Source organism: Mirounga angustirostris, unplaced genomic scaffold (genome assembly GCF_029215605.1).
Source record: "Mirounga angustirostris isolate CCGP_5_RB_7025 unplaced genomic scaffold, mMirAng1.0.hap1 SCAF_16, whole genome shotgun sequence".
NCBI lineage: Eukaryota > Metazoa > Chordata > Mammalia > Carnivora > Phocidae > Mirounga > Mirounga angustirostris.
The window spans coordinates 25910175-26027609 of record NW_026991724.1 but is presented as its reverse complement, the minus strand read 5'-3'; the positions used below and the strand labels follow the sequence as shown (position 1 = coordinate 26027609).

The window sequence follows — 117435 nt, the reverse complement described above, 5'->3', positions numbered from 1 at the left end:
GGGTGCCCCACTTATTTCCATTTCTTAACACATTATCTTAACAATCCTTACATTTTTTTTTAAAGATAATATTTATTTGAGAGAGAGCATGGGCGGGGGAGGGGGGGAGGCAAAGGGAGAAGCAGGAGCTCGGCTGGGCGATCCCAGGACCCTAAGATCACGACCCCAGCTGAAGGCAGATGCTTCGCTGACTGAGCCACCCAGGTGCCCCACCAATCCTTACGTTAATTCCACAGGATATATATTATCTTAGTTTCACAGCTGAGAAAACGGAGCCTCAGGATAAGGGATTTGCCCTAAGAAGCCAAGCTAGGAGCTGGCTTTGGCATTGCAGGACTTCAAAACCCTGCTTCATTTTCTTAACAGCATGCTACTTTGCTATGTTTAACCACCATTTCTGACTCATTCACTCAATAAACACACATAGAGTACCTGCTATATGTCAACTAATAAAGCACGTAAATAAAAATAAAACCCACCATGTGCTATGCGAATGATGAAAAACAGGGATGTACTAGCGAGTGCGGGCAGAGGGGGGTTATTCCAGTTCTGGGAACCGTCCCATGCCCCTCGGAAACACAACCTGCCCCACGGCACTCCGAAACGCACGCGCGCGCACACCTCTGAGCAATAAAATGGTCCGATTACGCTGGCTAATGAGGGGTCGCGATCACGAAGGCAGGCTGCCCGCCCACCTGGGTGCGCTCACAGCCGGTCAGCCGGGAGGCCCGCGCGTTGGTATCCAGAACCTGAATTTTGTTCTTCACCTGGACTTCTACTCCGAAATGTCTCAGCCCTTGGGGACCAAAGGGGAGAGAGTTGAACCTTGCTCAGAACCAGGCTCGAGGCGGTACAGAGGTACGTCTCCCTGGCCCCGACCGCCCGTGTTCTAAACCCAGCTGGGGACCCCCGGGCTCCAGAAGAACGTTCTCAGGAGGAGTGATCTGACCAGGTGCAAACCCCGACTCGTTCTCCGCGTGGACCCCGGGACGCACGTCACGTGGCGCCGGGGCGGGGATATGAGCCCCGCCCCCGGCAGGCCTTTCCCGGGACGCCGGAAGCGCCGGCGCCGAGCTCCTGAGCCGCGGGGCCGCGCGGCCTCGGCAATGGCGACCCAGGCGAAGCGCCGGCGGGTAAGTCGCGGGGGACGGGAGCGGGGTCCGTCCGTTTCCTCCCCCCTACCCCGCCCGCACGGCGGTCCCGCGCCTCTCCTCCCTCGCTTGCGCGGGTCCCTGGCCGCCCTCCGCGTCCCCTCCCCCGCCCAGAGCCCTTCCTCCGCGCGCACCTCCGTCTCCTCCCGCGTCCCGCGCGTTCTCCGGGGCGGGCTCTCTCCGCGGCGCTCGCTCCTTCCAGGTGGCTGGGCCCGTGGGCGGTGGCGACGCGGACCCGGACCCGGTGGCCGGTTTCCTGAGCTGGTGCGGGCAGGTGGGGCTGGAGCTGAGTCCCAAGGTGAGGAGGCGGGGGGGCGGGCGGGCGCGGCGGGGGCGCAGGCCCGCTCTGACCGGCCGCTCCCCCGCCAGGTGGCGGTGAGCCGGCAGGGCACGGTGGCCGGCTACGGCATGGTGGCCCGGGAGAGCGTGCAGCCCGGGGAGCTGCTGTTCGCCGTGCCGCGGGCCGCGCTCCTGTCGCAGCACACCTGCTCCATCGGCGGCCTGCTGGAGCGAGGTGGGTGCGCCGGCGGGGATGGGGCGGGGAGGTGGGCCGCGCAGCGGCGCCGGGGTTTTCCCCGCCGTCCCGCCGTGTCTCTCACTTCCGTGTCTCCTTCAGAGCGAGGCGCGCTGCAGAGCCAGTCGGGCTGGGTGCCGCTGCTGCTGGCGCTGCTGCACGAGCTGCAGGCCCCGGCCTCGCCCTGGAGCCCCTACTTTGCGCTCTGGCCGGAGCTGGGCCGCTTGGAGCACCCCATGTTCTGGTGAGAGCCCTAGCAGGGGTGGGAGCACCAGCACCGGAGCCTGGTCGAAGCGTCTGGCCCGGCGACCGGGTTCCCAGGCACTAGCCCGATGGGGTGTGTGAAGGGAACCCGGGTGGGGTGTCACTGCAGGCCCGAGGAGGAGCGCCGGCGACTGCTGCAGGGCACAGGCGTACCGGAGGCCGTGGAGAAGGACTTGGCCAACATCCGCAGCGAGTACTATTCCATCGTGTTACCCTTCATGGAAGCCCACCCGGACCTCTTCAGCCCCAGGGTTCGCTCCCTGGAACTCTACCGCCAGCTCGTGGCTCTCGTGATGGCCTACAGGTCAGTGAGCAGAACCTTGAAGGACTTTGTTCTTTCGAACTCTATTGAGGGATGAGAGGGGAAAGAACAGTGAACCACACCCCAGTCTCTGACCCTACACTGGGCTTTAGCAAAGTTCTCTCTGTGGCAGCTTTCAGGAACCACTGGAGGAAGAGGAGGATGAGAAGGAGCCAAACTCCCCTTTGATGGTGCCTGCTGCAGACATACTAAACCACTTAGCCAATCATAATGCCAATCTAGAATACTCTCCAGTGAGTGGATCCCTCTCAGTTATTGTTCTTATGTGCACGGACGATCAGGCATTTGATTCAAACCAGTGCCTGTCATTTATGCTGGCCTGGTAGTTGGGCTAAGTGGGCTCCATTCTCCTCATGGTAAAAAAGCAGAGGTGAAGTCAGCTTTTCTTGTTATGTTCAGTTTGCATATTCCACTCAAATAGTTTGAACACAAAACCTCAATACCCACAAAGTAAGTTGTGGTTATTTCTCTGCTAAGCTACTGTCGACATTTATTTGGTGCCAGAGGTTGGCTATACGGTCACTACTTTTTGGGAAGAAGGGGGAGGAAAGGGGATGGTCATAGGTCAGATCTAAGATGATACCAGGGTTCTATCAATTCCATTTGCTAGGTGGAAAGTTGCAAGAAAAGATCAAGTTAATGGAATTAGGGAATGGCTATTTTTTAATCCTGGCCTGCATCTGCCGTTCCTACTTAGGGTTTAATTATTCATTTCTAAACGCTAGCAGCTTTTTAAGTACTAAGGATGACTGAGCAGAGGTTCACGTAATCAATGAGGCTGAACTTGACCTTTGTCTCACCTTTCATCCTACTGTACAGGCGTATTACACTTCAGATACTGTGCTTTTTACAAATAGGTTTGTGGCAACCCTGTGCTGAGCAAGTGTATCAGTGCCATTTTTCCAACACCACTTGCTTTATTATGTCTGTGTGTCTTATTTTGGGAAGAATTAAAATTGCAAGAATTGCAGTATTTCAAACGTTTCTATTACTGTATTTGTTTTGGTGATCTGATCAGTAATTACAACTCACAGAAAGCTCAGATGGTGGTTAGCACCATTTAGCAAAAAAAAGCTGTTTTCTAAGATAAGTACATTTTTATAGACACTGGGACTTTTTTTTTTTTTTTAACAGTATTTGCTTTTTTGTGTGTGGTGGTGTGGATCTAAACCTACACACAATCTCTGAGGTATGGCTATATAGGATCTTAATAGGATCTAAAAGTAAAATGTTCGTAGGTATATCCTCAGTCCCATTGCTGAACTGTACCCACTGGAAAGCTCTTCCTAAGAGGGAATTAATCTTCATGGGGCTGGCCAGGCATTTGTTGGGCCTGGTCCCAGCTTCTTCCTTCCACCCCAGAATTGTCTTCGGATGGTGGCCACTCAGCCCATTCCTAAAGGCCATGAAATTTTCAACACTTACGGGCAAATGGCTAATTGGCAGCTGATTCATATGTATGGTTTTGTTGAACCATATCCTGACAACACGGATGACACAGCTGACATTCAGATGGTGACAGTTCGTGAAGCAGCATTACAGGGTGAGTGTCTGATCCAATCTTGGACACCAGTGGACATGTCTCTATCCCCACCCCAGGTGCTCTTAAATAGCAGTTGCCCCGTTTTCTGGAGCCCGGGTAGTAGACTAAGAAGAAAGGAACCGCTGGGTATATGCAGACTTTGACACTATTACTATCTACAGGAACAAAAGCTGAAGCTGAAAGGCTCCTACTGTATGAACGCTGGGATTTCTTATGCAAACTGGAGATGGTTGGGGAAGAGGGAGCCTTTGTGATTGGGCGTGAGGAGGTACTGACTGAAGAGGAACTGACCAGCACACTCAAGGTAAAGGGCTGAGAATGGCCCAAGTATTTAGAACTAGATAAAGCCAAATGAGAAAGGAAACCTGGGATGGAGGGAGAGCACACTTAAATGCTGCCAAGATAGGCTTCTCTAAATTCAGAAATTCATAATTAAAGGGCAATTAAATTCCTAATTGAAAGGCCCAATGATTGCTTCTAGGTCCTATGCATGCCTGCTGAGGAGTTCAGAGAGTTTAAAGAGAAGGATGGATGGGGAGATAATAAAAGGGAAGAGGACAGCTTGACAATCACAAATATCCCCAATCTCAAAGCATCATGGAAACAGCTTCTTCGGGACAGTGTTTTGTTGACCCTGCAAACCTATGCCACAGACTTAAAATCTGAACAAGATTTACTCAGTAACAAGGAGGTCTACACCAAACTCAGCTGGAGGGAGCAGCAGGCCCTGCAGGTTCGCTATGGTCAGAAGATGATCTTACATCAGTTGTTGGAACTGACAAGTTAGCAGGTTCCGTGTTGCGTGAAGGAACATCGATAAGAACTTTAATATCATCAGAGGTGGTGTGCTAGGGTTAACTCAAAGGTGAGGGTGAACTGTTTAAAGACTGGGCACAGCAGACTTGGAAACTGCTGGCGGTTTACTAAGACCAATAAATCTTAAAACTGCTTTGTTGTTTGAACCAGAGTTAGCAGAAATGTGATAGTATTAAGGTCTTCGTTGGAGTCTAGCATTTAATAACATGGACTCTGAAAGGAGACCTGGGTCTATTTTGAGCAAGCTTTTTTCCAAGACTTAGTTTCCTGTTCGAGGGTTTGACGAGCTCTGGTCCTGGCACTCAGCAGTCTGAAGTTTGCTCTAGGTGGCACAAAACTCACCCTTAAGGGAAGAAACCCTAAGACACCAATGACATTCAAACCTTACTTGTTAAAATTTCTATTTAATCTTGAACCTTTTTGTCCTCTGTGGCCATAAAACTTGACAATCATTAAAGGTAAGGTGTATTTTAAGTGGCATAAATTTTAAGTATATCAAAATACCATGAAGAGAAAGGGTAAGAAATAGGTTTTGTAATTCTTTAACCAAAGAAACCTGCTCCAGTGATTTTTCTATTGTTGAAACATGCCAGATTAGCGGGAAAGATCAATCATTCAGCAAGAAGTGATGTTTCCCAATGGCCCCAGGCTCTGTGAGACTGGGTTGTCCACTTTTCCTCCTCACCACCAGCACTGGCTGCTGCTACTGAGAAAGGCACAGTGGACTCACGTGTGTGTCATGACTTTAATGTAGACTACAGTATGCATACACATACAAGTAAGGGAACTAGAGCCCAGGACTAGAAAGGCTACAAAATACAACACATGGACCAATACATTTACAAAACATTCAAAATCCTTACAAAAGGGGCTGTATTGGTCCTTTTGACTTTGTTGTTCAAAATAGCCTACATGGCTATTCACTGGGATGATGGGGAAGGGCAATTCATACAGTATTAGTCCCCTTTCCCACAATTTGTAAGTATGAGGAGAGAGCTAGGGGCACTTTTAGGCATGGTCTGGTTTCCCTTTATAAAAAGAGCTGACTGCATCTCGGGGCCTAAGGGGGTAGTTCTCCAGTAGAAATGAGAAAATGATGCTCTCCCAGCAGTCAGCTTTAGATTAGGGGAAGAGGCAAAACAAAAATCCATGGGATCTCAATTGTGAGCTCTTCCCATGTTCCCTAAGCATACCAAATAGTAGCACATACACACATTTAACAACTTTATGATTTTCAGGGTCCCCTGTTCACATTAAAAAAATAAGTTACACAATATTTAAACTGGCTTTTTTTGCTATTCTTTGGGACACCAGGAATGTCAGAAGACATGGAGCTATGTTATATCCCCAGACAAGTGCATGGCATCAACAGCCTTTCCGTTACAAGCTGGGTAGGTACCAAATTTATCTACTTGCCTTGGACACATTTTGCACAAACCCAAGAAGTTGCAGACAAAGGTTTTATCTTTCATATATTTACACAAGTTCAAAATGATATTCACAGCATCTTCTAAATTTTGGCCAAGTCAAAAAAAATGCATTTAAACTTTGGAACGTGCCCACATACACAGGAAGCTGACCCAAACAGTAATTGGGGCAGGTACCCGAGAACCAAAGGGCTGGGAAAGTCAGGAAGAGCTGAAAGGATTCTTCAGCCAGTTTATAAACCTGGTGCAGTGGGACCTCCAGGCTGACACATTTTACAGCAGAGATGCAGTTCCATCTAACTGGCACCTGTCCCTTCCATTACTTGCTGAGCCTGCTTCTGTCCCATGCAGCACTGTGCAACCGACTGGAATAACCTGAAGAACAGAGACAGTCACAAGTTTGTGAGAAAAATTTCAGACCTGGCAGTACCTTGGGTCACATTAGCTTTGGCTATCATTACCTTCTTAATCACCCATATGTTTCTCATTCTTAGACAATTAAAAAATTACTTTGAACTCACTTTTCAATTTCTGGGGCACAGTGTACAAACTCGTGGTTCCAGAACTTAAACGCTGGATTTTTAATCAGTTCAATGAAGGTAATAAGAAGACCCCAAGGATGTGGCCTATTTACAATCAACCGTTCCAAGAGAACCCTGAAGGGGAAAAAAGGTTCGTTAATGCATAGAAAAATCTACGAATTTATGACCACTTCTCCTTTACCTTTTTTCCTTGATTACTAAACTACATGCAAAAGTTACCAGCTTTACTAAGGACAGTTGGGTTAACGTCTACACAGACACACACACACACACACACACCATGGTTAATGCAGGTGGTTTCTGAAATTAAAAAACCTGGGTTTGAATCCTGCCTCTTCCCGTTAGCCTAGAAGACTGAGTTAAGGTAAAGTAAGGATGACAGTGTCAGATTTAAAGTCTGGCCCACTTTTTAAAATGTGTGAATCTCTCTCTCACCAGAATCTACCCATTGCCCAATCTCCAATGCTATATAGACAGTCTAAGCAATCTGCAACATATTACATCAAAAAAGGAAAGAAAAAAAAAAAACCCCACAAGTATCATCTTGTTATTTCTCCTTCAAACTTCTCAATCTAGAAGATAAAGAAAAGCCCAAGCTCTTTACCATGGCTTTTAATAGGCCTGTGTGGATTCAGGACTCTGGATAAAAAATGTCATCACCACCACCACCTGAGAGAAACTGTTGACTTTCAATCAAAACGCTGGTACCTTTTGTTAAAAACAAGTTGTAATTCTCTACTTGTCATTTTGTGTCCATCAGACTAAATTGCTAGGGCAGGAACAATGTCCATTTTGCTCACAACTACATCCTATTTAACACATGTAAAAGATGTCTTAAATGGACATGTCGAAGATACTCCATGAACACTGAAAAAAAAATTCATAATAAAGGGGAAGAGGCACCACTTAGAATTATCTAAAAAACTTCTCCCTTACCTTGTAATCTGTTCTTGGATAGCTTCAGTGTTGGCTTCTGCAAAAAGGTACAGCATGGTACAGCTGAAGTAGTGAGTGTGGCTATTTGGGTACCGCAGCTGATTTGCAATGGCATTCAGAAAGAGATACCGACCTAGAAATTGAGAAAGCGCAGTTTACTGCAGACATGCTTCATGTGAAAGGCCAACGTAAAAAGACAAATCATTCTAAGAGGCTAGAGACTCCGTATCCTTTAGTTTCAACCAGTGGCTCTTGGGTCCCCAGTGTTTCCATTTCTGGTGTGTGTGTGTGTGTGTGTTGGGGGGGGAGGGGGAGGGGGGTATTTTCCACTTTTTAAAAAAATATTTAAAAACAGACCCAATGCATGTAAGCATTTTTCAGAAAAAAAAGTATCATTTTTAATTTCAGATTCTTTAATGTCACTTAATAGGAGAGAGCTGGATTCTTCTGCACTGTGTTCAATGTGTTCCACTATTATGTTTCATGTAGCCCCTGGAAAACTCCACTGTACAGTCATGACAACATGAGTGCAAACACACACACAGTCATTACTGTGAAAGTAGTTTTGACCTCACAGCTCTTCTGAAAAGGTCTTGGGGACATCCCCCGGGCTTCCAGTCCACACTCTGAGAACTGCTAGTTGAGACTGTATTTGAATAAATACCTACAGTAACTAGGTCTAGTTGTCTGCCTCTGCTTGATATTACTCATGTTTGTAAGGCTACTCTCCCCCGCCTTTTTTTTTTGTTGGGTTCTGGATGTAATGGTATTCAGTCTTGTTAAATCTTGACTTTACACTGTCTCAAATCCCTTCTACAAATAGACAAGTGTATGTATATCAAGATTAACTATCCTCTCAAGAATTGTTAGCAAAGTTAAAAGGCATCCTTTTTAAAGTTGGTGTGTGTTAAGGGCACCTGGGTGGCTCAGATGGTAAGGCACGGTCCAACTCTTGAGTTCAAGCCCCCTATTGGGCTCGAGCCTACTTTTTAAAAAGCCTTTTTTTTTTTTTTAAATAAAGTACTTGTGTGTTAAAATAAGCAAGACTATGTAGTTGGTTAGTACCTACTGGGGTCTAAGAATGAATATAGAAGACCAAAAGAAATGTGATTCGACCAGGTAAGACGCAACCTATAGGAAGAATTACACTGTCAACTTTCTGCAAAGCAGGTTAAGTAAAGTCCTATCCATTAATTTTTACATACCTAATATTTAACAAGTTGCCTGACAAATGCTGGGGGAAAGGCAGGCTAACAAAACACTGTAAGATAAGCTTATTTTTAAAGAGCGGCTAGTAAAAGGAACATGTTTATTTTCACACTAAAAAAAATACTATAATCATATACACTGCAATACTAGTAATGTGGTAAGGATTCTGGGTCTGTCTTTCCATTTTTCCAAAAGTTTTGCATTAAGCAGATACTATACAATTAAAGATAAAATAGCCAGCAGAGAAAGACAAATAGCATAGGATTTCACTCCTATGTGAAATTTAAGAAAACAAGCAAAGGAAAAAAATCAGAGTCAAAGCAAGAAACAGACTTTTAATTACAGGGAACAGTCTGATGGTTACCGGGGGTGGGGGTGGATTAAATAGGTGATGGAAATCAAGGAGTGTGACCACCGGGTGATGTATGGAACTGCTGAATTACTGTATTGTACACATGAAACTGATGTTAACACTGTGATAACTGGGATTAAAATAAAAATTAAAAAACAAAATAGAGCCATAAACATACTGATAAAGTAACTGTCTATTGTGGCTTAAAATATTTTTATGATCAAACTGTGGTGCAGAAAACTTAGAATTGGCTGGCTTTACTCACCTTCAGTGTCCAAGTCCACAGCCAGGTTCTGGAAGATGTCCATGTGAGCCGAGTGGGTGATCGTGCTCATTGATGGCGTGCTACCCTTGTTGTGGATGTGTGCAATGGCCTGAGTCCCTACATAGAGCACCAGTGCATTGATGAGCTGGAGGTTATAACGATTGCCAGGCTCATTGGATACCTAAATGAACAAAACAAAGCTGCTTATTTTCACAGAGGATTCAGTATTTCTAAGCCCATTTTATGCCTTCACAGAAAAGCTGAAACTGCTCTCAACACTTGTGATTTAAATTTTAGCAATCTGCTTTACTTTGTGATTTGCTGAACAAATACACAGCAGCCTAAGGGTGGTTGGGTCAGTAACAGAAACATGATTTCCCTTTGGAAGCCAAAGCTTTAACAGGTACCAGGAAAAAAGTAAAGTTTGTGAAATCAGACTCTGCATTATCTCAACTATATAAAAATATTTGGAAGGGCACCTGGCTGGTTCAGTCGGTGGAGTGTGGGACTCTTGATAATGGGGTTGTGAGTTTGAGCCCCACACTGGGTATGGAGATTAATGAAATCTTAGGAAAAAATATTTGGAGAGGGGAAAAAGTAGTTCTCTGGTGTGGAAAGACTGGAAAGATAACACGACTTCAAGTCCTCTTCTGTACAGCAAACTAAACCAGAATCCATTTAGAACAATCTTGGGAGGACTGACAGGGACCGATTATCAGTATTATTCTTACAGAAAATGAGCCTATTCCCTGGTTACCTCTTTCAAGGCAATAGCTTTGTGTCAGTGAGAAGATGAACTAGTAAAATGCATAATCCAGTTAATGTCATCCAACCATTAAACACTATGTTTTAAAATTTTTAAATCCAGTTGAAAACACTAACTCCCAGGGGTGCCTGATTGGCTTAGTCAGTTAAGTGTCTACCTTCAGCTCGGGTCATGATCCCAGGATCCTGGGATCGAGTCCCCCATTGGGATCCCCGCTCAGCTGGGAGTCTGCTTCTCCCTCTCCCTTTGTCCCTCCCCCCTGCTCATGCTCTTTCTCTCTCTCTCTCTCTCAAATAAATAAAATCTTTAAAAAGAAAAAAGAAAACACTAATTCCCAAATAGGCCACCCACAGGACTATGCATACCAAATGCTTTCTATGAAAGACACAGCTAAAAGTTTAAATCAAACCAGTTAACCTGTAGGTTGCTTCGCAAATCAGACAGAAAAGTGACCGGTGATCGAGTTTTAAGATAGGAATCCAAATCCTTTTTGAACTGAGGTGGCATCACTCCAGTAAAATTGGTAAGAATCCGGGGTGCAATGTTAATTTCACTCAACATATCCACCTGCCACAGACAGATACAATAATCAAAACCAGAAGTATATGTAGAAGTTAACAGCAAATTCTTTCTCTCTACCTTAAAAAGTGGTAGATTCTTTTCCAAAAACTGCACACTGTAAATGTCTTGATGAGAGCTGCCACTTTTTATTAATCTTTAAAGAATCTTATCTCCAAAATGATAGGAATCTCTCATTCTGTAATAAATTATCTAAGAAAAATTATCTTTCTAAATTAAGGCAGGATAGGTACCTTTTGTGAAGAGGTCTAATGTATACCACTGAATTTCAAAAAAAGAGTACAGAGGAGATTCTGCACACCAAGAGCTCTAGTCTTTGAAAAGATGCCCCAGCAGAACAGAATATCATAGCTGCTACTTAAAAAAAAAAAGGGGGGGGGGATGTGAAATAAAGAGTACAAAATACGTAAAAATTAGAGTAGCCACATCAGGGCTATACACATAAAAAACACCTTTGAAATAGTATTACAAAGATCTGTTCTACAACTCTGTGCCATCAGGGCCATCCTGCAAATAACTGGTTCAACACCTCAATTGAGGTTTTGTAAAAATAAATTTACTATCAAGATTAACTGAAAACAGCAGCTAGGCAAATACTGTGAACTAATATTCAGCAGGCTTAATAACATGATCTCCCCCCGCAAAAGAGCATCCTCACCTAACAACTTGTGTGTGTGCGTGTGCACGTGCCGGGTAGAGACGGGTTAAATAGGTCTACCATTAGAGAAAGGATTCAAATACTAAGACATAACTTTCTTTTCCTTGAACTGTTTGGAACTTTACCTTCAGATTAGGAGTGAATGGGTCTGGGAGCCTCATATTTCTTGGGAAGGCACTCAGGATGAGATTTCTTAGCTGAATACAATTAGGTGGGATCACATCACAGAATCCGTAATGGTAATCACAAAGGAACTCAGGGAAATCATGCAAAAGAACCAGCAGCACTCTCAAAGTGCCCTGTTTTTAAAAAACGAGAAAAACATTGGCTGTTTTCCACACAAAATTAGGAAATGAGAGTAACTTTTATACTATTATGAATGTAACTTAAGTAAAACTTAAGTTACAAATTACAGGTTTTTTACCAAAATATTTACATCTGGAAATCACCAAAAACTAGCTTTGGGGAGTTTATACCTTAAATGTGTATGCTGTAAGAGGCTGGCAAATATTAACTAATTAATTAAAAGACATAAGGTTCTGATTTCAGAAGCTGGAAAAAACAGCTTATGAAAACCAAGAAAGTAAAAGAGCCAAAATCAATTACATGTTTTAAAAAGTACTGAAGGAGGGCAAATCAAAGCTGATTCTTTGAAAAGATTAAAATCCAGGCCTAGATGGCTTTACTGGCAAGATCTTCATTATAAATATTTAAGGAAAAATGAATACAATTTTCACGATCTCAAAAATAAATTTAAAAAGAGAATTTTTTCCAACTCTTTTAATGAGATTTGCATACTCTTGGTACCAAAACTTGATGTGTGTGAAAAATCACACAAAAATCGTAAATATTAGAAATAGAAATCACAGTGATCCCATTTAATGATTTTTAAAACTCAACAAATTATGAATAGAAGGGCATTTCCTTATTCAGATAATGGTATCCAGATTTATAAAAACATTATACTTAATGGTGAATTACTAAAAATCATTAAGAGACTATCTTCTACTCACTGCACTGGAGTTACTGGCCACTGCAATAAGGCAAGTGAAAGTAAAACAAAAGCCCACTGTTATTATGTAAATACTGTGAAATACTTCTCAGGATACCTAGGCGGCTCAGTCAGTTAAGCCTCCGCCTTCAGCTAAGGTTATGATCCCAGAGTCCTGGGATTTAGTCCCACACTGGGCTCCTGACTCGGTGGGGAGCTGCTTCTCCCTTTACCTGCTGCTCGCCGTGCTTGTGCACGCAATTGCGCTAGCAAATAATCTTAAAAAAAAAAAAAGAATACACTTCTCCCCACAAAAAGACATAGATAAACTCTCAGAAAAAGTAAATTTAGCAAGGTATACAGCTACAAGGTAGCTGGCCAATATACAAAAATAATTTTGTTTCTATATGCTGCCAACAAATAAAATATTTAAAAGGTATTTTACAATTTCACAAAAAACATCAAATATCTAAAGATAATTCGCTGAAAACCTCTATGCTGGAAAACTACAAAGCATTGCAGAGTAAAATTAAAGACCTAACTAAAATACACATGTTCAGGATTGAAAGGCTCAATATTATTAAGAGATCTATTCTCTCCAAAGTGATCTACAGATCCACTGCAATCTCAAGCTAAATCCCAGCCAGCTTCCAGAAGTCAAGCTGACTGTGCAGTTCTTTATGCAATGACAAATGACACAAAATAGCCAAAATAATCTTTAGAAGAGAACAAAGTTAAAGAGGATTTACTCTGCTGATTACTCTGGCTTTATAGTAAGTCTTACAAATCAAGGTAGTGTGGTACTGGCCTAGGAACAGATAAACAGATCAACTAAAGAGACACCCATACACAGTCAATTATTTTGACAAAGGTGCCCCAATCAATTCAATAGGGAATGAAGAATGGTACTGAAAAGCCTTGTATTACTTATTGGGGTGGGAGTATAAGGAAGGAGGAGGAAATAAACCTCACCATACACAAAAATAAATCTGAGACAGATCTTATCACCTAAACATAAAAGCCAGGATAACATGGGTTATTGGGTGGTGAACAGAGTGCATGCAGAAGAGATTGCAATTTGGGATTGGCAAAGATTTCTTACATGAGATACAAAAGCCAACATTTAATGAAAGCGAAAACTTGATCATTTTTACACGTTAAAATAAAAGTTTCTAATCCTCAAAAGACACCTTACTTTTAAGGGAATGAAAAGGTAAGCCACAAGAGTGGGAAATGTCTGATATTGTATTGAACAAAGGGCTTATATCCAGAATAAATGAAGAATTCCTATCAAAACAATAAGAAAAACACAGATAATCTAGTGGAAAGATCAGCAAAAAACTGTAAAAGGAACATCACAAAAGTATATCCAAATGGCCAATGTACTCATTAAAAAAAAAAAAAAAAAGGATATGCAAAATAAATCCACAATGAGATCCTACTGCACAACTGCCAAAATGGCTAAAACAAAAAGCAGACAATACCAGGTATATGTTGGTGTAAGAGTTAATGGACACACATAATTTTGTAAAACTAGCAGTATCTATTAAAGTTGAACCTATGATTACCCATACCCTGTTTGGGGACTGGTTATGAAGTACATCTGATTTTTGTACTTTTCTGAGTATCTGTTATCCTTTAAAAACTTAATAGAAAAATTGGGGTACCTGGGTGGATCAGTTGGTTAAGCATCTGACTTCAGCTCAGGTCATGATTTCAGGGCCCTGGGATCTAGCCCTACATCGGGCTCCCCCTCTCCCTTTCCCTCTGCCCTTCCCCTCCACGTTCTCTCTCAAATAATTTTTTTAAAAAGCTTAATAAAAAAAAAAATTAGGCCTCATATTCCCAGTTGACAGTGTTTAAATAACTTTAAGTTCAAATTATTTTTAACTTGGGGCGCCTGGGTGGCTCAGCCATTTAGCGTCTGCCTTCGGCTCAGGTCATGATCCCAGGGTCCTGGGATCGAGCCCTACATCGGGCTCCTTGCTCAGCAGGGAAGCCTGCTTCTCCCTCTCCCACTGCCCCTGCTTGTGTTCCCTCTCTCGCTGTCTCTGTCAAAAAATAAAAATTAGAAAAAAAAATTATTTATAACTTTAACTGCAAATTAATTACCTTATAGAGGATTTGCATAGGTTTGGTGAGTTCCACATTTCTAAGGAAAGGCGCTAAATATTTGAATAAATCAATCAGTAGCTGTGCATACATAGGCCATCCCTGAAAGAAAGAAATATACATGAGCCATAATTATACTCAGCTGTTGTTCTACCACCAAAAAGTTGCCCAAGCAGCTACACTGTGACTTACTATCTTCTTCATACTAACATAACTAGAGAATACGGACATAAGTATCTCAGTTAAAGACTGGCATGAAAAAGGAGTAAGAATAATTATGCCAATAGTGAGAAATCTATTTAAAACAAAATGGCTTCAGGGGTGCCTGGGGGGCTCAGTTGGTTGAGCAACTAACTCTCGATTTCGGCTCAGGTTGTGATCTCAGGGTCAGGAGACCTAGCTCCCTGTCCAGCTCCCCACTCAGTGGGGAGTCTGCTTGAGTTTCTCTCCCTCTGCCCCTCCCCCCACCATGCTTGCATGTGTTCGCTTTCTAAAGATAAATAAATCTTTGGGGCGCCTGGGTGGCTCAGTTGGTTGAACGACTGCCTTCGGCTCAGGTCATGATCCTGGAGTCCCGGGATCGAGTCCCGCATTGGGCTCCCCGCTCAGCGGGGAGCCTGCTTCTCCCTCTGACCCTACCCCCTCTCATGCTCTCTGTCTCTCATTCTCTCTCTCTCAAATAAATAAATAAAATCTTTTTTAAAATAAATAAATAAATAAATCTGCGGGGGTGGCGGGCGCACAGGGAGAGTGGTCCGGGCCTCCAGAAATTTGAGGACATAGAGGTCCTTGTTCCTATAAGCAAAATTTAAGAGGACGAGGAAACTTTGAGAAAATTTCAGACACAACACAAAACAGTCAACTAAGAAACTGACAGAGGTCTGTTTTCTTAATTCCTTCTTTTAACTAAGTCCTAGGTCTCAACCATTTCTTTTCCCACTTCCAACTCCTGTCCAATAACCTGATCCAGTTTACAAAAAGCTCACAACACAAATCCTCTTATTTTCAGCCAAATGTGGCCTGTCATCATCTCCCAATTATACAAATTATGTTCATTTTTGGACAATTTTATTATGTTACAGTGTTCCTTCTCCTGGAATACCAAATAAAACCCACTCCATTTAAGGATTATCTCACTTTTTTTTTTTTGCCAACCACATAAGTAGTCACATTTTCTTCTTAAGGGCTAATCAAGGATGCTTTCTACAGTATTCATTTGCCATTTAATTACAAGATGGGAGAGAAACCTCTCTTAACTGTGTTTATTTGCAATTACACTTTAAAAACTCTTTACTAGGACTTGATCATAGTTTCTTCAAATATAGACCAGTGGTCTTCATCACCCTTGAGAGTGAGAGCTTTAGCATTTAGAGAACTTGTAAAACTGGCAGGTTCTAGAGCTCCATTTGGTTTTATACAAAGGTTCTCCAAGGTTTTGACTTTTTTTAAAAAAGTTCTTAAGTGAGATTAACACATGGCTCACAACAGACTTGGAGGAGCAATACCCTAATCACTGAAGAATGGCTTCTAGGCAGAGGCAGCCAAGTATTGGTTAAATCTTCTCCGTAACCTTCCTACACATTAAATAATCTTAACTAAGCCTGGAAGAAGTACGATTATTACTAAATGACTAAGAGTGCTAACAGTAAGCTCCAAGTAGTTACAGTCTTCATCTGTAGGAGATAAACTGCAGCCACACCTTCTGCTGTGGCGTATGTGCCAGCATTCTTGCAATAAATATCCGATGAGAGATCAGTTCAAGCCAGGCATACACAAAGCCAGGAGCTTTGGTAGGCCTCAAGATGTGGAATGTATTGCTGAAAGAAAAAGACCTTCGTCAGAAGCAAGGTCCAACTTAAATATAGTAAACACATCAATGTAAGTAGAAAACATTTAAGCTATTTTTCAAATCAACATGCCTCAAATCCACAAGAATACTACTTCTCAGATTTTACCACTAAAATAGCAAACCTTAAGGAGAAATCTCTATTAAATTCACTAATACTCACCAGAAAGCTGTAAGTGTCTGGAAATTAATGGTTTCCAATACATGCTCAGGTGCATTGAGTTCCAAGAGCAGCATGATAAATATCCGATGGTAGGGAAGCTGCTGAAATTCACTCTGCCGAACATCATGATCTTGGAGGAGAACTCCCACTACTATACCAAGGACCTAAAGAGTACACAGATTAGAGCCTGTAAATCATAAAGGTAATTCACTTACCACTCACTAGACATGCTTTCTTATTGTACTCTTATGCCCCACATATGCCACATGAATACACAATTACGTGCTGGCAGCCAAAGGGGCCATACACTGGTTTGATGTGGCCTGCAGAATTTTGTATTTTCTTTGAATTTCAATAATCTTCGGCCAGAACTGTATACTCTCCACAAACCCACTGGTTTTCCTAAAGCTCTAAAAATGAGCATGGTACATTATATTCTATTATGTTAATACGATCTAAAAACCTAATTCTTTTGGTCTGATGTGAAGCTGACAAGAGGCAAAATGGTTTATACTTCTCTTGACATTTAGTAGATGGAGGGGCCAGGGACGATCTTAGGCTGCAAAAGTGTTTCATACAAAGAACCATCCTGCATTCCACTTGATTTTCCCACTGAAGAGTGAGGGACAGGATAACCTGTGTGTAATTACCCAAGACCAAACTCTTAAGTTTGTTTTTGCAGTTTTAATGGTCAAATTTCCAGGAACTCCACTCCGTATGTCAAAACAAAACTATATTTTGTTCCTTTTCAGAAAACCAAGACAACTGCAATGTTACCCCTGGTGTCTGAGTTGCGAATCTATTGTCAGTGGACATGTCTAGCCATCCCATTCACAGTGATTCTGTATACAGGCGAAAATTTTACTTTATCTAAATATCTTCCAATGTAGTCATTACCAAACATTAACACAATGAAGTACGCTGTTCTCCCCACCACCTTGCGTCTTTTAGTTAAAGCAACACACTCTTCTAAAATTTAGTGCTTATGTTTATTTATACTACTACCTATGAATTTAATTTCAGGACAGAAAAAGGGATGTTTACAAGATGTTTTGGGGAACAGGGTGGGCCCGGAGAACCACTGATGACGATTTCAAGTGTACCAAGACTAAGGCAAAAAAGAAGGTCAGACCTTGTTCAGCAGATTAATCTTTGTGACAGTGTTGGTGGCCTCCCCTGAGTGCTTTACTAGCAGTGCAATGAGTCGGACGAAGGCGTCCAGGTTGTGATAGCACTTGGCTCGGATCATGGTGGGATTAGCGGCAGGATTGTGCTGCTGCTCCGCCTGAGCACGGTAGCTGATCTCAACGCACATTTCCGTACACAGACGAAAGAACCTCGTTATGAGGTCATCAGTCTTCAGGATTCCTTGCTGGTGCATCTACCAAGGGAACAACCACAACAAAAATACAGATAGATACATGAAAACAAAACACCCAGTGGATAATACACATAAATTTTAACTTTCATGCTTAAGCGGTACTCTCTCATTTATTCCTTGTCACATTTCTAATTCTTACTTTTAAAAAGGTATCATGAAAATGACTTCTCCATTAAGAACCGATGACAGAATTCTTCAGTTTTAAGTTTAATGGAGAATAGAAAAGATGGAAGTTGAGAAAGAGATAATAACATGACAATTTTGAACAACAGTCCACAGCCAAATAATGTGGAAATTTAACTAGGCAAATAAACCAACTTTCAGGAACCCACTAAAATCATATAAAGACATTCTTGCCAATTCATATTTCTCCCAAGTAGGAAGTTAAATGACATATATTTCATTTTACTTTCCCACAGAATTTAAGATAATTTCTTCCAAATGACTCAACCAATAACAAAATTTTTGAAACTCCAACTAGCTGCAACAGGAAATTCAAGTAATAATTTGTACGATATGTGTGTATCAAAGAAAATAGCCACAGATCGTATCTATTTTAATGAAAACTGAAATTCATTTTAATGTATACTCAGTTTAAAATAAAATGTTGTTTTAAAGGATAAAAGTACAAATTTTATGACATATGATTTGGAAGTGAGGCAGAGTAGGTAAGTTATTTGGCTAGTACTAAAGGAGGAAGCAGTATAATAAGGGTTAAGGCTGCAGAGGGAGAGGGAGGTCAGTGCTTACTTAAAGAAACCAAGCCCAGAATGAAAACTTAACCATCATCTTGGAAACTTTAAAACAATTTCACTGTCCCTTGATAAGCAATAAAATAACTGAACTGATATTAATGTACCCTAGGCAAGGTCAGCAGAGGGATTTTGTACATTGAAATCTGAAAAACTAATAGGGGGAGGTAACGAAGACAAACTACTGTGATCAAGAGGGAGCGCAAGGAGGAAAGAATTCTCAAAAGGATGCAAAAGAGAACAGAAAAATATAAATTATCCTTGTTTAAACAGAGAAGAAACAAGAGTAATTAAGCCAACAGAAGAGCTGAGACAGGTGCCACATCCATACCCATGAAATACTGATGATCACAAAAACCAACTGATTCAAAGTTCTTCTATTCAAATCAAAAATCAAACTATAAATATTCAATAACACCTTAGCAATGAGGTATATTTTAGAATTTTTTAGGGTACAGACCTACTTAGTATGATTTATTTAACTAACATTCATCTTGAAAAGTAAATCCTATTTCTAACTTCAAAAACTCAAATCAGCTCTTCCACATCGTCATTTATTTGATAATAGATCTAATTTGCAATCTTTCTTTGGTAGCACTCCTAAACTTTCATCTCAATTTAAAGAAATACAACAATCTGCAGAAATAAGCAGATAAACAAGTATCTCTCCCTGAATAAACATTACAATAGTTCTACTAAAGGAATTCTAAGGCCAGATCAGCGCAAGTACCATTCCTGCCATTAAGTAATATGATTAGGACACAGTGACTACTGGGTATGAATCCCTCCCAGTGGCTGAAAACAGACAGTAATGATCAAAAACAGAATGCTAAATGGTACTACAGCTCTCTTCCTACATCTTCGTCTTTTCATCCTGTTCACAAATATTCTTTCCAAACCTAATTATTCTAGGAACTTGTTTCCTAACACTTTAACTTGAAGTCCAATTCAGATCAAATCGAATGAAAATAAATACTGGGAACTATTTTCCAAAAAGAACATGTCAATCAGTTTTAGGTAAATAAACTACTTAATTTAGAAAACATAATAAAAGGCTCCACCATTTAAATATTTAAGTTTTTTTTGTTTTATTTTTTTAAAAACATGAGCTATTATGAGAATTTTATTTATTTATTAGCCCATAATCCCCTCAACTATTGATTATCAAGTTAGTAAAATTACAACATACATCTGGCAATTTCATTATTCATTATCTGATCCACTGTACTTTGTAACTATGACAACTGAAATGGAGTAAGTAGAACTAAAGGGGACATGAAATGTTGAATTTACTGGTTAGGGTCCAAAGATGAGGAAAAGAAATAAGCTTTATCAATTTAACAGAGTAATGATGACAATTTTTGGTTTACATGAGTATGGAGGTTTACTGTAACCACAGGTACATAATACTGAGCTTAAATATCGGAGGCATCACACCCTACTTATGTTGAATAAAAAGCACCTTTCTTTCCAAAAGCTCTACCTGTCCAACAAACGCAGAGAAAGCTTTGGTACTGTCACGGCCGGCTGCTGCTGAATGGTAGAGATTCACCCATTCCCTCAGAAGATACTCTGCCTTCTCCCTCAGGCCTGGAGGATCATCGTACTCTGAGGCTTGAGATATTCCAGAATGCATCATAAAGTTAGGGCCTCCATGAGCACGATCAATCATTGCTTCATAGTTGGATCGCACTACTTCCATCAGCTGGGGCAATCTAGTACAATAAATCCAGAATGAAAATCAGTCTACTTACGGTTGTGATTTCACAGACATACAGCTGGACAATTTGTAAAGAGAAACCACAACAGTGATTTCTGTATTTAAACAAAACTACCCTTGGTCTCTGTTTACTCATAACCACATAATACACAAATGACTGACCTTGGTTAAGCCACTTCTTGACCCCCCAAAATTGTGCCTGTTGAAATGGAGCTGATGTTCATAGTCAACAAATATTCACTGTGTGCCTACCATGTGCCATGGTTTGTTATTTATCTTAATCTCAACAATTCTTTGAGATATTATTTCTAGTTTATTCAAGAACAGGTAAGTCAACTTACCCCTAAACTCACATTTTATTTATTTTTTTTTTTTTAAACTCACATTTTAAAGCAGCAGAGCCAGGGCTTAAACTAGGGCTCTTGACACCAAGTCTAGCTCTGTATGTACTGCTTGCCCTACAGCAAGAAGGCTTGGCAGTTAGTTAAGTTTTCATACTTCAAGGGACACTAGCCCTCACTAAGGCTTCCCACATATTGTAGGTACAGTAGTTTTAACAGGTAATGTTAGTAAATCTGCATTCATTGCTAAAGCTCCTTCATAGACTAAATATACAAAGATCCCAAAACACTTCATCCTCACCCTTCTGGAGCATTGCCTCTGGAGTGAGCATTAATCCTCATGAGAGTTTCAATGGTGTGGAATAGATCTGCCTCAGTAACATGAGCAACACTCCTTTCATCCACCAACAGGATTTTTACCAATTGCATAGCAAATGCCACAGCCATGTAGTTTAAACCATTCTCCATTGACTGGCAACACAGAAAGCACAATGTAAGATAGATAACACTTACAGCAAACATACTTCCCAACTAACCAGAGTCCCTTTTCCTGTTTAAGAAAATTCCTTCCAGGAGCGCCTGAGTCAGTTGGTTAAGCGACTGCCTTGGGCTCAGGTCATGATCCTGGAGTCCCTGGATCGAGTCCCGCATCAGGCTCCCTGCTCGGCAGGGAGTCTGCTTCTCCCTCTGACCCTCCTCCCTCTCATGCTCTGTCTCTCATTCTCTCTGTCTCAAATAAATAAAAATTAAAAAAAAAAAAAAAAAAAATCTTTAAAAAAAGAAAATTCCTTCCATACCTGAGCTAGGTGAAGATCATACTGCTGCATATTAACCAAATGATTGCGAATGAGCAACTCCACTGCTTCCACATTGTATTTATATTCATCCCGACATTCAATTAGGCACCTAGAAAAAAGTATTTCTTTAAAGGCCTAACCATGCTGTATCAGGTAAAATAAAGAACCCATTTTATTCAACAGTAATTTGTTCCAAATTAAGGTTGCTTTGAGAACCAACTGCAAATTAGTATCTAAGATTCAATACAGCCAATAATGAAGTAGGACAGCCCAGTGTTAAAACTCAAGCTTTGGGGTGCCTGGGTGGCTCAGTCGTTAAGCATCTGCCTTCGGCTCAGGTCATGATCCCAGGGTCCTGGGATCAAGTCCCACATCGGGCTCCCTGCTCTGCGGGGAGCCTGTTTCTCCTTCTCCCCCTCCCCCTGCTTGTGTTCCCTCTCTCGCTGTGTCTCTGTCAAGTAAATAATCTTTACCCCTCCCTCAAAAAAACACAACAAAAAAACCTCAAGCTTTGCTCTCAAAGCCTAGAAAACAAAGCATTCCATTTAAGACATTGAAATATTTATATATGAACACCACTGCTATGAAATCATTGAAACCTTTAAAAACCAATTTATCCCCCAAAGCAAGGTACTGGTTTTCCATATTCATCATGGGCACCAAATGGGAAAGGGCCAAGCAATCAACTATTCTCACTACTCAGAATTGGGACAAATGCCCCACTTACCTTCCAGAAAAAGGGAATCTCAGGACATAAACAGGGCATGTATGTTAGAAAACAGCCCAATAAATAGTACTCTTCTAAGATGGCTACTGACCTCGTGATCTGTTTGTTACACCATGGAGACCCATATGCCCGGCCATCCTGAAGAGCTTTTAAGACCAGAAGGTGGCACTCCCTGTAGCGTAGCAACAGGTCAGCATCAGCACCACTCGTGGCATCTAGTAAACCCTCTACAGCCTATGGAAGAAAAACGGTATTCACAAACATGGAAAATACAGTACATGATCCAACTATCAAAGCCAAAAACCAAACCTTAACAAAAACTACAACACAGCTTCTAAAGCCTCCAGTTAATAATGTCTGCACTCACCAAAACGCTTTTCACTTACCCTGACACACACACTAAGTTCTACCTAGTTTATATTCATTGTGTTCTTCACATGAAAGGCCCCACTGTCCTACACAGTCAAAATCCAATGCTCCCCGCCAACCCTCCCACATCACCCAAGTACTTGGGATCAACCTATTCCTCCAAATCTGAAGTGCTATCTATTAAAGTTTAACTTACTAAAGTATTTTCAAAAGATCTTAATGAAAAAATTTTTTCCCACTTCACCATCAGTAACTGTCACAACTACATTCTACTCTAGAGAAAAAAATTGCCTACTTATTACCAAAAAGAACTTGTTTTATCTAATTTTAAAATCTTAAGATAACCTAAGGAGATGATTGTGCGGATCACTACATTTACAAACCTAGTCTATTCTTAAAAGTAACATTTAAGGGGCGCCTGGGTGGCTCAGTCATTAAGTGTCTGCCTTCAGCTTAGGTCATGATACCAGGGTCCTGGATCGAGCCCTGCATTGGGCTCCCTGCCCTGCGGGAAGCCTGCTTCTCCCTCTCCCACTCCCCCTGCTTGTGTTCCCTCTCTCGGTGTGTCTCTCTCTGTCAAATAAAATCTTTAAAAAAAATAAAATAAAATAAAATGAACAAGCAGGTTTCTCCTACTAACAATTCCTAAACCTAACACAAAAGAGAGTTAATTTTTTTTTTTTTTCCCAAATTCTAGTTGCCTGATTTTCCTTGGGCCAACAGGTACCTAGTGTTTCATGTCAGGCAAACCTTTAGTCTCCTTATCTGTAAAATGTGTGGTAGGAGATGGCCTCCAGTTAGGGTCGCTTCTGCGGTGAGTTTACTTACTACCAAAACCAAAATAAGCTAGCAAAGACCGGGTTGTATTTTTCATTAAAAGGAGCCCCTTGGGCGCCTGGGTGGCTCAGTTGGTTAAGCGACTGCCTTCGGCTCAGGTCATGATCCTGGAGTCCCGGGATCGAGCCCCGCATCGGGCTCCCTGCTCCGCGGGAAGCCTGCTTCTCCCTCTCCCACTCCCCCTGCTTGTGTTCCTGCTCTCGCTATCTCTCTGTCAAATAAATAAAATCTTTTTCTTTTTTTTTTTTAAAGATTTTATCTATTTATTCATGAGAGACAGAGAGCATGAGAGGGAAGAGGGTCAGAGGGAGAAGCAGGCTCCCAAGGAGCAGGGAGCCCGATGCGGGACTCGATCCCAGGACTCTGGGATCATGACCTGAGCCGAAGGCAGACGCCCAACCATCTGAGCCACCCAGGCGCCCTAAATAAAATCTTTTTAAAAAAAAAGTAACATTTAAGAACTAACCTTCTGGAGCAATCCAAGAGCAGCAATGGCATCCCGAGAGTTCCGAGATAATACTACAACCTCCAAAAGACTTCGAAGAGCCTGAGCTTGAGGATTCATGGCCAACGTTGGAGGGACAGCATGTAGGTGCTGCTCCAATTCTGTAATGCACTTATCATAAATCTGAGCTACATCATCTGTTGCCCAAGCTTGCTGTTTTAGAGAAGGAAACAACCAAGAAACTGATAAGCAAACATTTTTAAGATTTTTCATTGGCTTGTACAGCATTTAAAGTCTTTTAGTATGTTTACTCCCCTGAATTTTTTTTTTTTTCCATCAAAACACAGCCTTCCTGAACTATTCAATCTTAATAACATTAGGTGGGGCAATGCAAAGCAGGGATAAGGGGAGGGGTATTTCACTTAACTGAGGAAAACCCATCAGACATCAACACAATCAAGTAATCAAAGCAAGCAAAAAATAAATAATGGGATAGGATACAGCCTAGGAAATTAGGTAATACAAACCATGGAAAAATATAGTACTGAGTTCAAGTGTCAAAGCCTGATAGAATAACAACAACACAGCCTCATTTCTGTGTTAAACCTATTGAAGATGCAGATCCGAATCTATTCCTGAGAACATATTGGACAAACCCAAATCAGGCCATTCTAGAAAATAACTGGCCTATTATCTGCAGAAGTGTCAAAGTGATGAAAGATGAGGAAAAAGTGATGTGCTATCCGAGATTAACCTGGGTTAAATTTTAAAAATATAACTAATTAAAATGTATGATTCTGAAATAGGTCCTTTTACTATAAAAAGGTGATATTGGGACACTTCATAAAACCTGAAAGAGGTCTAAGGATTAGGTATTAATGTATCCGTGTTAACTTCCTGATTTTAATAGCTGTACTACAGAATGTCTTTTTAGATGACACATACCAAAGTCTTCAAGAGTGACTGGGTCATCAGGGTCAGTATCTTATATTCAAACGGTTCAGGGGGAAAATGTTTCCCCATTCCTACATAACTTCAACTTTTCTATAGATAATTATTTCAAATTCTTAGAAAATGTTTTTACAAAAAACAGGTGAAGCCATGGGGATCACCATGTAAATTCCTCTAGTCAGGCAAAACATGAAAATCAACCTCATGGGTTTAAAAAAAAAAAAAAAAGTACCCCCATATGCCATGTTCATCTGATACAAAGAATACCTATACTCAACAACTGTGGTAAGTTTTCCCCCTATAACTTAAGCTCACAGGAAGCAAGTGACAGATTAACAGATAAAAACATTCAAATTACAATGTAAAACATTCAATTTAATCCAACCCAACGATTTACCTTCATGGGTTGAGCTAAAAATCCTGTGGGCTGACTTAAATCATTTGTGGGCAAGAAGCCAGGCACATTGCGTGCAAACTCTTCGTAAACAGCCAGCTGCTTTGGGTCCACACCACCAACCTGGAAAGAAGAAAACTTATTTTGACAGGATCCTCTTTACAAAACTGAAGGCAAGTTTTTTCAAACTGCGAAGTTTGCATAGGAGTAAGCACAGGGGTTCTGAGAAGGGACACAGGAGTCACTACAACATATTGATGTGGCATGCATGATTAAGTATGCACGCATTTGCACACAATTCCCAGTGTTTCCCATTTCCCTGAATCCTGTCAAGAGTCCCCTTCATTTAGAAATTCATTTGAGTTTTTCCACTGGAAAATGCCTCAAATAGGACCATACCAAGTGCCATTCTCCAATGGAACTGGTAAAAATGATCAGATTTCTCATATCATCTTCTCACCAATAAGTAAATAGCAATAAAAACTTAAGTACCAGAAGGGAGGACCAAGTTGTAAAACACAAAAACAGGGACATGAACTATGGTAGCACTTCAACTGGGAGGTGCATACATCTAAGGTTATCTTTAAAATATATACATATATGTAAGATTTTATCTTTAAATAATCTTTTAAAGTAATATTATCTTTAAATAATCCCTCATGTGGAGCTTGAACTCCATCCCTGAGATCAAGAGTCGCATGCTCTACCAATTGAGCCAGCCAGGCACCCCTATCTAAAGTTATCTTTATGCCTTCTCCACAGGTAGCCTTCAAATGATATGCTTCTGAGGTGGAATCTGTCTCAGAAACATGTAACATTTAACCCCATTGTCTTAGTCTTGGTGAAGTTTAAGCAACAAGAACAGAAAGAAAAAGAGGGGCAGAGAGAAACAAAGCCCCCAATTCTCACTTTCAGCCTGATTTGCTCTGGCATCCGCTCAGCTTGGTATGTTAACACAACAGGATCACAGTACCTGCGCCCTTCTTGCCTAGCATGTTTTCTCAGCTCAAATTCCTGCAAATAAAAAAAGTCACTGAGGTTCTTGTTATGAGGCATTTTCTTAAATAGAAAAAGAAATACTTAAATGGCAAATGCTAAACACTTACAGTTGCTAATCTCTTGTCCATCTCAGGGCCTGCTTTTTCTACTGCAGTCTTCTGAATAAAACAGCAAGCTAATTCACAATTGTCCTGAGCTAACTGAGCAGCTGCCTGATCCATCATTTCCCTTTGTTGTGGGGATGCAGTCTATTGGAAGGGGAACAGACAAAAAACAATTTAAAGTTTTCTGTGGATGGACAAGACAGGTAAGAAAATAGGAAATACAGTGCCTAGACAAATTTTAAAAGTTCTGACTCGACTTATGACTCATTAGCTGTGACCATGAAGTAGCCTAATAATCCTCTTCATCTGTATACAAGATGAAAATACTACTCACCCAAAACATTTTACTTATCAGGCTATTGTGAAAATGGTGAACAATATGGGAACAGTAAAGCAGTTTAAAAGAAAGTCATTATTAACCATGACATGTTAAGACCCAAAATTAGTAACTGAGTTACTTGAAGAGTGTGTGCTTGTGTGTGTCTGTGTGTGCACCCATACAAAGTCACTTTCCATTGTTTTGTACTGTCCTATTCCAAGTGCTTTAATCTAAATTCTTAATGATAAACCAAGATTGTTAACTTGGGCATTTTTTTAAATCCTTCATTTCTTTAAAACAATAAATATTTGGGTGTCTATTATCTGCCGAACACTGTGTTGAGGACATAATAGTGAACAAAAGCAAACACGATGCTTCACCTCACAGAATTTACAATCTAAGAGAAAGGAAGATATCAAACCAATTTGGTGATGTGCAAAGAAAAAGAACCTCTTTCAGACAAGCAGTAAGGAACTGTGTACTACACCAAGAACATAATCAACGTACACGAAGGGCTGAGGCAAAACTGTTTTTCAGGTTGGTAGATATGCTCATTAGCAAAGGTTCCCTGCAGGTAATCATAGCCATTCCAGCTGTTAAGTTACGCATCATGTGATGAGCTGCTATTCGCATTCGAGATTCCTCAGAATCCAGGGCAAAATCCTTCCTGACTATTTGCTCACAAGTAGTCATGGCAATCTTAATTGATCGATCCACCACAGGATGGACCAGCTCCTGGACAGCCCGTTCAATCGCCTGGCGCACACACTGCTTCAACTGTGGATGGGCCTGAAACAAGGGAATCTAGGTGGGAAAAAACAAGTTAAGTCAACAGCTTGTTTAAGTAAGACAACCCAACTTCCATCAGTAATCACACCCAAGATTTTGAAAGTTGCTTCAATATTAACCATTAACTACCAATTTCTACTTTAAGTTAACCAATGAAAAACACAGGAAATAGAAGCTAAGCTACAAAGAGAACAGTATTCAGTATTCCTTATGATACATGATAATAGACAGGTCTTCAATTTTTTAAAAGTCTGATGGGCAAATTTTTTATTATCAGATGCATTACATGCTTGCTTAGTTAAAATTAAAATCTGTGGCTTAAGTACTCTTTTTTTTTAAGATTTTTTATTTATTTGAGAGAGAGAGAGAGAGCACGCGAGCACATGAGCCGGGTCAGAGGCAGAGCAAGAAGCAGACTCCCTGCTGAGTGGGGAGCCCAAAGCAGAGGTTCAATCCCAGGACCCCAGGACCATGACCTGAGCTGAAAGCAGATGCTTAACAAACTGAACCACCCACACGCCCCAAGTGGCTGAAATACTTTTTTTTTTTTTTTTTAAGATTTTATTTATTTATTTGACAGTGAGAGACATAGTGAGAGAGGGAACACAAGCAGGGGGAGTAGGAGAGGGAGAAGCAGGCTTCCCCGCGGAGCAGGGAGCCCGATGCGGGGCTCGATCCCAGGACCCTGGGATCACGACCCGAGCCGAAGGCAGACGCTTAACGACTGAGCCACCCAGGCGCCCCAGCTAAAATACTCTTAAAGTGGGGCGCCTGGGTGGCTCAGTCGTTAAGCGTCTGCCTTCGGCTCGGGTCGTGGTCCCAGGGTCCTGGGATCGAGCCCCGCATCGGGCTCCCTGCTCTGCGGGAAGCCTGCTTCTCCCTCTCCCATTCCCCCTGCTTATGTTCCCTCTCTGGCTGTGTCTCTCTGTCAAATAAATAAAATCTTTAAAAAAAAAATAAAATAAAATAAAATAAAATACTCTTAAAGTGATTTCTTTAGTTGGAGAAATGCAAATCAATCAAGTTTATAGAGAAAAGGATTTCTTAAAAAAAAAAAAAAATTACTACAAATAATTCCTCAGAATAGCAAACATTTACACTACCATACATTGAAGCCATTTTGGTTCACTTGAAAGACTCTTTCCAATCTTTTATCTCTACTACCAACTATGCCCTAATACTCACTTGGTCTCTCTAACTTAACAACCTTGTAAGAAATTTTTACAATACTCATGATGGATATACAAAAGTATTCAGATTACTGACAGTGTTATAAAGGGGAACCACAATTTCTAGATCTAGCCCCCACCCCCACCAAAAAACACAGGACGGGCGGCAGGTTAAAATATCTCTTTCAAAATCCTTTTATGTCCTTTAAATAAAAAGAGGCTCAATGTATTAATGTTACTCCTGTATTTGTGAACATTTTCAGTTTCTAAACAACAAAGACCATGAATACTCCAAGTATCTGATTCTGAACAACTGTTAAGCAGAATCAAAGAAGATAATCATCACTCTGAACACACAGAGCAAAATACTACCTTTTAAGTATAGGAATTTTATATGACTTCAAACCAAACTTCCTCCTAGAACCAGCCTACAGAAATATAACTGAAGTATTAAGACCTACTTCTAGACCCTGGCCTGGAGATTCTACCTACACACACAGCAATCAGCTCAGTTCAAACTATCTGCCAAAAGAAAGGGCGTAATGCAAGGCTAACGGTGGCATGATAATGAAAATAAAGAGCAAAAAGCTATGAACACATGAACAATCTTTTGCCCTGTGGAAGGAATTCCTGGCGATTGTGATTACATTGCCAGCTGATTAATATTTGGGTATGAGGAACAAATATAGATGATGTCTAGTCACAATAACTATTTTATTTATTTATTTATTTATTTATTTATTTATTTTTAAAGATTTTATTTATTTATTTGAGAGAGAGAGAGAGAGAATGAGAGACAGAGAGCATGAGAGGGAGGAGGGTCAGAGGGAGAAGCAGACTCCCTGCCGAGCAGGGAGCCCGATGAGGAACTCGATCCCGGGACTCCAGAATCATGACCTGAGCCGAAGGCAGTCGCCCAACCAACTGAGCCACCCAGGCGCCCACAGTAACTATTTTTAGAGTAGAAAAAAATCTAAGCTGTACTACACAGCAGTTTCCAATTCCTGCTCTCTGCACAAAGGCCTAGAACCTAAGAATCCAGAAGAAAGGGGAAAAAGAAACGTAAGGTGACCAGTTTATCTCGTCACAAAGTAGGAAATGGGGGATGAGGCAGTATTTACCTACCGTTGGATTGAGGGTAATGTGTGGTGCCAGGCCTGCAAGGGAATAGACGTTGATGTCGTGGTAGCTATACTGTGGCTGTGGTGGCACCGTGGCTGTACAAGTGGTACTGGTAGCTGGTGTGGTAGACGTTGCTGAATGTTGAGAGAGAAAGTAAGAGCCAATAAAAAACACATGGTTTGATTTTACCACAACATCAGCAGGCTATCAGTGGTCTTTCATTAAATTAAATAGATTAGTCTTGGAGGACTCAGAATGGCACAGGCCACATTTTTTCCACCTTAAAATACAACAAGAAAATTTCTAGTGTTTTAATAGAGATTTGAACAAAGTGTGTCAAACTAGGTCAGTGCCAGTGCCCTAGAGCAAATAAATCAACTGTGAGGACATGCTACATTAGTAAGTCCAAGCCTTGTTGGACTACTCTTTATTACAGGGATCTAATTCCAGTCTAGCCTGTTCCCTGGTTTCACTTGGAGATTCTCAGCTCCTGAGGACTGAGAGAAAATGGAAAGCTGGTTTATTCTAACACGCCCCCAATCTTTTCTTCAACATTCCTACAGTCCCCACACTTCCAATCTACAAAATGCAAGTATAATAATTCACTCCCTGGGCAGGTCTGGCTGGTAGTCTGACCAGCCCAAGATTTGAGAAATAACACAGACCATCATGCCATGCAGTTCCTTCTGAGACCGCAATGTAAAAGATAACCTGGCTTAGCTGGGATATGATTAATGATGCTTAATTAAGAATGCCACAGGAATTCTAATACCCAAGACGATGCCTACATATTACTAACTTTTCCTTAATAATTTAGGTGGCTCACCAAAAAGTATACAAAATTTCAGCACATTATGTGGAAAATTACAACTTGCTATATATGCATGAAGATGCACCATTTAAGAAAACATTCTGGTAAGCAGAGGGCTCATTATCACACTTACTTGTGGTTGTGATGGGAGGGAGTTCTTCTGGCTGCTTGACATCTTTCTTTGGAGCAGAGAGTTGCTCATCTAAGTTCTTTAGGCGATCTTTATCCTTTAGGAGGTTTCCAGGTTTTAGCTCATTGATGTCTAATGCAAGGTTCTTACAGAGGACCTCAATCTCAAACTTCAAGTTCAACTGCAAAATTCAAATATTCGAACAGAATTTTAAAAATAAAAATGTAGCTTTAGTCACAATATATACTACTCTCACCCAAATGTTACCGTGCTTCCCCCAAATATACTCTACCTTTCCTGTAAATTTTAATAATGTGAAGGCAAAGAATGTTCTAAAGGATAAAGAAGCAACAAATTTACCTTTAAGTCATGTTCCTGATGTAGCTCTGCTAATACATTCATAATTGCCATCGTCCACGGGTTGGGTGGCCTAAAAACCTAAAGAAAAACTATTATGTTAAGGTGGTCCCCAAATCATCCCTTTAATTTGTATTATTTAAAACAGTTAAGCACTTATACCTATGTGGCCGTAACAAAACCCTTGGGTTTCCCATCTATATCATATTTTAGGAAAACACCAAAACCCAAAGCCATCCTTTAAAATCATGCTACCTTAGCCTCTCAAACTGGAAATCCAAGTGTCTCTGAGGAAGACTGAACTAGCTCTATGTTCATAGGAACTAAGGATATAATCTCTTGCCCTTTTGCTGAAACAAACTAACTCTTACAAATTAACCATCGATAAAGTAATATAATCTACTCACCACACTACGAATGCTAGATTCTAAGACTTTGGCAACGAAGGGCACTACGTAGAGCAACTCTTGCTGTCCTTTAACATAAGCCTCTAGCAGCAAAGATTTTACATCCAAGTCCTAGAATAAGAAAAGTATTTTTAAAAGCTGGGAATATACTTCAAACCCCTCACAAAACTCATTCCCAAATTAGGAATCAATATAATATGACCCTTGCCTTACAAAAACGGATGACAGTCAGACCTTACTGGCTTTTGTTTATACTGCTAAACAATCATGAGCATGCAGTTAGATTCAAAACATGGGCCAAACGCTTACAAACACCCAATCATCATTAAAATAACCCCAAATAAAGTCAAGATTTTTAGACATAATATGCTGTGTGAACATTCTAAGTTTTACATGAACCCCTGGAACTCACAGTGTGTAAGATGGGTTTATTTTTAGCTAGTGTGATCATTCCTAGCCAATGTCCCAAATTCTTCAGCAAAGAACGATCTGAAAAATTTGCTGCAGCTTTATCAGAGGTCAGGAGCACCTGAAATGGTATAGGATTTTAGAAAGATAGAAAATGAGAAAAAAATTCTCAATGTTTGAGAATTCCACCTTATCCTACGTTAAAAATGAGCCCTCAATTCCGAGAACATGCCCCCAAAGTAGATCTATTCCATATTATCAGAGTGTAACTACATAAGGTTAAGGGGTCACGTGTAGTCCTACAGGAAAGTATTTGAAAACTGAAAATTTTAGCGAGGTTTGAAGCAGACACCCAAAGTGCAAATCTAGTTTTGAAGAGCAAAATTCAATTCAAATGATGATTAAAGCTATGCTTCCGAGTCCTTCAAGACAATAAGCATATGGAGAAATGTAACCAATATCACAGTTATCTACTGCAGTCTTTAGCATTATCCAGGTCACTATGTATCTCTATAGAAAACTAAAATAGCTTTCTGAAATACAATAATAATGCTTAAATGCTTCTTTTAAATTTTCTAGAATACCTATTTATTTCATTAATACACTTCTTTTAAAATTTCTAAAATACCTATTTCATAAATTCTCTAGTTCTTACTTTCCTGAGGGGCACATAACCATCGCCTGAGTATGTTTTGGGGCACATACATACATACATCTGCAACATGTTACCCCTTAAAATCTATGGCTATGAAGTTGTAATTTAAATTTGTTTAAAAGAATCTCGAAATTTTGCTCCAGAATATGTGCATACTTTCATAGCGTAATCACCACTGCCATCAGATAAAAAACGGTGCATATGTTCCTAAACTCTATTCAGCAACAGCAGAATGGCACGAGGTCAGCTGTGCAACAGAAAGAGCCAGGAATTCTTTTGCACTACAGCGTAACCAAGAATGGGGAAAATTCCCATCCACAGGTTTAAATATAGTGCTGGTTCCCAAACCAATGCCCCAAGTTATTCATCAAAGAATGATTACAACTGTATACTGGTTTTCTTGAAACATTACTCTTCCTGAGAAATAAAATACCTAGTTTTATGGAACAAGTGTTAGCACATTAGGAAAACTCTGACTCTGAACTTCTGAGAATCCTTCACAATAGCTATTCCACAAATAAGGCTAGAGTACAGAGATATGTGGAACTTGAGAAGACATAAAAGACTCAGTGTCTCTGTAATAGCAAAAGTTATTAACAATCTAAATATCCGTTAGCAATAAATATACATACAACTGATTACTGTAAGACTATTAAAAAGAACCTGAGGGACTAGAGCTGAGAACATATTACAAATATAAAGAGGAGACATGAACAAAGAAAGATTTAAAACCATGCATGGAATGATGAAAAATTCAGAATAGTAGTTACTTTCAAAGTAAACAGTCTATATAACTAAATTCTTCATGACATGTAGCTCCAATTTGAAACAAACGCTAGAACAACTTTCACAAGTAACCTAATATAGACAACATATAGAAAAACAGCCAACACCTCCCCAAAAATTCTGCTTGTACAATCAAGTATTTCCAAATTCAAAACAGTAATGAAAAGAAATACAAAACTAAATTTTACTTTGATGTTTCTGTAGGTCTCATTCAGAACCATCTTATTAAATTCAGGGTTCTTCAGCGTGTCAAGGAAGTTTGAATAGAGGCTGTGAAAGTTTGGCTCAATACTGACTCTCTTCATAACCAGGTATTGTGAAACCCAAGGCATAAATTCTTCCTTCACAGTTTCCTTTAGTTCTTCAACCTAGCCAACAAATATGACATAGGAAGTACACAATTAAAAGATGATAAAATATAGTTTTGTGGGGTTTTTTTCCGTGAATACTACTACAGCATGTAGCATGTGGCTCCTTGCAAAATTAGATGCTAAAGCACCATGCTTCATCTCCCCCCACATCCGACACATGCTATGAAGTACAGTATATTCAATCCCATGTTAGTATAGTCAGTCATCTCTTAAACTGTGGGTGATTAGGACTAAAACATCTATAGTCAGTTTCAGCTTTAAAATTATAAAACATGAAGTCCCTTACCCTCATCTTCCCCAACTCTCCAATGTACAACCTGCCACTAAGAGACCTAACACCAGAACAATGTTTTCCTAAATTTCCAACTCGAGAAAACTTCTCTTCCAAAAGGACACGAAAGGCTTATTCCCCACCCACCCACCCCAATCAGTTCTGGTGGGATTTTGAAAGATGGTGTATGCGTAATATCTCAAAAATTATTTGTTCAGGCTAATTTTACTGGCTAACATAGGCATTTCCAATGCCTTACATATAATCTTAAAAGGCAATGGTCATTTCTTATGGTTTGCACAAGGTCTACCTCAGTTATTAGACACCTAATAAAAGCTCTGAATGGTCTCTGGAAGGACACGACTTGCAACAAGGTACAAACGAAACCTTCCACCATGATGAGACCATGAAGTTTACTTCAAAAGCCTATAAAACTCGCTGCAAAACTAGTGCTACTTAATGTCTACAAAAACCACAGCCACTAGTTATATATCCTCATTCCCTTTGTTTCGATTCTATTACTTCGGCCTTTATGTAAAGTGTTACAGAGGGTGCAGAACATCAAATATAAATCCCCCAGCCCATTAGGGATAAAAATAGACAGCATTCATAATGATATATAAACTATTACATCATGCTTACCTTTTGGGTCATATTCGACTGTGAGAGATTGTTGAAGATAAAAGCAATTTTCTCTTGGATATTTTCTGGGGGCTCTACAATTCTCTCAGTTTGATCTGTGGCCACAAGCAACGTGTCTATATTTGTAGTATTAATAGAAGGCTTTAAAAAAAAAAAAAAAAAAACCATAAATTGAAATGCCCCAGGGAAAAATGTATACTGATTCCTTCAGTAAAAAACATACACATGGTATATACGGGCTGTACACTGTAAGTGTTGGCAAGAATATGTATTGAACTATTAATAGTGCCTGTATCTGGGAAATCTGGGGAGGGGAGATACAAAGGGAGAAATGCTGGTCTTTATATTTTCAGTAGGCATGTGTTATTTATAATAAAATTAAAATACACGCTCACTACTGGAGACATTATAACATAACAGACCCAAGAAAAGAAAAAAGATCTACTTACTGGCACATCTTTCTTAAAGCTGACTCCTGTTGGCCTGGTGACTGTAACCGTTTTAGCAACAGTGGTGGTTGTTGAGGTGGTTACCATCGTGCTAACCTGACCAGCAAGGGGAGCTTTTGCTGGAACCTGGGCCTGAGCCTGGGCCTGAGCCAGTGCAATACTTCCAGGGGTTGTGATAGAACCCTGCATTTTCACAGGAGGATCTCTAGATTGTTGTCCATATTCAATATACTAGGGGTAGGGAGAGGGAAAAACATTAAAAGGTTTAACAAAAATTGAAAATTCTGAATTACACTCCTCTTCACTTCTGAGAGGGGAGAAATCCTCACAGAACACTCCTCTGGCTCATTTATATCCCTTACTCCTTGCCCCATTCTGGTCCATATTCCTATATATAATATACATTAAGTAAATACCATGAGCTCTTTAGAAGGTAAAACAGTATGTCTTAAAACATTTACAAGGGAACTAGTCTAGCAAAACAACTTTTCAAAACAGCCACCACCAATGCCTGCATATATATACTTCCATAAATCCCTTAATACATGTAAACTTGAACATTTTTAAATTTCTATACTAGGGGTGCCTGGGTGGCTCAGATGGTTAAGCGTCTGCCTTCAGCTCAGGTCATGATCTCAGGGTCCTGGGATCGAGTACCGCATCGGGTTCCCTGCTCAGTGCAGGGCCTGCTTCTCCCTCTCCCTCTGCCACTCCCTCTGCTTGTGCTCTTCTGTCTATCTCTCTGTCAAATAAATAAATAAAATCTTTAAATTTCTATACTAGATTGATCTCTTTTACTGGATGCTGATGAGAAACCTAAGGACTAGAAAATACAACTATTACTACAAAACAAAGAAACTATCTACAAAACTGTAGAAAGCCAAGCCAGTTAGAGGCAAATAAGCAGGAAGGGAGACTTCTTTTCCATTTCACATACCACTCAACCTCCTTTCCATACACAAATTAGAAAACTGATATAGGGTTCCTGATCCTATTTCCAGTAGCCCATGCCCAAACAAAACAAAAACCACCACTTAGCGGCACCAAGGTGGCTCAGTTAAGCATCCAACTCTTGATTTCAGCTCATGTATGATCTCAGGGTTGTGAGATCAAGCCCCAAATCAGGCCCTGCACTAGGAGAAGAGCCTGCTTAAGATGATCTCTCCCTCTGCCCCTCCCCCACTCTAAACAACAACAACGAACTAATATCTAGATATATAACTTTATTCAAAAAAGGACATTCTCGAGGTTCCTGGATGGCACAGTTAAGCATCCGACTTTTGGTTTTGGCTCAGGTCATGATCTCATGGTCCTGAAATCAAGCGAGGTGTTGGGCTCCACTTTCAGCAGGGAGTCTGCTTAAGACTCTCTCTCCTCTGGCCCACCCCCTTGCTTTCAATTAAATAAATCAATCTTCAAAAAATAAAGGGCATTTTCAAGTAGGAAAGACAATCTCTGAATAAAGAATAGCACTTTAAATTGACTAAGTATAGAAATACATATAATCTCTCTCTCACCCTGTAGCTATCTTATTATAGGAGATACTGGGGACCACTGTTTTGTGTGATCATTTCCATGCCACCTCTCTTGGTCTCCACGCTTCCAAGGTCTATATTCCCAGCTCTGAATTCCAAACATATTTCTCATCTTAGCCTTACAAAACTCTGCATTCCTGTACAGTACTACAATATTGGCATATTCCCCCAACCCCCTCACGTGAATGAGTTAACACCCATGGCTCCCCTCCATAGGTCTTGTAGGTTAACCCATCACAAAAACCCTCCCTCCTACAAACAACCCCAGCCGGATGAGCTGAAAACACTGGACTAAATTCTAATCAAAAAGTAGATTCATATTCTGATCTTTCTGATTTGTTTAAATAGGATGTTATAAAGCCATTTTTCTGCTTTATGTAAAATAAAGTTAATAAAGATTAATTTTCGGGGCGCTTGCGTGGCTCAGTCGTTAACCATCTGCCTTCAGCTCAGGTCATGATCCCAGGGTCCTGGGATCAAGCGCCGCATCGGGCTCCCTGCTCGGCAGGAAGCCTGCTTCTCCCTCCTCTCCCACTCCCCCTGCTTGTGTTCCCTCTCTTGCTGTCTCTCTCTGTCAAATAAATAAAATCTTAAAGAAAAATAAAGATTAATTTTCTTGTTCTCTATAAGCAGATTTGGACCAAAGGCAAGACAAAGGTATGAATGTTAACCAATTAATCTAAAATCAATCACGAAAACAACAGTTTACAAATTTCAAGAACAATCATGTAAAATGGCTTAAAACATTATTAGTATCTAGGGGCACCTAGGTGGCTCAGCTGGCTGAGCATCTGACTCTTGATTTCGGTTCAGGTCATGATCTCAGGGTCGTGGGATGGGCCCCACATCAGGCTCCATGCCCAATGTAGAGTCTGCTTGTCCCTCTCCTTCTGCTTCTCACCCGACCGCACGCACATGTGTGCTCACTCTCACTCATAAATAAAAAAAAATCTTTAAGAAAATGTACAATATCTAAGTCCATTTCCTCAGGGACTGCCTCCTTTTTAACAAGTACATCAAAGGAATCTAAGCAGGTGGTAAGAAGACAATTTTTTTAAGTAATCTACACCCAACATGGAGCTTGAACTCACAAATTAGGCAGGAATTTTTTTTTTTTTTTTTTAAGATTTTATTTATTTGACAGAGACACAGCGAGAGAGGGAACACAAGCAGGGGGAGTGGGAGAGGGAGAAGCAAGCTTCCCGCCGAGCAGGGAGCCCGATGTGGGTTTGATCCCGGGACCCTGGGATCATGACCTGAGCCGAAGGCAGACGCCTAACAACTAAGCCACCCAGGCGCCCCTCTTTTTTTTTTTAATTAAGATTTTACTTATTTGAGAGAGCGCGCACGAGTGGCGAGAGGCAGAGGGGGAGGGAAAAAGAATCCAAAGGAGACTCCACAATGAGCACAGAGCTCAATCCTGAGATAATGATGTGAGCTGAAACCAAGAATCCAATGCTTAACTGACTGAGCAACCCAGGCATCCCATGCAAGAATTCTTGGTAACAGCAGAAAATGTCTATACTTCAACAGCAGTTATCAGGCTAAAATAACTGATAAAAGCCTTTCATTAAATGAAGCAAAAACACTGCTTAGAAAAGATAATCCAGGAACGATTTTTTCATGACCTATTATTAAGCTGCAAATTAGCAACAAATAGTATGTATGCCTATATAACACCAATCATTAAGAAATCTTAATGCCAGTCCCAGCAAATCCAAAATCAAATTAAAATAAGCTCTCCCACCACTAGACAGATTTTAGGTATTAAAGACACTTACCTCCTGTAAATGATGTGGAAATTGCATAAAGTGACTGATAGAAGCCAAGTGCTGACAATACTGGGGATAGTCCTTCAATCTGCCAACAGAAACACTCATTCATTCATACATCACCTCATGTAAGAACAAAGCACCACAATTAACAAATTTTCTTCCAAATGCTAGTCTAAGCCATTTCCCCCATTCTACCTAGGAAACACCTTACTTGAAGAGAATGCCAAAGAGCACAGAAGTAGGGGAGAGAAGTATCTATAAACTTCTTTTTACATCAGAAAATAGTATCTTCTGTTTTTTAAAGGTCCTATTTCAGTTAAAATTTGATTACAGTGAGCCACTAAAATTGCTATCTGGAAACAATTTCAAATGTTCATTAACAGGTAAATGGAAAAACAATTCATAGTTAATCCATACAATGGAAAACTACTCAGCAATAAAAAGAAACAACTACTGAAACATACAGTAATACAGATTAATTTCAAAAGCATCAGGCTAGGGGCACCTGGGTGGCTCAGTCGATAAGCATCTGCCTTCAGCTCAGGTCATGATCCCAGGATTCTGGGATCAAGCCCCGCATTGGGCTCCCTGCTCAGCGGGAAGCATGCTTCTCCCTCTCCCACTCCCCCTGCTTGTGTTCCCTCTCTTGCTCTCTCTCTCTCTCTCCCTGTTAAATAAATGAATCTTTAAAAAAAAAAAAAGCATCAGGCTAATTGCAAAAAGTCAGACTCATAAATACTGTGTATGAGCAGTAGAAAAAGTGGAGAGAAATCAGATCAAGGATTGCCAGGGGTCAAAGAACGTCAAAGAACTACAAAGGGAGAGAAACAAGAGAACTGCTTGGGAGTAACAGAAATGTTCAGTATCTTGAGTGTGATAGTGGTGGTTATACGACTGTGCAAATTTTGCCAAAATTCAAAGAACTATAATCTAAAATGATGCCTTTCACTGTATTTAAAGTATACTTCAATAAACAACAACAAAAACACTATATTTCAGGGCGCCTGGGTGGCTCAGATGGTTAAGCGTCTGCCTTCGGCTCAGGTCGTGATCCCAGGGTCCTGGGATCGAGTCCCGCATCGGGCTCCCTGTACCGCGGGAAGCCTGCTTCTCCCTCTGCTTCTCTCTCTCTCTCATGAATAAATAGATAAAATCTTTAAAAAAAAAAACAAAAACAAAAACAAAAAAACACTGTATTTCAGTCTATACTTTTCTACCACTTATTTGGTAATTGTAATGAAATGTTTTCACTTCCTCCTCTTCTACTTCACACAGTTGTTAAGATACATATGATGGGGCATGGCAAGAACTAGTTGATAAATGATAGTTAATATCTTCTTATATAAAAAAGAGATGCTTCAGGGGCACCTGGGTGGCACAGATGGTTAAGCATCTGACTCTTGGTTTCGGCTCAGGTCATGATCTCGAGCTGCTGAGATCAAGCCCCGCGTCAGGCTCTGTGTTTAGTGTGGAGTCGGCTTGAGATTCTCTCTCTCCCTCTCCCTCTGCCCCTCCTGCTCTTGTGCGCCCACTCTTTCTCTAAAATAAATAAATCTTTAAAAAAAAGAGGTAACTGCTTCATAGGAAACCTATTCACTCACCTATTTTTAAATCTATCTAGTGCAGCAATCCCAAAATAATACATTTTGGAACCAAAAGGCTTGCGTAAGGCTTCAAGAACATATCGCAGGGCCAGACCTAGTGCCATGTAAGTGACCAGTCCTTTTTCAATTATCCCACCAAACAGGCAGGCTGTTATATGTAACTCTTTATCAGGGTACTGGGGAAAAAACCGATACTCTTCAAACAAGTTCCTCAGCATACAGTTAAAGACTTCTCGTTCCCTCTTTATGGTAGAATCTTTAAATCTCTGTAACATTTCTAATACCTAGAAAAAGACAAAAACAAAACACGCATAAAGGAAACTATTATGAAAAGCATTCCTTAAATATTCTTCAAAGAATTGTTAAAAAGAATATACTTTAAAAAGTAAAATAAAATCTTTAAGGTGGGGGGAGGCTGGCTGGCTCAGTTGGAAGAGCATGTATCCCTTAATCTTGGGGTCATGCATTCGAGCTCCACATTGGGTGTAGATATTACTAAAAAGAACAGATATACTTAAAAAAAAATACAATCTTTAAAAAAAGAATTGTTAAACAAAATATTTAACAATACACTGAGCCTGAGACAAATGTTAAGATTTCAAAGGGTATACATACACATACCAGAACACTCTGAGCTGAATTTCTAAAAACTTTGAAAGGAGATTTAAGATTTATGTAAACCAGGGCGCCTGGGTGGCTCAGTCGTTAAGCGGCTGCCTTCGGCTCAGGTCATGATCCCAGAGTCCTGGGATCGAGTCCCACATCAGGCTCCCTGCTCAGCGGGAAGCCTGCTTCTCCCTCTCCCACTCCCCCTGCTTGTGTTCCTGCTCTCACTGTCTCTGTCAAATAAATAAATAAAATCTTAAAAAAAAAAAAAAATCTTTTTATTTAAAAGATAAATTAAAAAAGGTAATCTTTTCTTTAAAGATTTTATTTATTTATTTGAGACAGAGAGAATGAGAGACAGAGAGCATGAAAGGGAGGAGGGTCAGAGGGAGAAGCAGACTCCCCGCTGAGCAGGGAGCCCGATGTGGGACTCGATCCCGGGACTCCAGGGTCATGACCCGAGCCGAAGGCAGTTGCTTAACCAACTGAGCCACCCAGGCGCCCCCCCCCAAAAAAAAAGATTTATGTAAACCATAAAGTATTAGAACATCTTAGACACTTACCTCATCAACAGACATAGTTGGATGTGGTGGGTGATTATATATTCTCTGAAAATAGCTGTTTGCTTCATCATCTATTTCTTTACTAAAGTGCTGATTTGCCTCTGGCCACACCTGAGACAAGTCCGCTGTTAGAAACAGAAAAGCAACCAGTGGGCATTTAGGCTCTTTCCCCAATTACCCATTAAACACACAGAGAGCCAAAAAGAAAAATACCCTTTTAATTTCAACGGAAAAAAAAAAAAGAAAATGAAGAAATTATTAAGTGGCCAAAGATCAATATTCAAGTATTTTAGGTAAAGAAGATTTTAACAAAATTGCCTTACAACTATAGTTCTACCTTAGTATTTTCTTCATCAAGCTTTATCAAACCATCAAAGTACACTACATTCAAATTCACAATGCACTTATCCTTAACACGACCTCCCTTGATGTTAACAAGTCTTTACTATTTTATAATAAAAATGACATCTAACATATAAGAATTATCAATGCATGTGCATAACACACTGATATAAACACAAAGCATGCTACAAAACGTAACATTCAGACAAGCCTTTCACACTAACATTTTCAAGTGAACTGGTATACTTTCAAATCCTGTATAATGCATATTTGGTCTCAACAACAAGGGTATTTATAAGTAAACAATACCTATGTATTTACAAAGAGGACTTCTGACTTTGAGAATTAACTTACTAATGAGGTGAAATTTTAAAAACTGTTGTCCAAGTTACATCAGATATGTTATATGGTGATATTTATTACATATAAGGCTATATATATCATAAAGCTTTAACCTTAAAATAAATTGCATTATAAACTGTCAGGCTGAACAGAAGTTTGAAATTCTCATGGCCGCTCCTGAATTGTTTAAAAAAAAAAAAAACAAAAACCACCACCAACACATTTTTAGGATAACTCTAAGATTTATATACATACATTTAAACTGCCAAAAGTCTCTTCTTTTTACTATATTTCTTATTTTTAGAGTAATGCCCCTAAAAGATGCTACCTCTTATTAACCATCAGACTGTTCTAACAATCCAGATCAATGGTGAAGTGATAACTCAATTTTTTTTTTCAGGACTCAAGTTTGTGAATAAATACCCACTGACCTAGGAGGCACATCAACATATGGCCCTACTAACAATGTATGAGGTCAATGTTTTTGTCCACATAACTCTAGGGCAACAAACCGGAAATCTAAAAAGCTTTATGTGCATCAGTCACACTTCACAATCACAGACAACACTACCACTTACAAGGTTTCATCTTACTCTGCTGGAATGTAGGCTGGTTCAGTCCAGAGGTGCCCAGTTTCCTCTGTACAAAAGGATCGTTATTCACTGCAGGGAGTCCAAGAGCCCCAGTTCCTATACCAGTCAGGCTGCCTGTGCCAAGACCACCTACTAGAAAGAAGGCAGGCAGCCAGAAGTCTTATCATTACTCATATTCTTGACTTTACTTACATCAAAGATATAGGTTCTTATTTAAAAAGACAGTGTCTTTGTCAATTCCCTTACAACAATATCTATTTAATTTTATAGAGAATCTAAACTAATAAAAGTAGATAAAAATGGACAACGTGGGGTGCCGGGGTGGCTCAGTTGGTTAAATGCCTGCCTTCGGCTCAGGTCATGGGGTCCTGGGATCGCGCCCTGTGTCAGGCTCCCTGCTCAGCGGGGAGTCTGCTTCTCCCTCTCCCACTGCCCCCACCCCTGCTTGTGCATGCATGCATGCTCACTCTCTCAAGTAAGTAAAAAATCTTATTTTAAAAAAATGGACAACACCAAAATGTCTTCAGCATTCAGAATTATTCATGTATTTATATTCTTAATAAAATTAATATGCAAATCTTTAACATTTTACATTCTCATAGGTGATATGATATATAAGGTAGTCAAAATAAGAGGAACTGGTTTGCCTTTTTTTTTTTTTTTTTTTAAGATTTTATTTATTTGACATAGAGTGACACAGTGAGAGGGAACACAAGCAGGGGGAGTGGGGGAGGGAGAAGCATGCTTCCCGCTAAGCAGGAAGCCCAATGCAGGGTGACATACTCGCTTGACTGAGCCTCCCAGGCACCCTGGAATTGGTTTGCTTTTATCGCTGATTAAAAACTGAAGAATTTCATACTATCTTCCAGTTGGCAATGAGCCAGGACTTGCTTATTCCTCTCAACTCGAGCAAACAGAATTTATAAAAGAACTCTGCTAAGAAGGCCTTATAAAGGAAGTTAATTTTGACTTAAATAAACCAACAATCAGGGCTAGAACCGTATAGCAGCACTGTTAATTAGGTTACATTACACTTTCAGTCCTTAATTTTTGTACACTAAAACTTACACCCTGAAGATAAAAGATGCTGATAGCTTAGGAGAAACAAATGGGTACAGGAGAGGGGAAATAATGTAACCTTTACTTCAATATAAAGTTCAAAGCCAAAATATTTGAAATAACTAAAAAAGTTTTAGGGATTTACTATCATTTTCAAGGTAGATGAGGTGCAATGAAGCAGAACATATACTGAATCTGATATGTGAAATATTTTCTACCTTTATTATTTACTGAATGATTCATAAAGTTGTGAATTCTTTATCTAAACCTCCATCTTTCAGAATGTGATTAACACACTTGTTACTGTTTATACGATCATTTGATAATACGGAATCCTTATAACCTGAATCAATTAATATTATAACAGTACAGTTTTCTCCTCCCAGCTTTGAAGATTGAAACAACTTTACAATTTAAACAGCTTTCATTATCACAGTGACTCCAAACACCTTACCCCACACTATAGCACAATGAGATTTACAAATAATCTGCACTCTCATCCACCACTGCCCCCCCTTACCTGGAAGCTGTGATGAAAGTCCTCCAATACCACTGAATGCAGTTGTCTGATTTGGGGTTGAAAGGGGTGGGAATGCTTTTGCTGGTGACTGAGGGGTACTGAATGCAGAACCCAAATTTGGAGGAAAACCCTGCATACTCTGGGTGTGAGGGGCAGCTGAACCACCTATACTAAGAGATGCCATTCCAGCAAGAGGGTCAATCTAAAGAAAAACATTATAAAGATGTATTAAACATACTTCAAGAACATACAGACATATGACACAGGTAAAGAAATCTTTAGCTTTTCATATGCTTAATAAACTGCAAAACCCCGAGCAATCACGATGATACCTAAATTCTCAAATCAACTGTGCCACTCATTTTTCTTACTATTCTCGGAGTAGGTTTCAAGAGTTAGCCTCCGCCAAAGTACCAGAGCCATAATATGAGGGATACAAAACATCAAGAATAACATTTAAGGTGAATCGCCCTGCAACCATAGCACTAAGCACTTAGTAGTGACACAGGACAGTTGTTAAATTAGGTCTTCAAAATTTCCAATAAGCCCCTTTACAACATAAAGAATCTCTCAAACTACGTTATTTAGCTTTCAACACAAAAGCTTAGCAATTAGAAATAAATCTTCCAGTCAAAACAAATCTACTCAAAATGTGAAGATCTTGAGGGCTGGAGGAGATCAGCTCTAATTTAAAACAAAAAAACAAGGTAGGCTATTCACCAAAAGATCTTTTAAAGTATCTAATAACTGCACTTTCAAGCTTCTTAGTTTGTGGCATTATTTCAGACCTTCAAGACACAGAAAATGGTACACAAAATGCCTTTTTTATGAAGTGGCCCCTGAAGAATCACTAAACATTCTTCTCTTAAACCCCAATCTGCCAATCAATGCAGATGAAAACAGAAGCAGAATATGTTGCTCCCAGAGAGAAGGGGGGTGGTTGGTGTCAGGGAGTAACTTAAATGTACCTTGTTTTTAAAAGAGCAGTTCAGTTGAGAGCTGAAGAGCCCCAGTTATAACAAGTCCTTATGCTCTAGCACTGTTGCTTGGCCCGTGAAGCTACAAACAAGACACATCAGGTTCAAAGGCAGTGCTTATTTTGTCTCAAGTCTAAGTTACTCTTATTTTAAAAAGAAGCCCTTATCATTTACCTAAATAAGTTGTTTTGTATCTTTCCTCTCAGAGTCACGTTCTATTTAATGATTAAAGTCTATCCTCAACTATAATGCCTATTTATGGACCTCCTTTAAAATGTAGTAGTGGTTGCTAGACATGCAGGTTATCTATAAGGTGATATATTTAGATAAATTTTCCTTTGAGAGATTACTAATGATGTAGAAGTTTATTCTATTCCAAGTCTATGAACAAACACAGATGTACCAGTTGTAGTATTATTTTACCTGAACAGGAGAAATGGCATCTAAGCTGCTAGCACTAGGAGGGCGTCCTTTTGGCATAACTCCAGGTGGTGGCTGTCTGGCCTTGTTCATAACATTACTGCAATTGGCTACCATGGTGAGGATGGTTTCTGATAACTCCTGAGAAACACTCCTAAAGACAGAAGAAAAATGAAAAATATCACTTGCTGTTACTCAGAACACCTAAAGAAACAAACCTTATTTTCTTTTTCTGGTTTTTTAAGTAGGCTCCATGCCCAACGTGGAGCCCAATGTGGGGCTTGAACTCACAACCCTGACATCAAGACCTGAGCTGAGATCAAGAGTCAGATGCTTAACCAACTGAGCCATCCAGGCACCCCCAAACCTGCTTTTCTAATAAAAAAAAACCTGCTAGAACATATGGCTAAATTTCCAGCATACCCCATGTCTTTGCATCCATCACTAAACAGGAGGATTTTCTGAGCACTGGCTCTCTTTTGGAGATACCTAATTTATACCCCTGAAACTAAACCTTGTGTATGGTACAACAAATATATTTTATAACACTCCAAGAAACATTACATATCCTCAACCACTTGGTCAAAAATTATGCCCAAACCTAGACATATCAGAGCAAACAGATAAGAAAACTTAATACTAGCTTCTCAAAAAGACAAAACATTTATTTAAGTATCAGTAAAAAATACCATACACATGTAGTCACTACACTTGACAAGCACTTAAAGAATTGACTTCTACAACGTCAAGTAGGATAAATGTTTATTTAATGAAACACCCACCTTCCTATCTTAAGGTGTTACTGCCTCCTAAAACTGTAGAAACGGCACTCCTAAACTCTACACAAACTTCATACCATCTTAAATCTTTCCTCCTAAATTCAGAAATCTTACTATGGGCATCAAGAAGTAAAAGTAGTCACTCAGAGAAGATGATTATTTCACGTGTGGAAAAAAAAGATAAAACTGTACATTAAATCACTACAGCACAGTCTACAAAATTCTTGCCTGTGCCAATAAAAAAGACACAGTGGCTCCAATATAGATTACGACTTTAAATGAACAATGAGTTGTTTTTTTCATCCATTAAAGGAAGAAAAATATTAACAGATCATGGAAAAGAGGGAGATGTCAAGCACTAAAAGTGTGAGTCTACTTATTTACCTTAGTAACAAGAATTAAAATTTAATTTCCAAAAGATGATGCAACCAAAGACATTTCAAATAGAAAAGACATGACTAGTTCTCCCTAGCCTCTATGTATCTAGGTTCAAAATACCGTACCTACTCCCCTGCAATTAAAACTTGCAATTAAAAAAGTGGACATACCACTTTCATCTTTAAGATTAGAAAATACTCCATTTGCAAGGCTATGGGGAAATAGACATTTTCACTGCTGGTGGTTATACAGAATGGAAAACTTCCTATGGAGGGAAATTTTCCAGTACCTAACAAAATTACACATGCATTTCCCTTTAATCCAATACCTCTACTTCTAATGGTCCAAATATATACTGGCAAAGATGATGGATACAAAACACTTATTTACTGCAACACTATTTATGATACATAGCAAAAATAATCAGAATGTCCACCAATAGGAAACTGGTTTTCTAAAGCATAAGCATCTATTCAATGAAGTACTACGCAGCAATTACAAGAAATAAGGAAGCTCTTTGATTCCTATGGAGTGAACTCTAGGATATATGATCAAATGAAAGCATTTTGCAACAGAGCATATGTAATATACTCCCTTTTCTACAGTAAAGAGGAAAAATACAAATACTTTTTTTAAATGCAAAGATAACCCCAAAATATAAAAGAAAATGGTTACCAAAGAAGAACAAGGTGAGGTAAGAGCCACAAAAAACCCTTTTAATTTAAAAAGAAACCATTCCAAAGACACCTATGTCCTGGGTTAATGGCTTCCACTAGTAAATAATCATCATTATGCTGCACTGAATACAAAATGCCTTCAATTCTAAGACACATTATTTTATGTACTACACAAAAAGGAAATAACTCGGCTAATTATAACTGTTGAGATATCACTAATGATAGGACTCATTTCACATGTTAAAATATTAAACGGTGGCTATCTTAGACTGATAAACTATGGTTAATTAAAATAGTCCTTACTATGTGAAAAAACTTTATGTTACAATTTCAAACTTAGAGGCCAGAATATTAGGAACTCCCATTAGTTACATTTTGCCCAATTTGTTGAGCCATTCTTTCTATACTCTCCTCCAAAAAGTATCCGTGATGATGCTATCTTTTGTCCCTAAATATTTCACTATGTTTTTCCTAAGAACAAGGGCATTTTCTTATATAACCATGTAGAATAATAAATATCAGGAAGTTTAACACAAATAAAATAGGCCATATTCAAATTACATCAATTATACCCACAAAATGTACTTCACTGGTATTTTTTCTCTGCATCATGATCCAATCCACTGCACTGAGTTGTCACCTCTTTAGCTTCTTTAAACTGGAGAAATTCATCAGCTGTTATTTGTCTTCCTTGAACTTGATTTCTTAAAATAGGTATTTTATACAATATCCTTTGATCTGAGTTTGTCTGATACCTTAGATTTTAGATGCATTTGTTGCAGGACTACTACATAAGTTACATTATATTCTTATCAGTGCATTTTATTTTTTATTTTTATTATTGTTTTAAGTAATCTCTACACCCAATGTGGGGCTTAAGCTCACAACACCCCAAGAACAAGAGTCACATGCTCTTCTGACTGAGCCAGCTAGATGCCCCTTCAGTGTGTTTTATTAGGAGGCATATGATTTAGACAGATGGTGATCACTTTTGATCAATAAATTAACGTGGCATATGCCAAGCTTCTCCACTGAAATGTTACTACTTTCCCCCTTTGTTATTATACAGTAGTTTGTGGGGAGAGAGTCTGAAATTAGGTGACTGTCCTGCTCCTCAGACATTCTCTCACGACTTAACATCCGCTAAAGTTTATAACTCCATCATAATTATTTCTGTATTTATTAACTGGAAGAACTTTCCTTCTTTGGCATTTTACATGCATTATTTCATTAAATTCTTCAAGAAGATAGGTTCTTCTAATACATCAACAAAAGAAACTGGAACCTAGGGGCGCCTGGGTGGCTCAGTTGGTTAAGCGACTGCCTTCGGCTCAGGTCATGATCCCAGGATCCTGAGATCGAGCCCCATATCAGGCTCCCTGCTGGGCAGGGGGCCTGCTTCTCCCTCTCCCTCTCCCTCTGCCACTCCCACCGCTTGTGCTCTCCTGCTCTCTGTCAAATAAATAAAATCTCTAAAAAAAAAAAAAAAAAGAAAGAAAGAAAGAAATTGGAACCTAGAGTTGGGTAAACTACGTCCTTACACATAAACACAAAACATTTTATCCAATTTCAATATGTCCTTAAATTTCCAGTATTTAATTCCAGATTATTTAATTCCAGGTGGATTACAATATACAAATGTGAAAGGCAACACTCATAAACTTTAAATTTTAGAACGTTAAGAACTTACAGAGCAGGGTTTCTCAACTGTTCCACTATTAGCACTAGGGACTGGATAATTCTTTGTTGTGGGAGGCTCTACTGTGGACTGTAAAATGTTTAACAGCAACCCTGGCCTTTACTTGCTAGGTGCCAATAGCACATTTCTCTCTGCTTGTAACAGTCAATAACAGTATCAACTCACTCTGAGGGAGCAAAATATTCCCTGGTTGAGAATACCCAGTTACAGGGATATATGTGTGTACATTTTTTAAAAAGCACAGAAAAGCCAAATAAAATTCAAGATCTACATGGGAAAGGTTAAGAAACAGGACTGGAGAGGAAGACAAAGTTAGCTCCAAAAATGTTATGGTTTAAGCTACACAGCAGACTCAAAGGTGTTTATTATGCTTCAGAACTTACAAAAAAATACACAGTACATAAGCAAATGGTGGAGTAAAACGATCTCCAAATATTCTCTCCTCCATAAAAGCAACTAGAACAGTGACAAAAATTATCAGAATCAACTATATCAGAACTCTGAAGACTAAAGACTTATAACAATCCAGAGTTTGTTTGTTTGTTTTTAAACAATCCAGAGTTTTTATTCCAGAAACACTGGATCTTGGTAATAAAAGCAAGCTTTCTGGCATCTCCATTTGCTTTACTCCCATGCACCCTCTCCAGCTGGACAGCAACCTTGAAAACTAACAGCCCACAATCATAGAGAAAATCAGCAGCCTGACAGCCACAGGACAAGGCTCAGAACTGACTGGAGACATCTTCAAAGCCTCATTCTCAGAGAGCTGTCATTATTTCAAGAGAGGTTCCCTGTGAGACCACAATGGCAAGATTATCTCTATGTGACCTAAGAGCTGGCCAACCACAAACAGCCTTTTCCTCATGAGGTATTTGTTACATACATTTAAAGGTAATTGTTTTAATTTTCTGGCTGCCTGAGGTGAAGATAATAGTTTGAGCAAACAATAGGTTAACCAAAAAGCTTAAAAGGAACATTTCGGGAATAAGATTCCCATGGATGAAACTGAGAACTCTCAGTTTTCCCGGGGAATCAAGAAGTCCTCGGGGCACCTGGGTGGCTCAGTGGGTTAAGCGACTGCCTTCGGCTCAGGTCATGATCCTGGAGTCGCAGGATCGAGTCCCGCGTCGGGCTCCCTGCTCAGCAGGGAGTCTGCTTCTCCCTCTGACCCTCCTCCCTCTCATGCTCTCTCTCATTGTCTCTCTTGCAAATAAATAAAATCTTAAAAAAAAAAGAAGTCCTCGGACATGTGTAGAGCACTGCCAATACATGAATCTGCGGTATTCCGAAAAAAGACTTGAAAAGGACCAAGCTCTCACCTCAAGCTGAGGTTCAGGCTCTAGGAAGGAAGTGAAGGCTAACAAGGAGTTGTCAAGTGACTGGCTTAGTGTTAAGATGTGCCCCAATATGCACACAAAATCACAGGATAAAGAGTTAACTTACTAATCCTGGCATTTAAGAAAATTACCCAAGTCTTAGCTGAACACAAGGCTACCCAAACATAGATGTCAGTGGCCTAACGTGACAAAAAAGAATACAGACACTACAGAAATAGTTCTGCAAAGTCTCTAAACAAAAGAAAAAAAGCAACAAAAATTCAGGTGATGGGGGGGAGAATCTGATTTCAAGAACTGCCACATTATTTAAACTTACCAGTTTTCAACCACAAATTTTAAGACATACAAAAAACACAATAAAGCATGGCCTGCACACACCAATAAAATGGTATCAACAGAAACTGTCCTGAAAAAAAGAGATGCTGGACTTCATAGACAAAGACTTTAATTCAGCTACTATCAACTACATTCCAAAAACTGAAGTAAAGCATGTTAAAAAAAAAAAAAAAAAAACAACTACAAGAAAAACTTTAAAAAGATGCCCCTCAAGGGGCGGCTGGCTGGCTCAGTTGGTGGATCATACAACTCCTGATCGCTGGGTTTTGAGTTTTAGCCCCATGTTGGGTGTAGACATTGCTTAAAAATTAAAATGCTACACGGGGAGAGGGGGACCTGGATGGCTCAGTCAGTTGGGCATCTGACTCTTACTTTCGGCTCAGGTCATTCATTATCTCGGGTTGTGGGATTGACCCCTACATCGGGCTCAACACGGAATCTGCTTGGGATTCTCTCTCCCTATCCCTCTGCCCCTTCTCCAACTTGAACACACACGCTCTCTCTGAAATAAATAAATCTTAAAAAAAAAAAAAAAAAAAAGATGTTCCTCAAGATAGAGCATGTCAATAGAAATTATTATTTCTTGGGGCATCTGGCTAGCTCAGTTGGAAGAGTGTGCAACTCTTGATCTCAGGGTCATGGGTTTGAGCCTTACAATGGGTATAGAAATTGCTTAAATAAGTAAATAAAATTTTTAAAAAAGAATTTTCTTTTAAAGTTGAAAAATGTAATAACTGGGGCGCCTGGGTGACTCAGCCAGTTAAGCATCTGCCTTTGGCTCTGGTCATGATCCCAGGGTCCTGGGATCGAGCCCCAAATCATGCTCCCTGCTCAGCAGCGGGGTCTCCCTCTCCCTCTGCTCTTCTCTGCCCCCCCCAATAAATAACATCTTTAATAAAAAAGAAAGAAAAGGAAAGGAAGGAAGGAAAAGAAAAGAAAAATGTAATAACTGACAATTTCACTACAGGTTTCCAAGAACAGATTCATGGAGGCAAAAAAGAATCCATGAACTTGAAGATAGCTAAGATTATCCAGCCTATAAAATTGAAAGAAAAAACTAAACTCAGAGATAGGTGGAACACTACCAAATGTACCAACATATATATCAATGGAAGTCCCAGAGGGAGAGATGAGATGGAAAGGGGGCAAAAAGAGTATTTGTTGAAGTAACAGCTGAAAACTTCCTGAATTTGATGAAAACCATTAATCTACACTCCTAAGAAGCTCAACAAACTCCAAGTAATATAAACACAGAAAGTCCAAGCCTAGAAACAACATAATCAAATTGTTGAAAGAAAAAAAGACAATGAGAGCAGCTTAATGGCAAGGAGAGGCAACTTAGTGCATACAAGGGAGCCTCAAAAAAAATTAATAGCTATGGAAGCCAGAAAGCCCTGGAATGGCATATTCAAAAAACTGAAGGAAAAGGACTGTCAATAAGGAATCCTGTATTATAAAACTATCCTCCAAATTCAAAGGAGAAATTAAGACATTCTTGGTTAAACCAAAACTAAGGGAATTCATTTTTAAAAGACCCACCCTAATAAGAAATAAAGGGAATCCTTTAAGCTGAAATGAAAGGACACTGCATAATACCCTGAGTTCATATGAAACAGAGCACCAGTAAAGTGACACAGATAAAGATAAACCACAGTATGTGTTTTTGTTGTTGTTGTTGTTATTTCTCTTTTTATCTCCTACTTGATCTTTCTTTTTTGGCTTGGTGAATAAGTTTACTATTGTCTGTAGCCGAAAAATCTTCATAGAAATTATGGTTTGGTTTATTAGCTCTCAGTGGCCCGCTCCTAAGCTCTACAAAAGCTTGTGTTCTTTTGAGCTACCTCATCTTTCTTCAGGGCAAGAGACATTTTGGAACAGTTCCACCTCTTCTTTTTAACTTCTTTCTTAAGGCTTCTTCTCATAGACTGGATTCTCTCGTACAGCACCATGAGCGTTCTTACACACCTCCTCTACCATGTTTAGAGTTACTTTGTTCTTTATGTATTGAGAGCATTTTATTTTCTTTACTTTTTTAAGTAATCTCCACACCCAATGTGGGGCTTGAAATTATAGCCCCGAGATCAAGAGTCACATGCTCCACTGACTGAGCCAGCCAGGCACCCTGAGAATTGCTTCATGTAAGCATCTTCATCTTCTTCCATTTGGTAATGCATATAATCTGCAACATTCTGACCCATGATGTGCTTCTGATGTACTTCTGCATTGAATCCCTTGCTTTCCAAATCATAACCAGGGAATCGTTTGGTACTATGACGGACAGACAAGCTTCCATCCACAGATCCCTTGAGGGCCACAAAAACTTTATTTCCAGTAGCAGCTCTGGACAGCTTTGCATCCAAATAGCAGCTGAAGACACCAGGATGACCATCAATGCTTTCCACATTGTATTCATCTCCAGTCACCCCCACCTGGCCTTCATAGATGTTGTCCCTGGCCAAACCTACTGAGAAGTCTGCAGGCCAGCAGCAGGGCAGTACAATAATGCTGTAGCATAATTTGTCAGGTCCACCTTTACACTATACTTCCGGAGTTCATGAGCATAAGCTGCAAAAACGGTATCTCCTTCTATGCCGGCATGAGCAATATGACAAATGATATCTCTGTTGGTTACTTAAACTATCATTCTATATTTGGATGTGTTGCATTTATTTTTATCCTAAATTACCAAATGTTTCTGAGCATAGTAATCAGTTTTACCCTCTCGTCTTCCAAATTTCACTTGGTATCTCTTGAAGCAAGCCTTACTCTTGATAATTTTAACAAACTCCATCCTGCGGAACAGACACCAGCGTCCACAGCTTGCCACAGACCAATCTCCTACTTGAGTTAAAGGACAATTACTACACAAGATAATAATTATACCTTTTTTGATGGGAACACTATGTAGAGAGGTATAATCTAACAATAGCAGCCCAATGAGGAGAAAGGGAACACAGCTATATGAGTAAATTTTTGCTTTCTATTGACATTCAATTGTTATTAATCAGAATTAGGTTTTTTTAAGATAAATGTTAATTTTAACAGGTAACTACAAAGGGAAAAAAATAAAAGCATATATACAAGGTAACAACAAGGGAATTAAGATGATATACTACAAGGTATCTATTTAACAGTAAAGGAGGCAGTAACAGAGGAATGAAAGAACAAAACAGACATAAAATATATACAGAAAAATACGAAGTGACATGAATCAATTACCTTATCAGTAATCACATTAAATATATATAGATTAAATACTCCAATTAAAAGAGATGGTCAAATGGATTTAAAAAAAATAATTCAACTGTATGCTGTCAAGAAGTGACTCACACTTTAGATTAAGATACCTATAACTCAAGTTACAGATGCCTTAATCTTAAAGATGAAAAAAGATACCATGCAAACATTAACAAAAAGAGAACTACATTGGCTCTACTAACATAAGACAAAATGTAGCCATTAAGAAAGAAATTAACAGGAACTAAGAAAAGCATTTTATAATAATAAAAAGGCCAATCCTTCTTACAGGAAGACATATAATAATCATAAGCATACATACCTTTAAAAACAGAGCCCCCAAACACATGAAGGGAAAACTGAAGGGAGAAATAGACAACTCAAAAATAGTTGGAGGCTTCTATACCCTACTTTCCATAATTGATAGTCAGCAATACTATATTATACACTTCAAAGTCACTAAGAGACAAGATCTTAATTGTACCCACCACAAAAAAAGAAATGATAGTTACGTGATATGACAAAGGTGTTAGCTAACACTACAGTAATAATTGTATACTGCAATATATAAATATATCAAATCAACACATACACAAACTGACACAATGTCAATTACACCTCAATTTTAAAAAAATAACAGAACCACAGAGCAGTTAAACAAGGAATAGAAGACTTCAACAACACTATAAAACCAACTAATCCTAACAAACCTATACAGAACACTACCCAACAGCAGACTACACACATCCTTCTCAAGGGCACATGGAAAATTCTCCAGGATAGACCACATTAGGCCATACGATAAGTCTCAATAAATTTCGAGAGATTATAAAATCATATAAAGCATGTTCTCCACTCACAACTGAATAAAAATCAGTTAACAAAAGAAAAACTAGGTAATTCCCAAATATGTGGAAATTAAATACAACATACTCTTATGGGTTAAAGGAAATTAAAAAATACTTTCAGATGAAAACAAAAACACTTAATACCAAACTTAAAGCATTTCATGTGTGGAAATTCAAAGCCATAAACATCCCAATTAAACAAGAACAATCTCAAATAGAAAACCAAACTTTCCATCTTAGTAAGTTTTAAAAAGTTCAAACCAAACTCAAAATAAGAAGCTGAAATAAGTGGAAAATAGAAAAACAATAAAGAAAAACAAAACCAAAAGTTGCTCCTTTGAAAAAGGTTAACAAGATTGACATACATTTAGCCACAATGACAAGAAAGGGGTAGTGAGGGAGGAAGGGAAGAAAGGAGAAGAGATTCAAATTACTAAAATCAGGAACTGAAAGAGAGGATTTTACTACCAACCTTAGAGAAATGAGAAAAGTTAAGGATATAGTAAAAAGGAACAAAATGGGCAAATTCCTAGAAAAACCACAAACCACCAAAACTTGATTGAAAAGAAAAAAAAAGGAAAGAAAATCTGCCTAGGGGTACCTGGCTGGCTCAGTTGGTAGAGTCATGTGACTCCTGATCTCAGGGTTAAAAGTTCAAGCTCCATGTTGGGTGTACAGATCACTTAAAATTAAAAATCTTGGGGCTCCTGGGTGGGTCAGTCGGTTGAGCGTCTGCCTTCAGCTCAGGTCATGATCCCAGGGTCCTGGGATCGAGCCCCACGTTGGGCTCCTGGATCAGCGGGAGCCTGCTTCTCCCTCTCCCTCTGCCTCTCCCTCCCCCTGCTCATGCTCTCTGCTCTCTCTCTCTCTATCTCAAATGAATTAAAAAAAAAAAATCTTTAAAAAAATCTGCATAGATCTGTAACAAGATACTGAATCTGTAATTAAAATCAACCCACAAGAAAAAGCTCAGGACCAGATGGCTTCACTGCTTAACTCTACGGAACATTTAAAGAATTGACACCAATCTTTCTAACGAAAATTAGAAGAGGAAAGGGAAAGAACACTTATCAATTCACTGTATGAGGCCCTTATTACCCTGATAATCAAAACCAGACAAAAAGAACACAAGAACAATATCCCTTAGGAATGCAGACACAAAAATCCTCACCAAATACTAGCAAATTGAATTCAGCAACATATAAAGTAGTATACACAAAGACCAAGTGAATGCAAGATTTAACATCCGAATTTCACTTAATATACATAAACAAAATAAACAAAAACCACGCGATCACCTCAAATGATACAGACAAAAACATTTGACAAAATACTTTCATGATAAAACATGCAACTAACTAGAATTAAAGGTAAGGAAACCTCAACCTAAAGGGTATCTATCTATGGAAACCCACAGCTAACATCACACTTACTGGTGAAACACTAGATACCTTTCTTCTAAATTCAAGAACAAGACAAGACCGTCTGCTCTGGCCATTTCTATTCAACATCAGACTGCAGGTTCACACTAGAGAAAATAAGCAAAAAAAGATGGGAAGGAAAAAACAGAACTATTGACACGTGACCTGACTTGTACAAAAAAACAATAAATGCAACAAAAGAAGCTTAAGACTTGTACACTGAAAAGGACAAAACATCAAGACCTAAATAGACCTTAATATTTTCAGACGGCAATATTCCCCAAAATGATGTAAAGATTCAACGTAATTCCAGTGGGCTTCTGCACAACTTTGCAAGAACTCATCTGGGAATATAACCGACCCAGAACAGCCAAAACAATCTTGAAAAAGAAGGAAGCTGGAGGATTCATATTTCCTAATTTCAAAACTCACTGAGAAGCTACAGTATCAAGACGGTGTGGTCCTGGCAAAGATCAACATGTACAGATCAACACAACAGAACTAAGAATCCAGAAATAAAACTCACACACTATGGGCAACTCATTTTTCAGAAGACAATTCAAAAGAGAGAGACCAGTCTTCTCAACAAATGGTGTTGGGACAACTGAACATCCATATGCAAAACAATGAATCTGAACCTCACCTTACATCATAAACAAAAAAATCAACTTAAATGGATCTAGTATGTGTTTTTAGTATAGTACTTTGGATTTAAAAACCACTGGATTATCTAAGCTGCTGTCACTTTTAATCATTCAACCCCTCTTTCCCCAAACAATTTATTCATATAATCCAATTCCAATACTAAATAGTCCTATTTAAGCATGCTCTTCTTACCCTGCACAAGCTTGTAAACAGGCCAACATTGTCGCCAGGGTTTCTGGAGGAAGTTGAGCACTTTTGGGCTGATCTTTCTCTGGAGCAAGTCCACCCAAAATCGAAGGGCACCGTCTCTTTAAAAAAGTCATACATGCCTGGATAAAAGGCTCCTGGAAAACAGAAAATCTTTCGGTTCATTTGAAATTGATCTTAACTACGTTCAGACTATTAAAGACAGTATAAAATCCACAAAATAATAACATCTTCATTGCCATTGTTTAGGTATTTTAGCCATCAAAATTTTAAAGCAGTAATAAATGGACAAATCCTGCTTACTCCATGCTCTCGAATTTTATCTGTGAGCCACTTGTCAAGTTTGAGGTATTCACGACGTGAAGCAAGTGCAGCAAGGTCAATAACAAAGGCAAATGGAGTACCATTTAGCAGCATTGACAAGGCCTAAAACAAAAGAATATCAGAAACTTTAAGTCAGAGTGTCTGGGTGGCTCAGCCGGTTAAGCCTTCTGACTTTTGATTTTGGCTCAGGTCATGATCTCAGCGTTGTGAGATCAAGCCCCACAGCACGCTCCCCGTTCAGCAGGGAGTCAGTCTACTTAAGATTCTATCCCTCTCCCTGTACCCCGCCTGCACCCCCCAACATGCATGCAACCTCTCTTAATCTTTTTTTTAATTAATAAATCTTAAAAAAAACAAACTTGTAAGTCAAGCAATTAAGTATCTTTCTCACACTCCGTTCTATTCTCTGTTCCCTGATTTTATTTTCACAATCAAGTCTAAATAAAACATATTGCTAATATTTTCTTGGTCTTAATTTTTTTTTTTTTTTAAGATTTTTATTTATTTATTTGAGACAGAGAGAATGAGAGAGAGAGCACATGAGAGAGGGAAGCGTCAGAGGGAGAAGCAGGCTCCCCGCCAAGCAGGGAGCCCGATGCGGGACTCGATCCAGGGACTCCAGGATCATGACCTGAGCCGAAGGCAGTCACTCAACCAACTGAGCCACCCAGGCGCCCCTTGGTCTTAATTTTTTAAATAGCTTAGCTTAATTCATTGGTGATATTAGTTTTTACTTAAAATAAGATCACATTTCAAAGATGGACGGACACATGACTTTACCCTGTGCTTCTTAAAATAATTAAACCTAAATCAGAGCAAGACACAATGCATAAATAAGGATCAATACTTGATTAAAAAAAAAAAAAAACTAAACTCAGACTTACTCCAACCTAAGCACAACCTCAACACCAGTACTATGCACCTACTGGTCAAAGACATCAAGTCAGACTATTTGTCAAAAGATTCCGTTAATGCTAATGAAAACTGCAAAAGGGATGAAACCCAACCAGTTTCTCCACAAATTATATCTAACATATTACATGAAGTCAGTTATACCGCTTGCTTTAAAATAACCTTGCGGGGGGCGCCTGGGTGGCTCAGTCAGTTAAGCGGCTGCCTTCGGCTTGGGTCATGATCCCAGGGTTCTGGGATCGAGCCCGGCATCTGGCTCCTTACTCAGCGGGGAGCCTGCTTCTCCCCTGCCTGCCATTCTCCCTGCTTGTGCTTGCTTTCTCTGTCTGTCTCTCTGTGTCAAATAAATAAAATCTTTAAAAAATAAATAAACGGGGGTGGGGGGATGGGTTAGCATGGTGATGGGTATTAAAGAGGGCACGTTCTGCATGGAGCACTGGGTGTTATATGCAAAAAATGAATCATGGAACACTGTATCAAAAATTAATGATGTACTGTATGGTGACTAACATAACAATAATTTAAAAAATAAATAAAATATCCTTGCAACTATCATAGAAGACCAAACAAAATTCAATCAAATGCACTGAGAACTGAAAACATTTTTTACCTTTTTTAAAGATTTTATTTATTTGAGAAAGAGCAAGAGAGGTGCACAAGCTGGGGGGGTGTGGGGGCAGACGGAGAGGGAGAAGCAAACTCCCCGTTCAGCAGGGACCCCAACCCAGGGCCCGATCCAAGACCCCAAGACCCTGACCTGAGCCAAAGGCAGATGCTTAACCAACTGAGCCACCAAGGCACCCCCATTTCTTACCTTTCTAAAACCACTCTCCTTCCAATCCCTTTGTACTTACAAGGCAAAATGTAAATCTCAACATAATCTAGCTAAGAGTTAGTTACATCTGAATTATCCCTAACGCATCTGTATTACATGAAAAATGTTTTCTGGGGCGCCTGGGGGGCGCAGTCGGTTAAGCACCAAATTTGATTTTGGCTCAGGTCATGATCTCAGAGTCATAAAATCGAGCCCTGTGTCAGGCTCCACACTCAGCGAGAAGTCAGCCTGAGTTTCTCTCTCCCTCTGCCACACCCCACCCGCCCTGCCCTGTGCGCCCTCGCACTCTTTCTCTCTCCAAAACATATCTTTATTAAAAAAAAGTTTTCTTTTCTCATTAATAAATAAAAGTGTTAGCCTGGGGGTGCCTGGGTGGCTCAGTCAGTTAAGTGTCTGCCTTTGGCTCAGGTCATGATCTCAGGGTCCTGGGATCGAGCCCCGCATCGGGCTCCATGCTCTGCGGGAAGCCTGCTTCTCCCTCTCCCACTCCCCCTGCTTGTGTTCCCTCTCTCACTGTGTCTCTGTCAAATAAATAAATAAAATCTTAAAAAAAAAAAGTGTTAGCCTGTCCCTCCAAGCTCACCTTCAAGTCCTGGGCCACATCAAGTATTCGAGACAATTTGGCCTGGTCATACTGCTCCCCTCGCATGTACCATTCTGCCATTGCATGCATGATAAGTTGGCGGATTGAGGGAGACTGTCCCTAAGAAAAGAAAAACGGGATTATATATAACAATTCTGCAAACTTTTTCACAGGCACTACTGCAAATGCCCAGCTAATTTAACTTGTTACATATATGTAAAATTGAGGTGTACCCATGCAGACATTAAGTTCAATCCTCAAGCAGTGATTGCAGGGACATTCTCTGTAGGAAAGTCAAGTTATTTCCACATCTTCCAAATGAAAGCCTGTCCCTAAACCATGGGTCATTCAGTGTAAATATTTGTCCTATAAAACATCTGCCAATATTTTTTCAAAAAGAATAGAATACGATATGAACATGAGGATACATCAAATTTGTATAATTTCGTTATTATTTTTTTTTTTTATTTGAGAGAGAGAATGAAGAGACAGAGAGCACGAGAGGGAAGAGGGCAGAGGGAGAAGCAGACCTCCTGCTGAGCAGGGAGCCCGAAAGGGGACTCGATCCCGGGACTCCAGGATCATGACCTGAGCCAAAGGCAGTTGCCTAACCAACTGAGCCACCCAGGCGCCCCTAATTTCGTTATTATTAAACTACAAAATTACTGATCTATAAATGTTTAAAACTGGTTTAAGGTAATCATTTCTCATGTTGCACAGTATAGTATTCTATCAGTATTTCTAAGAATGGTACTTGTACATTCTACAGCTAGCTTTTTCACAAATGGGAATGTTCATTTTTCTGTAATTATCCAATTTCCTTTATTTCCAGAAAACAGCCTGGCTTTGAGGCCTGATATAAAGGCTTGTAGCTGAATGACAGAAATAAACAGCTGGAATTTAGTGAATAGTTCTCATAGAAGCACTGGCAAGGCAACTGCTATCACTATACCTAAATCACTTTCCAGTTACTGTCCTAGAGTGACAGAAGATCAAAATGAAACAAGTATTCAACAAGGAGTGAGGAGTTGCTCCTTTTGGCCTGCCCTTTGTACCTCATAGCTGGGGTGATAAAGACCTGAAAATATCCGGGCTGCAAAGCTTTTGGATAAATGCTTGTTAAACATTCTGTAAGTTTACCCTGTAATTTGAGTCTCTAGAAATGGAGAACTGACTGAATAGCATAGAACTAATAAAGCTAACAGTTTTCATTTATAAACCAGAGTCGTGGGGGGCCTGGGTGGCTCAGTCGTTAAGCGTCTGCCTTCAGCTCAGGTCATGATCCCAGGGTCCTGGGATCGAGCCCCGCATCAGGCTCCCTGCTCGGCAGGAAGCCTGCTTCTCCCTCTCCCTCTCCCACTCCCCCGGCGTGTGTTCCCTCTCTTGCTGTGTCTCTGTCAAATAAATAAAATCTTTAATATATATATATATATATATATATATATATATATATATATATATATCAGAATCTTAACAAAATTTTTTAAGCGCCTGTATATAACTACTGAGAATAAACATGATTAAAGAAAAAAAAAATAGCCAAAAAAGGTACTTGAGGGGAGCCTGGGTGGCTCAGTTGGTTAAGCGTCTGACTCTTGGTTTCAGCTCAGGTAAATGATCTCAGGGTCATGACATTCACTGAGCCCTGTGTCGGGCTCCATGCTCAGTGGGGCGTCTGCTTGGAGACTGTCTCCCTCTGCTCCTTCCCCTACTCGCTCTCAATTAAACAAGTAAATCTTTAAAAAAGGGTGGGCACTTGGTGTAAAGTGCTTGATAACTGCTTTTTCTAAAGCTTCTGCATTTGTCATTATTAAAAATACAATAGGCCATTGGGGAAAAAATTCAATGCACAAATATATATATATATATATATATATATATATTTCAAGATTTTATTTATTTATTTGACAGAGAGACACAGTGAGAGAGGGAACACAAGCAGGGGGAGTGGGAGAGGGAGAAGCAGGCTTCCCGCAGAGCAGGGAGCCCAATGTGGGGCTCGATCCCAGAATCCTGGGATCATGACCTTAGCTGAAGGAAGACGCTTAGCGACTGAGCCACCCAGGCACCCCCACAAAAAAATATTTACAGGTTAAATAAATTCTACAGACTTAGGGAGGGAAAGCACAGGGCTTAAAAGGCATTTCAGTAGAAACAAACAAAATTTAGATGCTGGGTATGGATAAAAGAGAAAATAATGTCAATTAAATTGATTTATAATCTTCCCCCATTTACTGTTAAAAAGTGACATGAGGGCGCCTGGGTGGCTCAGTTGGTTAAGCGACTGCCTTCGGCTCAGGTCATGATCCTGGAGTCCCGGGATCGAGTCCCGCATCGGGCTCCCTGCTCAGCGGGGAGTCTGCTTCTCCCTCTGACCCTCTTCCCTCTCATGCTCTCTCTCATTCTTTCTCTCAAATAAATAAATAAAATCTTAAAAAAAAAAAAAAAAGTGACATGAGTACCTTCTGGCTCCATGATAAATAATTAAGTTCCTTACTGTTATCAAAAGCATACTGGTGCCCTAGTAGTACAGAGCTTTCATAATACTGAATTATTTATTATTTTTTTGCCTATTCCCACTTGTTCTTTGAAGTTTTAGACTTTAACATTCACATATTAAAACATAAAATAAGCTTTATGGAAGTGCCACTTCTCTAAAGTATCATAAATGAAGACTGACAATTTAGTTGAACATCCTCCAAAGAATGTCAGTTACTAAGAGAAAAAAAAGTTCATTTGCTTACCTGCCCATGCCATGCATAGTGCAAAATAATAGCAGAGTTAGGATGGTTTCCGAGGAAAATTGGCATCAGAGTGGAGATGAGCTCATGGCGCAAGGTGTGCCAAGAGGTGTTGATTTGTAGTAAGGCCAATACCAGCATGTCTGGACAGTGTTTAATAGGGAAGCTGAAGAGCTGTTTGACTTGTTCATATTGTCCCACCTCTGCAAGCCTCAGCAGAGATTCAATCAAATCCAAGCTCTTCCTAACAAGAATGGAAGTAAGATACTCTGTCAATGAAAACCTAAATATACAAAAATCTATTTTCCAAATAAGTGATACCAGCTACCACAATAAAACTGAGTTGTTGTCAATTTGAAAAATGTTTAAATTGGGGCTGTTCCTATTAAAATTGTATGCTGGTATACTTGCAGACTAATTTCAAAGGCAGTTCAAGTTGACAGTAAGTGATGAAGGAGAGGGGACACCACAGACCACTTTTATAATCATGGATCCTCCTTACCAAGGAGAGATCATCACAGATTTTTGTAATTGGTATAAAAAATAGAAATAGCATCACAGACTTTATTTAGGAATAGTCAAAAATCTGAAATATAAACATAGACCTATTTATACACACAAAAAAATTCTACACAAAAATGTAGCCTGAACACTTACTTTGGTAATGCCAAGGTCTACGTTAAGTGCTTCCTGATTTCAAGCAAGTTCAGAAGTCCACAACATCCCCTATGCATTATTCTTGTCCCAACAAGCTGAATGTGGTTGACTTTAATCAAATCTCAAGAGCTTACTCTACCCTTAGTCCATGAAAACTATGGGGACAGAGATCAAATTAAATGCCATGAGGAAACATATACCCCATACCATGGGGTAGTTTAAAGGATAAAAGATCCTATTACTTTATCAAATCAATGGCAAAAACTGTATTTCAAAAAAGACAATGAAAAAAGGAAGACTTACAGAATAAAAGAAACTACATGAACCCTGTCTGGACTCTTCATCATACAAACTGTTAGATATTTTTGAGACAAACTTGAATGTACAGCTATGTTAAGGAATTGTTAACTGCACTATGACATTTCAGTTTTATAAAAGAAAATACTGCTATATACATTAGACTTGGCAGGAGGGGAAAAAACATCAACCAAGCCTGCATATCCAATGTTGCTAGCACCTGCGAAAAGGATGAACTTTAGAAATAACTACTGCGTGGGAGTCAATCTTTCAGAACAGGGATCAGCAAACTACATCCACAGGACCAATCCTACCTACTGCCTGTTTCAGTAAATGTTTTGTTCAAAGAACTACACCCATATTTATATTGTGCGACAATAGTTAAGCAGTTGCTACAGAGACCATCTGGCCAGGGAAGCCAGATATTAACTAACCCGTTACAGGAAGTTTACCATCTCTTGCTTTAGAAGATCTGGCAATATCTAAAGGCTTTAAATTGCCCTAAAAATCCAACCCACAGCCCCAAAAATTCAATCATCTGTTCTGTGTTGGAAAAGGGCCTCAGAAAACCAGTTAGGAAAAAAGTAGTTACCTTTGGGGAGCAATCCAGCCATGGGGAGCAATCCAGCCCATGTCTCTCCCTCCGTGCGCACGCACATGCGTGCGTATGTGTGTCTGTGTGTCAACAGTAATGGAAGTACTTTCACCATCCTTACCTCACATTCCTACAGAGAAGTGACTTGAGTTCCAGGAGAAACGTACTGGGCCAGAGTCAGATTCTCCCTCAGAAATTAGGAATTGGAACTCAAACTAGGTAATTTAGCTGAAAGGATTAGAACTGATGGGTTGGCCATCTTGAGCTACTTACAAAGAAAAGAGAGCAAGCATATCTGTAGACATAAGAAAGGGATCTAAACTAAGGGAGAAGTACAAACCTCCTTCCAATATTTGACAGTTCAGAGAATACCCACTGTCAGACCTTAGAGAGGAAAAACTTTAACTATTTAGTGATAAGGAAACTAAAAACAGACTTTTATCCAGCAACATCCTTCTATAAAAATTTAAAGTTTAAAAAGGCTCACTAAAAATACTGTTTCACTAAAATCTTTTAACTATGTAGTTGCTCCCTATTAATTTTGTATTGCAAAAAAAGCATAAGTGACCCTTGCAAGAAAAGCTACAGGAGAGTCTTTACCATGTGGCAATTTCTCGATTGTCATCTTCTGGTGGTGCTTTCAGAATATCAGTGGCAACCGTATGACAGGGATAGTCAGCAAAACAGAAGATCTCTGGATTTATAAGGGAATGCTGAATGAAGGAGAGCTGAGACAAGAGAAAACAGTCCTTTACTACCATAAATGACCGCAAATGCTATAAAAATCTGAAACATTTTCATCAGGCTAATCTCAATCTTATAAGAATAACAATTTGTTTTAAATCTTAATTATGTGCTTTTCAAAACCACAGACCATTCAAACACATGAAAGGTAGGAGATAAAATGGTCTTGGAGACAAACAGTTCGGAAAATGGTTTGCTACACTTTTAGTCTGACTGTACTAAACTATGATATTCTTTTCAAAATACTGATGGTCTGTACTATTCTGCACTGTCCAAAACAAATTCTATGTTAAAAGAATATTTTAATCAATGAATAGATGGCACTATAAAAGAAGTCAGTCATTATTTGCTTCCCCTTCTACAGTTAAACACCATTCACTTCACTTACCTGGCCTTCTGCATGTTTCCAAGGTCTATATATGAGGTCTACTGGGAACACTTCCATACCTAGACCCCTCTGAATGCCATATACCACATTATGAAGTCCTTTACTATCACGAATTTGAAATCCAGGATGGTCCAGTTCGTAAGTTACTTCCTTGAAATTCAAACTCGGGTTCTAAAACAGAAAAACACTTCAAAATCTAATAAACAAAAAGTGTACACATTTCTATGCTTTATCCAAAGAGCCAAACTAAATCTGAAATTAAATTAAAATGTTCTAAACTCAAAATAATCATAATCTGGAATTTCTAGGGACTTAGAAAGGTAATTCTTAATATTTAAAATAAACTGGTTCTACTAGCAAGGCACTCCAACCTTTCAGTTCATGACATACTTATGGCCGTGGGAGTGTATAATGTGGAACTCTCTCTTCCGTACTTAGTCCAACAAACAATCCCATCCCAGTTTGGCAAAACTCTTCAATTAGTGCCTCTTTGTTTTTACACCAAGATTCTACTACCTTGGAACAAAGTTGCAAAGATAAATCAATTATCCCAAATACCATTCTGATCTGATTTATTGAGAGAGAGATAGAGAACACATGCACTCGCGTGTGGGGGAAGGGCAGAGGGAGAGGGAGAGAGAGAATCTCAAGCAGACTCCATGCTGAGCACAGAGCCTGATACAGAGCTCCACCTCACAAACCCAAGATCATGACGGGAGTCACAATCAAGTCGGACACTTAACAGGCTGAGCCACCCAGGCACCCCCAAATACCATTCATAATTAACTAAAGATCTCCCTTACAAAGTATATCAATTGTATGCATCAGGGAAAGTGGTCTAAATTCTTTATGTCAAAATGAAAATTCCATTAAAAAAAATGTTTTATGAAAAGGTATTCAAAAAAGTATGAGATTCCTTAAGAAAACATAAAGCAAAGGAAACAAGTTTATAGAAGATAATTTACCACTCTGCACGAAGTACTAAGTTTATTTTATGCTTGAAAAGAAAAAGGCTTTCCACACTATGTACTTAAAACTCCACTTTTTTTTTTTTTTTTTTTAAGATTTTACTTATTTATTTGACAGAGAGAGTGAGCACAAGCAGTGGGAGCAGCAGGCAGAGGGAGAGGGAGAAGCAGGCTTCCCGCTGAGCAGGGAGCCAGATGCGGGGCTCGATCCCAGGACCCCGGGGATCATGACCCGAGCCGAAGACAGACGATTAACAACCGAGCCACCCAGGCTTCCCTGTACTTAAAATTCCTCAAAGCATCATGGACAGTTTAGTTTTGCTCTAAGGTGACTCCTTGCAAGCCATGAACATATTAACGCTTGCTTCCAACGGTACAAAGAACAAACTTCAAAAGAAGTATTCATTCTAAGGTAACAACATTCAGAAAATAAGTTTTCTTTTTCTTTCTAAAATTTGTTTTAAGGACTGACTGTAACAGTACAGAACCAATAATGTACTATTAAATAGCATTATCATAGAAACGAATTTAATAAATCCACAGGTAAGTTTGGTAAGACTGTGAGAATCCCCTGTGGTTTCTTCCTCTCATCTTTGGTGGGCAATGGAGAAACAAATTGTTCACCCAAAATCAAGCTGTCTTCTGCTCCCTGCCTACAAAAAAATGTACAGAAAACTCTAATATATGAGAAGAAAAGGAAGGAAGAAAAGAGGTTACTAACTCAACTGTTCAAACCCACAGTGCAGGCTCTCAGTTTTATAGCCTTTTGCACTCTCTGAAAACAGAAAATAGGTTGAGGTAACATTAAATACTGTTCTTGTCTGCAATTTTTAAAAAGAGATTATTTTCAGTAAGGCAGTAAAGTACAATGATGGAACTACTGAGTGAAAAGGGCGTATTTTTACTTTTGCATGACCACCACAGGATAAAATCAAAACATTAAGTGGTATCCATACGTAATGAAACTTTTTATTTCCCATATCCAAATTTTCTGCCAAGATCAAGTATTATTTTTTCCTATTAATAAAGGAGAATAAATCTGAATACTATAAATCCATCCACTATCAAGAAAAATTTAAAAATCCATGATGTTGTTAATAAGAATGTCATATAGAGGGTGCCTGGGTGGCTCAGTCGGTTAAGCATCTGCCTTCGGCTCAGGTCATGATCCCAGGGTCCTGGGATCGAGTCCCCCATCGGGCTCCCTGCTCTGTGGGCAGACTGCTTCTCTCTCTCCTTCCCACTTGTGCTCTCTCTCTCACTATCTCTGTCTCTAATAAATAAAATCTAAAAATAAAATTTAAAAAAAAAGAACTTAGTACATTAAAAAAAAAAGAATGTCATATAGACAACTGTAACCCAATTATACCGATAAATTACAAACACAGAAAACTAAAAATGAGAATTAGGATAAATGTCCTGACACCTGATAAGGAATATTATTGTTATACATATATATACATAGTCTTCAAAGTTGTATTTTGTTCCTTGCCATTTTATGGATGAGACTGAAGATATTACATATATCCTGACTCCACTATTCTCCCACTGACTACACTTTATCACTCCCTTTTAAATTCTCAAGGTTTCATTCCTACATGTTTTATTTAAGCATTTTAACATTTCAGGAGAGGTACTTTGTTTATCTGGGGGCAAATTATTTAGTTTGTGGATATTTTAGAAGTGGAAGTAGTAAGAGAAGTATGCATTTTATTATCCTTATCCACCATAAACAAGATAACAGGATTTTTGTTGCACTTTCCATAAAATATTCAGAAGGCCTCCCTTCTCAGTAATTCTTTAAACAATCATTACTGTGCAATAAATTTGTTCCTCCAAAATAACCACACACCAGGATTCCACCAAATCACCTCAGCAGTGCCGCTGAGAATTGCACAGCAACAACTCCTAATGAACAAAACTGGTATTTGATTATGAACCATCTCCAGAACATAATCACCCTGTAAAGTTCATTACTTTAGAGCCAATGAAGTCGGGAACCCCAAAACATTGCTGCTCTCATTCGGCTGAGCATTTTATTTATTATAATTTGCTTTCTTTAGGCTCTATCATATTAACATCATGAATGTAAAATCATGGTTACATGTACTCACCAGTTCCTTGAGAACATCAATCAAGACTTCTACATTCCATGTGTGTGCCTGTGCTCCATCACTCTTATCTTTTCCATCACTCCAGATCCCACTGCCAGGAGCAGAGATACTCTGTACAAGTAAAATTTGAATTAAACAAACCCAAATACTTAATGTGTTCAGCTATGGTTGGTAGAACAAACATACTGTAATTTAATAAATAAAATAAAGGAGGTCCAGGATATTAATTCACATTGTAAAATAGCTGATTTCTATATTTACCTGTAATGGAATTCCATCTGTCAATCCTGAATGAGTTCGAGCCATCATCCCCAAAACCCTGGCAACCTGGGCAGCTGTGACCTCCCGAACACCAAACTGCATGATTATATTGCGACATTCTTCAATACTGAAACAGAAATTAAACCTCAGGAAAACGCTACACCTTCAATACCAAGGTTAAGTCCTTAGATTTTTACTAATATAAGCTTCATTCCATGTTATTTTATATAGCTAGGAATATAAAAAGCACCTACTTAACTAAGAATATGGGAAAACTTTTCCTTTTCACTGTATCTGTATGAGAAGATGGGTATTAGCCTAATCGCTTATGGTAATCACTTCATAATATACGTAAATCAAACCATATATGTAAATCAAACCATCATGCTATATGCTTGAACTTGTACAGTGATGTATATCAATTATTGCTCAATAAAACTGGAGGAAAAAAAGAAAATGGAAAAAGTTTAGAAGATCAATGGAAGAAAATTCGAGCCAAGAGTAATGATTATCTTTCACTAAAACAAAATTAAATTCCTCCATCCTCAATATGAATCAAAATTAAAATACTGATACTTAGGGCACCTAGGAGGCTCAGCTGGTTAAATATCGACTCCTGATTTCAGCTCACGACATGATCTCAAGGTCATGACACAAAACCCAGTGTGGAAATTAAGATTCTCTCTCTCCCTCTGACCCTCCTCCCCCCACTATATACATACATACATATATATATATATATATATATATAATGAAATGCTGATACTAAAGGTGAGTTTGATTATTCTGATATGTACAAAGCCTTGAAAATGTATCCTGACTCTTCTACTTTGCTCCTTGAAAGTTTAACTAAACAAAGTTTTATGCCAGGCACAATTTCACACCCAACAAATATATTTTCAAAAATAACTGGAAATTGGGTTTCTATGAAGAGTTTGAAAAACATTAAAAGTTACACTTAGGGGCGCCTGGGTGGCTCAGTTGGTTGAGCGACTGCCTTCAGCTCAGGTCATGATCCTGGAGTCCCGGGATCGAGTCCCGCATCGGGCTCCCTGCTCAGCGGGGAGTCTGCTTCTCCCTCTGACCCTCCTCCCTCTCATGCTCTCTGTCTCTCATTCTCTCTCTCTCAAATAAATAAATAAAATCTTAAAAAAAAAAAAAAAAGTTACACTTAAAGTCAAAGCAGAACGCATTAATAACCTTAATTAACTCTCAAGAAAATACTGATAATCCATTTTATCACAGTCATAAGTGCTACTAACAGGGTGAAAGTTATTTCCTTTGGTGTCCCTAACAAGAGAGAAAAACATTCAAGAGGCAGCTATGTTAAACAAGGAAAAAAGGAAAGTTGTAGAAAATGAAGGCACAGTGGGGATTTGAAGGTACAGCTAGGTTAGAGAAAATCAAACACGTCAGGTAGGAATTGATACAATTTCCATAAACACTTGCATCAATGCTCTCCCTTTCCTCCAAAAGCTGAAACTGTCTATCCTGGCAACTAGACTAGGAACCTCTGATTTCTAAATTTAAGAAACTAGGGGAGGAGAAGGAAATAAAAATCTAGCCACTAGAGTATTTATACCTGTAACCAAAACTAATACAGGCAAACCTGGGAGATTTTTGTGGGATTAGTTAGTTCCAGATGACCACAATAAATCAAATCAACTTTTTCATTTCCTGGCGTAAGTAAGTTATGTTTACTCTATACTGTAGGTCTACTGCATGTGCAATAGCATTATTGTACATACCTGAATTAAAAAATACTTTTTCGCTAAAAATTGCTAGCCGTCATCTGAGCTTTCGGTGAGTTGTAATCACTGATGACAGATCACCATTAACAAACACAGTAATGAAAAAGTTTGAAATATTGTGAGAAATGTCAAAATGTGACACAAAGCAATAAGCAAATGCTGTTGGAAAAATGGTGCCAACAGACCTGCCTGACATGGAGTTGCCACAAACTTCAGTTTGGGAAAAAAGTGCAATATCTGTGAAGCACAATAAAGTGAAGCATATAAAATGAGGTATGCCTGTATGTGGAAAATTAAATTTAGAAGCAAAACTTTAGAAGCAATACTCCTCAGAGGCAAAGATGATGGCACATTAACTAATCTTAGGAACTTGCCTTAAAGAATTACATCATATGTGGCACGAGAGTTATCAGAAGTTTAGTTATGTTTCACTACCAACCTTGAACAAAAGCCATAGCCTACTTCCTGCATAAAATCAGCCAAGGAGCTCTCCATCATGGTTTTAGCTACCCCTCCGGAATCAGGCAGGATCCTGTCCATTAGAATGTCCCGTTTTTCAGGGTATAAAAGTGGTGCAAGCACCACGGGACAGCGTTCCTGGGGAAAATCTGAAGGAGAAAAAGAAGATTACAACTGCTATACTGATTAAAGTATGTTTGTGTTCATCCAAAGAAATCATCTTTTGTAGGCAACAGACACTCTTTTACCTCTGCGCAGCGTCTTAAGAAAAGCGTCTATTTGTTCCTGTCCAACTCCAAAGGCTCCCTTCTGCCCAAAGAGGAGATGGGAGAGGAGGAGATGTAGGACCTCTATTGCTATATCTTGGAAGCCACCTTCTTGATTTCCACTGACGTCTGCGTCAATGTATGAACGCAGAAGATCAGGAAGCTTCTGTTTGATAAACTGGGCAGCTGGAAGTCAGGTAAACCAAAAACCACAAGTTATTATTGCACCACAATAGGTAAAAAGTCCCATCAGAACACAGATGACCATCATTCTCATTCACCAACTCACCCCTCACCCTCTTAATGTTTTCACAGCTGTAGTCGGCAGGTATAAAATAAGAGGCCAATTGCCAAGGACCGGGTGGGATGGAGAGTTGTTCAGTGGGTACAGTGTTCCAGTTTTGCAAAATGAAGAAGTTTCAGACATCTCTTACACAATGTGAATACAGTTAACACTACTAAACTATACACTTAAATATGGTTATGAAGGTAAGTTTTATAATGTTTTTACCATACATACATTCATAAGACAGACCAAAAGAAAATAATCTTAGATTATCTTACTCTCTAATCTATGGAGCCTCAAGATTCAAAAACTCGTGGATTTTAAAGAAATAACTTCACTACAGGATCTTTAAGAAAAAAAGAACTTACCAAAACCTCTGAGATCTGAGCTGGAAGAATTTAAGAGGGCAAGGCCAAAAATTACCTGAAACAAGAGGGGTTAGATTGATCAAAGAGTCAAGTAACTGTTTGTAATTCCAATTTTGCCTATCTCTCTTCTTAAATCACTTACCTCTTGTACTTTGCTTAACTTGAGAACTTTACTCAGCTGGGCAAATAAGTGGGGTGCAGGCTTTAAACTCTGAAACAAACCAAACTTTATTTTAAAACAAGAAGAACTTAAAAAAAAAAAAAAAAAAGAACAATTTTCAAGAAGTTTTATAAACATATCTATTCACCCAATTATGGTGCTACACAGAAGTGACAGAATTCTGTAGTCATGATAGAAACAATACCTCATGTCCTAGGACTGTGAACTGACAATCTTAAGCCTTCACATGATCTGGTTTTAGTAAGTTTCTACTTATTATCAAACTAACTGTCTTGATTTTGCTAGAAAACTAAAAAACCCCAAAGAAACTACTACAATTTTTAAATTAAGACCTGTCATTATGAGATCAAGGTTTAAGGCCTTTTTAGAAAGTCACGTTCTTAGGACTACTAAAGATAAAAGCAATACCAACCTTCTGATAGTGCAATGGATTATCAATGGCATAGGACAGCGTCGAGATAAAATTTGGCTTTGTAATCAGCGACGCACACTCCTGAATCAGAAACTGAGTCTTTAAAAATAAAAAGTGAATCTTCATTAGCACTAACATTCATCTTCACAAACATAGAGGTGCTCAGAACACTAATTGTATATTGTTTCTATACATTATCAAAATTACCTCTTTAAAAATCCCATTTAAACTACTTAGAGTCTACTAGCAGTAAGTTAACACCAACACCTCTACAGAATAGTTTCCCTTGACAAGATAACTATAAAGAACAATATAATGACAAACTACTACCAGACTGAAAATTAAGCCAAAGAAATTCTTTCTAGAAAAAGAGATTCCCTCTCTGCCTTACTGGTCAAGCAAGACTTCCCCCACATTCCTGCTTCCTGCAGGCAGGTCTGATTCCCAGCAATCTAAGCCTGACCTAGGTAGCTATTAATGGTCTGCAGCCAGGCAGGAGAAGGGAAGGACAAAAAAAAGGACAAGTCCCAATACCTTCTAGCCGTTCAGGTAACATTATCTCTGGATGTTCTGTAGGTGTATTTGCTACACAATGCCCAAAATGCAATTCACTAAACAACTAGATCTAAGTAAACATAAACTATGTAAGCCCCAATACCTGATGAAAATCTTTGCCACTGCTTTTACCATCGCCACTGAAATCCACATGCGAAAATAGGCAGCGTAATAAATGCCTGTCTGCCTCAGGACCGTGCCGATTCACAATCTAGAAAGACCAAAAATACAAATTTGTAGACGCCATTAAGAAGGATTAAAAAAAAAATCTCTAGGCAAAATCCCAAATTACATTAATTGTTCATTTTGAATAAGAGTTATAGGAATTAATGTAATAGACGTACACGTATTTTATAATTATGTGTTTTTTAAATGCTTCCTACAGTCACTGGCAGGAAAATATAGAAGAAATTAATTAGTCCATATAAATAACTGTGTGTACTTTGGTCATTATCTAAACCAAAACACCAAGTAGCATAAATGACATGTAGTAAGAATGCAGAGTTTTTGTTGTTGTTTTTTTTTTTTAAGTTATAACGCAACAATTCTGTAACTGGAGTTATGAAAATATCACTTTTTCTATGCATTATTTATGCCCTAAAAATTTAACTTGAAATCTCTCTAACACAACTGTAACTCTTTCCAATAGCCTACAAGGCAACTCCCTAAAAAACCAGTCTGGGGACACAGGGTGGCTCAGTGATCTCAGCTCAGGTCTTGATCTCAGGGTTTTGAGTTCAAGCCTTGAATTTGGCTACACACCGGGCGTGGAGCTTACTTAAAAAAAGATAAATACACAAAAATAAAAAAAACGGGGCGCCTGGGTGGCTCAGTTGGTTAAGCGACTGCCTTCGGCTCAGGTCATGATCCTGGAGTCCCAGGATCGAGTCCCACATTGGGCTCCCTGCTTGGCAGGGAGTCTGCTTCTCCCTCTCCGGCTCCCCCCTCTTGTGCTCTCTCTCTCTCTCTCACTCTCTCTCTCAAATAAATAAATAAAATCTTTTAAAAAAATTAAAAATAAATAAATAAATAAATAAAAATAAGAAGACCATCTGGGGCGCCTGGTGGCTCAGTCGTTAAGCGTCTGCCTTCAGCTCAGGTCATGATCCCAGGGTCCTGGGATCGAGTCCCACATCGGGCTCCCTGCTCAGCGGGAAGCCTGCTTCTCCCTCTCCCACTCCCCCTGCTTGTGTTCCTGTTCTCGCTGTCTCTCTCTGTCATATAAATAAATAAAATCTTAAAAAATAAAAAAAACCCCGTCTGATTTCAGTACTTTAGATGCTGCCCTCAAGCTCCATTAGTTTCTTGCTGTTTCTCAAATTTACCAATGTTTGTACTTGTTATTCTAATTAGAAAGCTTCAATTATCTACACATGGGCTGTTCTCTCAGTTCCTTTCATAACTACATGACCAGCCCCATCATCACCCCTTCACCCTGCTTTACTTTTCCCCATAGAGCTTATGACCACCTGGTAATTTATTTTCTATGTCCCTCACTAGACTTTAAGTTGCATAAGAGAGGGAATTTGAGTAGTTGTGCTCACTTCTTCGCACCTAGAAAAAAGCTTAGCACACAGTAAGTAATCATTTGTTTATTAAATGCTTTTTAAAAATACAAATAATATTTTCTTACATTTTAGGCTAAGTATGATCCTGGGATTCTTTGGTTTAATCTTCAACAACTCTGCAAAATTTACTGCAATTTTATAGATGAAGAGATGAACACTTATATCAGACTACACGAGCCTTAAATCCCATAGTGGATGAGCTGAGAAATCAGAATTTATAGCCCAACTCCAAAGCCTATGCGCTTTCCACTGAATCATGATTATGTGGTACCTGGCTAAGTTATTTCAGTTTCAGTTTTCCCCACGCAGAAAATGCAGGGGGTTAAATAAGACCAATTTTTACACTGTCCCACAGACATCTTAAAGTTAAAAATCAATAAAATCAGATAATTAAATAAGAACCTCTGCATCTCTAAAAATTACTGTGAACCTACTCACAATATATTGTTTCTATGGGTTCTTACAGTTCCTTAAGTCCTGTAAAAACAGATTATTTTTTCCTATCCCCCAGAATGCTAAAAACATCTTAAAGAGGCAATTCCAATTAATTAGGAAGAAAATTACTTATGTTCCAACCAAATGGACCTCTCCCTCAAATGAACAAAAATATTTGGCTTTGGGGTCCCTGGGTGGCTCAGTTAAGTGTCTGCCTTTGGCTCAGGTCATGATCCCAGGGTCCTGGGATTGAGCCCTGCATCGGGAATCTCCGCTCAGCAGGGAGCCTCCTCCCTCTCCCTGGCGCTCTGCCTACTTGTGCAGGTGTGCTTGCTCTCTCTCTCCCTCTCTCTGTCAAATAAATAAATAAATAAAATCTTTAGGAAGAAAAAAAAAAGAATATCTGGCTTAACAAATATTTGAGATACTATTCAATACAGCAAGAGAGACCAATGGGCTCTGTAGCTCTCACGAAGTATGTTCTCACAGGGGAAAAAAGTATGAAGAATTTCTGATATTATTAACTGTCATTTAAAAAAACAAAACAAGGTTATGTGATATGAATAGGAAAGGAGAATGGTGCATCAGAAAGGCCTTCCTAATGATGTAACATATAAGCTGAGACTTAAAATACTGAGGTGACAACCACCACAGATAGAGCCTGAGGAAAGATCATTTGAGGCAAAAAGTAAATAGTATCTAAATACATTTAATAACCAAAAAAAAAGGTCACAGGGAATCAAGAGCCTAGATCACAGTTAAGGAACCTACTGACTTATCTGTTGCTGTTACACCAATCTAAAAACTGGAAGAGATATTCCACTACACTATCAATGACCGACCAAACAAACAAACAAAACAGGGGCACCTGGGTGGCTCAGTCAGTTAAGCGTCAGACTCCTGGTTTCAGCTTGGGTCATGATCTCAAGGTTGTGGGATCGAGCCCCACGTCAGGCTCTGCACTCAGTGTGGAGGTTGCTTCAGATTCTTTCTCCCTCCTCCTCTGCCCCTCCCTGCTCGCACACGCTCTCTCTCAAATAAAATTTTTAAAAAACAAAAAAATGTTGGGGCACGTGGGTGACTCAGTCGTTAAGCATCTGCCTTCAGCTTGGATCATGATCCCAGGGTCCTGGGATAGAGCCCCCCATTGGGCTCCCTGCTCTGCAGGAGGCCTGCTTCTCCCTCCCCCGCTCCCCCTACTTGTGTTCCCTCTCTCGCTGTGTCTCTGTCAAATAAATAAAAAAATCTTTAAAAAAAAATAAAAGCATGATCTTGGATTGCAAAGATGTTGAAATAAAACCTTGATCCCACAAGATCAAGCCCCATGCATTTTCACTTAAAATTTAAACCATTCCACCCATTGGACAGGGGAGACCAGTAAAATTATTCAAAGTTTTAGTTAAGTACATTACAATCTGATAATAAAATCTTTAGGCTACATTAAAAATAAATTAACTGTATCAAATACAATCTACAATACTTCTATAATGATCTGATCTGTGGCTAGAGTAACAAATTCTCATCTAGAAGTCACATATTAAGAGGGACATTAACAAATAGTGCATTTCCAATGGTAGAGATTCAGAAATCATGTGAAATGGTTAGAAAAATGGGGCACTATTTGCCCTAGAGAACACATGAGAAAGAATTAAAGACTTAATTGTGTGAAGGGTAATTACATGAAATAATAAATCTTATACAGAAAAAGAGCCTCGAATATTTATTTTAGCTCATTGTAAGGAAATTCCTAGTAAGGCTGTCCACAAATGGTAATGATTAATCTTACGAGGTAGTCAACTAACTTCCATAGTGAGAATCCCTATTAATCCTTGTTAAATCTTTCCTTGGGTGGAATATTGATAAACCAGTAGTTTTCTGATGATTTGTGCCTGCAACAACAACAACAAAAAGCCCAAGATTTTACACAATTATAAGGTACCAAATTTGGGGGCACCTAGGTGGCTCAGTTGGTTAAGCTCAAGTCATGATCTCAAGGTTATGAGATAGAGCCTTGAGCCCTGAGTTGGCTCTGCACTGTGCATGAAGCTTGCTTAAGATTCTCTCCCTCTCCCTCTACCACTCCCCCACTTCAAAAAAAACTACCAGATTTTTAAAATTTAAATTGAAGGCAGTAACTCTCTACATTACAATGATCACAGTTTTAGACTCTAATATACTCTATGGAACTAATGAAGCATCGTGATATTTTTCATACTTGTTAAACAATTTTAACTCTTAAAAATACTGATTCTATTTTTATTATATTATCCGTATGAATACTTTGGGTTACTTTATAAAAAATAGTGCATTTATCTGAAACCGTTTACTGGGGCGCCTGGGTGGCTCAGTTGGTTAAGCGACTAGACATAGACTGCGCATCAGGCTCCCTCCTCAGCAGGGAGTCTGCTTCTCCCTCTTGTGCTCTCGCTCCCAAATAAATGAAAAATAAAATCTTTAAAAAGTTTACTACATTGAAAAAACATGATAAAACTGTGCAGCAAATATACAGAGTAGTTCTAACATGAAAATAATTTAAAGGACAAAACTTTCAAACTTCTAAGTAGAAGATGGTGGAACTTTAGTACTTTTTTCTGGGTTTTTTTTTTTTTTTAAGATTTTATTTATTTATTTGAGAGAGAGAGAATTAGAGAGAGCGAGTACATGAGAGGGGGGAGGGTGAGAGGGAGAAGCAGACTCCCCACCGAGCAGGGAGCCCGATGTGGGACTCGATCCTGGGACTCCAGGATCATGACCTGAGCCGAAGGCAGCCGCCCAACCAACTGAGCCACCCAGGCACCCCAACTTTTTTCTATTCTTGAATAACAAAAAACTTTTTAATTTCCATTTCCAATAAAACATACTCTTGAAAGGGGCACCTGGGTGGCTCTGTTGTTAATAGTCTGCCTTCAGCTCCGGTCATGATCCCAGGGTCCTGGGATCGAGCCCCGCATCGGGCTCCCTGCTCAGCAGGAAGCCTGCTTCTCCCTCTCCCGCTCCCCCTGCTTGTGTTCCTTCTCCCCCATCTCTCTCTCTCTCTGAAACATACTCTTGAAGATAGCTCATTACCACCACCTCAAATGACAAACCAAATCATCAGAATTCTGAGACTGGTAATTCCAGAAATAAAAATGTCTAGGACTGATAAATGTCCCAAAACATATATCATTATCCTTTATTCAAGTGATGAATCTGGGGCAAGATGTGCCATTAAAACAGACTATCCATTTAGAAACCTAGATCAACTACTTTAAAAAACAACAACCAGAAACCACATTTCTAATGATGTGATTAACATAATTAAAAAAAAAAAACTAAATTGCTTTTTGAATAAAAGTTGTTTTACAGATTTAACTTTGGGCACAAAAACTTTACCTAATTACCAAGCAAAATTAAATTAAGAAAGTATTCCCTAAATACTGAAAATAATACGAAAACAATGAAGCCAAAGCTATATCCAGTTGGTGGTATAACTATGCCAAGAACTACTCTAAATAACTTTAATACATTAATTTGATGGTACATCTCTAGTGAGATACATAGCCATATCTCATTTTATTGCACTTCACTTTACTGCACTTTGCAGGTAATGTTTTTTGTTGTTCAAACTGAAGATCTGTGGCAACTGCGTATCAGTGCCATTTCTGCAAAAGCACTTGCTTATTTGTCTGTGTGTCACATTTTGGTAATTCTCACAATTTCAAATTTTCCCATTATATATTTTTTAAAGATTTTATTTATTTTTTTAAGATTTTATTTATTTGATAGAGAGAGACAAAGCGAGAGAGGGAACACAAGCAGGGGGAGTGGGCGAGGAAGAAGCAGGCTTCCCGCTGAGCAGGGAGCCCCATGTGGGGCTCGATCCCAGGACCCTGGGATCATGACCTGAGCCGAAGGCAGACACTTAACAACTGAGCCACCCAGGTGCCCCAAGATTCTATTTATTTATTTGACAGAGAGAGACACAGTAAGAGAGGGAACACAAGCAGGGGGAGTGGGAGAGAGAGAGGGAGAGGGACAAGCAGGCTTCCCGCTGAGCAGGGAGCCCGACGTGGGGCTCGATCCCAGGACCCTGAGATCACGACCTGAGCCGAAGGCAGATGTTTAACACCCAGGCGCCCCTTCCCATTATATTTCTTATGCTAATCTGTGATCAGTGATCTTTGATGTTATGATTGTATTTGTTTCGGGGCACCATGAACTACGCCCATATAAGACGGCAAACATAATAAAGGTCATTTGTTGTGATTACTCCATCAACTGGCTGCTCCCCCAAACTTTCCCTCTATTACCTGAGACACAGCAATATTGAAATCAGACCAGGCCTCCTAAGAGTTGAAGAACGAAACTTATCTCACTTGAAATAAAAAGAAATGATTAAGGTTAGTTGAGAAAGGCATGTTGAAAGTCAAACAGGCCAAAACTAGTCCTCTTGTGCCTAAGTCAGCCAAGGTGTAAATGCAAACAAAAAATTTCTTAAAGTAAATTAAAAGTGTTACACCAGTGAACACACAAATGATAATAAGAAAGCAGAAGAGTCTTATTGCTGGTATGGAGAAAGTTTTTGTGGTCTACATAGATCAAACCAGCCACAACATTCCCTTAAGCCAAAGCCTAACAGAGCAGGGCCCTAACCTGTCTTCAATTGTATAAAGCCTAAGTTAGGTGAGGAAGCTGCAGAAGAAAAATGTGAAGCTAGCAGAGGTTGGCTCATGGAGTTTAAGGAAAGAAGCAGTCTCCATAAAAGTACAAAGTGAAGCAAAGGCTGATGTAGAAGCTACAAGTTATTCAGAAGATCTGGCCTGATAATGAAGGCAGCTACAGTAAACAGATTTTCAATGCAGATGGAAACAGACTTCTATTAGAAGAGATGCCATTTAGGACTTCCACAGCTAGAGAGACGTCAACGCCTGCTTCAAAGGACAGGCTGACACTCTTGTTAGGGACTAATGCAGCAAGTGACTGTAAGTTGAAGCCTAAGTTCACTTACCATTCTGAAAATCCTAGGGCTCTTATAAATTATGCTAAACTGACCCTGCCTGTGCACTCTAAATGGAACAAAACCCTGGAGGACAACACATTTGTTTACAACATGGTTTACTGAATATTTGAAGCTAACTGTTGAGACATACTATTCAGAAAGAGACTTCTTCCAAAATATTGACAATGCTCAGTTACCCAAGAGCTATGATAAAGATGTGTAGCAAGATTAATGTTGTTTTCATGTCTGCTAACACAATATCAATTCTGCAGCCCATGGATCAAGTAGTCATTCCGACTTTCCAGGCTTACTATTTAAGAAATACGTTTCTTGGGGCGCCTGGGTGGCTCAGTTGGTTAAGCGACTGCCTTCGGCTCAGGTCATGATCCTGGAGTCCTGGGATCGAGTCCCGCATCGGGCTCCCTGCTCGGCAGGGAGTCTGCTTCTCCCTCTGACCCTCCTCCCTCTCATGCTCTCTGTATCTCATTCTCTCTGTCTCAAATAAATAAATAAAATCTTTAAAAAAAAAAAAAAAAAAAAAAAAAAAAAAGAAATACGTTTCTTGGGGCGCCTGGGTGGCTCAGTCATTAAGCGTCTGCCTTCAGCTCAGGTCATGATCCCAGGGTCCTGGGATCGAGCCCCGCATCGGGCTCCCTGCTCCGTAGGAAGCCTGCTTCTCCCTCTCCCACTCCACCTGCTTGTGTTCCCTCTCTCGCTTTGTCTCTCTCTGTCAAATAAATAAAATCTTAAAAAAAAAAAAGAAAGAAAGAAAGAAAGAAATACGTTTCTTAAAGCTAGAGCCACTGGGGCGCCTGCGTGGCTCAGTCGTTGGGCGCCTGCCTTCGGCTCAGGTCACGATCCCGGGGTCCTGGGATCGAGCCCCGCATCGGGCTCCCCGCTCAGCGGGAGGCCTGCCTCTCCCTCTTCCACTCCCCCTGCTTGTGTTCCTCTCTCACTGTGTCTCTCTCTGTCAAATAAATAAAATCTTTAAAAGAAAAAAAAAAAAAGCTAGAGCCACTACAGGTAGCAGTATCTTTAATGGATCTGGGCAAAGTAAACTGAAAACCTTCTGGGAAGGATTTACCATTCTAGATGCCATCCAAGAAAAACACTCATGATTCATGGGAAGAGGTCAAAATATCAACATTAACAGGAGTTAATGGAAGATGATTCCAACCCTCAAGGATTACTTCAGGGTTGTTGAAAGCTTCAGTGGAAGAAGTAACTGCAGATGTGGTAGAAATAGCAAGAGAACCAGAACTGGAAGTGGAGCCTGATAATGTAACTTAATTGCTGCAATCTCATGATAAAACTTTAACAGATGAAGAGGTGATTCTTTTGAATGAGCAAAGAAATTTTCTTGAGATGGAATTTACTCCTGGTGAAGATACTGAATGACAACAAAGTTTAGAATATTACATTAACTTAGCTGATAAAGCAGCAGAAGGATTTGAGAGGGCTAAAATATTTTTAAGATTTTATTTATGTACTTATTTGAGAGAGAAAGCATACACAAGCAGGAGGAGAAGCAAAGGAAAACGAACAGCAGACTCCACGCTGAGCACAGAGTGCAATGTGGGGCTCCATCTTACGAACCTAAGAGTTTATGACCTGAGCCAAAATCAAGAGTTGGACGCTCCACCAACTGAGCCAGCCACCAAGGTGGCCTAGGACTGACTCCAATTTTGAAATAAGTTCTACTGTGGGTAAAATGCCATCAAAGAACGTCACATGCTACAGAGAAATCATTCATGAAAGGAAGAATCAATCAATGTGGCAAACTTCACTGTTGTCTTATGTTAAAAACTGCCACAGCCACTCCAACCTTTCAGCAACCACCACCCTGGCTAGTCAGCAGCCATCGACAGAAGGCAAGGCCTTCCACCGGCAAAAAGATTAACTTTGCTGAAAGCTTATATGATGGTTAACATGTTTTAGCAATGAAGTATTTTTTAATGGAGGTATGTATACTTTTGAGACACAATGATATTACATACTTAACAGGCTATACTACAGTATAAATGGGACTTCTAAATTTCACTTGACTCACTTTATTGCAATGGTCTGGAACCAAACTCACATTATCTTTGAGATATGCCTAGGGATACCTCTGCGATACCCTAAGGGTTCCCCTTCCCCCCTACCTCCCAAAAAAGTAAACTATTTTCCATAATCATAGTGCTGTTAACAGTGTCAGGACTGTTAGTCTGAAACTCTTGATTGTGCAGTATGGAACAGAATAAATGATTTTTTTAATCACTGAAAACTAGGATTTTGTGCATGGGGAAAAACAGAGATTTCAGATCATGAACTGAAGATAAATTGGGAATATCAGTAGTATCAGTATGAATTCATGGTGCATTTTCTCTTTACCTCTGTCCACTGAAAGGCCTAATAATGAACAACTGATCATCAGTAAGCAATACAAGTGTTGAAATGACTTTCTAGGCCCAAAATGGTACCATTCCTGCCCAGGATGCCATATCAGCAAACCAAAACTTAGATAACTTTCAAGTCCTTGTAAATGCTCCACTTGACCAGAAATGCAGCATATTTAGGTGAACCCAAAGGCCAAGCCAACTCTGGGCCTTCTCACCTTAAACAAGGTTGACTATGTGGCCCCAGCCAACCAAATGTTTTACATTTGTCTCTTCTTTTTTATTTGTTATTCTATAAAAATAGCTTCTTGCCTTCTGCCCCACTTTGCAGTTCTCCTAAAGGGGACTGTTCAGTTAATGAAGTACTAAATAAAGTTTGTTTCCATCACCTAAGCTCTCTTCTTGAATCACTTTTTAACTTGAGAGATGATCTCCATATACCATTTCCCACTAAAATAAAACCAAGCTAATACCAGGTGGTAAGTAAAAAATACACAAGATGAATCTACAATATTTTAGTTTCCAGTGTTTCTGAAATGACATCAAGGACTATAAATACTACAAAAATAGGGGCAGGGGGTGGGAGGATGGGTTAGCCCGGTGATGGGTATTAAGGAGGGCACATATTGCATGGAACACTGAGTGTTATGCACAATGAATCATGGAACACTACATCAAAAACTAATGATGTACTGGGGGCACCTGGGCGGCTCAGTCATTAAGTGTCTGCCTTCAGCTCAGGTCATGATCCCAAGGTCCTGGGATCGAGCCCCGCATTGGGCTCCCTGCTCCGTGGGGAGCCTGCTTCTCCCTCTCCCTCTCCCCCTGCTTGTGTTCCCTCTCTCGCTGTGTCTCTGTCAAATAAATACATAAAATCTTAAAAAAAAAAAAAAAAAAAAACTAATGATGTACTGTATGATGACTACCAAAGTAACATAAAATAACATAAAATAAATAGGGGTACAAAGGACTCCAAAGCCAACAAGAATAAACATTCACTGGCCAAAGAGTGTCATCAGTAATACTTTTCAATGGACTCAAATATATCAAATATGTTAAAAATACATGAGTTCCTGGGGCACCTGGGTGGCTCAGTCTGTTGAGTGACTGACTCTTGATTTTGTCATCATCTCGGGGTCGTCATCAGGTCATCATCTCGGGGTCGTGGCATGGAGCCCACATGAAGCTCTGCACTCAGAGGGGAGTCTGCTTGGGATTCTCTCCTCTCCCTCTGCCCCTCCTCCCATCCACATGTGTACACACACACACACGCTCGCTCTCTAAAAAAATAAACCTTAAAAAAAAAAAAAACATGAGTTCCTAAGAATACTAAAAACCTCATATATTGGTCATGTTTGGAAGATGCTAGGAAAAGTCACTATGAAAACTGGCAAATAAAGAATCAAGCACTGATCCTGCCCTTCCTATATACAATATACCTCAGGTAACCATATAGTTGGTAAGGGCTAATTTCCCTTTACAGAACTATTTCAACAACGCGTAACAGTGGGATGCCTGGATGGCTCAGAAGGTTATGCATCTGCCTTCAGCTCAGGTCGTGACCCCAGGGTTCTGGATCGAGCCCCACATCGGCTTCCTTGCTCAGGAGGGAGTCTGCTTCTCCATCTCTCTGCCTGCTGCTCCCCCTGCTTGTGCTCTCTGTCAAATAAATAAATAAAATCCTAAAAAAAAAAATCTTTAAAAAATAAAAAAAGAATGCATGACAGTAAGAGTACCATCATTTTGCAATCCCTAAAAATTAATGAATCCAGTCAATGAACAAAGCCTGCTAAAAATCACAAAAGTAGAGGCAACCAGACACTGCAAACCTCCTGATGAAAAGTATATACCACCAACTATAAACTGTCCTAAAGGAGGAAAAATCTTAATCTGATTGCGCTTCTAAATTTACTAACTTACAGAAAATACAAGCGACATAAGAATGGGTTAACGACCACCATGGCAAAATTCACACTGTGGGTAACTAAAGACAATCTGACTGGGCGCCTGGGTGGCTCAGTCGTTGAGCGTCTGCCTTCAGCTCAGGTCATGATCCCAAGGTCCTGGGATCAAGTCCCGCATTGGGCTTCCTGCTCCGCGGGGGGCCTGCTTCTCCCTCTCCCACTTCCCCCCTCGTGTTCCCTCTCTCGCTGTCAAATAAATAAATAAATAAATAAATAAATAAAATCTAAAAAAAAAAAGAAGACAATCTGACTTAACAAAATAATTACAAGAAAAAACAAGAGTGAGGAAAAATCACAGTTTTTAAAAGAGATTTGGTAAGGACCAATGCAACAAACGTTTATTATATTTGGCTATTTCAAACCCAAGTGTGATCAAAAAAAAATTTTTTTTAATGATTTTATTTATTTGACAAAGAGAGCACAGGCAGGTGGAACAGCAGAGGGAGAGGGAGAAGCAGGCTCCCCGCCGAGCAAGGAGCCCGATGCGGGGCTCTATCCCAGGACCCTGAGATCATGACCTGAGCTGAAGGCAGATACTTAACTGACTGAGCCTCCCAGGCGCCCCGATAAAATGTTTTAGATGAGACAAAACAAGAAATGTGAGTGTTAACTGGATAGTACATGTTTAGAAAATTATTGTGCCTTTTTTTTTTTTTTTTTTAAGAGACAGTGCCTGCACACCCATGAAAGCTGGGGAGGGGCAAAGTGGGAGGGAAAGAGAATCCTAAGCAGGCTCCACACCCAGTGCAGAGCCCCAAGTGGGGTTCCAATTCACCCTAAGATCCTGACCTGAGCAGAATGGTTAACCGACTGAGGCACGCCATTATCATGCTTTTTAAATTAAGATGTGAAGGGGAGCACCTGGGTGGCTCAGTCAGTTAAGCATTCAACTCTTGACTTCAGCTCAGGTCATGATCTCAGGGTTGTGAGATCAAGCCCTGCATCAGGGTCCATGCTCAGCATGGAATCTGCATGTCTCTCCCTCCCCCTTTGCCCTTCCTCCAGCTCGTACATGTGCTGGCTCTCTCTGTCTCAAATAAATAAATAAAATCTTAAAAACAACAACAACAATGTGTGGTACACAGCAGATGCTTAAAGAGTAGCTGCATAAAATTGTTAGGACACACTCTGACCCACACAACTTTCAGAATTTACCAAATAAAGGGAAAAGGGGGTAAGTCTTCACTGCTGAGGTGTTACTGAATTTGTTTCTTCAAAGAGAGAATTCCAGGATTTAGAAGGACTTAAAAGGCCCTGAAATTCAGATTGAGGGCTCCCTGCTCAGCGGGGAGTCTGCTTCTCCCTCTACCCCTCACCCCGCTAGAGCTCTCTCTCTCTCTCTCAAATAAATAAAATCTTTAAAATAAAAAATTAGGGTGCCTGGGTGGCTCAAATGGTTAAGTGTCTGCCTTCAGCTCAGGTCATGATCTTCGGGTTCTGGGACCGAGCTCCCACATCGGGCTCCCAGCTCAGAAGAGAATCTGCTTCTCTTTCCCCCTTCCTCTCGCCCCCCAACTCGTGCTCTCTACCCCTCGCTCTCTCAAATAAATAAAATAAAATTTAAACTACAACCTCTACACACACCCCAAAAACAAGGAAAAGAGAGAAAAGCTCCCCATTAATTCTTAGATTTAGCTCAAATAATTAGGCACCTATTTCATTTACAAGCTTGTACTTATGTACTACTTACGTTATATAACAACTGTAATTTATAATGTAGAGAAAGGACAATTTGCATTTTTTTAAAAAATGATGACAGGAACTGTACTAGGTGCTCTTCTTAACTTCATTTAATCCTAACAAGGATGTCAGACAAATTTTATATTTATCCTTATTTTGCAGATGAGGAAAATAAGGTTCAGAGAAGTTACCTATTGTCACACAACTAGTAAGTTTTAATTTAACAATATATACCATTTTAAGTATGATACTCCATTTATTAATGAGAAAGGGGTACCATCACTACAACTAAGGTATACTATTTAACTTTCATAAAGATTGAATGAAATGCTTTACAAGTCAAACCTATACTTGAGAATAATTTTTAAAAATTGGGGGGTCAGGACGTGGGTGGCTCAGTCAGTTAAACGTCCGTCTTCAGCTCAGATCATGATCTCAGGGTCCTGGGATTGAGTCCCTCATTGGGCTCCCTGCTCAGCAGGAAGTCTGCTTCTCCCTCTCCCGCTGCCCTTCCTCCTGCTCATGAGCAGGCTCATACTCTCTCTCAAATGAATAAATAAAATCTTTAAAAATAAATAAAAATTGCAGGGTCAGCAAAAAATGGGGGGGCAAAGGATCTGAACTGACAGTTCTCCAAAGATACACAAATAAGCACATGAGAAGATGTTCATCATTAGCTACACTATCGAAAAAATGAGCTACCTGTTCACACCCACTAGAATGGGTATAAACAAAAGACATAAAATAACCAATGTTAGTGAGATTGAGGAAAAATCGGAACCCTCATACACTACTTGTGGAAATGAAAAGTGATCCGGTGGATCTGGATAACATCTGGCAGCTCTTGAGAAAGTTAGAGTTACCATATAACCCAGCAATTCCATTCTTTGGTATATACCCAAAAAACTGGAAACAAATATCCATCCAAAAACTTATAAATGTTGAAAGCTACACTACTCACAACAGCCACAAAATGGAAACACATTAAATATCCAACTGACAGATAAACTGTAGACTATCCAAAGAACTGACTACTGTTCATTATAACAAATAATATTCATACAGTAGTATTATTACTCACAAAAAGAAATGAAGTACTGACACATTCCAACACGGATGAATCTTTTTCTTAAGCGGGGGGGTGGTGAGGGGGGGTGAGGGAGAGAATCTTAAGCAAGCTCCATACCCAGCACAGAGCCCAACGAGTGGCTCAATCTCACGACCCTCAGATCATGACCTGAGCCAAAATCAAGAGTCGAACACTTAACTGACTGAGCCACCTAGGTGCCCCAAAAGGACAGATGAATCTTGAAAGCACTGTGCTAAGTGAAAGAAGGCAGACACAAAAGGCCACATCTGGTATGACTGCATTTATATGAAATGTCCAGAAAGGCAAATCCATAAAAGTGGAAAGATCAGTGGTTGCCAGGAGCTGGAGGGAGGAGGAAATGGGAGAGCAACTGCTAATGGGTTCAAGTATTTCTTTCTGAGGTGATGAAAACATTCTGGAGTTAGATGGTGATGATTAAGTAACTCTGAATCTACTAGAAACTACTGAATTACACATTTTATAAGGTGAGTTTTACAGTTTGTGAAGTATATCTCAATTTTAAAATGTAAATGAGAAAAAAATGAGACTAAACCAAATCAAGTATTTCATAACTTTTATAGAAAAATTTAAATCTGGGGCGCCTGGGTGGCTCAGATGGTTAAGCGTCTGCCTTCGGCTCGGTCATGATCCCAGGGTCCTGGGATCGAGCCCCACATCGGGCTCCTGGCTCAGCGGGGAGCCTGCTTCTCCCTCTCCCTCTGCCTCTCCACCTGCTCATGCTGTCTCTGTATCTCTGTGTCTCAAGTGAATAAAATCTTCAAAAAAAAAATTTTTTTAATCTGTGACTCCTTAAAAAAAGACTGGGATAAAATCTTTTATTAATTAAAGCTGAGGAGAACATTCTTCCTACTACATACTCATTTCTTTAATGGTACTTGCTTTCTAAGTTTACTCACATGCTGTATTTCCTGCTGGCTGGCTCGGTAGTTTTTCTTGGTTAAATTGTCCACCAGGTAGCTGATTTGAGACAAGGCCAGCGAGAGCGAGTCAAGATTCATTGCTGGTTGGGGCGGAAGCAGGCGGCCGAGCCCGGCGCAAAATCACCATTATTCCCCTTTAGTCACCTCAGAGGCAGGTTAATGCTTTCTTTGTAATTAGCCTATATCTGATGTCTGTACAGTGTCTTCAGTTCTTCTTTACCAGGGGTATTACTCTGTTCTGAAACATGGCACCTGTTTTAAAAAAAAGGATAAAAATCAGACTTTTAAATTAGTTTTTTGTTAGGGGAAAAAGAGTTAAAACAATCATCTCTCCATCTTAGTACCTGAAATACCACTAAGGACTTAGGAAAAAAAAAATTAGTATGTCTCAACCACTAATTACAGAGGATGCCAAGTCTGAAAATTAGGTAGGGCCAGTATAAAAAGAAAATACGCCCCCCCCCCCCGCCTTCAAAAGTTGAAGTTTAGCAAGACAACCTATAATATTTGGATGTCTATTTTTACCTACTTCAAAATGATTATTTATACTATACCCTTTAGAAACAGCAGGACCGTACTTAAAATTAGGGTTGGTGGAAAGAAACACTCATCTGATATTTTCTGTTCCTCTTCCCACAGTATCTACAACCTATTTACAAGATCCCATTTATTAACTTTTACTCCTTATGTATTGCTTCAGAATCAGATAGTTTGGTCCTACAGCTGTACCTTAAGGTATATGTTTTAGGTATTTGAATCGCTGTCCTCAAAAAATTAAAAATAAGGGTGCCTGGGGCGCCTGGGTGGCTCAGTTGGTTAAGCGACTGCCTTCGGCTCAGGTCATGATCCTGGAGTCCCAGGATCGAGTCCCGCGTCGGGCTCCCTGCTCGGCAGGGAGCCTGCTTCTCCCTCTGACCCTCCCCCCTCTCATGTGCTCTCGCTCATTCTGTCTCAAATAAATAAATAAATAATCTTTAAAAAAATAAATAAATAAATAAGGGTGCCTGGCTGGCTCAATTGGTAGAGCGTGTGACTCTGATCTCAGGGTTGTGAGTTCAAGCCCCACCCTGGGCATGGAGCCTACTTAAAAAACTAATTAATTAAAAATAAAACTACCATACAACCCAGTAATCCCATTTCTGGGTATATATCCAAAAGTAATGAGAACAGGTTACTGAAGAGATATATGCACACCCGTGTTTAATGCAGCATTATTCACAATAACCAAAATATGAAAACAACCAGGATGCCTGGAGGGCTCCATTGGTGGAATGTGTGACTCTTGATCTCAGGGTTTTGAGTTCAAGCCCCACACTGGGTATAGAAATTACTTAAAAATAGAGGCTCCTGGGTGGCTCAGTTGGTTAAGCAACTGCCTTCGGCTCAGGTCATGATCCTGTAGTCCTGGGATTGAGTCCCACATCAGGCTCCTGGCTCAGCAGGGAGCCTGCTTCTCCCTCTGACCCTCTCCCCTTGTCTCTCTTGTCTCTCTCAAATAAATAACACCTTCAGAAAAGAAAAAGAAAAAGAAATTACTTAAAAATAAAATTTTTAGGGGCCCCTGGGTGGTTCAGTCGGTTGAGCAGCTGCCTTCGGCTCAGATCATGATTCCAGGGTCCTGGGATCCAGCCCCGCATCGGGCTCCCTGCTCCGTGGGGAGCCTGTTTCTCCCTCTCCCTCTGCTTGTGCTCTCTCACGCTCACGCTTGCTCTTTCCCTCTCAAATAAATCTTTTTAAAAAAAATAAAATTAGGGGTGCCTGGGTGGCTCAGTCGTTAAGCGTCTGCCTTCGGCTCAGGTCATGATCCCAGGGTCCTGGGATTGAGCCCCGCATCGGGCTCCCTGCTCCGCGGGAGGCCTGCTTCTCCCTCTCCCACTCCCTCTGCTTGTGTTCCCTCTCTCGCGGTCTCTCTCTCTGTTGAAAAATAAAGGGGCGCCTGGGTGGCTCAGTTGGTTAAGCGACTGCCTTCGGCTCAGGTCATGATCCTGGAGTCCCTGGATCAAGTCCCGCATCGGGCTCCCTGCTCAGCGAGGAGCCTGCTTCTCCCTCTAACCCTACCCCCTCTCGTGTACTCTCTCTCTAATTCTCGCTCTCTCAAATAAATAATCTTTAAAAAAAAAAAAAAAAGAAAAAGAAATAAAGATCTTTAAAAATAAACAAACAAACTACACATGAGATCCTATCAGATAAATCCAAGTACTGATTCATTCTACCAGGCCACTGACCTGCATTTGTCAAAATGTCAGCAGGGAGAGAAAAAATGGGGTCTGTTCTGATTATGAAACTAAAATAAAAAAACATAATGTGAACCTTAATCAGACCTTGACTCAAAGTTATAAAAATAGGGTGGCACAGTCGGTTGAGTGTCAGCCTCTTGGTTTTGGCTTAGGTCGTGATCTCTGCGCTCAGTGCAGTCTGTTTGGGACTTTTTCTCCCTCTGTCCCTCCCCCCCTCAAATAAATAAATAAATCTTTAAAAAAAAGTTATAGAAGATATTCTTGAGGCAACTGGAGTTTTTGTAAGACTAATATTCTTAGCTTTAGTGTGCCTCTGCAAGAATGTCTTTTATTTTATTATTATTATTTTTAAAGATTTTATTTATTTCTTTGAGACAGAGAGAATGAGAGAGAGCGAGCATATGAGAGGGAGGAGGGTCAGAGGGAGAAGCAGACTCCCCGCCGAGCAGGGAGCCCGATGTGGGACTCGATCCCGGGACTCCAGGATCATGACCTGAGCCGAAGGCAGTCGCTTAACCAACTGAGCCAACCAGGCACCCTGCAAGAATGTCTTTTAAAAAAAAGAAGGATGTCTTAATTTGCAGGAGATAGATGCAAGGGTCTGGCATCAAACCAGTAAAAATATATGAACAGGAATGGGGAAATTGGGTGAAGGGGAGCAGGAGGTACAGAGTTACAGTTATGGAATGAGTAAGTCACAGTAATTAAAGGTACAGCATATAGAATACAGTCAATAGTATGGTAATAATGTATGGTGACATGGTAGCAACACTTAGGTGAGCATTAACATGGAATTGTCAAATCACTATGTTGTACACCGCAAACTAATGTAACATTGTCAACTATACTTCAATACAAATATATGAATAATAGAAAAAATAATTATGGTAAGATGTTAATTGTTGAATCTAGGAAAAAGTTATGTGGCTGTTCACTGTACTATTTTCATTTTTCTATACATGTGAAATTTTTCTTAATAAAACTGAGGATGGGGGACATGTATTACTCTTATAACTTAAAGCAGGGATTACAAGCATGTGATATGATTTCCAAAAAACTGACTTTGACTTCCGCGGCGGCAAGCAGAGCGATCCCGCAGTCCCCAGAGCTCACACGCTCCCGGCTGGCAAGGGTCGCAGTGCACCTGCGCCTGGGCGGGACGGGGGCGCCACAGCGACCCAGCCTTTCCTTTAGTCTTTCCCTCTCGCCTCCGCGGAGGCTTTCTGGAAGGCGCTTGTGTGGGGGACTCGGCACTGAAGTGGCCGAGCTGCCGGGAGGGGCCTGAGTGGGCGCTTCTAGGACCCAAGACTGTCTAAAGCCACAGGGAAAATGGTGGAAAATTCACCGTCGCCATTTCCAGAAAGAGCAATTTATGGCTTCGTTCTTTTCTTAAACTCCCAATTTGGCTTCATCCTGTATCTTGTGTGGGCATTTATTCCTGAATCTTGGCTAAACTCCTTACGATTAACCTACTGGCCTCAAAAATACTGGGCAGTTGCATGCCCATCTACTTCCTCATTACTATAGTAATTGGTTACGTACCCTTATTTGGAATAAACATAATGAGTATCTGTCCACTCAACTCCATTCATACAGTCACAGATAACTATGGTAAAAATCAACAGCAGAAGAAATACCAGTAAGAGGCCATCCCAGCATTAAGAGATATTCCTATTAGTGAAGTAAACCAAATGCTCTTCCTGGCAACTAAATAACTTTAAGCCAAAAACTAAATTGTATGTAGACTAACACAAGCATTTACTATAATTTTTTATGTAATAATTTTGACCATAATTATTTTGACTCTCTCGTACCCAATACTGAAATGTACAAAGTTGATTCTTTTAGATTAAGTTCTACTAATATTATAAAAGTTCTTGAGTATTAGTTATTAATGAACAGAATAAATAAAACACTGCATTACCATAAGAAAAACTGACTTGGGGGGGCGGGCAGAGGAAGAGGGAGAGAAAGAATCTCAAGCAGACTCCCTGCGCCAGACTCAGGGCTTGACACCACAACCATGAGATCATGACCTGAGCTGAAATCAGATTTCGGACGCTCAAACGACTGAACCACTCAGGGGCCCCCCAAAAGCCGAGTTTATACTCAACAGCATTTTAATTTTTAGGACTATAGTTTTTACAAAATGAAAGTTTTAAGTACTAGCAATTTTTTTAAAAACCAAAATTTAAACCCATAGGACCAGCAACTACACATAACACAAGGCTAGATTAACAAGTGACTGAACCTCTATGCCCCCCCCTTCCCCAATTTGTAAAAATTAGGCCTCATCTAAATCAGAGGTTTCCCAAAAGGGTAGATCTTTAACGGGTAGGATGTAGAGCAGAGAGATAAGAATCTTCTAAGCCCTCAAGACGGTCTCTTGATTGCTCAAGAGCAGCTTAAACCAGTTTACCCTCTGATAACATCAGATGAACAATAGGAAGTATCCAGGACAAGCACAGTGGATGAGATGCTCTGTCATCCAACATCTGCTTTAAGAGTTTGCTGAAAAGTGAGCAGCTGTCAATCTCCAATGGAACTGTTGGAGAAGTTTACACATGCCAAGGATAAAGCCAGGCTGACCAAGATGGGACTAACTGGTCCAGAGTGATGATATGGAAGGGCTGAGTGGTAGGTTCTTGAGAGAAGGAACTAAAACTCTTAAATCTCATTTTGTTTTGGTGACATGTGAGATAGCTGTAATGCCTTACAATGTGCAATGTATACAAATTCTCGTATTAGACATTTATCATTACTTTTACATAATTATTTTTACTGTTGGGCTCAAATACATTCACAAATTTTTAAGTCGATTATCAGATTTTGTCCAAAAAAAAAAAAAAAAGAGCCATCACCTTTAAACATTTCAACTTTGGGCTGCCTGGGTAGCAGAGTCAGTTGAGCGTCCGACTCTTGGTTTTGGCTCAGGTCAGATCTCATGGGTCCTGGGATTGAGCCCTGTGTTGTCTTCACGCTCAGCGGGAAGTCTACTTGAAGATTTTCTCCCTCCACCCTTCCCGCCGCTAGCATAAGCGGGAGCTCTCTCTCTCTCAAATAAATAAAACCCTAAAACAAACCAAAAACAAAAAACAAAAAAAACCTCTCCCTCTGCTCCTTCCCAAGCTTGTATACTCTCTTGCTCTCTCTCAAATAAGTAAATCTTAAATATTTCAATTTTAATGTCTTTGAATGGATCTAAAAGTCTTAAATATATCACCTTTATTTATGCAAATGAAATCTTTGATGACGACGGTCAATAATTTGGAGATCATTAAAATGTAGGCTTTTCAAAGCATAAAACCAACATAAACCTGATTGCGGAAACAAGCTCAAATTCATTAAACTATGAAAGTGTTTTTAATTACAAAATTTACTATTACACTCCCTTATTTTATCAGGATTGTATAAAATGCCCCAAATGATCTCCTTCCATTTCACTCCAGGTTACTTTATAAATACCTTCATTTGCTAAAGATGGCACTCGATTAATTCAAACACTTGAGCCTAACTCAATGCCATGTGAATACCTTAGGTGCTATAGAAAACAAAAAGTAAACACTATATCTCAAGGGGCTTAATAGACTAAATACAGATTTTACAGTAGTGCTATAAGGCAACTGTGTTTAAGAACTGGGAGATGGGGGTGTGCCTGGGTGGCTCAGTTGTTAAGCGTTGCCTTCGGCTCAGGTCATGGTCCCAGGGTCCTGGGATCGAGCCCCGCATCGGGCTCCCTGCTCCGCGGGAAGCCTGCTTCTCCCTTTCCCACTCCCCGTTTGTGTTCCCTCTCTCGCTGTGTGTCTGTCAAATAAATAAATAAAATCTTAAAAAAAAAAAAAAAAAAAGAATTGGGAGATGGGTGGGAGCCTGGCTGGCTCAGTCAGAAGAGCATGTGATTTTTATCTCAGGGTTTTGAGTTCGAGCCCCATGCTGGGTGTAGGGATTACTTAAATAAATTTAAAAGAAAAAAAGAACTGGGAGATGGGAGAGACCTATTTAAAATGCTGACTCCTAAGCACCACCCTACACCAACAGAATCAAAGTCCTTGAGGGAAGAATACAGGACACTGTATTTTAAGCATACTCTGCAGGCTATTCTTATGTATTTTAAAGGTTCATAACCACTAAACTTACTAATAGCTCTGGGAAATGTTTTTTTAAAAAGTATACCGGGGCGCCTGGGTGGCTCAGATGGTTAAGCGTCTGCCTTCGGCTCGGGTCATGATCCCAGGGTCCTGGGATCGAGCCCCACGTCGGGCTCCCTGCTCAGCGGGTAGCCTGCTTCTCCCTCTCCCTCTGCCTGCCACTCCCCCTGCTTGTGCTCTCTCTCTCTAATAAAAAATTAAAAAATTGAAAAAAAAATGATCATCTTATCATAGTCTTAATTTAAAAAAAAAATAAAAGTATACCAAACCGGGACACCTAGGTGGCTCAGTCGGTTGAGCGCCTGACGTAGGCTCAGGTCATGATCTCAGGGTCTTGGGATTGAGCCCCACATCAGGCTCCATACTCTGTGGGGGGAGTCTGCTTCTCCTCTGCTCCTTTCCCCCCCTCCCCCCAACTCCTGCTCTTTCTTATTTATATAAATATTTTTTTTTTAAGTATATCAAACCTTAATGCAATCTCTACTAAGAAGACAAGGAAAGCCCTTCACATCTGTTCCTTTTTCTCCCCTTAATTTCCAGTTGGGCCAAAAATAGCTCTATAAAGGCAATTTGGTCTTCCTTTTCACTGAAGTCAGCAACCTCTGTATTATCACCTAACTTGCTCTAGATTTAAATATCAACAGGTACTTTAAGAAGCCAAATAGTCCAGACCCAAGGCTATCAGTTTATTAAAAATCCAGCTTCTAATATTAAAAATATATGGGGAGGGCGCCTGGGTGGCTTAGTTGGTTAAGTGACTGCTTTCGGCTCAGGTCATGATCCTGGAGTCCCTGGATCGAGTCCCGCATCGGGCTCCCTGCTCAGCGGAGAGCCTGCTTCTTCCTCTGACCCTCCCCCCTCTCATGTGCTCGCTCTCTCTCATTCTCTCTGTCTCAAATAAATAAATAAAATCTTAAAAAAAAAATAATATATGGGGAACACATGGGTGGCTCAGTCAATTAAGCGTCTTTTTTTTTTTTAAAGATTTTATTTATTTATTTGACAGAGAGAGACACAGCGAGAGAGGGAACACAAGCAGGGGGAGTGGGAGAGGGAGAGGGAGAAGCAGGCTTCCCGCCGAGCAGGGAGACCGATGTGGGACTCGATCCCAGGACCCTGGGATCATGACCTGAGCCGAAGGCAGACGCTTAACCCACTGAGCCACCCAGGCGCCCAATTAAGCGTCTTTTTTTACCCAAACTATGGAAAGAGCCCAGATGTACATTGACAGATAAATGGATAAAGAAAATGTGATGTATACACACACACACACACACACACAAAATGGAATACTACTCAGCCATCAAAAAATTAAATCTTGTCATTTACAATAATGTGGATGGAACTAGAGGGTATTATGCTAAGCAAAATATGTAAATCAGAGAAAGACAATTATCATATGATCTCACCCAATATGTGGAATTTTTTTTAAAGATTTTATTTATTTGAGAGAGAGAGACAGTGAGAGAGGGAACACAAGTAGGGGGAGTGGGGGAGAGAGAAGCAGGCTTCCTGCTGAGCAGGGAGCCCAATGCGGGGCTCGAGCCCAGGACCCTGGGATCATGACCCAAGCTGAAGGCAGATGCTTAACGACTGAGCCACCCAGGCTCCCCGCGTCTGACTCTTGATTTCAGCTCAGGTCATGTTCTCAGGGTTGTGAGATCGTCTGGCTTGTGCTGGGTGAGGAGCCTGCTTAAGATTCTCCCTCTCCCTTTGCCCCCACTCTTGCTTGCTTGCGTGCTCTCTAAAAATAAACATACAGATATACATATATAAAGATACAGATATACATATATAAAGATACAGATATGGAGGGGCGCGTGGCTGTCTCAGTTGGTGGAGTATGCAACTCCTGATCTTGGGGTTCTAAGTCAAGCCCCATGGTGGGTGTAGAGATCACTTAAAAATAAAATTTTTTTTAAATTGGTGAATATTTAAGTCTACTAATACTACGATTTGACCTTGAAAATTCTCTTCCCAACTCTGAAAAGTAGCATTCCAATTTAGAAGAAGTCGAGCTGAGCGATCTCTTTTCTCATTTTCTCCAATTATGGAAATGCTCTACATCTGTACTGTCCAATGTGGCAGCTACTAACTACATGTGGCTACTTAAAATGTGGTAAGAGTGACTAAGGAACTCAGCTTTTTAAAAAATTTTATCTAAAAAATAAATAAATAAAAATTTTATCTAATTTTAACTAATCTTAGTATAAATTTAAACAGCCACATGCAGGTAGAGGCTACCATACTGGACAAAGTTGTAAACATATAAATCAAGAAAGGTATCTTATTCTAGCATCCACGAACCACCAATACCAATTTTCGCAGATGCCCCACTTTTCCTCTTGGTTTCCTTAAAAGAGAGAGCTCATGGGCCGCATGGGTGCCTCAGTTGGTTAAGCGTCTGTCTTCTGCTCAGGTCATGATCCCAGGGTCCTGGGATGGAGTCCCGCGTCGGGCTCCCTGCTCAGGGGGGAGCCTGCTTCTCCCTCTCCCCTCCACCTCCCCTCCCCATGCTCCTGCTCTCTCTCTCAAATAATTAAAAAAAGAGAGAGAGAGAGCTATTTCCTATGGAACTTTATGACCAACTAATCACCAACTCAGAACAAAATACTCATCCCGATATTTAATATTTCTTCAAGACACAGATATTCTAGATTAATAGTATACTTCCACCCATTCATCCAAAATGTTGGTTCACTTATTAAAATCTTAATTATAATTATTGTGTACAAAATAGAGTAACTTATTCAAGTATAATCACAACAAACACTTAAAACAGAATTGTTCTAAGCATTTTACATATATTAATTTAAACCTGGCAACCCTTTGTGAAAAAGGTATTATCCCAACTTTATAGATGAAGAGGGCTGCCTGGCAGGCTCAGTTGGTAGAGCATGTGACTCTTGCTCTCTGGGTTTTGAGTTTAAGCCCCACTTTGGGCCTAGACCTTACTTAAAACACACACACACACACACACAAATATATGAAAAACAGTCTGTGTTGTCATTACTAATAGAATTTTAAAGACAGTAATTTTTTTTTAGAGAGGGGAGACAGAGGGGGGAGGGGCAGAGGGAGGGAGAGACTCTTAAGCAGGCTCCACACCCAGCATGAGCCCAGACTGAATCTCAAAACCCTGAAATCATGACCTGAGCCAAAATCAAGAGTCAGTCACTAAATGACTGAGCCACCCAGGCGCCCCTAAAGACAATATTTAAGAGAACATTAAGAACTGGATAGAAGATGTAAGATGATTGAAAAAAAGAACAAAAACCCCTGCATTGCACCTTCAAAAATCATTGTCTAAATAACTGTTTTAATACCAATTCCTAAAACAAACCAACCAACCCCGATATCTCCAACCTTAATAAAGGATGAGTAATAAGAGTTTTAGAACCCTAAAGCCCCAATTATGCACTGAATACTCAGGAGTCATCTTTAATTCATTCCCTTTTCATCCAGGAAACAACTATTTAAAATCATATCATGTGAAAATGTCCTAAATGTCCATCAAAAGGGCAATGGTTAAGTAAATCATAAAAAGAAATATTATGTAGTAACTTCAAAAAGGAGTTAGAAAGACTGGAAATTATCTATTGGAAGGAAAGCAAATCACAGAACAGCACTCTGTATATATATGTCCTTATATGCAGATTATCTAGAATGATACAAAAATAACTATCTAGGAAGGGAATTGAACTGTTTTTCCCTACTGAAATAGAAAAGTAATTTAAGTATCAGGTCAACAAAGTCTTGCATATTCCAAAATTCTCTATACAAAATCCCTTTCCATGGAGACCATTCACCTCACTCACTAAGCAGAAAACAGTTAACAGAAGGTCTGAGACTGCTATCCTTAAACATGCCAGGTTGGCCTTTGGCTGGTGTCAGAACCTGATTTAGGGAAAACTAATCCCCACTCCCAGAACTAATAAAGAGTGGCTCACTGTGCCTAAACTGTACCCAAAAATGTGGTTTATGCTGAACACCTGCCTTCCCTCCAGGAACCTCGAATTTTAGTATGTGGTAGGCAGAAGGTGTCCACATGACAAGTCCCCAGTAACAATCCTAGGCACTGATTCTCTAACAAGCTTCCCTGCTGGGCAACATTTCACACACGTGTTGTCACAATTCCTTGCTGGAAGGAATTAAGTATGCCCGGTATGACTCCACTGGGAGAGGGTCAGCTTGAGAGCTTGAGTCTAGTTTCCTCAGACTTCACCTCATATGCCTTTTCCCTTTTATTTTGCTCTGTATCCTCTTGCTGTAATAAATCACAGCCCCAAGTACAACCTACACACACTAATCCTGCCAGTGGCCAAAACGAAATGTCTTCTGGAGGTAACGGAGACCCAATTTGTGGCTTTCTTCTCTCATATGTATAGAACCCATTTCAGACTTCTGGATTCTATCATAAAAATGATCCTGGGGGTGCCTGGGTGGCTCAGTCAGTTGAGTGTCTGCCTTCGGCTCAGGTCATGATCCCGGAGTCCTGGGATCGAGTCCCACATCAGGCTGCTCAGCGGGGAATCTACTTCTCCCTCTACCCCTCCCCTCTGCTCATGTGATCTCTCTCAAATAATAAAAATCTTTTTTTTTTTTTTTTAAAGATTTTATTTATGGGCGCCTGGGTGGCTCAGTTGGTTAAGCGACTGCCTTCGGCTCAGGTCATGATCCTGGAGTCCCTGGATCAAGTCCCGCATCGGGCTCCCTGCTCGGCAGGGAGTCTGCTTCTCCCTCTCCCACTCCCCCTGCTTGTGTTCCCTCTCTCGCTGTGTCTTTCTCTGTCAAATAAATAAATAAAATCTTTAAAAAAAAAAAAAAAGATTTTATTTATTTATCTGAGACAGAGAGAATGAGAGAGACAGAGAGCACATGAGAGGGGGGAGGGTCAGAGGCTGAAGCAGGCTCCCTGCCGAGCAGCGAGCCCGATGCGGGACTCGATCCCGGGACTCCAGGATCATGACCTGAGCCGAAGGCAGTCGCTTAACCAACTGAGCCACCCAGGTGCCCTCAAATAATAAAAATCTTAAAAAAAAAAAAAAAAAAAAAAAGACGATCCTGGAAGCTACACAGATTGGTTTGAATATATCTTAGGGAATCAGGGAGTAGGACAGACTAGCTACATGCTCACCTAATGTTTCCTCTTCCTCACTAAATAGCTAGATTACATTTCTCAGCCTCTCTTGCATAGAAGTGGCCAAGAAACTAAGTTCTAGCCAATGAAATGTAGGCCAAAAGTGATACCAGCCACTTCCAGACCTGGTCCATAAAACCTCCTACTCTTGACCTTCTGGTTTTATCACCATCTGCCAGCTAAATGAAGAGGACTCCCTCTAGAGAAAACAAGTGCCATAAGATGGAAGGAGCCTAGGTTCCTGAATAAGGCAACCTAATGAACACTCTCAATAAAAGTTATCTGAATATAAATGTCTACTCTGTTAAGCCACTGATATCTTGGGGTTGTTTGTTACAACACTAACCTGCTTTGCCTACTAACAAAGGACAGGATCAGGTAAAAATTTTTAGAAGCTGGACTCCTGGATGGCTCAGTCGGTTAAGCATCCAACTCTTGATTTCAGCTCAGGTCATGATCTCACAGTCCTGAGATCAAGCCCCACGATGGGCTTCCCCGCTGACCATGAAACCTGCTTAAGATTCTCTCGCTCCCTTTGCCCCTGCTCATGCTCTCTCTCAAATAAATAAATGTTTTTAAAAAATATATATTAGAGGAAAAGAGAAGTGAGCCCATTAAGGAGGGAAATGCAAGGACTCTGAAACTGTGTATTCGAATAAGCAAGAGAACTGAACCAAAAGAAGAATCAAATACATTTCCACTAAGCACCTGGGTTCCGCTTACTTCTGACATGAAACAACAGAGAAGACAAAGTTTACATGGCAAGAAAGAAAATGAGGAATTCTATTTGGGACATATCTGGAGTGACACAGATGAAATCCACTGGGCAGTTGAGAATTACAGCCTGCAGAACAGCAAGGGTGAGCTGCAAATAATAGATCTGGGAGTCATCAACATTTAAAAGAAACAGCAAATGAGAACTATAGAATGAAAATAAGGGTTTTAGAATCCTAAAGAAGCTTAGCATTTTAAAGGGGGATAGAAAAAGAGGAACTCAGCATGACTGAGTGGCTCAGTGGTTAAGCGTCCACCTTTGGCTCAGGTCAGATCCCAGAGTCCTGGGATCGAACCCCCCCGCATCGGGCTGCTCAGCGGGAAGCCTGCTTCCCCCTCTCCCCCTCCCCCTGCTTGTGCGCGAGCCCTCTCTCTCTCTCTCTCTCTCGGTCAAATAAATAAATCTTAAAATAGTAAAAATAAAATAAATTAAAAAAAAAATCTTAAAAGGAGAGAGAGAAACACAAGAAGCGAAATGAAGAGTAGCCAGAGTGATAGAAGAAACTTAGAATGCATATTATCAGAAGCCAAGCAGAGTCCTCTACTTAGTGGTAGTAAGTAAAACCTACAAACAGATAGCATCCCCAAAGAGACCTCCAAGGACGATTCTTTGACAAATGTCCTTGTGGCAGGCAGCCTCTAAAATAACCCAACAGGGGTGCCGGGGTGGCTCAGTCGTTAAGCATCTGCCTTCAGCTCGGGTCATGGTCCCGGGGTCCCGGGATCGGGCCCCACATTGGGCTCTCTGCTCAGTGGGGAGCCTGCTTCTCCCTCTCCCACTCCCCCTGCTTGTGCTCCCTCTCTCGCGGTCTCTCTGTCAAATAAATAAAATCTTTAAAAAAAAATAAAAAAATAAAAATAAAATAAAATAACCCAACAATCCCTGCCTAATAGGTCTGTCCTTACGTATCCCCTCCCCTTATGAACGGGATGGACCGTAAATGTGGCTTCAAAAGAAGAAAACCGTCACTTCCAAGATTAAATTACAAAAAGACTGACTTCCGCCTTGTTCGCCTCTCTCTGAGCATGTGCTCCAAGACAAGTGAGCTGCCATGCTGAGTAGCCCTATGGAGAAGGCAAATGTGGCAAGCAACAGATGTCTCCCAACCAACAGTCAGCAAGGACTCGAAGCATGCCAAATGCCAGGTGAGTGAGCTTGTAAGAACTCTCCACCCTTCAGCCTCGAGATGACTTCAGCCTGTGGATACCTGCATTCCAACTCTGTGAAAGACAGAGTCAAGAGCAATTAGCCAAGCTGTGTCTGTGAAACAAAAAACAAGAAAGTTTTAAATGGCTGAATTTTGGGGTACTTTGCTATGCCATAACCAATAATTAATACATCCATACTCCATGAAAACCATGGGGGAGGTATTTTAAAATGTATAGTTGTCAGGGGCGCCTGGGTGGCTCAGTCAGTTACACATCTGACTCTTGATTTGCCTCAGGTCATGATCTCAGGGGTTGTGGGATCAAGCCCTGTGATGAGCTCCCCACTGGAGCAGGGAGTCTTTTTGAGATTCCTTCTCCCCTTCTCCTGCTGTCCCTCCCCGCCCCCCCCCCCGCTTGCTCTCTCTCAAAAATAAAAATAAGTATTTTTAAAAATAAAGGTATAGTTGGCAGTGTACCAAAAGTATACAGGAATTATAAATTATCAGAATTAGCAACTAAGTGATCATTGATAACCTTCAAAAGAGGGAAGTTAGTGGTTACCAGGAGGCAGGCCAAGACTCCTCCATAAGTGGATAATGCATGAGGTAATAAGACCAGGGTCTAGCCCAAACCCCAGCCCCTCCAAAATCTCCCAAACCACTTCAGATCATCTACAGGCTAATCTACTAATCTACCTCTCTTCCCCTTTAGTATGTCTGATGCACTGTAAAATTTAATCACACTGCTCACTATTGTTTCCTGTGTATCATCCTTTACATCAGCTCCCAGAGACATGCCTTAGGCTTATTCCACAGCTCTTCCTCACCATCACTGCCAAGCAGCTTTGAGGGCACTGAAAACATTCCAGAACTCTGACAACTCCATTATCATATCAATTTCTAATTCCCTAAAATACAATTTGACTAGACAGAACCAAAAAAATGTAGCCAAAGTTTGGGAAAGTTCTTCCACCTTCATCACCCTCCATTAAATGGAGATAATTTTCCATAATCTCATTTCAGGTTAGTCTTTTTTTTTTTTTTTTTGAAGTAGGCTCCATGCCATGTCCAGCATACAGCCGAACGCAGAGCTTGAACTCACGACCTGGAGAGAGATCAAGACCTGAGCTGAGATCAAGTCAGATGCTTAACCGACTGAGTCATCCAGGCGCCACATAGATTGGTTAGTCTTTAAGTACAGAAGCATCTCTACTTATGTGTCACTAAGAAAGTTTACTGGACAGTACTCTTCTTAGAACATGATACATCCAATTTCAGAGATGTTAAAATGTTGACAATGTTTTAGAATCAGTGAAATAGGCTATTTCTTCTCTTCACGTAGTCACCTCACTTGTGACACTGTAAAATTAAATTTTAAGTAATTTGTGATTTACACCAATAGTAATTGGCTCTAAAGTAAATAATCCTGAAAACAAATCTTCCTCAAGAGGTTATTTACTGGAATAAACTGGAGGGCCATGTAATCTCCAAAAGCGTTCTAAAATGTGTAAGAGTGGAAGAGCCACTGGCACTTAATGAAAACTGGAGATGAAATAACCAAAGGACAGCACCACCAACAAAGAACTATCCTGCCCAAACACCAATAGTGCCCTTGCTGAGAAAATGGCTTTTGCATCTATTTTCTGTAGGGTGAGCCCTAGATGTGAACACCTCAAGTCTAGCTTTCCACAAAGTTAACACAAAGCCAAGCACAACTTAAATTCATCAGATAGTAAGAAATAGTATATGACTTATGTGAAGTGGCTACCACAGCCTATTACAGGAACAGTTTATGCACTTTTATTATACATATTAACCCAATCAAATATTTACTGAGTATTCACCATGTGTCAGGTATTTGAAATACATCAGTGAACAGACATACATATATTCCTGCATTCCCACTGGAGGTGAGAAATATAATCATAAATAATGAAATGGGGCACCTGGCTGGCTCAGTCAGTAGAGCATGTGACTCTTAATCTCAGGATTGTGAGTTCGAGCCCCACATTGGGGAGGAGAAATTACTTTAAAAAATGAAATATAAAAATATATATATGAAACATATAGGAAATGCTAAGTACTACAGAAAAAGAAAACACCAAGGTAAAGTGAACCAAAAAATAGGGAGACTGAAGGGTTGCAATTAGTGTGGTGGTCAGAGTGAGCCTTATTGAGAAAGAAGTCTTTTTTTGTTTTTTTAAGATTTTATTTATTTGATAGAGAGAGACACAGCAATAGGGAACACAAGCAGGGGGAGTGGGAGAGGGAGAAGCAGGCCTCCCACAGAGCGGGGATTGCAACACAGGGCTTGACTCCAGGACCCTGAGATCATGACCCAAGCTAAAGGCAGACGCTTAATGACTGAGTCACCCAGGCGCCCCCAAAGTCTTTTTTTTTTTTTTTTTTTTTTTTAGATTTTGTTTATTTATTTGACAGAGAGAGAGCCGGAAAGCACAAGCAGGGGGAGCGGCATGGGGAGAGGAAGAAGCAGGATCCCCGATGAGCAGGGAGTCCAATGTGGGACTCAATCCCAGGACCCTGGGATCATGACCTGAGCCGAAGTCAGTCACTTAACCAAATGAGCCACCCAGGAACCCCAAGAACGAAGTCTTGAGGAGACCTGAAGGAGTTGAGGGGTTTAGCTATGCACACATCTGAGAGAAAATGTTATAGGCAAAAGGATTGGTCAGTTGGTGCAAAAGCTTCCTAAGAGAGTGCACAGCATGTGTAAGGCAAAGCAAGAAGGCCAAAGGTACTTAAAGGAAACCTACTGGGGGGAGTGGGGGTAAGGAGAGTATGTTGGGGAAAAGGAGGAATACATGAGGAGGTATAGGGCAGAGTTAAATCCTGTAGGTAATGAAAGGACTCTGGCTTTTACTAAAAACAAATGGCGAACCAACAGGTGGTTTTGAACAGGAAGACATGATAGGACTTTCAAAACCTAAAAATCACTTTAGATGAACTGAGAACAAACTATAGGGGACCAAGAGTAGAAGCAAAGTAGGTAATAATAGCACATTACGAGAGAATTAGTCACTGAAACCCAAACACAGAAGATCTCTACAAAGCTTTATACAAATATTCCAAAACTGGGGCACCTGGGTAGCTCAGTTGTTAGGCGTCTGCCTTCGGCTCGCAATCCCAGGGTCCTGGGGTTGAGTCCCGCATCGGGCTCCCTGCTTGGCAGGGAGCCTGCTTCTCCCTCTCCCACTCCCCCTGCTTGTGTTCCTGCTCTCACGGTCTCTCTCTGTCAAATAAATAAAATCTTAAAATTTATGTAAATATATATTCCAGAACTAACTTAGTATATTAAGGTATCGTACTAATGTTTTGTGGTTGCCAGAAAACTTAAGGGCTTAATGACTGGGCATGACCAAATACTTTCATATAATTTCTACATTTTACATTTGGACAGACCACCTCAACGTCTGCAATATTTGGCATATTTATCCGTCTGAAAGGGAAGAGGAATTTTTTTTTAAGATTTTATTTTTATTATTTATTTAGAGAGAGAGGCAGAGAGGCAGAGTGTGTTGGGGAGAGGGAGACAGAGAATCTTTTTTTTTTTTAATATTTTATTTATTTATTTGATAGAGAGACAGATAGTGACAGAGAGAACACAAGCAGGGAGGAGAGGGAGAAGCAGGCTTCCCGCTGAGCAGGGAGCCCGATGCGGGGAAGAATCTTAAGCAGGCTCCATCCAGTGCAGAGCCTGGAGGCAGGGCTCCATCTCACAACCCTGAGATGACCTGAGCTGAAATCAAGAGTCGATAGCTTAAATGACTGAGCCATCCAGGCTCCCGACATTTTATTTTTAAGCAATCTCTACACCCAACATGGGGCTCAAGGCTACAACCCCAAGATCAAGAGTTGCAAGCTCAGGGCGCCTGGGTGGCTCAGTCAGTTAAGTGTCTGCCTTCAGCTCAGGTCATGATCCCAGGGCCCTGGGATAGAGCCCCGAGTTGGGCTCCCTGCTCAGTGGGGAGTCTGCTTCTCCCTCTCCTCCCAGCTCCTGCTCTCTCTCACTGTCTGTCTCTGTCTCTCTCTGGCGCGTGCGGGCTCTCAAATAAATAAATAAAAGAATTTTTTTTTTTTAAGATTTTATTTATTTGAGAGAGAGAATGAGAAAGAGAGAGAGAGCACATGAGAGGGGGGAGGGTCAGAGGGAGAAGCAGACTCCCTACTGAGCAGGAAGCCTGATGCAGGACTCCATCCCAGGACTCCAGGATCATGACCTGAGCCGAAGGCAGTCGCTTAACCAACTGAGCCACTCAGGCACCCTAAATAAAAGAATTTAAAAAAAAATAGTTGAAAGCTCTACCAACTAAGCCAGTGAGCCAGCCAGGTGCCTCCCTTTTTTTAAACACTATTTGATTCTTGGGGTGCCTGGGTGGCTCAGTCGTTAAGCGTCTGCCTTCGGCTCAGGTCATGATCCCAGGGTCCTGGGATGGAGCCCCACATGGGGCTCCCTCCTCCGCGGGAAGCCTGCTTCTGCCTCTCCCACTCCTCCTGCTTGTGTTCCCTCTCTCGCTGTCTCTCTCTCTCTCTCTTTGTGAAATAAATATATAAATAGTAATTTAAAAAACAGTATTTGATTTTTTAAATATATATATATATATTTTTTTTAAGATTTTATTTATTCGACAGAGTGAGAGAGGGAACACAAGCAGGGGGAGTGGGAGAGAGAGAAGCAGGCTTCCCGCGGAGCAGGGAGCCCCATGCGGGGCTCGATCCCAGGACCCTGGGATCATGACCTGAGCCGAAGGCAGACGCTTAACGACTGAGCCACCCAGGCACCCCTATTATATATATATATTTTAAGTAATCTCTACACCCAATGTGGGGCTCAAACTCATGACTCCAAGATCAAGAGCCACAGACTCTACCAACTGAGCCAGCCAGTCACCCTAGGGAAAGGGAATAGTCATGAATAGATATTCATGCCATAATAGTGGGTATATACATGGTAGGCTTAACTCTCTATTACCCAAACTAAAGAGTGCAAACAAGTGGGAATAATCCAATCATGAACGTCCCAAAATTATGTATTACTGAGCTTAGAAAAGCCTAGTATAAAACTTGCTGACAAGGGTTAAGGAAATATTCAAAGGCATAATGGTCAATAAGTAGTAAATAGGTTTGAAATGAGATAATAAATGAAGCAAGAGCTAAACTGCTTCCTAACCACGCCACTTTAAATAAGCAATTTTAGGGCACCTGGGTGTCTCAGTGGTTAAGCGTCTGCCTTCGGCTCAGGTCACGATCCCAGGGTCCTGGGATCGAGTCCTGCATCGGGCTTCCTGCTCCGCAGGGGGCCTGCTTCTCCCTCTCCCACTCCCCCTGCTTGTGTTCCCTCTCTCGCTGTCTCGCTCTGTCAAATAAATAAATAAAATCTTTTTTTTTTAAGATTTTATTTATTTGACACAGAGAGAGAAAGCACAAGTAGGCAGAGCAGCAGGTAGAGAGAGAGGGAGAAGCAGGCTCCCCTGAGCAGGGAGCCGGACATGGGGCTCGATCCCAGGACCCAGGGATCATGACCTGAGCCGAAGGCAGACGCCCAACCATCTGAGCCACCCAGGCACCCCTAAATAAATAAAATCTTTTAAAAAATTTAAAAAATTAAAAATAAATAAATAAGCAATTTTACTGGATTCAATAGACTCTTAATACTGTTAAAGAACATTTAATAGCCTTTTGTGGATACTTCAGAATTTTCAAGATTTAATCCAATCCATACATCAGCACAGTATGACATAGTGCTAGCAAATAAATCCCTGTTGTTTTTTTTTAAGTTAAGCTCCACACCCAACGTGGGGCTTGAACTCATGACCCCGAGACCAAGAGACCCATACTCTACAGATTGAGCCTACCAAGAACCCCAATAAACCCCTATTTAAAAAAAAAAAAAGTAAGAAAGTGAACCAGAAAAGTATGTCTACTCCAAAATCAGAAAAGAATCAAGGTCTTGATCTGGAATCAACTGAATATTCAGAAGCATCTTCCCAGTGGTAATTACAAAATTATAAAGCTGCATAGTATAAATATGCTTGACTACTAAAAGATAATGGAGTATCCTTCTTCAAGCTACTTTAAAAATATAACTACACCAGGGCTGCCTGAGTGGCTCAGGGGTTGCATATCCGAATGCTGGTTTTGGCTCAGGTTGTGATCTCATGGATGGTGAGATTGGGCTGGAGCTGGGCTCTCTGCTTGGGGAGTCTACTTGGAATTGTCTCTCTTCCTCTCCCTCTGCCCCCCCCCCTTTAAACACTTACACACACTTTCTCTCACTCTCAAATAAATCTTAAAAATATATATTAGGGGCGCCTGGGTGGCTCAGTCGTTAAGCATCTGCCTTCAGCTCAGGTCATGATCTCAGGGTCCTGGGGATCAAGCCCTGTATCAGGCGCCCTGCTTGAAGGGAAGCCTGCTTCTCCCTCTCCCACCCACCCTGCTTGTGTTTCCTCTCTCACTGTGTCTCTCTCTGTCAAATAAATAAATAAAATCTTTAAAATATATATGTATAAAATACACACATATTAAATATGTGTAACATTATATATATATACATATATATATATATAAAACTACACCAAGAGAAAACTTATTCCTATCTGTCAGTATTCAATTTACAGTGCTCAAGAACATTTTAAAACCTTAGTCCCAGGGGCGCCTGGGTGGCTCAGATGGTTAAGCATCTGCCTTCGGCTGGGGTCATGATCCCAGGGTCTTGGGATCGAGTCCCGCGCATCAGGCTCCCTGCTCGCGGGAAGCCTGCTTCACCCTCTCCCACTCCCCCTGCTTACGTTCCCTCTCTCACTGTGTCTCTGTCAAATAAATAAATAAAATCTTAAAAAAAAAAAAAACCTAAGTCCCTCCCCATCCTTTGGAGGTCTTAAAGGAAGTACAAGTTAATTTATACTGAGGTTAAATAATGACCATTCACAATAACTATATAGAACAGGAAAGACCACCTTTTTGTCAGTTTAGAGTTTTGTATTTTCACAGTGAAGAGAAGAAACATTCAAATCTTGTGTCTCATCCTACAAAAAAATTGCTGAGGAAAAAAATCTGTATTTGGTCACAACTAAGAAAATCTTATCCAAATAAACATTGGCGGTATCTCACAATATATCCAGATCAAGTCGTTAAATTATACATATGAAACTTATACAGTGCTGTGCATCAATTATGTCAATAAAACGGGGGAGGGGCGCCTGGGTGGCTCAGTTGTTAGGCATCTGCATTCGGCTCAGCTCATGATCCCTGGGTCCTGGGATCGAGCCCCGCATCGGGCTCCCTGCTTGGCGGGAAGCCTGCTTCTCCCTCTCCCACTCCCCCTGCTTGTGTTCCCTCTCTCGCTGTCTCTCCCTCTCTGTCAAATAAATAAATAAATAATCTTTATAAAAATAAAACTGGGGAAAACACACATTAGGAGTAAAGAAAAAATCTCCCTAGGTAATTAATTACCTAAGAAACAGTTTAATTCTGGGGCGCCTGGGTGGCTCAGTCGTTAAGCGTCTGCCTTCGGCTCAGGTCATGATCCCAGCGTCCTGGGATCGAGCCCCACATCCGGCTCCCTGCTCCGCGGGAAGCCTGCTTCTCCCTCTCCCACTCCCCCTGCTTGTGTTCCCTGTCTCACTGTGTCTCTCTCTGTCAAATAAATAAATAAAATCTTAAAAAAAAAAAAGAAAAGAAAAGAAAGAAAGAAACAGTTTAATTCTGTAGAATTTTTTTTTTTTTTTTTTTTAAGCAGAGCTTGAATTCATGACCCTGAGATCAAGTCTTGGAGCACCTGGGTGGCTTAGTCAGTTGAACATCCAACTCTTGATTTCAGCTCAGGTCATGATCTCAGGGTCATGAGATCAAACCCCTCATTGAGCTCCGCACTCAGCGAGGAGTCTGCTTCTCGTTCCCTTGCTTGCACGTGTTCTAATAAATAAATCTTTAAAAAGGGGGGGGGGGGCGCCTGGGTGGCTCAGCCGTTAAGCGTCTGCCTTCGGCTCAGGTCATGATCCCAGAGTCCTGGGATCGAGCCCCGCACTGGGCTCCCTGCTCCGCGGGGAGTCTGCTTCTCCCTCTCTCACTCCCCCTGCTTGTGTTCCCTCTCTCGCTCGCTCTCTGTCGAATAAATAAATAAAATCTTAAAAAAAAAAAAAGGATCGGACACTTAACTGACCTAGCTACCAGACACCCCAATGCTCTTTTTTTGATGAATTCATACATCTTTCTTTTCCTTGTATTGAAGTCAAGCAGAATGTGGAAAGACAGAATGAACATTACGCTATAGTAGGAAAACCTGGTCTGTCTGACCTTAAACTAAGAAAGTCACCTTACTTTCCTTGGCTTCAATTTCCTCAAGGATGATACCATAATTCGGTATGACTAGCTTTCAAAGTTTAACCATCTAAAAGATGTCAACAGAATTATAAGTATATAGTTCCAAGAAAAACACTATAAATCTACCCAAGTGTAACAAGAAGCATTATTCAATTACAATTCAGGGCAATAACATGTTTGGGGGGGAGGGGGAAGGGAAGATTACCCACTATAAAATGAGGCAGAAAACTTACAAGGCAAAACAGTATATGCTATAGGTAAGTGAAACTGCCCAAGAGGTATGTAAGAAATCAATTTTGCTTAGGAAAATCAGGGCAGAGATTTGTACAGACACATTTGAGTCTGAATGATAGATGTTTTAGTAGACACAAACAATGACATTCCAGATAAAAGGGGCAAAGATGTATTCAGGAACCACTGTGTAACAGTCCCATATGAGGCCACAGGTAGGGAGGGATCAACACTTACACAGCTCCAGGCAAGGGATTTAAAGGACTTTTGAGCAGAGGATCGCTATTTTCAAACCAGTGATTTAGGAGGCAACTGGGCAGTAAAGAATTAACTAAACTCCTGGAATTACACTGGGAATGTAGATTAGTTAGAAAGCTATTGCAAAGGGGTGCCTGGGTGTTTCAGGTGAGTGCCAACTCTTGATTTCAGTTCAGGTCATGACCTAAGGGTCTGGGACTGAGCCCTGCGTTGGGCTCCATGCTCAGCACGAAAGTCTTGGGATTCTCTCTCTCCCTCTGCTCCCCCCCACCCCCGCTCACTCATGCACTCTCTCTCTCTAAAATAAATAAACTCTTTAAAAAGAAAGCAAGCAAGAAAGCAAGGAAAGAAAGCCAGCTACTGCAAAAAAAGGCAAGGGGGGGCACCTGGTTGGCTCAGTAAGTAGAGCATGGGACTCTTGTTCTTGGCATCATGAGTTCAAGCCCAAGTTGGGGATAGAGAAATAGAAAGGAAGAAAGAAAGGGTCTGAAACAAAGGGTTATCTATTCTTATGATTAGTCTACATTAAAATTTAAAACTAACATGCATTTCAAAACTATGAGTTATAAATCCAAGGTGACAAACTTTCAAACTAATTATCTGAAATGGATGCTGAGCTCTTAATGAAGATTAAGAGATGATGTCTTTCGAAATATGCCTTCATTCCCTTTTATATTTTATATAATCAGTACCCCCACACACACACACACCTCTCCTGCAGACAGTTTAACATCTCAGTCCACATTTTAGGAATTTCCTCCTAACAACTGTTAACAAAATTAACCAAAACATTTTATACTGGAGGTTTATGCTGAGCTTTCCAACACTAAAGACAGAAAGGCATTTCTTAAATCTACACTCTACACTTCTAAAGTCTGCATTTCCTTCAAATCTCAACACAGGGTTTCAGATTAAGTCTACACCTCTAATTACTGAATTCTTAAAGGTGCTTTTTTTTTTTTTTTAAGATTTTATTTGTCAGAGAGAGGGAGAGAGTACAAGCAGGGAGAGCATCAGGCAGAGGGAGAAGAGGGCTCCTCGCTGAGCAAGGAGCCGCATGTGGGACTCGATGACCTGAGCGGAAGGCAGACACTTAACCAACTGAGCCACCCAGGCATCTCTTTTCAATGAACAATTTGTTTTATTTGCTTTGGTACATTCTTACATTAAAATAATCTATCGCATAAAGGTTTTGAGTCCATTTTAGCTTTGAAACATGCTTCGTAAAAATTGTGAGCAAACAGAAAAGGAACTGTAGGATTTTTCTTTTTTTTTCTTTTTTTTTTTTTTTTTTTTTTAAAGATTTTATTTATTTATTTATTTATTTATTAGAGAGGAAGCGAGAGAGAAACAGCATGAGAGAGGAGAGGGGAGAGGGTCAGAGGGAGAAGCAGGCTCCCCGCTGAGCCGGAAGCCCGATGTGGGGCTCGATCCCAGGACTCCGGGATCATGACCTGAGCCGAAGGCAGTCGCTTAACCAACTGAGCCACCCAGGCGCCCCGGAACTGTAGGATTTTTCTATATATAAGGTCTTAAAATAAAGCTCAGTGGGATACCATTTTGAAACGTCCCAGCAGCAAGTTCAGTTTGGTCAGGGGGCCATTTAAAAAGTGCTTCAGTACGGGCGCCTGGGTGGCTCAGTCGTTAATAGTCTGCCTTCAGCTCCGGTCATGATCCCAGGGTCCTGGGATCGAGCCCCGCATCGGGCTCCCTGCTCCGCGGGAAGCCTGCTTCTCCCTCTCCCACTCCCCCTGCTTGTGTTCCCTCTCTCACTGTCTCTCTGTCAAATAAATAAATAAAATATTTTTTTTAAAAGTGCTTCAGCTAATATTTTTAAGTGACTTGAAAGTTAGTTTTGTACTTTAATAAAGGATACCCAGTTCATAAAATACAGCATTTCAAAATGGCAGGCTATTATTTTTGGTCATTCCAGAAGCATAGACATCTTACCAAAAATTAGCGTCTTAAAGAACGTGTGAGCATTCAATTAGTATTATGGACAAATTCCTTTCCATGGCATTGAATGCCAAAGATTTGTTACCTCATAGAATGAAATAAAAATTCAAGTTTATCAACTTAGGCAGGTTAAAAAGCTTTTCATAGCTACATATCAGAATCTAACCAAAACATGTTTAGAAAAAGCAACATGCGAGAATAATGAGCTTAGTCTTGAAGCAATGTCTTGAAGAGACAGCAAGCATTTCCCCTCCTGCCTTCACACAGTTTTTTTTTTTTAAAGATTTTATTTATTTATTTGACAGAGAGAGACATAGTGAGAGCAGGAACACAAGCAGGGGGAGTGGGAGAGGGAGAAGCAGGCTTCCCGCAGAGCAGGGAGCCCGACGTGGGACTCGATCCCAGGACCCTGAGATCATGACCTGAGCCGAAGGCAGACGCTTAACCATCTGAGCCACCCAGGCGCCCCACAGTAGTTTGTTTTTAAATGACATAACCCAAAATTAGAAGAATGTCACAGTACTTAGCCTGACAAGATTCCATGCTGAAGAGACCGGGATTTAAACAAGCCCAGTAGAAATTTAGAGACTAGAGAAAAAAAAAAAAAATTAGCCAGAAACTAACCCATCTGAGTTAGAAACCAAGTGCATTTCAGTTCAGTTCCACCAGGATGCCACAAAACCCTGCCTTAAAACTTCTAAGATTACATACAATCTTAGGCAAGAAAGGGAAATGCTTTCAGTTATTAATGGTCAAGTCTTTGTGCCTTGATTCTAGAGTTAAGTTTCCAATGAAGGACTTGGGACCCATACTTGTTGAAAAGGGACCGACCCAGGGTGCCTGAGTGGCTCAGTCGTTAACGCATCTGCTTGTGTGCCCTCTCTCGCTGTGTCTTCCAAAAAAAAAAAAAAAAAAAAAAAAGGAAACGGGACCAACCCTCTCAACTCTCAACAGGTTTTATCAACATGCTACCATTTCAGTCAAGGTACAACTAGATGCCTAAAACTTTATGTATCATCAGCTCATTTTCTCTGTAGACAAGGTAACAATCTGCAGTGCCCTAAAACAAGACTATTTAAACTGTTACCATATATCTTATTAATAGCTAAAATACTATGCTGCCCAGCTTTAAAAGGGTAAGAATGTCAACCTGAGCCACAGATTACTAACATATTATACCCAAATACCTCAACAAAAACACGTTTGTTCTTAATCTGTTTGACCTGCTTTCTAATTTTTTATTTGTCCTCCCTTTTTTTCGTCTACGTATCCCTATTCCTATCAAACGGATTGTCATGAGGGCAATAGTCAGAATTTTTCCCCCCAAAATACTCAATTATATTTACTCAAATTATTGGCTGTTAAAATAATCCTCCAAGGCAATAAAATGATAGAGAAATAACGAGAGAAATTAAGTATCATTACTCAGCTTAGAGGAAGAAAACAGACTTTTTATTAGAGTCCTAAGAAGTGTGACATTTGATTGGGTGGTTATCAGGGGAAAAGTTTACTTCTCAAAGTGTATTTTAAACACAGCATTTCCAAACCCACCGATATCAGGCATTTCCTTTTTCTTTTTCTTTTTAAACTACAAATCGTACTCCTAGCGTGGGTAATTATCTGTATGAGGCTAGTTGGGTGAATTCTGCAAAGGAACTGGTACCGAGTAAGAGTACTTGGTTTGGCCTTAAGCAACCCCCCTGCCCGACCTGTAGGAAGGGAATCTCTCCCCACATCGAGGCCTACAAACGTTCGGCTCACTAGGGGGGACACTTCCCACGGGAGAGCAGAACCGCCACTGCAGCTCAGACAGCGGCACAACCGGGTGAGGGCCGACTTCGGAGAAAGTCTGAGCGCCCCAGCGCGCGAGTGGAACAAAACCTGTGGCAAGAAGTAATGAGGAAGTGCTGGCTCCCGCTCGCCCCTCCCACCGGCGGACACCCGAAACACCGGGGGTTTGACAATGTGCCGGGGGCAGAGGGAGGGGGACTGCCAGCCCCGGGTCGACCAGAAAGAACCAGGAGCCTGCAACTACTCCAAACACGGACCCTCGCCTCTGGAACTAGGCCTCGGGGGCCGAAGCCCACTGCACCCATCCGGAAGCCCGGAGAGAAACGGGCAGTTGAGCAGCTCGTGGGGTCTGAGGAGGGTGCAGCCCGCGCGAAGCGAGGCCCAGTCGCCCGAATTGCCGCCGCCGCCGCCCTCAGAGCCGCCAGGCCCGGGCCGGAGACCACCCCTGGTCTCACCCCGCGCTCTGCCCTCCGCTCCGTGAAGCCTTCGCCCCGACCTCTACTCTGAAGAGTCCAAAGACTCCGCGAGCCGTGGGAAGAGTCCGCCCTCTCCCGCCTCGCCACTTCCCTGTCCCGACTGCCCCTCACTCCGCGGAGCTCCGGGAAACGCTCCCAATGGCCCCTGGACCACCCCCGTTCCTTCGTCCACCGGCACTCGCGTTCCGTAGCTGACACCGCCAGCCGGCCCCAGCCACCGACCCCGGCCCACCTCACCTCCGGCGGTTCCGGCAGCGCTGGACACAGGAAACTCCTGAGTCCCCGACTCCGGCTCTCCTCGACCCCCTCTTCGGTTAACTCCGCTTGTTTCTCTACAAAATGGCGCCGGAGGTCGCGCGCTCACGTCGCGGCCTTTCCCCTCCCCGTTCCCATTTCATCATTCGCTGCCCGCCCGAGGAGGGATGGCCCCAGCACCAGCCAATGACCGTACGCAGCCCGTGGCTCCCGCCCAATCACCGGCAGGTGCCCGCGGATTTAAACCAATCACACACTACCACTAGCAGAAGTCAAGGAAGAAACCAGGCTCCTGCTAGCAACTACCAATCCGGACTCCTACTTCGCGGGCTTTGGCCAATTGCCGCTCGCCCGTCCCTGGGGACTGGAGTCGGAGCCCTCGCGCCTGCGCTCGAGAGGAAGACCAATGGGGAGACGCAGATAACTTCGATTTGAGGCTTCACAGACTTCCCACCTGCCCTCGAGGTCTTCGACCAATAGGGGCCTGGCATTGCCTCTGAGAAACAACAAATAAGGGAGGGGGCCCATAAACCCTCGCCACCCTGCGCGGGAACTACTTTAGGTGAGAGTAAGGTACTTTCCCCGACTCTTCTTCCTCTTTGGAAATGTTGAGTCCGGTACACAGCGGGGCTGCATTCCCTTCCCCTCGCGTCCCTTTGGCGGACTGTAACTAGAGTAGGGGCGCTTTGCGTTCTGGGATGTGTAGTCGTCCCTCATCCCCGCGCCCCATTCCTGGCGCTAAAGTATCGCGTCTTCTTCCGTCATTGACTACGTCCTAAGAGAGCAGTGCATGCTGGGGAATGTAGTCTCCTACTTGTCCTAGTTTGCCTCACTTTATCAGAACTTTCTCCTTATCTAGTTTTGCCTATTGAAGAAGGGACCCCTTACAGAAAGATAGGAAGCTAAGGTTCTCTTTTTGGGCTTACGCCCTGTATGCGGTATCAGAATCGATACCTATCAGAGAGGTATCGGAAAGGCTCTCAGAAGAAAAACAGAAACATACCTTTGCTACGATTTATCTATAGCAGAATGTAAGATTTTATGGTCACCTTGTTCCCAGACAAAGGTGGGAGGACCAGGAAGGAAGTGTGGACTGCTTGGTTTTTTTCTACCTTTTGAAAAAAACCTACTCTCTTCATCACCCCATCCTAGGCTAGACTCAGTAGCTTGTCTCCAGCCAACTGTCTCACTACCTAAAAACACTTTTTTTTTTTAATTTTTTTTTTAAGATTTTATTTATTTATCTGAGAGAGAGAGACTGAGAGAGAGCATGAGAGGGGGGAGGGTCGGGAGGGTCAGAGGGAGAAGCAGACTCCCTGCCGAGCAGGGAGCCCGATGCGGGACTCGATCCAGGGACTCCAGGATCATGACCTGAGCTGAAGGCAGTCGCTTAACCAACTGAGCCACCCAGGCGCCCTCAAAACACTTTTTTTTTTAAATTGTGATCAAACAACATAAAATTTATCCTAACTGTATTTAAATGTACTGTACAGTTAGGTTAACTATATGCATATTGTACAACTGATCTCTAGAACTTTTTCATTTTGTAAAACAGAAACTCTATACTCATTGAACAACTCCCAGCTTCCTCCCTCCAATCCCTGACAACGGCCATGCTACTTTCTAAGAGTTTGACTACTTTAGATGCCTTATATAGGTGGAATCATGCAGTATTTGTCTTTTTGTAACAGGCTTATTTCACTTAGCATAATGTCCTAAAAATCCTTTTTGACATCTGGAGGCCAGCTCTTTCAGCAGACATTTACTCAGTGTCTTCTGTTTTCAAGCAACTGTATGAAACCCAGGGACCCCACATACAGCAAGGGCAAGGATTGCTTTGGTCTTGTTTATAGCTGTATTCTCAGCAGCTAACCCAGTGCCTGGCATGTGGTAGACACACAAACGAATGTTGAAAAATCAGGAAACAGAGAAATAGACTTGCATTATAATGTTAGTGGTGAAAGGCCCCTTAAACGGACCAAGGATAAGGAATACACCTTTGTATACCTTGTTGCTGTATAAAATTGCTAAAACTTCTGTGGATAGCAGCATTTGGGCAAGTTTATCAAAACTAAAAGTGCATAGACCCACTGACCCAGTAATTCCATGTCTAGGATTTATTTCACAAGTAAATATTGCAAATTTTTACAGATACGAATGTATAAAAATTCACTGACACATTGTTTATGGGGCCTCCCAAAATTGGAAACAATAGGGAACAGGTTAAAATAAATTTTGCTACATTCATACAATGGAATACTATGAAGTTTTAAAAAAGAATGAGGCAAATCTATATGTACTGATATGGGATGATTCCAAGATTTATTGTTAAGTGAAAAAAAGGTGTACAATAGAAAAAAAAATAGCATAATCAGTATGTTACCATTTGTGTAGGAAAAAATAACTTTGTCCCGGGGCGCCTGGGTGGCTCAGTCGTTAAGCGTCTGCCTCCCACTCCAGTCATGATCCCAGCGACCTGGGATCGAGCCCTGCCTCAGCGGGAGGCCTGCTTCTCCCTCTCCCACTCCCCCTTGCTTGTGTTCCCTCTCTCGCTTTCTCTCTCTCTCTGTGTCAAAAAATAAATAAAAATCTTTAAAAAAAAAAACAACAAAAAAACCTTGTCCCTATTTACATATAACTGAATGCATAAAAAAATTTAGGAGCACCTGGCTGGCTCTGTCAGTAGAGTATGCGACTGTTGATCTTGGGGTTGTGAGTTCGAGCCCCACATTGGATGTAGAGATTACTTAAAATAAAATCTTGGGCGCCTGGGTGGCTCAGATGGTTAAGAGTCTGCCTTCGGCTCAGGTCATGATCCCAGGGTCCTGGGATCGAGTCCCACATCGGGTTCCTGGCTCAGCGGGGAGCCTGCTTCTCCCTCTGACCCTCTCCCCTCTCATGCTGTTTCTCTCTCGCTCGCTCTCTAAAAAATAAATAAATAAAATCTTTAAAAAAATTAAAATAAAATAAAATAATATCTTAAAAAAAAAAAGGCTTGGAAAGATACACCTCCCTACCAAACTGACACCAGTGGTTATCTGGTTATCCCTGGGGAGGGAAGTGGAATGGGGAAGGGCAAAGGGAACTT

At 40.5% G+C, this 117435-nt stretch overlaps 2 protein-coding genes, 2 non-coding genes and 2 pseudogenes across 17 annotated transcripts; 2 read left to right on the top strand and 4 right to left on the bottom strand.

Moving 5' to 3' along the window:
* Positions 1 to 999: 999 nt before the first annotated feature.
* On the top strand, positions 1000 to 7516 carry SETD6 (SET domain containing 6, protein lysine methyltransferase). 7 transcript variants are annotated; one of them, XM_045891016.3, is made up of 10 exons: positions 1013 to 1133; positions 1354 to 1449; positions 1521 to 1665; positions 1768 to 1909; positions 2039 to 2233; positions 2364 to 2484; positions 3572 to 3794; positions 3956 to 4098; positions 5925 to 6001; positions 7018 to 7516. In XM_045891016.3, the coding sequence occupies exons 1-10, from the start codon at positions 1020 to 1022 to the stop codon at positions 7160 to 7162; spliced, it is 1401 nt and encodes a 466-aa protein (XP_045746972.2). In that variant the 5' UTR covers positions 1013 to 1019; the 3' UTR covers positions 7163 to 7516. The 7 variants fall into 7 exon arrangements, with proteins under 7 accessions (XP_064436711.1, XP_045746972.2, XP_045746975.2 ...); XM_045891019.3 differs by lacking the exon at positions 7018 to 7516 and having other exon boundaries at positions 1016 to 1133; positions 5925 to 6056; XM_064580640.1 differs by lacking the exons at positions 5925 to 6001; positions 7018 to 7516 and adding an exon at positions 4276 to 4743 and having other exon boundaries at positions 1023 to 1133; positions 1354 to 1425.
* Positions 6057 to 114482, bottom strand: CNOT1 (CCR4-NOT transcription complex subunit 1). Of its 8 annotated transcripts, none has more exons than XM_045891008.3 (49): positions 114330 to 114482; positions 87567 to 87842; positions 72660 to 72767; positions 72002 to 72100; positions 71551 to 71619; positions 71409 to 71463; positions 70737 to 70940; positions 70469 to 70637; positions 68279 to 68405; positions 68018 to 68128; positions 64936 to 65106; positions 64404 to 64531; positions 62258 to 62498; positions 59514 to 59633; positions 57163 to 57285; positions 56845 to 56996; positions 45299 to 45449; positions 43899 to 44100; positions 42305 to 42451; positions 41043 to 41167; positions 39871 to 40157; positions 38276 to 38354; positions 34960 to 35190; positions 34511 to 34651; positions 33415 to 33594; positions 31790 to 31906; positions 31378 to 31488; positions 30974 to 31051; positions 30617 to 30794; positions 29676 to 29806; positions 27100 to 27396; positions 26277 to 26417; positions 26080 to 26184; positions 25174 to 25293; positions 23847 to 24038; positions 22266 to 22408; positions 21448 to 21556; positions 20952 to 21121; positions 20052 to 20304; positions 17589 to 17837; positions 16457 to 16620; positions 16147 to 16264; positions 14448 to 14549; positions 11470 to 11643; positions 10525 to 10674; positions 9342 to 9522; positions 7516 to 7648; positions 6559 to 6693; positions 6057 to 6412 (listed from the first exon to the last, which is right to left on the bottom strand). In XM_045891008.3, the coding sequence occupies exons 2-49, from the start codon at positions 87666 to 87668 to the stop codon at positions 6334 to 6336; spliced, it is 7152 nt and encodes a 2383-aa protein (XP_045746964.1). In that variant the 5' UTR covers positions 87669 to 87842; positions 114330 to 114482; the 3' UTR covers positions 6057 to 6333. The 8 variants fall into 8 exon arrangements, with proteins under 8 accessions (XP_045746964.1, XP_045746967.1, XP_045746966.1 ...); XM_045891011.3 differs by having other exon boundaries at positions 20073 to 20304; XM_045891010.3 differs by having other exon boundaries at positions 42320 to 42451.
* LOC123856251 (small nucleolar RNA SNORA46) lies at positions 32640 to 32777 on the bottom strand. The gene has a single exon (XR_006793668.1). It is a non-coding gene; the product is annotated as a small nucleolar RNA SNORA46 (small nucleolar RNA).
* Positions 44859 to 44994, bottom strand: LOC123856252 (small nucleolar RNA SNORA50). The gene has a single exon (XR_006793669.1). It is a non-coding gene; the product is annotated as a small nucleolar RNA SNORA50 (small nucleolar RNA).
* Positions 46392 to 53478, bottom strand: LOC123855406 (large ribosomal subunit protein uL18-like; annotated as a pseudogene).
* LOC123855405 (phosphatidylinositol N-acetylglucosaminyltransferase subunit P-like) lies at positions 91157 to 91542 on the top strand (annotated as a pseudogene).
* Positions 114483 to 117435: the final 2953 nt, after the last annotated feature.

Bases quoted from the DNA above. Each gene is read 5' to 3' on its own strand.
- SETD6 (XM_045891016.3), top strand. From the start codon at position 1,020: ATGAGCCCCGCCCCCGGCAGGCCTTTCCCGGGACGCCGGAAGCGCCGG. The intron at 3,795-3,955 runs GTGAGTGTCTGA...TACTATCTACAG, and splicing joins TCGTGAAGCAGCATTACAGG to GAACAAAAGCTGAAGCTGAA. The intron at 4,099-5,924 runs GTAAAGGGCTGA...TTGGGACACCAG, and splicing joins AACTGACCAGCACACTCAAG to GAATGTCAGAAGACATGGAG.
- CNOT1 (XM_045891008.3), bottom strand. From the start codon at position 87,668: ATGAATCTTGACTCGCTCTCGCTGGCCTTGTCTCAAATCAGCTACCTG. The intron at 71,620-72,001 runs GTTGGTATTGCT...GGTTTGTTTCAG, and splicing joins ATCCATTGCACTATCAGAAG to AGTTTAAAGCCTGCACCCCA. The intron at 44,101-45,298 runs GTAAAATAATAC...GTTTTTCTTTAG, and splicing joins ATGCCATTTCTCCTGTTCAG to ATTGACCCTCTTGCTGGAAT.